This window comes from Beta vulgaris, chromosome 1 (genome assembly GCF_026745355.1).
Source record: "Beta vulgaris subsp. vulgaris cultivar EL10 chromosome 1, EL10.2, whole genome shotgun sequence".
In the NCBI taxonomy this organism is placed as follows: domain Eukaryota; kingdom Viridiplantae; phylum Streptophyta; class Magnoliopsida; order Caryophyllales; family Amaranthaceae; genus Beta; species Beta vulgaris.
In genome coordinates this window covers 44,740,196-44,884,374 of record NC_079202.1, presented here as the reverse complement: position 1 = coordinate 44,884,374, position 144,179 = coordinate 44,740,196, and the positions used below count along the sequence as shown (strand labels likewise).

Sequence of the window (144,179 nt, the reverse complement as noted above, 5' to 3'; positions counted from 1 at the left end):
CAAGTTTTTGGTTAGAGGCTATTAACAGTGAAATAGAGTTATTATGAGTAATACTTGGATTTTGGCAGACCTTCGTAGAGGTTGTAAAGCCCTAAGCAGTAGGTGGATCTTTACAAAGAAATGCAAGCTTGATGTGTCCTTAGACAAATATAAGAGTAGACTTGTAGTTGGAGGGCATCGCCAAAAACAAGGTTTAGACTTCTTTGATACTTATTCTCCTGTGACCAAGGTAGCCACCATTAGAGCTTTTATTGTACTTGCATTTATTCATGATTTAATTATGCATCAAATGGATGTGAAAACTGCATTTTTTAATGGTGATTTAAATGAGGAGATCTATATGAAGCAACCTGAAGGATGTGAGGTTCCTGTCAAGAGGACAAGGTATGTAAGCTTATTAGATCTTTGTATGGTTTAAAACAAGCACCAAAACAATGGTATGATAAATTTCATCAAACTATTACTTCAAATGGTTTTTTGGTAAATGATTTTGATGCTTGTGTTTATTCCAAAGTTGATGAGCTTGGTTGTGTTTTCATATGTCTATATGTGGATGATATGTTGATTTTTTGGACCAATATAGACGTAGTAAATGCAACTAAGAGTTTCCTAAATTCTTGCTTTGAGATGAAGAATTTAGGAGAGGCCGATGTTGTTCTTAGAATAAAGATTACTAGAACTTCATATGGGATATCTTTAAATCAATCTCATTATATTGAGAAAATATTAAAGAAGTTTGATCAATTTGATTGTGTTCCTGTGAAAACCCCATATGATTCTAGTATTCATTTGAAAAAGAATAAGGGTGATAGTATATCACAAGAACAATATGCAAAAATAATTGGTAATGATGTAATGTTCTTGATGAATTATCTTAGACCTGATATAGCCTATGTTGTTAGTAGATTGAGCAGGTATACTCACAATCCTAATCGGGAGCATTGGGTTGCCTTGATTAGATTGTTGAAGTATCTAAAAGGCACTATCAATTGGGGTCTACATTATCAAAGGACACCTTGTGTTCTTGAAGGATTTTGTGATGCTAATTGGGTGTCGGATAATGATGAGATTCAATCTACTAGTGGTTATGGTTTTACTCTTGCTGGAGGAGCTAGATCATGAAAATCATGAAAACTAACATGTATTGCGAAATCTACAATAGAATATGAGTTTATTGCTTTAGAATTGGCAGGTCAAAAAGCTGAATGGATACGGAGTTTGCTTACTGATATTCCATTGTGGGGGAAGCTAGCTCTATCAATTTCTATGCGGTGTGACTCGTAAGCAGCAATTGGGGTAGCGAATAATCAAGCCTATAATGGGAAAAGAAGGCATATTTGCTTAAGGCATGCCGTAGTTAGAAATCTAATTAGAAATAATGTTTTGTCACTCGAGTATGTAAAATCAGAGAGCAATATTGTCGATCCTCTCACTAAAGGCCTTTGTAGAAAAATGGTGCTGGAGTCAGCACAAGGAATGGGTTTAAAGCCTATTGTGGAGTGAATTGTGATGGATACCCTTCTTAAGAATTTCTAAGTTCAAAGGGTCAAACGAAATCACAAAAGAACTCAAGTTATTGTGTAATACTACCATTCCTATTAATAAAAGTGATGTAGTATTTTGTTTTAATCTACGGTGATATGTGTAAGGTTGAGCATAAAGCTCTTAATAAGTTCATAACCTTATTTGAGGTGGTTTGTGACAGTACAAACTTGATAAACTTACCTATGTGAATGTGGGGGTTATGCCCAATCCCCTATGAGAGTCCAAATGCTTAGGCTCTCTAGAGCATTCATGAGAATCTAGGCTAATTATTGGGCACCTATATCATAATTGCGAGAACGTCTCTTGATTTGAAAAAGGTTGAGAGCGCAACTATGCTTTGTTCACTTCGTGAAAGGTTCAAAGGGAAATGTACCTCTTACGATAGTAAGACATATTTGTATGCACTGAGTGTCAATTCAAGTCCATAAGACATTGATACTTCAAAACTTAGTATCTATTCGCCAGATCATCTGTTTTAAGCCATGTTTCTTTCTGTTTTCTTCTTTTGAATCATGTGGAGGATTGTTGGAGTTTATAAGAGGATTTTTAGAAACTCCAAAATTTGTTTCAAAAGAATATGAAGAGTCTCTTGTCCCACATTATAAGAAGAAAAGGGAGTGTAAAGGTTTATAAGCATTACTCTTCCTAAACCCTTTGAGTTGTGTACCAATGAGACTTTTAGTTGGCATGTGGTGAGTGGAGTTACCACACGCGCACGCCGCCCGCTCGGACCGAGCCAGGGCCATCGGCCTTAGGCTTTGGGCTGGGGAATAAACTTATTGTTGTTTCACTATTTTGATAATGACAAATAATTAACTTTGTTTAATATTAGTTTCGTTTTTATTCGTATGTTCCTAGTCTATTTTGTTAGAATATCACTTGTGTTTTAACTTAGTTTATAGGTTAGATTTATTCTTTTAGTTTAAATTGATGTATTAGATATCACAAATAATATGTTAAATAACTTATGGAGAATTGATTAGGAGATTAATCAAAAATTAAGTTGTTAAACTTTATATGTGACAAAACCGTTTATATTATGGAGGTAAAAATTATGATATTTTGTTATTCCACAATATTCTGTGAAATTAGTTTATGTGTAGCGTTTTTGGATGAAATCTGTAAAAAGGAGCCGCCAAAACTAACCTAAAACAGTGCCTAGGAAGGATGAGTTGTGGTAGTTCCTATATTTTAGGAACCACAACAACCCACCTACTTGCAAGCCGTGGGGAAATGAGAACTCGTGTGTTAGTGGCTGAAGTTGAGGAAAATAACCAACTAACTTCCAACGGACATATGCAACGGATAGATCATGGAAGAAGTGGCTGAATACAAGCTTCATGTGATCGTGGAGAAGATCGTGGAGAAGATTATGGGATGATTGGCTTCTACAAATAATTTGTTTGTAATAATCTTTTAATGTATGCTTTTAGAATTTTAAGTGTAAAATCTGAGTGAAAGTGTATTCGGTTTTACTCTTCTTTCATTATTACTTAGTGTATTATAGATTGGGTTGAGTGAATCTAAATCTGTAATCATTTCGAGTGAAAAAGAGAAAGAGAAAGAGAAAAGACTTCGAGTGAAGTCAAAAGAGAAAGTCAACTGTTCAGGGGGAAGAAGTTGACTGGGACCAGTTCCTAGAGGAACAGAGTAGGTCCGAGTTTAAGTTGTACAAAAGTGAGTCTTTTGGCCTAAAGTTATTAAAGAGAATTGAATCAAAATCCCTCGTGGTCAAGGTTTTTCTTCCTATTGGGCCTAGGAAGTTTTCCTTGTAAAAATCCCGTGCTCTCATTTCTTTTTTGTTTATACAATAACTTCTTTCTTAGTCAATCATTCTTTTAATTCTGGCAAAAAGTTTGAAAATCTCCCCAACTACAATTCACCCCCCTCTTGTAGTTGTTTAAGTGTTCGTACAAGACTAACAATTGGTATCAGAGCCTAGTTGGCCAAAAAAATTCTCCATTGTGGCCTTGGTCCCCATGAACACAATCGAATCATGTGATGCAGATCAGCCAAGAAAATGTGGGAACTTGTTCAAGTTACTCACGAAGGAACAAACGAAGTCAAGAGATCAAAAATTGACATGCTCATGCACAAATACGAGATATTTCAAATGAAGCCTAAAGAGTCTGTCCAAGAAATGCTCACAAGGTTCTCCAACATCATAAATGAGCTTGAATCCTAGGAAGTCATCACTCCGAGGAACAAGTACGAAAAGTTCTACGAAGTCTTCCTCAGGATGAAAAATGGATGGCAAAGGTCACTGCTTGCTTGAAACAAAAGATTTACCACATTCAATATCGAGCAACTTTCCGGTTCCTTGTTGACTCATGAAATCATCTAGGAACTCATGAAGTTGACTCTAGTAGACCTAAAGCTTTGGCTCTCAAGTCCGATGACAGAGGATTCAGAAACTGATGATGAAGAGCAGCATTGATCGTGAAAAGATTCAAAAAGTTCTTCAACAAGAACTACAAAGGGAAGAACTTGAAAAAGCCGGGAAGCTAAGCTGTCACAATGTGGAAGTCCTGACACTTCATAAAGGAATGTCTCTGGGAAAATGACAAAAGCAAAGGAAAATACAAGGAGAAGGGAAAGGAATAACAAAAACCTTTCTCAAAAGTTGATATGAGAAGGGCCATGGTTGCTGCCTGGGGAGAATCGGATTCAGACGAGGAGCAGGAACAACCAGAAGAGGAAACAGCTCATTTGTATCTCATGGCAAGACAGACGAGGAAGAAGACTTGCCAACAACAAGGTACGCATTAATGTTATTGAAGAAGAGCTAAAAGAACTTTCAAAGAATCAATTGATAAAACTACTTTTGGAAACTTTGGATGACTACAAGGCCATTTGCGTTAGAGAAGAAAATTTAGAAAAAGCCTTATAAGTCACCAAAGGACATTCAAATTGGTTTAAAACAGTGAATGCAAATATTGAGGAAAGATTCTTTGAAGTTTTTGATGAAAACCGACGTATTCGAGAAGCTTTTGAAAATGCTAAAAATGAAAATTATTTCTTGAATATGGAAATGGCTGAATTGAAACTATTGTTCCTGAAGGAACCAGTTCCTCTATAAATACCAGATCCGAGTTCGAAAAGTTAAAATTCGAACATGAAAAGTTTTAAGTAATATCTGGTACTTAAAGAGAAAATGGAATCTTCAAGAACAAACTTCCTGATCCAGTGAGTTGGATACAAAAATAAAAATGAAGGAAGGAATGGGTTAGGTTTCAATCACAAGAAGAAAAAAAAATGAAAAAATATGTTGATCTTCCAAGCAGCCGAATATGCTCTTACTGTGGGAACAGTGGACACTTAGTGTCTGACTGTTCCTCCAGAGAAGAACATATTGAAATGAACACTCGCTTAATTAAGCAAGTGTGGAAAGTTAAGAGAAATACTAGCCCAACAGAGGAACCCAAGTCAGACTGGGTTCCTACCACTGACTGATTTCTTTGATACAGGCTAAAGTGAGGGGGAACAACCTGTGGTACCTCGATAGCGGTTGTTCTAAACACATGACAGGAGATAAAAAGAAATTTCTCTCGCTTTCAGCCTATGATGGAGGAACTGTGACTTTCGACAATCTTACGGTAATTGTAGCTATAGGGAAGGTAGGAAAGTCTAAGTCACATTCCCTATATAATGTATTTTTGGTCGAGGGTTTAAAACACAATCTACTTAATATTTCTCAATTTGTGACAAAGGGAACATGTGAATTTTACTGATGAATGTTGTGTAGTAAGTAATACAGGAACAGGTACCAAGATTCTGGAAGGAACTAGGAAAGGAAACACTTATGTTGTTGATCTCAACCTTGTTCCTAGGAACAACTAACTGTTTAAGTGTGTCGACAATGAACCACTTCTTTGGCATAAAAGTGTGGTCACGCAAGTATGGCATTGCTCCAGAAGCTAAGTGGTAAGGACTTAGTTGTTGGACTACCAACAATCAAAGTCTCAAATCATGAAGTTTGTGGACCATGTGCAAAAGGTAAACAAGTTAGATCCTCGTTCAAACCGAAGAAAATGGTAAGCACACAAAATCCCTTGAATTGATTCATATGGACTTATGTGGCCCTTTCGAATCCAAAGCGATCTGGTAAGAGATATGTACTTGTTATAGTTGATGATTTTTCAAGATACACTTGGGTTATTTTCTTCATAGCAAAGAGAGACATTTGATGAATTTGTTAACTTTGCTAAAAGAACTCAAAGAATAAGTGGTTTTAAAATTAAGCACTTGCGTTCTGATCATGGTAAGGAGTTTGAAAACTCCAAATTTGATGAGTTTTGCAGAAATGAAGGATTTGATCACAACTTCTCAACTCCTAGGACCCCACAACAAAATGGCTGGTGGAGAGGAAGAATCACACTTTGGAGGACATGGCAAGAACAATGATAATAGCAGCAATCTTCCGAAGAATTTCTGGGCTGAAGCAGTGAAACACGCATGCTACATATCAATAGAGTCATGCTAAGACCCATTGTCTTGAAGACCCCTTATGAGCTCTCAAAGGAAGAAAACCCAATATCTCATACTTTAGAATCTTTGGTTGTAAATGCTTTGTACATAACAATGGTAAAGACAATTTAGGAAAGTTTGATGCTAGAAGTGATGAGGCTGTTTTTTATGGATATGCTTTAATAGTAAAGCATATAGAGTTTACAACAAAGAACAATGTGTGTTGAGGAAAGTGTCCATTATTTTCGATGAAACTAACTCCTGCAGGAACTAAGTCATGAAAATGACTTTGAAATAGGACTGACTCGTTCTGAGAGAGTCAGTGAAACTTGATGAGGAACTAACACCTGCAGGTACCGACAAAAAGCATATTCCTGAAGCAGAGATAGTTGTTCCTGATCCTATCATACAGGAGGAACAGGCAGCAGAAATTCATCCAGAAAATGAAACGAATGAAGATCCTCAAGCTGGAGGAGCAGAGACAAGGAGATTTGAACCAAGACCATGGAAACACCTAAAAATCCCATCCCTTGCATTTAATGTAAGTGATATTGAAAAGGGAACTCAAACGAGATCCCAATGAAAAATTTATGTGCTTTCCAAGCCTTTTTGTCTCTGACAGAACCACGAGGTCACAATAATGCCCTTCTGGAGTCTGACTGGATAAATGCCATGCAAGAGGAACTAAATGAGTTCCAGAGGAACAAGGTCTGGCATCTTGAGATCAAGCCTAAAAACCAAAAGGTGATTGGCTAAAATGGGTCTTCAGGAACAAGCTGGAGAACATGGAACAGTCATAAGAACAAAGCCAGACTCGTAGCCAAAGGGTATAATCAACAAGAAGGTATTGACTTCGATGAAACTTTTGCTCCTGTAGCTAGAATAGAAGCAATAAGAATTTTGATTGCCTTTGCTGCATTGGATTTAGGTTGTAACAAATGGACGTCAAATGTGCCTTTTTAAATGGGTATTTAATTGAAGACGTCTATGTGGAACAACATCCTGGATTTGAAAACCCTGGATCTTCCTAACATGTCTATAAGCTAGATAAAGCTCTTTATGGGCTTAAGCAAGCTCCTAGATCATGGTATGAAAGACTTTCAAAATTCTTACTTTCTAATGATTTTATACGAGGAAAATTGATAGGACCCTGTTCCTTGATCCAAAGGAACAGACCATCCTAGTAGTTCAGATTTATGTAGATATATAATTTTTGGTGCAACTAACGAATCTCTTTGTAAGGAATTTGCTGAGTTAATGCGTAGTGAATTTGAAATGAGCATGATGGGAGAATTAAACTTCTTTCTTGGCTTGCAAATCAAGCAAACTGAAAGAGGAACAATGATCCATCAACAAAAATACGTAAAGGAGTTATTGAAAAAATATGGACTGGATCAAGCAAAAACCAACCATACTCCAATAGGAACAAGAACAAGGTTAGATGAGGACCAAATTGGTAAGTCCGTAGATCAGAAACTCTACAGAGGTATGATTGGTTTTATCTAACTGCTAGTAGGCCTGATATCTCCTTTAGTTTTGGTTTATGTGCTAGATTCCAATCAAATCCTAAGGAATTTCATTTGACAGATGTCAAATGGATCCTTAGATATTTGAAAGGAAGTGATGATCTTTGTTTGTTCTATCCTCGAAGTGACATCTTTGATCTAGTGAGCTATTCTGATGCTGACTATGCTGGAGACTTGGTGAATCGAAAAAGTACCTCGGGTATTGCGCTTTCCACAGCCGAAGCTGAATACGTGGCAGTTGCTGCTTGCTGCTCTCAGGTATTATGGATCAAGCAACATGTACGTGACTTTGGCATTAAATTTAAGTATGTTCCTATACTATGTGATAATACTAGTGCCATTTGCATTTCCAAGGATCCAGTTCATCATTCTAGGGTCAAGTAGAAAAGGGATTAGTCAAAGTGAAAATCAAATAGCTGACATATCGACTAAACCTATATCTAGGGACAGGTTTGAAAAGATTCGCTTGGAACTAGGAATGATAAAAATTGTTTAAAAGTACAAATGATGTTGATTCCCCTAAAAGTGTTTCTTACTGAGTATGTCCTGCAAGTTTCATGAATTAAAAATTCATACACCTAGGGTCAAGTATAAGGACTCACATATGTCTTTGAATATTACCCTTATTATCCTTGCATATATTTAGTATGTATGTAGTTTGTACATTATGGACACATTTTATCATATGCAAGAGTAATTTTTATCCTTTTATTTTTCTATTTTTCTAATTTTCCCTCCAAATTTTCTTGCTTATTTTTCTTTTCACACCTCTCCTTCGATAATTAAATACGTTAACATGAATTATAGCCACAATTACACGTTCAATTAATCTGAGTTAAATGAAGAAACTTCATTAAATACCTTCCAAAACCCAATAAACCGTTTCATTAAACCTAACTCTCCACTTTTCTTTCACACGGTATCATGATTACTTTATAACCCAACCCATCACATCACTGACCCCTCATAATTTCCAACTCTCACATCAATTCATCTCTTTCTCTCATCGCTCATCTTCAACCTCCCTCCAAAACCCTTTCACCATGTCTTCTCACGGCAAAAATACTGGTGATCACGAAAATTTTCTCAGAGAGAAAACACCATCCCTTGATGAAATTAGTGCTCAAGAATCATCCAGGACTAAAGAAGATTCTACCAGGTCAAAATCAGAATCCTCTGCTCCTGTTTATCTCTCTCCGAAAAATGAAGATGGTGAAAACGAAGCTGAAAAAGAACAAGAAAAGGAGACTACAGTTCCTACAAAGCGAGGTAAGAAAACAAAATCCTCAAATTTCTTGTGGGTTTCTGTTGTTGATGTTGCATGGTGCAAAAAGTCCAAGTGGACAGAATTGTTGAACATCTTAAAGTTTCAAAAATGGTGGAAAATTGTCAGTTTGGATATGAGGGTCTTTATGAAAAAGAAATGAAAGAGTTTGTTCAAGTTTTAATATAACTGAGGGTGCTTGTGTAGTGTCGTGAATGGAGTGTGTTACACTAACTGAAAAGAAACTGGGGGAACGGTTTGATGTCGCAATTGAGGGTTACAAAGAATATATTAAGGTAGGGCAAAGCTGGACATAAATGGAGTCTCAAATGCTAAAATTCTTGCTTTCTTTAACGGCAATTCTAATGCATTATCTTTAGATCAAAAAGAATTGAACCCATTTGACAAATTGTATTCCAGTTTTTTGGCGTTTCATTCTACCCGTTCCTCAAAAAGAACCCAGGAAGTCTAATGGATCTCTCCATTATGTACTACCTTGCTAACAACATCAAAATCAACCTTCCCTCTTTGATTATTTCACATCTCTCTCATTGCATTTCCCATAACACCAAAGTGGGCTATGGAAACCTTCTCTCCTCTGTCTTCAAACATTGCAAAGTTAAATTGCCTGCCAGTCCCTCTTTTTGCCTTGAGCCAGAAAATTATCTTACTAAGGACACTCTGACCAGGCTTAGTTTAAGGTTGGTCAATGGGAAGATATATTTGAGAGGGAAGAAATGCCTGTCAAGGTCGAGGTGGGTAGTAAGAGGAAAATGGGTGAAGAGGGAGTTCCAAGTGGGTATGTGAGGAAGAGACAAAGGTTAGCTGGGTCCAAGTCTCTGAAGGAGCGGGATATTCACTAGACTCTGATCCAGTTCCTTCTACGACTGTGGATTTTCCGTTGCTGTCTACTACTGGGCTCAACAAGTTACTTCGGGAAATTCAGAACTCCTTGACCCTTCTGCACACCAGGATCAATGCCATAGAGACCACTGTCTCTGCTCTGGATTCTCAGCAGCAACAACAAATGATCGCCATCAAGAATGCTGATACGGGGATCAGGAACAAGGTGGATGGTGTGCTCTCCAAAATTGATTATGTGGTATCCTCTCTCTTCAAACACCCAATGCACTAACTTCCTTTAACTTTGAAACAATTGAACAAGTTTTTTGTGGCTGTGATTATTAAACAATTTCTTTTGGATCTCTCTTCCTGTGTCCTTCTGAGACACATGAAGCACTTTTAATTTCTTCACTTTCTCTGCTTTACTCTGCATATTGCTTAAAATCTGCTGTCTGTATTGGTGCTTTCTGCATGCTTTTTTTTTGGGTTTGGATGGCTAATATTATGAGATCTATGTTTGAGCAACTTGCTTGATACCTAGACTGTTGACTCTCTAGTGTTGCAGGTTCATAATTTGGTTTTGATAATGACAAAGGGGGAAGAGATATTATAAAAAAAAAAATTCTAAGTTCCTATGTAAGTTTTTCTCATCCCTATTCCCAATCAAGCTTGATTCTGTTCCCAGTCTTAGTTGAGATTACTTAAGTCTAGTTTGTGTGATATAGTTTTAGTTTATAGATTTTTTTTTTCTTTTTTTTTATTAAAACATAAAAAAAATCCCAATTATTTGTCATAATCAAAAAGGGGGAATATTGTTGTTTCACTATTTTGATAATGACAAATAATTAACTTTGTTTAATATTAATTTCGTTTTTATTCATATGTTCCTAGTCTATTTTGTTAGATTAAATCACTTGTGTTTTAACTTAGTTTATAGTTTAGATTTATTCTTTTAGTTTAAATTAATGTATTAGATATCACAAATAATATGTTAAATAACTTATGGAGAATTTATTAGGAGATTAATCAAAATTAAGTTGTTAAACTTTATTTGTGACAAAATCGTTTATATTATGGAGGTAAAAATTATGGTATTTTGTGATTACATAATATTCTGTGAAGTTAGTTTATGTGCAACGTTTTTGGATAAAATCTGTAAAAAGGAGCCGCCAAAACTAACCTACAACAGTGCCTAGGAAAAATGAGTTGTGGTAGTTCCTATATTTTAGGAACCACAACAACCCACCTACTTGCAAGGCGTGGGAAAATGAGAACGCGTGTGTTAGTGGCTGAAGTTGAGGAAAATAACCAACTAACTTCCAACGGACATATGCAACGGATTAATCATGGAAGAAGTGGCTGAATACAAGCTTCATGTGATCGTGGAGAAGATCGTGGAGAAGATCATGGCAAGATTGGCTTCTACAAATAAGTTGTTTGTAATAATCTTTTAATGTATGCTTTTAGAATTTTAAGTGTAAAATCTTAGTGAAAGTGTATTCGGTTTTACTCTTCTTTCATTATTACTTAGTGTATTATAGATTGGGTTGAGTGAATCTAAATCTGTAATCATTTCGAGTGAAAAATAGAAAGAGAAAGAGAAAAGACTTTGAGTGAAATCAAGAGAGAAAGTCAACTGTTCAGGGGGAAGAAGTTGAGTGGGAACCAGTTCCTAGAGGAATAGAGTAGGTCCGAGTTTAGGTTGTACAAAAGTGAGTCTTTTGGCCTAAAGTTATTAAAGAGAATTGAGTCAAAATCCCTCGTGGTCAAGGTTTTTCTTCCTATTGTGCCTAGGAAGTTTTCCTTGTAAAAATCCCGTGCTCTCATTTCTTTTTTGTTTATGCAATTACTTCTTTCTTAGTCAATCATTCTTTTATTTCCGGCAAAAAGTTTGAAAATCTCCCCAACTACAATTCACCCCCCCCCCCACCTTGTGGTTGTTTAAGTGTTCGTACAAGACTAACACTTAACTTAACTAACTTTTTGGATCAACATTCTATCAGATTTATGACCGTTTTAATCGAGTATTAAGTTACCGTTTTCCCTCTTAATTTCTCCCTTAATGTGTCTGTTTCCTTGATTTCGTGACATAACTGCTGCTAGTAAGTGACCCTTTTTAACCCACGTTTTTCAGCCTCCTTATGGTTTTTTCTCTCTATAAATACCGAGGTATTGTTTCATTTGACAGAAAAAATACGAAACACTTTCTTCTTCTCTACTTTCTTTCTTCTCTATAATTCTGGGCAATATTAAAGAGCGTTCTCAATCTGTTTTTCTATCAACACTGGAAACGCAGAAACTGTGTGTATCCCTGGAGGTTGATTGCTGAGAGTCTGTGTGTTGTTACGGGCCAAATTCAACTTTAGGGCAGTGATCTTCTCACGCCACGGTTATCAAATAAGTTAGATATATTTGTTACCAGTTTTCGTTCCTACAAAATTTTGAACGGGTAGATATATTTAATACAAGTTTTCGTATAACAAATATTGTTTGTGTATGTAAAAATGTTGTCTGTGTTTCGTATAACAAATAAGGAGAAAACAACACAAACAATATTTTTACATACACAAATAATATTTGTTACGCATAAACTTGTTTCTAACACATATACCTGTTAGAGGTTTATTATATCTCACTAGCCTATCACCAAGACTCCTTTAATTAACATATATTCCCTTAGTTTTTTTAATTGTTACATTTTCCTTAAATGATTAATTATTTCTTTTTAATTGTTAATTTGTTTAAACTTTCCTTACTTGGGGTACATAACCCACCAAAAATAATAATATTATACTTATTTTTCTCTTTTTAACAAAAAATACTATTTTTTCACATTTTCCCATTATTTCACAATGAATGGATCAAAAAACCTCAAAGTGTTTAAAAGTGACATTACCTAAATTCTTGTGTAATATACAATGTAGCAAAAAAAAAAAAAAACAAAGGGAGTACTATTTATATTTTTAAAGAAGTGTTACATTAAGTAGATTGACGTCTTCATCAACTAACTTTTACTCTATTCTCTCGCTATTACATAAAAAAAAAAGATATAGTCAAGTGGGATCTTGTTAGATTTCTCTCAATATATACTTTTAAAGTATCAATTTTTATAATATTTACTTGTATGCAACTAAAGATATTAATAATCAAAAAAGAGCAATATGTTGCGTAAAAAAATTGAACATAACACTTATTTGAAAATGGAAATAGTATTTTCTTTTGGTTGAAAGACTTTAAACAACACATATATATACCCACAAGGAGTCATAGCTAGTGTTGAGGTAGTATACTTTTAGAAAATACTTCCTCAATTTCAACAACCTTACAAATTTATGGCCCGTACATCTTGCACAACTTTAACTATTTATATTTTATATTATTTATACGTAAAAATTAAAAATAATTGATATCTTCAGAGCACCATTATTCATAATTTTAAACAAAGATCACCCACTATCTTTTTAACTTTCTCTCTCTAAAAACAATAACATCCCACAATATTTCCCCACCTATCCTCTTAACCATGAACAACAAAAAAGATAATTCCAACTACTTTTTACTCTCTCTCTTACTTTTTGACCCCAGTCAACTACTTTTCGCTCTCTTACTCTTTACATATAAATAATCAAAATTAGAGATTATCACTAAATAGTTGGAAAAAACTTGTTCGATCAACATATAGCAAAATATGTCTTTATCCATAGAGCTAGAAAACATTGACACATTACTATTTTTTAAATTTTTTTTTCACTTTGTATTTTTTAAAATAAAACCGTTGAAAATTATACAATTACTATATTTTAAAACTCAATTACAAAGTGATACTTGGCATCAATTATCCCACAATCTTATTCATAATTTCACTTAATGTCTATAAAATTTTCATCCCAATCAACCCATGATCTAATTTGTAAGATTAATGCCTTGAATCTGTTAGACGAAATGCGTCGAATTCGATGTTTTGAAGTATCGCCCGATCGGGTTAGGCGAAGCTGCCCGATCGGGCCCGAGACAATTCTGGATGAAGCTGTAATTTGGAGATTGCCTGATCGGGCGCCTTTAGCAAACAACGACCAGGCATGGTCGCCCGATCGTGGCCCACAACGCATCTGAGGTTTGGTAAAATACCGCCCGATCGGGCGGATGTCACCCGACCCGATCGGGAGGGTGCCCGTTTTTGACGCAAGAGTATTATAGGTTATTAACCTAGTTGTTTTATACGATGAATTAAGTCTAATTCTCTCTGTAATCTGGTTTTCCTCACATAATAAAATATATCTCTTTGCCCGTGGACGTAGCCAAATTGGTGAACCGCGTAAATCTATTGTCTGTTTTTTCTTTGTTTTGCATTTATTATTTGTTTTTCTCTCACGTCTGTCGTAATAAATTGGTATCAAGAGCTTTGTGTTCGTTTTATGTGAGAAAGATGTCTGGGACGAATGTGAAGATTGATAAATTCACAATGAGGAATAGTTTTAAGTCTGTTCAAATCAAGATGCGGGCTTTATGAAGCAACAGGGATTGTGGGCACTGTTGGCAAAGAATCAAGGGATTCAATCACCGCTGAGATGGAAATTCTGGAGGAAAAGGCGCATTTAACAATTATGTTATGTCTGTCTAACGACATAATTACTGAAGTTGCGGAGCAGGAAACTGTTGTTGGCTGTGGTTGGAGTTAGAGAGCTTATACATGAGAAATCTTAACCAACAAGTTGCTTTTGAAGCAACGTCTATCATCCTACGTACGTAGGAAGGTACGTCTCTGAGGATCACTTAGATGACTGAATACTATCTTACTAGACTTTGAAATATTGATGTTAAAGTAGATGATGAGGATGCTGCTTTAATATTGTTAGTATCTTTGCGTTGTATCATATGAGAATTTTGTGGATTCTTTTATTGTTGGAAAATAGTCTGTCGTTAGAAGAAGTAAGATCTGCTCTTCATACTAGAGAGGTCTGTCATCAGGCATCTGGTCTAGTACAGAGAATCAGCATCTGGATGAGTAGTTACTGGGGGTAAGGGACAAAAGAAAATTTGGTAAAAAGAAAACGAACTATAAAAATTCGAATTCTAAGGGTCCTAAAACTACTGATGTCTGTAATTACTGTAAGGAAAAGGGGCATTGGAAAAATGAATGTCCTAAGAAGAAGAAGCAGCATGAACAAGAATGAAGGTTTGCTGCTCTGGCAGAAACTAAAGGTAATTCTGAGGAAGATCTGGCCTAGTTGTTAATAACTAGTCACATTGTAGGGATGTGCGGGTTCTTGACCTTGGGGCGTCGTATCATATTAGTCCATGCAGGAGTGGTTTTCAACTTATGAGCAGATAGATGGAGGCAATGTTTCTATGGCCAACAGTGCTGCCTGCAAAGTAGTTGGAATAGGCTCTATCAGGGTGAGGACTCATGATGGTACATTTGTACCTTGAACGAAGTTAGGCATGTTCCACTGATGGCAAAGAATTGATATCTTTGAGTCTTCTTGATAGCAAGGGTTTCATTTTCAAGGTGAAGGTAGAGTTATGAGTGTTACAAAGGTTCAAAGGTGGTTATGAGAGGTATTAAAAATGGTACCGTATATATTCTTCAAGGTTTACTATGTAGGTTCTGCTGTTTTGCATCATCTGAGATTCACAAGGAGGAGTTGACCAAGTTGTGGCATATGAGACTTGGACATGGGTGAAAGGGAGATACAAATTATGTCAAAGAGGGATCTTCGTATAGGCACAAGGTGCAGGATCTAGAGTTTTGTGAGCATTGTGTGTTTGGGAAGCTTCATCGCAGCAAGTTCCCAAAGGCAGTTCATACAACAAAAGGGACTCTTGATTATATCCATTCTGACTGTTGGGGACCTTCCCAAGTTGCATCTATTGGAGGTCACAAGTACTTTATGTCGATGATTATTCAAGAATGACTTGGGTAATTATGATGAAGCATAAAAGTGAGGCTTTCAAGAACTTCAAGCAGTGTAAGGTTTTAGTGGAAAATCAAGTTAAAGGAAGATCAAAAGGCTATGTATGATAATGGTCTAGAATTCTGTTGGTCTGAGTTCGATGAGTTCTGCAAGAACGAAGGGATTTCTCGCCATCATACTGTTAAAAATACGCCACAACAAAATGGAGTTGCAGAACGCATGAATCATACATTGTTGGAGAGAGCGAGGTGCATACTCTCAAATGATGGGTTAGCTAGAAGATTTTGGGCAGAAGCTGTGAGTACAGCTTACTATCTGATCAACCGTGGACCTCACACAAGTATTGAATGTAAAACACTTTATGTGGTGTGGCCTGGTAAGCCTGCAGATTATTCCCTGTTGAGAGTTTTTGGTTCTACTATTTATTATCATGTAAATGAAGGTAAATTAGAACCTAGAGCTAAGAAGGGTGTATTTTTGGATTTCGGGAGTGGATTTAAGGGCTATAGAATCTGGTCACCTTCTAAGAGTCGTGTTATACTTAGTAGAAGTGTAATATTTGATGAAAATTATATGCTTAACTCTCCTATAAAGTCTATTGTGGTGTCTGTTAGTAGTGATGTTGATGAACAAGTGGAGCTACAAGTCACTCACGATGAGAGTGAATCACAACACCAAGGTGGAGAAGATCAAAATGGTGCTACTGAAGAGTCTTCTAGTCATCAGTCAACCACATCTAAAGTACATCAACCAAACATAGCGTTTGATAGAGCTAGAAGAGTTGGTGTGGGACCTCCAAAGAGGTATGGTTTTGAGGACATGGTTGCCTATGCACTACAGGTTGCTAAGGAGGTAGAGGTGGAAACTCATGAGCCATCCACCTATAAAGAAGCTGTTTCTGGAAGCGAGACTACTCGATCAATGGCTCGCTGCAATGGGAGATGAGATGGAGTCTTTAGATAAGAAGTCTATTGTGGTGTCTGTTAGTAGTGATGTTGATAAGATTGTCACATGCAAATGGGTGTTTAAGAAGAAAGAAGGGTCTTCACCCTCTGAGGGGCTCAAGTATAAAGCTCGAGTTGTTGCAGGAGGGTTCATGCAAAGGGGAGAGTTGATTATAATGATATTTTCTCACCAGTAGTCAGACATACTTCCATCAGGGTGCTACTAACAATAGTTGCACATCAGGATCTTGAACTTGAGCAAATAGATGTGAAAACAACTTTCCTACATGGGGAGTTGGAAGAGGAGATTTATATGACTCAACCAGATGGGTTCCAAGTTCCTGGAAAAGAAGACTATGCTTGTAGGTTGCAGAAGTCTCTGTATGGACTAAAGCAATCTCCTAGGCAGTGGTATAAGCGGTTTGACAACTATATGATTGAGTTAGGCTACAATAGGACTTTGTATGATTGTTGTGTGTATCACAACAAGCTGAATGATGGGTCATTTATCTATCTGGTCCTGTATGTCGATGATATGCTCATAGCTGCAAAGACCAAGTCTGGTATTCAGAGGTTGAAGGGTCTTCTCAGTGTTGAGTTTGAGATGAAGGATTTGGGTGTTGCGAAAAAGATTTTGGGGCTGGAGATCTATAGGGAGAGAGGTCAGAAGAAACTTTTCTTGTCACAGAATGGTTATACTCATAAGATTTTGTTAAGGTTTGACATGACAACAGCTAAGCCAATAGATACTCCAAATGTGTATCCCTGGAGGTTGATTGCTGAGAGTCTGTGTGTTGTTACGGGCCAAATTCAACTTTAGGGCAATGATCTTCTCACGCCACGGTTATCAAATAAGTTAGATATATTTGTTACCAGTTTTCGTTCCTACAAAATTTTGAACGGGTAGATATATTTAATACAAGTTTTTGTATAACAAATATTGTTTGTGTATGTAAAAATGTTGTCTGTGTTTCGTATAACAAATAAGGAGAAAACAACACAAACAATATTTTTACATACACAAACAATATTTGTTACGCATAAACTTGTTTCTAACACATATACCTGTTAGAGGTTTATTATATCTCACTAGCCTATCACCAAGACTCCTTTAATTAACATATATTCCCTTAGTTTTTTTAATTGTTACATTTTTCTTAAATGATTAATTGTTTCTTTTTAATTGTTAATTTGTTTAAACTTTCCTTACTTGGGGTACATAACCCACCAAAAATAATAATATTATACTTATTTTTCTCTTTTTAACAAAAAATACTATTTTTCACATTTTCCCATTATTTCACATTGAATGGATCAAAAAATACCCTCAAAGTGTTTAAAAGTGACATTACCTAAATTCTTGTGTAATATACAATGTAGCAAAAAAAAACAAAGGGAGTACTATTTATATTTTTAAAGAAGTGTTACATTAAGTAGATTGACGTCTTCATCAACTAACTTTTACTCTATTCTCTCGCTATTACATAAAAAAAAAAGATATAGTCAAGTGGGATCTTGTTAGATTTGTCTCAATATATACTTTTAAAGTATCAATTTTTATAATATTTACTTGTATGCAACTAAAGATATTAATAATCAAAAAAGAGCAATATGTTGCGTAAAAAAATTGAACATAACACTTATTTGAAAATGGAAATAGTATTTTCTTTTGGTTGAAAGACTTTAAACAACACATATATATACCCACAAGGAGTCGTAGCTAGTGTCGAGGTAGTATACTTTTAGAAAATACTTCCTCCATTTCAACAACCTTACAAATTTATGGCCCGTACATCTTGCACAACTTTAACTATTTATATTTTATATTATTTATACGTAAAAATTAAAAATAATTGATATCTTCAGAGCACCATTATTCATAATTTCAAACAAAGATCATCCCACTATCTTTTTAACTTTCTCTCTCTAAAAACAATAACATCCCACAATATTTCCCCACCTATCCTCTTAACCATGAACAACAAAAAAGATAATTCCAACTACTTTTTACTCTCTCTCTCTTACTTTTTGACCCCAGTCAACTACTTTTTGCTCTCTTACTCTTTACATATAAATAATCAAAATTAGAGATTATCACTAAATAGTTGGAAAAAAACTGTTCGATCAACATATAGCAAAATATGTCTTTATCCATAGAGCTAGAAAACATTGACACATTACTATTTTTTTAATTTTTTTTTCACTTTGTATTTTTTAAAATAAAACCGTTGAAAATTATACAATTACTATATTTTAAAACTCAATTACAAAGTGATACTTGGCATCAATTATCCCACAATCTTATTCATAATTTCACTTACTGTCTATAAAATTTTCATCCCAATCAACCCATGATCTAATTTGTAAGATTAATGCCTTGAATCTGTTAGACGAAATGCGTCGAATTCGATGTTTTGAAGTACCGCCCGATCGGGTTAGGCGAAGCTGCCCGATCGGGCCCGAGACAATTCTGGATGAAGCTGTAATTTGGAGATCGCCTGATCGGGCGCCTTTAGGAAACAACGACCAGGCATGGTCGCCCGATCGTGGCCCACAACGCATCTGAGGTTTGGTAAAATACCGCCTGATCGGGCGGATGTCACCCGACCCGATCGGGAGGGTGCCCGTTTTTGACGCAAGAGTATATATAGGTTATTAACCTAGTTGTTTTATACGATGAATTAAGTCTAATTCTCTCTGTAATCTGGTTTTCCTCACATAATAAAATATTATCTCTTTGCCCGTGGACGTAGCCAAATTGGTGAACCGCGTAAATCTATTGTTTGTTTTTTCTTTGTTTTGCATTTATTATTTGTTTTTCTCTCACGTCTGTCGTAATAAATTGGTATCAAGAGCTTTGTGTTCGATTTATGTGAGAAAGATGTCTGGGACGAATGTGAAGATTGATAAATTCACTATGAGGAATAGTTTAAGTCTGTTGCAAATCAAGATGCGGGCTTTATGAAGCAACAGGGATTGTGGGCACTGTTGGCAAAGAAGTCAAGGGATTCAATCACCGCTGAGATGGAAATTCTGGAGGAAAAGGCGCATTTAACAATTATGTTATGTCTGTCTAACAACATAATTACTGAAGTTGCGGAGCAGGAAACTGTTGTTGGCCTGTGGTTGGAGTTAGAGAGCTTATACATGACGAAATCCTTAACCAACAAGTTACTTTTGAAGCAACGTCTACTCATCCTACGTACGTAGGAAGGTACGTCTCTGAGGGATCACTTAGATGAACTGAATACTATCTTACTAGATCTTTGAAATATTGATGTTAAAGTAGATGATGAGGATGCTGCTTTAATATTGTTAGTATCTTTGGTTGTATCATATGAGAATTTTGTGGATTCTTTTATTGTTGGAAAGATAGTCTGTCGTTAGAAGAAGTAAGATCTGCTCTTCATACTAGAGAGCTCTGTCATCAGGCATCTGGTTCTAGTACAGAGAATCAAGCATCTGGATGAGTAGTTACTGGTGGTAAGGGACAAAAGAAATTTGGTAAAAAGAAAACGAACTATAAAAATTCGAATTCTAAGGGTCCTAAAACTACTGATGTCTGTAATTACTGTAAGGAAAAGGGGCATTGGAAAAATGAATGTCCTAAGCAAAAGAAGCAGCAGGACAAGAATGAAGGTTTTGCTGCTCTGGCAGAAACTAAAGGTAATTCTGAGGAAGATCTGGCCTTAGTTGTTAATAACTAGTCACATTGTAGGGATGTGCGGGTTCTTCACTTTGGGGCGTCGTATCATATTAGTCCATGTAGGAGTGGTTTTCAACTTATGAGCAGATAGATGGAGGCAATGTTTCTATGGCCAACAGTGCTGCCGGCAAAGTAGTTGGAATAGGCTCTATCAGGGTGAGGACTCATGATGGTACATTTGTACCTTGAACGAAGTTAGGCATGTTCCACTGATGGCAAAGAATTTGATATCTTTGAGTCTTCTTGATAGCAAGGGTTTCATTTTTCAAGGTGAAGGTAGAGTTATGAGTGTGTACAAAGGTTCAAAGGTGGTTATGAGAGGTATTAAAAATGGTACCGTATATATTCTTCAAGGTTCTACTATGTCAGGTTCTGCTGTTGTTGCATCATCTGAGATTCACAAGGAGGAGTTGACCAAGTTGTGGCATATGAGACTTGGACACATGGGTGAAAGGGAGATACAAATTATGTCAAAGAGGGATCTTCTGTATAGGCACAAGGTGAAGGATCTAGAGTTTTGTGAACATTATGTGTTTTGGGAAGCTTCATCGCAGCAAGTTCCCAAAGGCAGTTCATACAACAAAAGGTACTCTTGATTATATCCATTCTGACTGTTGGTGCCCTTCCCGAGTTGCATCTATTGGAGGTCACAAGTACTTTATGTCGATGATTATTCAAGAATGACTTGGGTAATTATGATGAAGCATAAAAGTGAGGCTTTCAAGAACTTCAAGCAGTGTAAGGTTTTAGTGGAAAATCAAGTTAAAAGGAAGATCAAAAGGCTATGTACTGATAATGGTCTAGAATTCTGTTGGTCTGAGTTCGATGAGTTCTGCAAGAACGAAGGGATTTCTCGCCATCATACTGTTAAAAATACGCCACAACAAAATGGAGTTGCAGAACGCATGAATCAGACATTGTTGGAGAGAGCGAGGTGCATACTCTCAAATGATGGGTTAGCTAGAAGATTTTGGGCAGAAGCTGTGAGTACAGCTTACTATCTGATCAACCGTGGACCTCACACAAGTATTGAATGTAAAACACTTTATGTGGTGTGGTCTGGTAAGCCTGCAGATTATTCCCTGTTGAGAGTTTTTGGTTCTACTATTTATTATCATGTAAATGAAGGTAAATTAGAACCTAGAGCTAAGAAGGGTGTATTTTTGGATTTCGGGAGTGGATTTAAGGGCTATAGAATCTGGTCACCTTCTAAGAGTCGTGTTATACTTAGTAGAAGTGTAATATTTGATGAAAATTATATGCTTAACTCTCCTATAAAGTATATTGTGGTGTCTGTTAGCAGTGATGTTGATAAACAAGTGGAGCTACAAGTCACTCACGATGAGAGTGAATCACAACACCAAGGTGGAGAAGATCAAAATGGTGCTACTGAAGAGTCTTCTAGTCATCAGTCAACCACATCTAAAGTACATCAACCAAACATAGCGTTTGATAGAGCTAGAAGAGTTGGTGTGGGACCTCCAAAGAGGTATGGTTTTGAGGACATGGTTGCCTATGCACTACAGGTTGCTAAGGAGGTAGAGGTGGAAACTCATGAGCCATCCACCTATAAAGAAGCTGTTTCTGGAAGCGAGACTACTCGATCAATGGCTCGCTGCAATGGGAGATGAGATGGAGTCTTTAGATAAGAAGTCTATTGTGGTGTCTGTTAGTAGTGATGTTGATAAGATTGTCACATGCAAATGGGTCTTTAAGAAGAAGGAAGGGTCTTCACCCTCTGAGGGGATCAAGTATAAAGCTCGAGTTGTTGCAGGAGGGTTCATGCAAAGGGGAGAGTTGATTATAATGATATTTTCTCACCAGTAGTCAGACATACTTCCATCAGGGTGCTACTAACAATAGTTGCACATCAGGATCTTGAACTTGAGTAAATAGATGTGAAAACAACTTTCCTACATGGGGAGTTGGAAGAGGAGATTTATATGACTCAACCAGATGGGTTCCAAGTTCCTGGAAAAGAAGACTATGCTTGCAGGTTGCAGAAGTCTCTGTATGGACTAAAGCAATCTCCTAGGCAGTGGTATAAGCGGTTTGACAACTATATGATTGAGTTAGGCTACAATAGGACTTTGTATGATTGTTGTGTGTATCACAACAAGCTGAATGATGGGTCATTTATCTATATGGTCATGTATGTAGATGATATGCTCATAGCTGCAAAGACCAAGTCTGATATTCAGAGGTTGAAGGGTCTTCTCAGTGTTGAGTTTGAGATGAAGGATTTGGGTGTTGCGAAAAAGATTTTGGGGCTGGAGATCTATAGGGAGAGAGGTCAGAAGAAACTTTTCTTGTCACAGAAAGGTTATACTCATAATATTTTGTTAAGGTTTGACATGACAACAGCTAAGCCAATAGATACTCCAAGCACTAGTGGAAAAAACTGCTTTTGCTACTTATCAAATGCTTCGGTTAACTAATCAACCCGAGCATTTGTGAAAATTTTAATTTAAAAATTCACAAATGCTTGGGTTGATTAGTCAACCGGAGCATTTGATGTGTCAAATGCTTCGTTTGACTAAACAACCCGAGCATTTGTGATTTTTTTAATTTATCCTCGCTCCCTCCTAATTTATAAATTAAACCCTCCCCCTGCTGCATCCCCCTCCACTACAAAAAAAAAAGCTTATATAGCGACGGATTTTTAGAGACGGATATATATCCGTTTCTAATTTAGAGACGGAATATTGATAATCCGTCTCTAAATTTATTTAGAGGCGGATTTTTAAAATCCGTCTCTAAGTTAGAGACGGATTTTTAAATCCGTCTCTAACTTTAGGGACGGATTTTAAAATTCCGTCCCTAAATTAGAGACGGATTTTAAAAATCCGTCTCGAAATAAATTTAGAGACGGATTTTGAAAATCCATCTCTAACTTAGGGACGGATATTGATAATCCGTCCCTAAAGTTAGAGACGGATTTTTAAATCCGTCTCTAAAGTTAGAGACGGATTTAAAAATCCGTCCCTAAAGTTAGAGACGGATTTTTAAATCCGTCTCTAAAGTTAGAGACGGATTTAAAAATCCGTCTCTAAAGTTAGAGACGGATTTAAAAAATCCGTCTCTAAATTTACATATGAATATTTTATTGCACGTATTTAATTTAGAGACGGATTTTCAAAATCCGTCTCTAATTTAGGGGCGGATTTTTAGAATCCGTCTCTAATTTAGGGACCGTCTCTAAATTCAAATATGAATATTTTATTGCGCTTCTTTAATTTAGGGACGGATTTTAAAAATCCGTCTCTAAGTTAGAGACGGATTTTAGAAATCCGTCTCTAATTTAGAGACGGATTTTAAAATCCGTCTTAATGTAGGGACGGATTTGAAATCCGTCTTAAATTGGGACGGATTTTTGAATCCGTCTCTAATATTTCTTCTTCATATTACCAATATTATGTAGAGAAGTATACAAGTTGTATTTGTGTGTAGTTGGTTGGAGCTTCTTCTCGTTTCTTTGAGGTTACAAGTTCGATTCCTACGAACAGCGATTCTTGCGACTATGGAGTCTTTTATCCTTTCCCTTGTAGAGCTGAACCGGGTTTACTTAAGGATATTCCTAAATGGTAATGAGATCAACTTGAACTAGGTAGGTAATAAAGGTGATTAAATATAATCATGATAATATTAGGAACTATCGTGTTGTTAATTTCGTTTATATATTTTATATTTTCAGCGAATTTAGAGACGGATTTTCGAAATCCGTCTCTAAACTTAGAGACGGATTTTTAAAATCCGTCTCTAAGTTTAGAGACGGATTTTCAAAATCCGTCTCTAAGTTTAGAGACGGATTTCGAAAATCCGTCTCTAAGCTTAGAGACTCTAAGCTTAGAGACGGATTTCCTAAATCCGTCTCTAAGCTTAGAGACGGATTTCCAAAATCCGTCTCTAAACTTTAGAGACGGATTTCTAAAATCCGTCTCTAACTCGAATTAGCGACAAGGGTTTTGGAGAGGGACAATATCCGTCTCTAAATCCGTCTCTAAGCCCATATAGCGACGGATTTGACCTTTTTAGGGACGGATTTTGTCCGTCTCTAAATGGACTTTTTTTTGTAGTGCTCTACCTACACTCTCCTCTCTAGTTTCTTTTATATATTCTATCGTCATTCCTTTCTGTCGTCATTCCTCTCTCTAACCTCCTCCCCCCCTTTTCTCTCTCCTCCCGTAGCTTCCAACTCTCTTGCATTCCATAATCTCTGCCTCCCTTTCCAATAACATCAACATGAAACTAGATCTCCCCTCCAAAACCCTTATTTTCGGTGCTGAATCTTCCACCTCGATCCACATAGACGGTTTCAGGTACTACCCCTCCACCGCCCTCGCTGCGCAACGCCGCCACCCGCTCCACTTCTACTCTGCATGCAGAGAAATTGAATCCATGTTTTTTTTTTTGCAAAATTATGGTCTGAGTTTTTTCAATTTTCGATGTTCGATCTGGAATTTCTTTGTTATGAAATTGTTCAATCTATTTTTTATTTTTAATTTCTTATGTTGATATATTTTTTTGTTTAATGTTTTGGATTTATGTAAGTATATACTATACAAAATGGTTTGGATCTTGAATTTTGTGATTTTTGATTTTGTTATGTGAAGACGTTTTTAGTGTATGCAACCTAAATATATAACTGTTCTTTAAATTTTTTTTTTCGTGTGAGTTGTCTTTAATCTTGGCCTAAGATCTTTAAACTCCACCTAGGCTTTGGTACCAAGTCAAGTTCGTTGTTTGTCAAATGGATATTATATTATTTTAAAATTCATAAAAAATTACAATGATCCTATAATCAATTGATTCAAAAATTAGGATAAGCAATCCTTTAAAGTGGATGTCATCTAGCTTAAAAGTTAAAGTCTTGTGAAGTGGAATGTAAAGCTATTTCTCAAAAGGAGACGATTAAGAATTGTTTATGTTTATATATGTCAGTGCTGGGATTTTGAAATGTTGATCTTTTACTTAATGTCTGAATTGGTGATGTAAGTTGTTCTTTTTCCTTCTGTTTCCTCTCTATACATTGAGTTTAAATGTGTACTACTTGTTCATCATATGCAAGTTCATGAATCAGATTGCAGTTTCTATCTTCAAGCCTCCCTGACCAGGTTGTATACGGCCATATGCCTAACTCTCAAGGGTTCATTGGGGTTATCTTTTCTTTGGAGATACAGTATCATTTTCAGTTATGATTTCTCATTTATGTCTCCTCTGCTGCTATAAACTCACTTGTTAACCTTTCTGCAATACAGGGTACTGGAATCACTAACTGCATGATGGAATTCTGATAGTTAACTTATTTGGTTAACCGGAAGAGAATTTGTTTTGAAGTGTTGTGGTGTACAAGGATAAAGTTTCTGTATCTCATACTGGCCCTGGAATTAATGGAAGTGACGAGAATTCGATGGTGAAGTGGTATTTTCAGTTCCTCCTTTGGAAAGCTTGGTCTTTAATTAATGGCTTTAGTTTGTGGCTATAATTATTAAAATTTCTGTTCTTTTTGCTCCTACTACATGTTTCATCTCTCTTATGTTATTTCTTGGGTTCTTAATCTTCTAAATTTATCATAGAACTTCCAAAAAACTTGGCATCGGTGGAAAACCTCCATATCTCACGGTAATGACAAAAGTTTATCCAACCTAGTAGCAATTATATGTAGAGACTCAAATATTTGTAGTAGAAAGCTATCTTTGAAAATAATCATGTATGATTAGTGTCGTCCCTTATGTGATTAGATGCCTCTTAGAAAGAGAATCTATTTGCATTCACTTCCAGGGAGCTTTATTAGGAAGCAAACAAAACTACTCTTGGAGATAGTTCATGAAATGTGTACAACTGACTTCTTTTTGAAAAGTGTTTTTTTGCAGCCTTTCTTTGGGATATTTGGATATGGTGGAACTATTGCTTCTATGCATTTAGGGAGGTATGATGATGGAGTCTCCTTACTGTTGAGTCTTGAGTATGGAATCTATTTTTTTTGGCATTTTTTGGAATCATGTGTCATGTGCTAGGCATGCTCAGTGTTACCTAATTCACTAAATGCCCCGCGAATTGCGAATTGAGAAAAACAAATTATGGTCGGTTTTGGTTCATTTTTGGCCCATTTTGGGTAAATTGGCGAATTCAAAAGGTAAATTAGGTAACATTGGGCATGTTGTAAGATGGTCTGAGTCTGATCTTAACTTAACTGAAAGGTAATATAGGTTTTTCTTGAGATGTGAACTTTTTGAAGTCCATAAAAGACTTCTATTTCTTTAGACAACATTTTTTTGCAAGCTCTAAAATTTATATTCAGTGTCATTTTACATAGATATTTATTAATTTTCAGGCTGCAGGTCGACTTCGAGATCCGCCAGACAGAGGGACTGAACTGTCCCCTCATGGAAGTTTTACGGAGGTGTCACCTTGGTGTCTTTTGGGTCCTTTGGGTTTTCTTGCTTCTTTTTAGGAAAGTCCCCAACTTACTCTTTTGCTTGCATGTTTTATAAGCTTATATTTAATTCGTTATGGCATGCTTGGACTGGGGGCATAGAATTAAGGGGTAAGTAAGAGAAAATAAACACAAAGAAGCTGGGTAGAGGTGGTGGTCGAGAGAGTAGGCGTAGGGGAAAAATGTGACCATTAACCCAAAGTGCTAGGGTAATGTATGACCCAAAATGAAAGTAGTTCCCCATCCCTACTCTATCAACCACCACTACCTTATCCCATCACCTTCTCTTTATGTTATGACCCCCTTAAATTATTTTCCTTTAATTCAAGTGTGTCCTTAATGTGCTATTGTGGTGTGTTATAGCATAACATCTTCTGGTGTCACCTTTGCTGGAGTAAATATTTGATTAATAAAGCAAATAATATTCTATCTTTTACTCAAACTATCCTACTTACCTTTTTGCTACATTGTCATGAATCATGGTTTCTCAACCCTTTGTTAATGTTGCTTCTACAGGTCTAGAGATTCCAAATAATCTTGTTGAATCTAATAATCTTCTGCATTGACCACTGTGACATAGTGTAGTAGATGCTTGTTGATTTTCAAAAGGCACAATGACTCTAACTGTTATTCTTTCTCAGTCTCCTACCTAGTTTCATGACAAATTATATTAGATTCATGGGCAGTTGTACTTGTACTGAGTCCCCTTTCTGTTTTAACCCCTTTAATTCAAGCACCTGAAAACTAGAATTTTTAGATTAGGTTATTTGATACTTTGTGTTGTACTGTTGTTCTGTGTTCTATGTTCTAATCCTGAATTCTTGTCTGAAATAGGTGACTCGGGTTGACACGTTCATCTTATTATCTGCAACTCTGCAAGGCTTGCTACTATAACGTATTTCTTCTTCGTTTGACTTTTTTTGTACTTGCACAATGTGCAAAAATTTCCTTTCATTGATAATATAATGAAATTGGTAACTTTTGACTTTTTTTTTACTAGCTCAATGTAATTTCATTTATCTGCAAAAAGTTCCATTCATTGATAATAAAATGAAATCCTGCTTTCTTGGGCTGCATAATTTAATCTTTTAATTAACTGATTAGATGTCACAGTTAGTGCTAATATCTTTCACTACAGTGTTCCTTTTATCTGATCGAAGTGTCGAATCAAAGAGTTCTTTTTGTATAGCTGTTGTATATGTAAAGCTTGAAGACCTGTTACTCATGCTGCTGGCCAGCAGGGGTAGCAGGTCTGAATTTTTTTTTATAAGAAAAGCTCAAATGCTCCGGTTGTTAAGGAAAAACCGGAGCATTTGTTATAACAAATGCTCCGGTTTTTCCTTAAAAACCGGAGCATATAAAACAAAATGCTCCGGTTGTAAATCGGAGCATTTGTAAAATGCTCAAATGCTCGTATGACGTCTGCTACGCTTTATATACGAAGCATTTGGGGCCTAAACAACCGGAGCATTTGAGGTTTTTTCTACTAGTGAAGTGCTTCCAATATTCATTTGTTTGTTGCTTTTGCACCCAATACTGCTAAGGAGAAGGAGTACATGAGTTGGGTTCCTTATGCTAGTGCAGTAGGGAGCTTGATGTATGTTATGGTTTGCACTAGGCCGGATCTTGCACATGCCGTCAGTATGGTTAGTAGGTTCATGGGTGATTCTGGTAAGGAGCACTGGCAGGCAATCAAGAGGATCTTTCGTTACCTTAGAGGTACGTCTGACATTGGTCTTATCTATGGGAATGATACTCAGTGTTTAATCACTGGTTATTCTGATTCTGATTATGCTGAAGATGTTGACAGTAGGAGGTCAATAACTGGTTACGTATTTACTACTCTTGGCCATTCTGGCGTTAGTTGGAAGGCTACAATTACTTTATCTACTACTGAAGCAGAGTTCATGGCGTTGACAACAGCCGCTAAAGAGGGGATATGGCTGAAAGGACTAGTTAGTGATCTTGGTTTAGATCACAATCAGACTATTTGTGTATTGTGATAGTTTGAGTGCAATATGCTTAACCAAGGATCAAGTCCATCATGAGAGGACTAAGCATATTTATGTGAGATATCATTTCCTGATGAGTGAGACTAGAATTAAGGTGAAGAAGGTAGCAACTGCTGATATGTTCACCAAACCAGTTTCGTAGAGTAAGTTTCAACATGTTTGGACTTACTCAATGTTCGTGATTGTTAGTTGCCCTCTTGGGGCAATTCTGGGGTCCTTAAGGACTAATCTGGTCTGGTTGTCTTTTGAGACAAATCTGGTGTACGGAGATTCTGGGCGTTGTGATCAGTCATCTGTTTTCTGGTTGTTGTGAGAGGCTTCAAGTCAAGGTGGAAATTTGTAAGATTAATGCCTTGAATGTGGTCGACGAAATGCGTTGCATTCACTGTTTTGAAGTACCGCCTGATAGGGTCGGGCGAAGCCGCCTGATCGGGCACGAGACAATTTTGGGCGAACTGTTATTTGGAGAACGCCCGATGCTATCGAGCCTGCTTGCCCGATCGGGTGCCTTTAGCAAACAACGACCGGGTGAGGTCGCGTGATCGGGCCCGTAACACATCTGAGGTTTGGTAAAATACCATCCGATCGGGCGGATGTCGCCCGACCCGATTGGACGGGTGCCCGATTTTTGCGATAGACGCGTTTTTGACCCGTGAGTATAAATAGGTCATTAACCTAGCTGTTTTATACGACGAATTAAGTCTCATTCTCTCTATAATTTGGTTTTCCTCACATAATAAAATATACGGTTTTTTCACCAAGTACCCCCGAGTTTTCAAAAAATTCACCTAGTACCCTCCAATTTTTTAAAATTCACAGGGTACCCCTAAGTTTCAAAATTCACTTGGTGAAAAAACCGTAAAATATATTCTCTCTACCCATGAACATGAACATAGCCAAATTGGTGAACCACGTAAATCTACTGTATGATTTTCTTTTGTTTTGTATTCATTAGTTTCTCTCGCGTCTGTCATAATATTATTTTCATTATTATTAAAGGAATTTTTTTAAAAGATTACATAATTAATCTTATTTGTTGTTGATTGATAAGGATGTTATCAAACAAAATTTAAACAATTCGCGCTAGAGACGGGATATGATGTTCGCCTGTTCTAAGGAAATATCTCGAACTTGTAAAAGTCAATGACTCCCACGTTACTGAGCTGGTGAACTCACTGAACTGTACAGATCTCAGATAAGTATTGGGAACCTAAGGTGTTGTTTGGTTGGAAGCTATTTCCCTTGGAAATACAAATTCCTAGGAAATACATTATGGGTATTGTGTTTGGTTGGAGGGAAATGAGAGAAGCATAGGAAATACAAATTCCAAGGGAAATAGAATTTCCCATGAAACATGGGAAATCACTCACCAAGCCCCCCCTTGGTGAGTAATTTCCTAGGAAATGCAATTGCCTATGGTGTCAACCAAACAATTTTGTCTAATTCCTAGGAAATTAACAAGGGAAAGAATTTCCCATAAAATGTAAATTCCCATGGAAAATTACTTCCCATGTGAACCAAACGAGGCCTAATAATAGCATGGTCTCATGGACATGGATCCCGTCAAAACAATTTTCTATTCATCTTACTGGTTACATTTCTTTCCCAATACGGTTACTTAATACTCCATCCGTCCCATAATATAAGTCCTGATTCTGTTTTTATACGAGAATTAAGGTATACTAGAATCTTGTTGTATTTAAATAAAAAGATTAATTTTTATTGGGAAACACTTACATTGTTTTTTTCTTTTTAACAAAAAATAAAAACTTAACATTAATATTGCATAGTTTAATGTGTAGAGGAGTTTAATGGGTTATAGATTCTATTTTATCATTAATAATGGTGCATTGGAAGCTGAAATTATGAGGACTTTTTGGGAGTTAAATAATTTTCATGAGGGTATTTTGGGTATAATTATTGATTGAAAATAGAAACAAGACTAATATTTTGGGACACTTTAAAAGGAAAGGTGACTTATATTATGGGACGGATGGAGTAAAATAAATGTAATAAATACAATATTTTATATTTTATCAAATAAATAAATATTTATCACATTTATTATATTACGCAGTGAGTACTATTTTTTAGAGGTGATCATGGGCCGGGCCGGGGCCAAAAAAATTGCCCAATGGTCGGGCCGGGCCTAAATTCGGGCCGAATTTTTGAGTCCAAAGCCCGCTATTTCGGGCCTAAATTTGCAGGTCAAAACGGGCCGGGCCAAAAAATAGACTAAAAAGTCGTTTTTGGCTTGCCCAAAGCCCGCCCAAAGACAAAAAAAATATGAGTGGGCCGGGCCGGGCCCGGCTCGCGGGCCCAAAAATTCTGCCCAAAACCCGGCTAAAAAGCGGGCCGGGCCAAAATGATCACCTCTACTATTTTTATATGGCACACAAATTAATAGTAAAAAAATATATATAGTACTTTGTATTGTGAAATACTTCCTTCACTTAGAAATAGTTGTACCATTATTTCTATTTTGTATGCATTAGCTTTTTCTGCACGCTATGCATGTGGTGACATTTTAGGCATAACTATTACTCGGTATAAAAAGAAATGAAAAATAAAATTATGAAAGTACGTATCTACGTTCACCTTCATTTGGTGAATAAGAAGTATTTAAATTACCAAGTAGTACTTGGTCTAGTGGTAACGAGGACACCCTTTCAACCTCAAGGTTGGGGGTTCAATCCCCATTAGAGGCACTTTGAGGGTAGGGATTCCCCTTACCCTTCCCCCTTACTCTCAAGTACCTGACCCATTAAGACCCGAGTGGGGTTCGGACCACTTCTTCTTACCAAAAAAAAAAGTATTTAAATACTTACAAATAGTATCTAAAAACATTTTTAAAGTAACTATAAGTGATTAAATTGTATATCCAAGTAATGAAAAAACTAAATTTTTTTGGAGTTCGTGTGATTAATTTGTATAGGAGCTGTCTTTGTAATGAGAATGTCATTTTTTTTTTTATTGTTTGTGGTAATTTTGGGCAAGTTCTTGATTACGAATTTTTTTAATTGATTGGATCTAAATTTAATTTGATTGAATCTTTTTTATTGGCAAGTTTATGTGATTGATAATTATATGAGTTGATTGGGTTTAATAGAGATTAGATTGATTTTTTCTGGTAAGTTTATGTGTGTAATGGTTTTAACTTTTATGTTACTAGTTGCATATGCACGCGATGCGTGCGTCGACAATCTTATGTAGGTATATATAATTGGACATGTTTTTTTATCTAAAATTATTTTGGTAGTGATGTAAATTATATATTGAGGTTATTTTGTAGATGTTATTATCTTTTAAAATTAAAGGTGAATGATTTTTAAATGTTCAATACCGTCACTGAAAAATTTGGTCGATGATTTAATAATTTCTTTTCAGCGACTTTAATATAGTTATTTAGCAATTATAAATATTAATAAACCATATGTTTGAAATTTGTAAATATGAAATATTATGTTATCAAGATATATTGCTAACTTTTTTTTGGTTGAAAATTCTAATTGATAATTGATTTCTTGAATTGATTGTGTCAATCTAGTTTGTCAACTTATTAATGGTATTGTATATTCTATTTTGACCTACTCATATGACAAGTTTCATTAATTCTCATTTTTCAATTTTTTATAAAAAGAAAAACATTGTTTTAGATTATTAGAGGGTATTCTAATCACTTTAAAAAAGGACACCACACCTCCTCCCTTGACTTATATAATAGAGATTATTCACATCTTACACTTAGGTTGTCTTTGGTGATTTATATTCTAGGAAAAACATATTCATTTGAGGTCTTGTTAGATTTGTCTCGATGTAAATTTTTTTTAAATAAACTTTTTATACTTTTTACTTATTGATAATTAATTAAAGATATTAATGGTTGAAATCATACATCGATATGCGGGAAACTTAGAAATGGTGCAACTATGTGTAAACGAAAGAAATATGTTACAAAGGAAAACGATACATAAACGAAAGAAATATGTTACAAAGGAAAACGATACATAAACGTTATATATATTATGAAATGGAGGTAGTAGTATGAGATATATGAACCGAGACAAGAGTTGTATCAAAGAGCATTCTTGTTTCCTTTTAAGTATCTACCAAAGTATCAATTAGCAGGCTACTCCTCAAAAAAGTACGTAGGTGTTTCTAAGTTCAAGGAACTTACATGAATCCATCTACCATGAATCAGAATGAAGCACATGAAGAAATGATGAAAGTACACGAAGAGGAAGCCGAACAACTTAGGCGATGCCTCCCAAAGGCAAACTACATGAGTAAGTAAGGTTGAGATGGTAAACTACCAAGGCTTTTGGACTTTGGTGTTTGTCTACTATCCTTAAAAATTTCCTCCATTACCAAACACACTTCCAAGCTAGAAATTCTGATATTATCATAGCCAGTCTTCCAAAAACTGGCACCACTTGGTTGAAATCCTTACTCTTTTCTATTGTGAATCGAGTTAACATCGATCATCAACCCTTAAAAGAAAAAAGCCCTTTGCTTAACCATAATCCACATGAGCTTGTATATCATCTTGATGCTGGTGTTTATGGTGGGAATCCCATGCTTCCACGTCCTTACCAACTTGATGAACTCCCTTCACCACGGCTTTTGCATACCCACTTTCCATATCCCACTTTACCTGAATCCATCAAAACATCGTCATGTAAGATCTTGTATATTGCGCGAAATCCTTTGCATACTTTTGTTTCACGGTGGCACTGGCAAAATACCTTAATGAAAAGGAGGGTGGGAGATGAAGATTTTATACCACCTAGTATACAAGATTTCTTTGAAGATTTCTGTGCAGGAAGGTTTCCTTTTGGGCCTTACTTTGAATATGTAATTGGTTTTTGGAAACTGAGTTTCGAGCAGCCGAATAAGGTGCTTTTTTTGAAGTATGAGGACTTGAAAAGTGATGATTCTGTGATTTACTTAAAAAAGTTGGCCGAATTTGTGGGTTTTCCATTTTCTTCCAAAGAAGAAGGTGATGGTGTTATTAATGATATATTAGAGTTGTGTAGCATCAACAATCTCAAGGAAATGGAGGTTAATAAATCCGGATTTATGAACAAGTTCGCGGAGAAGAAGGATTTCTTTCGAAAAGGGGAGGTGGGTGATTGGACCAATCATTTAAGCCCTCCTATGGTGGACAGAATTAATAATTTGATGAAACAAAAATTTGAAGGCCATGGTTTGTCCTTTCCACTCCTTCCTCATTGAAGACACATGATGTAATATTGGTGGACAAATGAAAGTAATCTCAAGTAATGTTGTTTAGTTCGCGGCAATCCATTCCTAATTTCCAACACATTATGATGTGCGTTTGTGTGCAAATTTCTTTTCTTTTAGTATGTATTTTTAACGTGTTAATGTTTGCATAGATTTTAGAGTATTTGCCGGAGTGCAGAGTATGCTTTGTGTTATTTCTGGTTGGGAAGTATTAATCAAATAATCATCTCGTCTAAGCCAACCTTCTTCCTTCCTTTAATTTATATTCCATCCGTTTTATAATACACCCTCCGTCCCAAAATATAGTTACCCATTTTCTCTTTTTTTACCGTAATTTATGCAAGTAGAATCTAAGAGAGATAGTAAAGATTTTTTGTTTATTTAAATAAATGTTATATGGGAAAAGATGATTTTAGGAGAGAGAATGGAGAATGATTGGTGGGAGAGCATTAATTGTAACATTTTGGTTGAATAAACACACGGAAAAAAAAATTCAAGAAGCAATAAATGATGGGACACGGTTTTTCTAGGTAAATTACGGGAAAATGTGAAACTAAATATGGAAATATGAACTATATTTTGGGACACCCAAAATGGAAATGGGAACTATATTTTGGGACGGAGGGAGTATAAGTCTCCTCTCTTTTTAATGTGTCTCAAAATATATGTCTTATTTCTAATTTCAATCAATAATTATATTCAAAATACTCTCATGAAAATAATTTCATTCCCAAAAAGTCTTCATAATTTCAGCTTACAATGCACCATTTTAATGATAAAATGAAATCTTTTACCCTATTGAAGTCATATCTATACATAAAACATATATTTTTTGTTAAAAAGGAAAAAAAACAATGTAAGTGTTTTCCAATAAAAAGAAATCTTTTTATTCAAATAAAACAAGATTTCACTTTGACTTTATTCCCATGTAAAAACAGAATCATGACCTATTACTCCCTCTGTTTCCTAAAGATCTTCCCACTTACTGTTCCTACAGATACCAAGGAAAATCAAGTTGTGTGGGGCATGGTGTGAGTAAAGTAGGAGAGAGAAAGGGGTTAAGATAAATAAACAAATATAAAGGGTTAAAGTAGGAGAGAAAGGGAGTAAAATTGAATTAATAATGTAATGATGGACCATATGATAGTGACATGAGAGGGTAAATAGGGAAATTTGTTTTGCCAAATAAGGAATAAAGCAAAAGAGGGAAGATCTTTTGGAAACACCCTTAAACGAAAAGAGGGAAGATCTTTAGGAAACGGAGAGAGTATATTATAGGATAGAGGGAGTACTTCATTTTTTAATAATCGGAACTTTTTGGACCAACACCTCTCACTATCTAGGGCTGGCAGTGAGTTGAGACAGCTCGCGAGCTACTCGAACTCAGCTCGGTCAAAGCTCGACTCGACAAGTTAACGAGTCGAGTCGAGCAAGTCAATACTCAACTCAAGACTCGTGAGATACTCGATAAAATTATATATATATATATACTTTTAATTTTTTAAGAAATTTTAACTTTATATTTTTTCTATAAAAATACTTGTACTTTTCTTTTTTTTAAAAATGAAAAAAAGTGTATAGAATAACCAAAAAGCAAAGTAAAGAATTTCTTCTATAAAAAATAAAACTATATCAAATGACCAAAAAGCTTGAAACGAGTTCGAGCTTGAAACGAGTTCGAGTTCGAGCTTGAAACGAGTTCGAGCTTGAAACGAGTTCGAGTTCGAGATTGAAAAGAGTTCGAGTTCGAGTTTAGGTTTCGAGTTCGAGCTTGACATTTTAAAACTCGCGAGTTTTTGAGTCGAGTCGAGTCGAGTTTGAATATGAGTTTTCGAGTTCGAGTCGAGTTTAGTCAAACTCGAGCTCGACTCGCATCATTGTCAGCCCTACCTCTCACAGATCAATTAGCCTAATTACACTAGTCAATGCTTAAATGTAAGAAGGTATAAGGGCATAAATGAGTAATATGATTTGAATTATAACCTTAAAATCACAAGATGAGTTATCTACCATCTTCACCTAACAAACTTGGTTAAATATATGCTTAATACAACCACAAACTTCACGAGGCATTAATTACGTGTATGATGTATGATATGACGTGGCAAGTGTATTACTCCCTCCGTCCCAATTTATTTGCTACAAGCACTTTTTCACAAAGACCAAGGAGGGAGTGGGGACCATTGACATAAATGGAATTAACAAAAAACAAATAGGTAAATTGTGGGACCTATGTATTATATATGGAAACATTTACAAAATCAAGAAGGGAGTGATGGCAAATTTGTAAATAAAGTGTGGGACCTATGTACTATATATGGAAATATTTGCAAATGTAGCAAATAAATTGAGACACCCCTAAATGGCAAAATGTAGCAAATAAATTGGGACGGAGGGAGTATTTATTTATTTTCCTATAATCATGAGGCCATCCTCCATCCATAATTGAAGATACTTCTTGTCGGTAAATATATGCCTAAAACAACCACAAACTTCACGTGGCAATTTGTTTATCTTGAGGCCATCCACCACAATAATTCAAGATCTTCTTGTCGGGTATTATGACTCATGAATGAGATAACGCCCTCCACATTTCAAGATATTTGTTGTTTTTGTTTTAGGTGTATATACTAAAAACTTGTTTTGTATTTTAAATTGTGTTTGTGAGTAACAACTTTGATTTTATTTTACAATATTAATGAAATATTTTTGGAATTTTTTTCCAGCTATCTTTGAAGTTCGGCGTAATTTTAAAATTACCCCTCATATTTGGGGAATTCCTTAGATACCCTGAAGTTTGTGTTTTTGTTTGTGTTCAAAATACCTTTACTTTTGACGGAACCGTAACGTCGTTAACTTTTTCGCTCTCACTCTTCAGTTTTCTTTTTCTTCCCACCATCCTCCATTAATGAACCTCCAAGTTTTCTCTCTCCTCCCACCATCCTCCATTATTATTTTTCTTGAATTTTTGTGTAGTTTGTTAAATTAACAAAATAAAATCAGATTTAGTTTGTTAAATTAATTCAAAAATCATCTTTCATCGCAGCTCTCTTCTCTCCTCCCTCTGCTTCCATTTTCGCTGAGCATTGAGCTCGCCGAAGATTCTTTCCCTTTCGCGTCATTACTCCCTTGGTGTCGCTGCTCTTATCTCTTCTCTCGTCGTTGCTGCATCCACACCAGAGCTGCACATACTACTCGAATTCTCCCTCCTTTGTTTGCGCATTTCTGCCGTCGGTGCTACAACTGTATTCTATTCTCCCTTTCTCAATGTTCATTCCTTGGTGGTGCTACCACCTTTGGTGGTGGTTGTGTGTTGGTGGTTCGCAAAGTATATCGAATCATCAACAAATCATTGGACGAAGGAAGATGAAGATTGGGAGGAGGGAGAAAGACATGGAGGTGGGAGGAGATAACACTTAGAGGTTCACCAATAGAAAATGGTGGGAGGAAAGAGAAGAAACTAAAGAGAGAGAGAAAAAAAAAGTTAACGGCGTTAGACTTCCGTCAAGAGTAAGGGTATTTTGAGCACAGACATAAACCTTAGAAGTATCTGATGAATTTTCCAAATGTAAGGGGTAATTTGGAAATTATGCCAATCTCAACAGTACCTGAAGAATTTTTCCAATATTTTTTGGAGTTGATTCATGAAAAACAAACATGTACAAGACACATACATGAATCACATCTCTTATGCTTCCACTGAAATTCCCTTCATTATTCAAACATGTACTACTAGTGAGTAAACGGCTAAATTCCAAAAAAAAATACTTGTTCAATGCCAGAGAACAGAGAGAAATAGGTTTGAAACGTAAGAGATGTAGGTTATGTATCCTATACATACGTGTTATTCATGAGTTGAGCCAGCCTCAACCCAAACAATATTGAGGCCCTGTGCTGAGGTCGAAAAATAGGCCCCCAAAAATCTACTAACTTGAGTACATTACTAGCGGAATTTCTTACTTTCTTCCTATGAAAAATTATGGTGTGAAACTTCCAAGAATTTGTGATAATTTCAACCACTATTCTTAAATAAGTGCAACAGTTTAATTTTTATGCTTATCAACACAAAATTTTGATCATTGTTATCCTTCATTATGAATCGGAAAAAGTTCATTAGAAAAAATTCAACAACATTTAATATGAGCATTCTATTGAGGTTTAGATCAAACCGACAATTATTATTGAATCAAAATACATTGATCTATTCGGGTTGCAATTTAAAGGATAAGCCAGTTCCTCCGAGTTGTTGTTCCATAATTTTGTTCATTCTGTCCACCATCGGAGCTGTGATATAACGAGACCAACCTCCCACCTTTCCGTCCCTAAAGAACACCTTGTTCTCCACCATCTTACTTAGCAAACCACTCTTATTAACCTCCAGTTCTTTAAGATTGTTAATATCACACAGGTCTATTATTTGCTTGATGACACCTTCTTCTTCTTCTTGGGGAGAAAATGGCATACCAATAAACTCCGCTATCTTCTTTAAATAAAAACTAGGATTCTCCTTTAGATCCTCATACTTCAAAAACAGTATCTTATTAGGTTCCTCTAAACTTTGCTTCCAATATCCAAGTACATGTTCAAAAAATGGGCCACAAAAAATAGTACCTTGACAAAATTCTTCAAAGAAATCTTGTATATCAGGAGGTTGGTAATCTTCATCCCCAGTTATCCTCTTTATCAAATTCGGATAAAAATGCCAGTGTGATACAAGCGTGTCCAAGGGATTTCGACAAATGTACAACATCTTACCAGCAGAAGTTTTGATACTTTTAGGAAGTGATGCATAGGACAAGTGAGAGTGGAGAAGTCGTGGTGATGGGAGGTCATCAAGTTGGTGCGGGCGTGGAAACTTTGGGTTACCACCGTACACGGCGGTTTCGAGATCATATACAAGCTCATGTGGATTATGGGAAAGCAAAGGGGTTTTGTTTGGGGGGTAGAGAGATCTATTCACCACAGAATAGAGTAAAGATTTGAGCCAAGTGGTGCCAGTTTTTGGAAAACTTGTGACAAAGAGATCAGTGTCTTTAGCAACAAAGTGTTTTTGGAAAGTGTGGATATTAGAAAAGTTGTTAAAAGAATACCAGCTTTCTTGAATTCTTATGAGTTGGATCTTACTACCCATCCAATTTACCTGTGGAAGGGATTGTTCAAGCTGTTCGACTTCTTCTTCATTGACTGTTTCTTTCATTTCTTCTTTTTGGTTTTTTTGAGTGGTAGTATCTTGAAATGTGGATGGCCTCATGGATTATCCCTTAGAGGCGCAGACCCTTGGGAATACGAATTAACTTAGCACGCTCTACATAAAATATATAAAAACATCAACGTATGAAGTAATACATATTAGCTCGCTCCATTTTTAAATAATTGTTATATTGAGTAAAATTGACATTATTCATTAATTATTTTTAACTTTATTTCTTGCTGTTATATATAAAGAAAAACGTATTTAGATGGAATTTTATTAAATTCGTTTAAATGTATAGTTTCAAAATATCAACTTTATAGAATTTTACTTGTGCGCAATTATGAATATAAATGACTAAAAAAGGCATTGGGTTGCTTGTAAAAGTGAATATAACACTTATTTAGAGACGGAGGTAGTATATGTTATACCTCGTTTTTCCTTTAACAATTAGTCTATGTTTTGGATATTTTACGAGATTTAAGAAAAGTACAACATCTCATATTACTACCTCCCTTCCTTTTTAATAGTTTCACTTTTTGACGCTATTCACAAATTACTTTGACTATCATTTGTGATTTATGGTTAAGAGAAAATATAGTCATAGGGTCTTGTTTGATTCGTCTCAATGTACTTTTAGAATATCGACTTTTTATATTTTTTACAAATATAAAATTAGAGATATAAAAACTCAAAATCGTGCACCGAAAGTGTAACTATTATGTAGGAACGGAGGTAGTATGCGTCTAGTGTTGTACTTGTAACGGTAGGTAAATGATTTTTCTTCTTTTTCTCAATGGAAAAGCAAATTAATATTAAATGAAGCTTTTAACAAATTAATATTAACTTAAATGAACAATAACAATCAATAGAATCATAATAAAAGTTCGGCTGTTAAAAAGCAAAAGAAGTACAATAAAGTAAATAATTAACCTAGAAAGATTTAAAATAGGAACAATTTTCTAGAACACTTACGGGTTGTTTGGTTCAAGATATGAAATGAAAAGCGAATGGAAACAAATAGATGAAGAGAATGGAAAAAATGACTCTTTTTATTAGGTGTTTGGTTCAATCATGACAAGGAAATGGTAACCATTACCAGAAAGTAATGGATTTTGTTGCTTGAAGGGTGCAATAAGAAATTGTGTGAGTCCATTACCACCAAATAATCATAATGAATTGTTGAAGATTTAGCTAAACAAGAATAAAGAAAATTGAAAATTAATTTTTTTAAAAGCTTATTATTTAAAAAACAATAAATATATTATAAACCACATAAAATAATATCTTGCATTGTGGATGGCCTCGTATTTCACGAATCATATTACCCCATAAAAGGTATCTTGAAATGTGGACGGTGGATGGTGGATGGTGGATGGCCTCACGAAATTATCCTAAAGGTACTTACAATAATGCCATACCTCATAGAAATCCTTTTCTTTCACATTAAAAAAATAAAAAAAAATGTTCCTAACCAAACAAAACTCTTTGATTCGTGACATAGGCTATTTGGTTAGGCCCAACTATTTCATTTTTTTTATAGCTCTGGCCGCAAATCAAAAACCATCTACATGGCTTTTTTAGTTTTTTGACATTTAAGTAAACTGGCCCATTTATTTGTCCATACTTATCACTTCCTCTTTCCATTTGTGTTTGTCAATTAGTATGGAAAGAGGAAGTGATAAGTGTGTTTGTCAATTATAATAACAATAATTATAATAATAACAATATATAATATCAATAATATTAATATGAGTAATAATAATAATAATACTAATAATAACAATAACAGTTGTATGGTAGAGGGATATGGGGTAATCCCAAATCTTGTGTGTGGTGGAGAATCAATTTAAGGGGAAAGAGGGTAATCCTAATAAGAAAAAAAGGGTAAAAGGTTTGGAAAAAGGCACTAACTAAACATTCACAAAAGGAAACAAGGAACTCAATTCCCTTTCTCTTTCTTGAAATCCTCCAACCAAATGCTCCCTTAATTGATAGAGATAGGGAGTACTAATAGTTAATGATCTCCAACTAATAGTTTGAATTCTCTCCATAATCAAGTACTAAAAAAAAACTCCTTGCTAGTATTTATACCACAAATATGATACTTCTATCTTAATTCTTATAGAAAAAATTGTATATCTTGCGTGAAAGTGGCCTAATAACTTGGCAATGAATGTATAGGTGCGTATTAGCTAACATCAAAGCTTGACTTTGTAACTCATTAGTTAATGATCAAAATGAAGTTTGAAACTGAATGAATTTATCAATACATATTCTACTAAATATGCCATCTTCAAATTTTAGTTGTTTAAATTGCTATATTCCAATTATATTTTGATTCACGGCATCTTTTTGTTGTATGTATTTTATAAAACAGAAACAAAGGCTTACACTTACAAGTCGTAATTTGTCCTTTGTCCTGCTATCAACAAAGGTGGAGCTACAAGTCACTCACGATGAGAGTGGATCACAACACCAAGGTGGAGAAGATCAAAATGGTGCTATTGAAGAGTCTTCTAGTCATCAGTTAATCACATCTGAAGTACATCAACCAAACATAGCATTTGATAGAGCTAGAAGAGTTGGTGTGGGACCTCCAAAGAGGTATGATTTTGAGGACATGGTTGCCTATGCACTACAGGTTGCTAAGGAGGTGGAGGTGAAAACACATGAGTCATCCACCTATAAAGAAGCTGTTTCTGGAAGCGAGACTACTCGATCAATGGCTCGCTGCATGCAATGGGAGATGAGATGAAGTCATTGGATAAGAAGTTTATTGTGGTGTCTGTTAGTAGTGATGTTGATAAAATTGTCACATTCAAATGGGTCTTCAAAAAGAAGGAAGGGTCTTCACCCTTTGAGGGGATCAAGTATAAAGCTCGAGTTGTTGCAAGAGGGTTCATGCAAAAGGAAGAGTTAATTATAATGAGATTTTCTCACCAGTAGTCAAGCATACTTCCATCAGGGTGCTACCAACAATAGTTGCACATCAGGATCTTGAACTTGAGCAAATAGATGTGAAAACAACTTTCCTACATGGGGAGTTGGAAGAGGAGATTTATATGACTCAACTAGATGGGTTCCAAGTTCCTGGAAAAGAAGACTATGCTTGCAGGTTGCAGAAGTCTTTGTATGGACTAAAGCAATCTCCTATGCAGTGGTATAAGCGGTTTGACAACTATATGATTGAGTTAGGCTACAATAGGAGTTTGTATGATTGTTGTGTGTATCACAACAAGCTGAATGATGGGTCATTTATCTATCGGGTCTTGTATGTAGATGATATGCTCATAGTCGCAATGACCAAGTCTGATATTCAGAGGTTGAAGGGTCTTCTCAGTGCTGAGTTTGAGATGAAGGATTTGGGTGTTGCAAAAAAGATTTTGGGGATGGAGATCTATAGGGAGAGAGATCAGTAGAAACTTTTCTTGTCACAGAAAGGTTATACTCTTAAGATTTTGTTAATGTTTGACATGACAACAGCTAAGCCAATAGATACTCCAAGTGCTTCCAATATTCATTTGTCTGTTGCTTTTGCACCCAATACTAATGAGGAGAAGGAGTACATGAGTTGGGTTCCTTATGCTAGTGCAGTAGGGAGCTTGATGTATTCTATGGTTTGCACTAGGCCGGATCTTGCACATGTAGTCAGTTTGGTTAGTAGGTTCATGGGTGATTCTGGTAAGGAGCACTAGCAGGCAATCAAGAGGATTTTTCGTTACCTTAGAGGTACGTCTGATATTGGTCTTATCTATGGGAATGATACTTAGTTTTTAGTCACTGGTTATTCTGATTCTGATTATGCTGAAGATGTTGACAGTAGGAGGTCAATAACTGGTTACGTATTTACTCTTGGTCGTTCTGGCGTTAGTTGGAAAGCTACAATTACTTTGTCTACTACTGAAGCAGAGTTCATGGCGTTGACAACAACCGCTAAAGAGGGGATATGGCTGAAAGGACTAGTTAGTGATCTTGGTTTAGATCACGATCAGGCTATTGTGTATTGTGACAGTTTGAGTGCAATATGCTTAGCCAAGGATCAAGTCTATCATGAGAGGACTAAGCATATTTATGTGAGATATCATTTCCTAATGAGTGAGACTAGAATTAAGGTGAAGAAGGTAGCAACTGCTGGTAATCCTGCTGATATGTTCACCAAACTAGTTCCGCAGAGTAAGTTTCAACATTGTTTGGACTTACTCAATGTTCGTGATTGTTAGTTGCCCTCTTGGGGCAATTCTGGGGTCCTTAAGGACTAATGTGGTCTGGTTGTCTTTTGAGACAAATCTGGTGTACGAAGATTCTGGGCGTTGTGATCAATCATCTGTTTTCTGGTTGTTGTGAGAGGATTCAAGTCAAGGTGGAGATTTGTAAGATTAATGCCTTGAATATGGTCGACGAAATGCGTTGAATTCGCTGTTTTGAAGTATTGCCCGATAGGGTCGGGCGAAGCCGCCTGATCGGGCCCGAGACAATTCTGGGCGAAGCTGTTATTTGGAGAACGCCCGATGCTATATCGAGCCTGCTCCGGGGGCCTTTAGCAAACAACGACCGGGTGAGGTCGCGTAATCGGGCCCGTAACACATATGAGGTTTGGTAAAATACCATCCGATCGGGCGGATGTCGCCCGACCCGGTTGGACGGGTGCCTGATTTTTGTGGTAGACGCGTTTTTAACCCGGGAGTATAAATAGGTCATTAACCTAGTTGTTTTATACGATGAATTAAGTCTAATTCTCTCTATAATATGGTTTTCCTCACAATAAAATATATTCTCTCTCTGCCCATGAACATAGTCAAATTGGTGAACCACGTATATCTATTGTCTAATTTTATTTTGTTTTGTATTAATTATTTGTTTCTCGATCTCTCGCGTCTGTCATAATATTATTTTCATTTATTATTAAAGGAATTTTTTAAAAATATTACATAATTAATCTTATTTGTTGTTGATTGATAAGAGTGTTATCAAACAAAATTGAGTTTTTTGCGGGGATATACCAAGGTAATAGGGTATTTTGTAGGGATATACCTCAATAAAATTTTTTTGTGGGGATATACCAACCTAAATTTAAGTTTTGTTAGAAGGTACCAAAAACACTATTTTCGACGAAAAAGTCAAATTTCCAGCCTTTGACTTGCTTAATTACTCTTTGTATAGTGTGTGATATTCAATTGCTTCTATTAAATTCATTTTCCTCCAACTTCCTCACTGTTATTTTGTGGCCCACTCACGAGTTCTTACCAAGTTAAAGGCCGAAAATTTGAATTTTTTTTGCTGAAAATAGTGTTTTTGATACCTTTTAACAAAACTTAAATTTAGGTTATATATCCCCACAAAATGCCCTATTACCTTGGTATATCCCCGCAAAAAACTCAACAAAATTTAAACAATTCGCGCTAGAGACGGGATATGCTGTTCCAAGGAAATATCTCGAACTTGTAAAAGTGAATGACTCCCACGTTGCTGAGCTGGTGAACTCATTGACCTGTACAGATCTCGGATAAGTAGTGGGACCCTAATAATAGCATGGTCTCATGGACATGGATCCCGTCAAAACAATTTTCTTTCCATCTTACTAGTTACATTTCTTTCCCAATACATATACTTTTTACTTAATAAAATAAATGTAATAAATACAATATATTACTCCCTCCGTCCCAATTTATTTTCTACAAGCACTTTTTCACAAAGACCAAGGAGAGAGTGGGGACCACTGACAGAAATGAAATTAACAAAAAAACAAATAGATAAATTGTGGGACCTATGTATTATATATGGAAAGTGATGGCAAATTTGTAAATAAAATGTAGGACCTATGTACTATATATGTAAATATTTGCAAATGTAGCAAATAAATTGAGACACCCCTAAATGGCAAAATGTAGCAAATAAATTTGGACGGAAGGAGTATATTTTATTAAATAAATAAATATTTATCACATTTATTATGTTACGGAGTGAATACTATTTTTATATGACACAATTAATAGTAAAAAATATATATAGTACTCCCTCCGTCCCAAAATATAGTTTCCATTTCATTTTGCACAGTCTCCAAGATGTACCTTTGACCTACAATATCTTCTATTTCTTATTAGTAAAAAATATAAAAAGTTGATATTACGAATTTATACATTGAGACGAATCTAACAACACCCCTCATGAATATGTTTTTTTTTTGTATACATTAGTAAGAATATTTGGTCAAAGTTTTTAAAATTTGCCTCCCAAAATAGAAATGGGAACTATATTTTGGGACGGAGGGAGTACTTTGTATTGTGAAATACTTCCTTCACTTAGAAATAGTTGTACCATTTCTATTTCTTATGCACTAGCTTTTTCTGCATGATATGCATGCGGTGACATTTTAGGCATAAATATTAGTCGGTATAAAAAAAATGAAAAATAAAATTATGAAAGTACGTATCTATGTTCACCTTCATTTGGTGAGTAAGAAGTATTTAAATTACCAAGTAGTACTTGGTCTAGTGGTAAGGAGAGCACCCTTTCAACCTCAAGGTTGGGGGTTCAATCCCCACTAGAGGCACTTTCAGGGTAGAGATTCCCCTTACCCTTTCCCCTTACTCTCAAGTACCTGGCCCATGAAGACCCGAGCGGGGTTCGGGACACTTTTTCTTACCAAAAAAAAAGTATTTAAATACTTACAAATAGTATCCAAAAACATTTTTAAAGTAACTATAAGTGATTAAATTGTATATCCAAGTAATGAAAAAAATGATTTTTTTTGGAGTTCGTATTTGTGATTAATTTTGTATGGGAGTTGTCTTTGTAATGAGAATGTCATTTTTTTTTATTGTTTGTGGTATTATTTTTGGGTAAGTTCTTGATTACGAATTTTTTTAGTTGATTGGATCTAAATTTAATTTGATTGAATCTTTTTTATTGGCAAGTTTATGTGATTGATAATTATATGAGTTGATTGGGTTTAATTGGTTGATTTTTTTTGGTAAGTTTATGTGTGTAATAGTTTTAACCTTTATGTTACTAGTTGCATAAACGCGATGCGTGCGTCGACAATTTTATGTAGGTATATATTATTGGACATTTTTTTTTATCTAAAATTATTCTGGTAGTGATGTAAATTATATATTGACACTAGTGTAAAAAATAGCTTTTGCTACTTATCAAATGCTTTGGTTGATTAATCAACCCGAGCATTTGTAACACAAATGCTCCGATTGATCAACGGAGCACTTGAATCGTTAGGCGCGAGTTTTTTTTCTTTTGGTGAAATCCCTTATCTGGCTAATGTTATCATCATCTTAAGAAAAACATTATTACTTCAAATGTTTTTTCAAATAAAATAATTCACTATCAGTTGATGCTTAGGAAAAAGAAAATGGACAAACGACAATATAACTATTGATTGATGTACACAATCTTAGACTTAAATCGTTAAACCGGGTTTAATATATATATATATTTTTAGGGCATATTTCAAAATCAAAGAATATATGCAAATATTGTATTTTGTGATTAGGGTATAAGAATTTAAAAGACTCAAATTTTAAGCTCTTTTTATATTGAGCTAATGTTTTTAAATTAAAGTGTGACTTTTATTTCACTGTAAAAGAAGAAGAAATCAAAAGAAGGGAGAAAAATAACCAATTTAAAGAGTCTTATAAACGATGGAGATTAGATTTTTTTTTTTTTTGAGGGGAAAAGCTCAAGCTAGATTAATCATGGGACAAATCGTCCATAAGAATATAAGGAGCCACTTCAGGAGGAAAGTGGTTCTCCCAAATTTGTTCAACCCCGAAAGGTACTAGCTTAGCTAAATGATGAGCTACAAAATTACCGTCCCTTTTCACATGAGACCAAACTAATGAATGAAAGTGGGAACTCATTGAGAAAATATTGGACAAAACATTATCAAGATCCGATAGATAGAAGGAGGATTTTTGCAGCTTGTTGATCACAGTCAGGCAATCGGATTCAATGACGACATGCACCAGCCCAAATCGCTTCCCCAGCCTCACTCCCATTTCGATGGCTTTGGCCTCTGCAATTTCAGGCGACCAAAAGGCTCTAGTACGTCGAGAAGCCGCAAACCGGACACCACCTAGATGATCACGAGCAATAATGCCCAGGCCCACCCATCCTTCAGTAGCAAGAGATGCATCCACATTAGATAGTTTTGCCGTACAACATTGAAAAAAAAAATCCCACCTCTCTAAAAAAATCAAATCTAATTTTGAAAAATAAAGAAAATAAAGAGGTGAGATAAAAGAAGAGCATTGTAAAAAAAAAAAGAAAAAACGTTGTCAAAAAGATAAAAGAAGAGTGATCATAGTAATTAATAGTAACCGCAGGAACGCAGAAGTCGCAAGGGAACAGCTTGACATCTCTCTTATTATCAGTTATCACCTCTCGAGAAAGCCTTGGTAACCAACTGTTTGAGTCCAAAAAAGACTCAAACACTCACATTGGTACCATTATAACCTGGTATTGGTATCACATTGTTATCAGGATTGGTACCAAGCAACCTTACTTTGGTATCAAAATTTTCGGACAATGTACCAATCTAACCTAGCATTGGTACCAAACAACACGCGAGTGAAATTTCCAAAGCTTAAAATGACCAAATTGCCCCTGTTTGAGTCTCCTAAAAGACTCAAACGGTTGGTTGCCTAGACAAACTCATCACCTCTCCCTCCCAAGTTCTTGCGCATCCTCCCCATTCAGCAGTCCTCCGTCGTCCCTCCCTCCCAAGTCCTTGCGCATCCTCCCCGACACAGTCGTTTAGAGAGCTTTGTTCTTGTGCTCGTCTGCTCGGCATTTTCGGCGTCGATTCTTTACATTCTACTCTGTCTAATAACCTAACCTTTCTTCTTTCTCTCTCATACATTTCCTCCCAATTCCCAATTCCCAATTCCCAATTCCCAATTCTTCAAACCCGAAAAACCCTAACCCCCAATTTCGACACCATTTCTGCAATTAAGGTCAGTTCACTCTTGTTTTTTTCGTCTCTTTTTGTTGTTATTCGCGATTAATATTGATACTATAAATTGGCAGGAACATTAGTGACGATGTTAGGCAGAAAGTAACTCCTGTTATTTCAGTTTCTTTTGCTAATTAGTTTCTGAATTACTATAATTTCTGTTGTTATTCGTGATTATTATTGATAATTTCTGTTGTTGTTCGTGATTATTATTGATATACTATAAATTGTTAGGAACATCAATGTCAGGTAGAAATTCAGGTCCGCCAATGCCGATGAAGAACATGCCGCATCAGCATGGCAGGATTCCACTTCCGCCGCATGAACCTCCGCCATATGGCCGAAACATGGGTCTAATGCCGCACCCGGCACTTCTGGAGGAGATGAGAGAGAGAGAATCGCAGTTTGGGATGGGCCCACCTAGGTCACTTCCCCCTCACCCTGCAATTCTTGAGGATCGTCTTGGAGTTCAACTTCAAGAAATCCAAGGCTTATTAGTTGATAATCAGAGGGTCACTTCCTCCCTCCCAAGTCCTTGCGCATCCTTGATACATGCAGCAAATGATGCAAATAATTCATTCGATAGCTTTTAAAGATAGATAGTACCAGATATATCCCCTGATGGATAATGCCTCACAAAAGCAAGCAATTGACAAGGTTAGATCAGTCCCCAGGTTTACTTTACGAAATTCCAAACCTTATCTTATCCCTTTATTGACAACTACAAGGCCACAAATACTACTTCTGTTTCAAAACGTATTAAAGAAATTCATTCGGCAGAACAGTTGTGGCACTCAAATGATAACTTGATATACATGTTATGTTACAGAAAGTAATTAGTTGATAAGTCAATGAGAAGCACAAACCAGAGATGGTGTTATGAACTTTTTTCTGAATGTAACGACACCTCCCATCTAAATGTCGACAGTCACTTTACCAGCTCATTAACTAACTCAAACGACATTTATCAAGGTTGTCCGGATTAGGATCCTAATTTAGATTGGTGAAGTACTCATGATTCGATTTCAAGATCAGAGTCACCAGTTCAATCCTAAAAGTACCTTTTAAGACACAAATCTGAACATAATTAAACCAAAATCACTGAAAACAAATATGTTATAAAAAATCTCAGAGATGAAATTTCAAAAAGAAAAACGGAATTTTATTAGTAGGGGATGAATGACTACTTCCTTTGTCTGCTAAAGTCGTTGATAATATCAATCCTCTCTTTTTGGTTATAATGCTCAGGGTGCCTACATATCTTACACCCCATCTGTGTCTACTTGCTTTTGCGCGCTCTCTCTCTCGGTCTCCCATAGGTTAGTTGTGCTCCCTCTTACTCTTATGTAAAATTAGTTAGCATCTTTGTTCAAATGATTTACTTGTATGTTAATTTTGATTCATTAAGAATGCTTTAAGAATCAAGGACTGAACTTTACATATCTGCACCAGATGCACCTACACGATTAAGATTTTACATATGATTAGTGAATTATACTAAGATCTGAGACTTTGACCATTGTCTTTTCTAATAAGATTAACTTCCGACTTCCTTCATGAAGTCCAATAATTATAACGACTTAACAAGGATTTAGTAACTAACATAAAGAAATTGTTCAATAGACTTGTTTGGCATAAAGTTTAATGACTAGCATTTTAAACTAATTCTAAAGTGACCTGATTTGATTATAAAAAAAAAATCTAAAGTGACCTGAAATAATTATGTCAAGAATTAGGATTGTGATAACTTAAGTAGAAACTCAGATTTGACATTATAACTTGTAATTTGCCTGTTTTCACCCAAAAAAGAAGTGACCTGAAAATATCATTCAGTAGCTAAAACAAACATCAATGGTGTGTTTGGTAAAGAAAGGGAACGGACAAGTGAGAACCTGTGTTATCCATCCAAATCTGTCAATCTCAGTAAGGTATAAGGATTAGCCAAATTAAAGGGGGAAAGAAAATTATTTCCATCCCCTACTCTTCTCCTGATCCATATCCAAGAAAAGGATATGCATAATGCATCTATCACTTTCCCTCCCTCACCTATCTCGTTAATAAATATATAGTAAAATGAAGGGAAGAAATAGTGAAGGATAATTTTGTCAAAATTAACCTTTTATATACCATTCTTTTGCGAGGAACCATTAAGCACTATCGTGTATGTCTTATCATGTGTTTTGTGCAATCTATTGCCTCCTTTTTATCTTGCCCTTTTATTTTTGAAACTGATCCATTGGTTGTTGTATGCAGCAATGTCTTTCTCTGCAACCTAACCATCCACAAGCACTTACTAATCTTGGCAATATATATATATATGGAATGGTATGTGGTTTCAACATCGGACCTCTTATAAGATGCATGATGGAAGTGCTGCTTTAACTCTCTGAATTAGAGTAGCAGTGTCAGATAATTAGTTTTTGATTCAGAATCTGTGGGATTTTGTAGGAATATGATTGGTACTGCTGCACAGTATTATAAGGCTACACTGAATGTTACAACAGGATTATCTGCACCATACAATAACCTTGCAATAATATACAAGCATCAGGTACTGTTGTACTTAGCTTTTCTAGGCATTTTTTCTCATATGTCAGCATTGGTAAACATAATGGCCTCAGATCCTGATCAATATAGGCGAATATAGGAGATGCAGATGATAAGTAATGGATACAGTGACCATGGTTTGAACTGGCCCTGCACAGTAATCCCCTCACTGCCCTACTGCCATTCCCTGCACTCACTGCCTCCCCCTCCCTCAAACACCCTCACTCACCTACCTGCACTCCTTCCCACTGCCCACTGCCCACTGCCCATTGCCACTCCCTGCACTCACTGCCTCCCTCTCCCTCAAACACCCTCACTCACCCAACTGCACTCCCTGCATTCCCTCCCACTGCCTGCACTCACTGCCTCCCCCTCCCTCACACACCCTCACTCACCCACCTACACTCCCTCCCACTGCCTCCCCCTCCATGCACTCCCCACCCCCTCCCACTGCCCTGCCACAGTCCCCCCACTGCACTGCACTCACTCCCACTACCCCACTGCCCTGCACAGCCCCCCCCCCCCACCCCTATGCACAGTTCCCCCACCAAGTATCATTCAAGGCACTATTTCCTCCTAATCAAATGTTAAGTTGGATCTACTTGAGTTTTGTATCCACTTTGCAATCTTTTATTTTTATTTTTTTCCGTCTATACAGGTGAACTACGAAGTCGCGAAATAGTTTAATGAGCAACAATGAATTAGTCATGTCTTTTATGTCTTAGTTAAAATTGACAGGAACAATAAATTGACATAATTTTTTTACTTGTATTTTTAATGGTCTATTGTTATATGTAGTATACTGGAACCATAACTCTCTGTCCTTTTTTTTTAAACTGAATGTCTATGACCTCTTTGTGCAGAAGCTAATCTCACATTAGACATTCAAGATGACAGATTATGAGAAATATAGAGAAAAGAGGATAGCGGAAAATAAATTGAAAATGCAAGAAATGGGGATTTATTCTGCCGCATATGAAACTCAATCAAAAAAGGGCACAAAACGCAAAAATTATAAGCAAAAATTACATGCTATGGTATATAAATGGATGAATTGGACCCAAAATGGTCTAAAACGAACTTGAAATGACCTTTACTTGAACAAAATTGATTAGTACGATCAACTTTGACTTATGGTTATTCTAGTAATCTTAAAACAACATATTAGAGTAGATTATAAGCTAAACTTACATGCTGCGGTATGAAATGGATGCATTGGACCCAAAACGGGCTAAAATTGACCTTGTAAAGGGATTTACTTGCTCAAAATTTACTTGAACGATCAACTTTGACTTGTAATCATCCTAATAATCCCAAAACAACTTATTAGAATAGATTGTAAGCTAAAAATACATGATATGGTATGAAAAGTATATAATTAATGGCAAAACGACCTAATAATGGATAAATTTTGACATATATATTATTGTCTTTGTTCTTATTAGATTTACAACACGCCAAAGGAGGAGTCGTTCACTATTGAGGAAATCAATGAAGTTCGAGACAAGTTTGCTTCCTTCCTTACTGATAGTTGTCTTTGATTTTAATATTTAGTTACTTATGATATAAACACATACTTTGAATTTAGAGTAGTATTTTGTAATTCAATTCTACACTTCATATATTATAATTTAATTTGAAAGTTAATTTGTTGGATTATTGAATTTTTTTGTGCAATTTGTTGGATATACTTTGGATGAATTTTGCTGTATAGCAATGAGGAGGGCACGAGGTGGAGTATTGTAACAGAGCTATGCGTGCGCAATATATATGTAACAGCTCTAAAAATAATATTTATAAACGGTGCTGATTTAAAAAATAAAAAATAAAAAATAAAAGAACAAATGCTCCGGTTAAGCTAAAAAAATGGAGCACTTGAGACGCAAATGCTCCAGTTATTAGCCAAAAAAACGGAGCATTTGACGAAATTTGAAGACAAAAATTGTGCCAATGCTCCGATTTTTTTAACAATCGGAGCATTTGACCCATCAAATGCTCCGGTTGAGAACCGGAGCATTTTTTAATTGTTCGATTGCTCGTATAGCTTTTGGTACGCGTTAAATACGGAGCATTTGATGGTTTTTGTATAGGTTCTTTTGTAGATGTTATTATCTTTTAAAATTAAAGGTGAATGATTTTTAAATGTTCAATATCATCGTCACTGAAAAATTTGGTCCGTCGATGATTATCCCTTAGAGGCGCAGACGCTTGGGAATACGAATAAACTTAGCACGCTCTACATAAAATATATAGAAACATCAACGTATGAAGTAATACATATTACCTCCATTTGTAAATAATTGTTGGACTGAGTTAAATTGACACTATTCATCAATTATTTTTAACTTTATTTTTTGTTGTTATATATAAAGAAAAACGTATTTAGATGAAATTTTGTTAAATTCGTTTAAATGTATAGTTTCAAAATATCAACTTTATAGAATTTTACTTGTGCGCAATTATGAATATAAATGACTAAAAAAGGCATTGGGTTGCTTGAAAAAGTGAATATAACACTCATTTAGAAAACGGAGGTAGTATATGTTATACCTCGTTTTTCCTATAACAATTAGTCTATGTTTTGGATATTTTACGAGATTTAAGAAAAGTACAACATCTCATATTACTACCTCCCTTCCTTTTTAATAGTTACACTTTCACTTTTGACGCTATTCACAAAGTACTTTGACTATCATTTGTGATTTATGGTTAAGAGAAAATATAGTCGTAGGGTCTTGTTTGATATAAAGACTCAACGTTCATTTAGAATATTGATTTTTTATATTTTTTACAAATATAAAATTAGAGATATAAAGACTCAACGTTCATCAGCATATATGGAAAGTGTAACTATTATATAGGAAGGGAGGTAGTATGTGTCTACTGTTGTACTTGTAACGGTAGGTAAGTGATTTTTCTTCTTTTTCTTAACGGAAAAGCAAATTAATATTAAATGAAGCTTTTAACAAATTAATATTAACTTAAATGAACAATAACAATCAATAGAATCATAATAAAAGTTTGGCGGTTAAAAAACAAAAGAATTACAATAAAGTAAATAATTAAGCTAGAAAGATTTAAAATAGGAACAATTTTCTAGAACACTTACGGGTTGTTTGGTTCAAAATTTGAAATGGAAAGCGAATGGAAACAAATAGATGAAGGGAATGGAAAAAAAATGACTATTTTTGTTAGGTGTTTGGTTCAAATCATGACAAGAAAATGGTAACCATTACCACAAAGTAATAGATTTTGTTACTTGAAAAGTGCAGTAATAAATTGTGTGACCATTACCACCAAGTAATCGTTATGAACAGGTGAGGATTGAACTAAACAAGAAAAACTTTAATCAATAATTAATTTTCATTTTTAAAGCTTAATTAAAATAAACAAGAGAAAATAATATCTTGCAATGTGGATGGCGGATGGCCGATGGCCTCATAAGTTATTACAAATCATATTACCACATAAATGGTATCTTGAAATGTGGATGGGTAGATAGCGGATAATGGCCTCAAAAAATTATCCTAAAGGTACTTACAACGCCATACATCATACAAATCCTTTTCCTTCACATCATAAAAAGACAGAGTGTTCCTAAACAAATAAAACTCTCTGCTTCATGACAGACACTATTTGGTTAGGCCCAACCATTTCATTTTTTTATGGTTCTGGTCGCAAACCAAAAGCCATTTAGATAGTGTTTTTAGTTTTTCAACACCTAACTAAACTGGCCCACTTATTTGTCCACACTTATCACTTCCTCCTTCCATTCGTGTTTGTCATGTACCTCATAAATCAACAACCTCCAAAATTTATCCAGATTTTAGGGTTCCATCCAATTCAAAAATTGAGAAGTTCATAGTGAAAGAACAAAATGAAGGTGAGTTCTTCTCCCTCTATTTCTCTAGTTTCCTCTAATTTGCTTCACTCATATCCATTTCAATTTTTCTTCAATTTATTTTTCGTTCCCTAACAAAACTGAGAGTTCAAGATAAACAAATTGGGTAAAGTAAAATAAAATAAACATCAACATGTTAAAGCAGAGAGTAATCAACAAAGAACTTCATTTTTGCGGATGGGACAAAAAACTTCATAGTCTAATTCAATTGACCGAATTACAAAGATTTTTTTTTTAAAAAAGGAATAATGATATCGAATTGAAATTGGTTGTATCTGAATACAAAAATTAACTAAATTTTGAAAGGGAAGGAGAAAAGGGGTGTGGTTCGAGCAAAGCAAGTATGGATGCAATTTCCATCACAAACGCACCCTTATTGGACTACTTTGATCCTTGGTGATGGGGGTGAACAACCCCGATTTCATATCTGAGGCAGCACAAGATTCTCAGTACTTCATGGAGTTAGTCGACCAGGTTCAAAGTAGTGATCATGCCATCTTGCGGTGTGCTACACTGGTTTTAGAGGATCATTTGCATAATCCAGGTTGTTCAGCTGTTGAGCCTGATGTCGTTGAGAACTCCAAAGGAAGACCACGAAAGAACCATCCAAGTAAGAAGCGCAACAAGAGTGGTTTTGAGTACACATCTCCTGGGTCGTCAACGAGAGGTAGCAGGTCCGTAGGTTCAGTTATGAGCATGTCAACTTCTACATGTAATATGATTATGTATTATATGTATTTATTATTATAATATTGATCTTTATGTAATTATCATATTAACAATATAATTTGATTGTTGTAGGTCAGCAAAGCATGGATAATGATGACGGGTCTAGTGCATTTCTATTTCACAAGTCTGTTCCAGGGATTATTAGTCAGTACATCGTTAGATGGACGAATGTCAAGGCAGACGGTAACTGTGGATTTAGATATGTTGCAGATGCTTTCTTGAGTAGGGAAAAACATTGAGGTTTTGTCCGCACAAGTATGGCAAATGAGATTGCCGCTCATCCAGAAGTTTACAGAGGTGTATACTACGATCGGATCAAAGCAGCAATCATGAGCATTAATTACTTGGAAAGGAGGAGCGTGTACAGACGCACATTGGATGGTTTGTGCGTAAGACTTGTTTCCTATTGCTCAGATCTTCAACGCCATAGTCATTTTGGTTGGATTGGGGGCATGGGGAGCCTTTATCTGTGTATCGCTATACTTCCATGGGAATCTCGATCAGCTGCAACTGGTCCGACAGGGATAGGGGTGTTCGCGGTTTGGGTTGGTGCGGTTTGGGATGTAACTCAACCCAAACCGCAAATATACGGTTTGACATTTTTCCAACCCAAACCGCACCGCACTTTTGCCCAAACCAACCCAAACCGAACCGTGCAAAACGGTTTGGTGCGGTTTGGTTTGCGGTTTAACCATTTTTTCCTCTGCGACATTAATTTTGTAGTCGAAGACTAAAAAAAATTGTTAATAAGAGTCCAAATAGATATGAAGTTGACTTCATAGTTAAACATAAATAATAATTTATCAAAAGTGTTGAAGTTCTTTACCTCAAACTTCTTTTTTCAGTTTTATACTTGTATGCCGCCTTGTCAAGTGTATTTAAATTTATTTTTTTAAAAAAAAATAGAAAATTGCGGTTTGCGGTGCGGTTTTGATTTACAAAAATTAAAACCCAACCCAAACCGCAGTTGCGGTTTGCTTGAAATCATAACCCAAACCGCAATTTTAAAACCGCAAACCAACCCAAACCGCAAAAAAACGGTTTGGGTTACGGTTTGGTGCGGTCCAGACCGCACTCTGAACAGCCCTAGACAGGGGAACTAGTGATGGCACAACTTGGCAGTTACGAGCATTATATCAGATTGGAGTTGGCACCCGGATCACCCATACCACCAATTCACAACTTATGGCATACCATGCATGATGATAGTGTTGATGGATGGGATAAGTTATATGATGCGAAACGCGATTTGTGGGACCATTTGCTCACTACTATATAGTGTATTTTATTTTTGTCGTATATTATAGATTGTAACTTTGTAACTTATTTGTTGTAATGATTATTATATTGTAATAATATTCATATTTTTTTCGTATATTACAATGGTAGGGATTAACATTTTGTTCTATGGCATTCATAAGTTAAGATTTAGTTGGAGAAATGATTCGCATGATAATCATATCATAAAAACAACATATCATCAAATAATATCATAACATTAAACCATATCATAAGACAACCATAAAGTCTTAATGTTATAACAATACATTAACCAAACAAAGTTATCTAAAGTGCTAAACTACATCATCAGTACAACTCACGAAAACTACTGATCCGGACCACCATCATCACGATTGTCCCAAGCACGGTCTAACTGCAAAGTCCGATCCCAATCCTGAGCCATCTAGTCCATCATCTCATAGCACATCGAAGTGTTGGGCCGTTGGTCGTTATATCGATCCTCCAACAAATCCCTCGTACAGTCAAAATGTCGGGCCATCCACTACAAAACTCAGAAATAATAAGTTAGCTATGTTGGGTAGACTTGGGCATGGGGCGGGCCTGTTCACGAGCTCGGCCCACAGGGTTGGGGAAATGGCGGGCCGGGCAAGGCCCGAGCCCGTGAGTGGCGGGTCGTGCCGGGCCGGGATTGAAATTTCCAAATTTTGTCCACAGGCCCGCGGAACGGGCTCGTGCCTCCTGCGGGCCTAACCCGTGTTTTATGTTGTTTTTTTTTAAATTTTTGACAGTTTTAGGCTAAAAAACAAAGGAAAGGAGCGTTCAGCCCGCGGCCGGCCTATGCGGGCTCGTGCCGGTGCGGGCCTGAAATAAAATTTCTTGACCGTGACAGGCCCGCGACCCATGTAATGAATAACGGGTCGGGCCGCGTGCTGGCACGGCCCATGCCCACCTCTAATGTTTGGCAACAATAATAATTAACGAATTTAGAACGTTATATAGAATCGAAATGCATACATAGTGTACTACTAATATTAGACTACATTAATAAATGAATAAATATTGTACCTCTGAAGCCTGAAGGGTGTCCAACCGTCTGCGTATCGAGTTGAGTCGAACAGGATTCTTGCTGACAATGTGATAATCCCACTTCCTACACCGGGGATCCTGATCAGACACCGCTAGACTATTTCTCTGAGGCCAAAAACATGGGAAGTACTCGTATATCCAAGCCTGCAAAAGTGTGAGACACCCATCAATTTGTTTGGCCGACTGCCTACTCGCCCCTCCTAGCTGATGATATAGACAAGCCAAAGTCGCTGATCCCCATGAATAAGTATGCACTGAATGAAGGTCATCCAACTCTATGATGTTCTGGGGAGCGATCCTCGTACCACTCTTATCAATAAAGAGCATACAACAAGGTGTAATGAGCAGAAAAGCGCGGATCTTCACGTCAGCGGGACGATCAGCACGCCAGCATCTGTCAAATATCTCGCTAACAGTAACACCACTATTTTTCCAAATCTGTGACGGGTCCTAAGTAGCTCATCACGAGTAACCTTGAGTAGCTCCTCAAAGCGAATATACAACGCATCAGACGAGAAACCTCCCCTCACTGTCCGACCATCAACAGGCACTCGTATAATCTGCCAAACGTCATGCAACATGATCATCATCTCCTCGAAAGGCAAGTGGAACGTCTTCGTGTCAGACTGCCAACGTTCTATAAACGCTGAAATCAATGGGAAGTCTAAGTGCGAATACATGATGAACGGAATATGGGAAATACAAGACACATGTATACGATGCTGCGACTGGGGATCGAAGTTCCAATTATTCAAAGTATCAACCACACTAGCACGGTTATGTCACATCATCACTCTAGCAGCATACGGATCATTGTAGATACGTGCACTGAGGTGAGCCGGAAAACTCGGAATTACGCTGCCGTCTAGAGGTATTCTCTTATCTAAGCTTCCTCCCTGCGCATTAGCTCTATTCATCGTGGATGGTTCAACCACGCCCGGTGCCACGAAATGATTGAGAACTAGGACGGGATCGAAATGCATTTTTTTCTTTGTATTCAATAAGTATTGCATGACCGAATAATTCAAGGAAGGGCGCACTGCAGGGAGGGTCCTTTTAAGTAGATGACTTGTCGGGCCGTCGTAGCGTGACTTCTTTGGGAAAAAGAACTTGAATAACTTCGTAACTAACCAGAAAGTATCTGTGGCAGCTCTAGCCCTGCTCGAAGTCTAACTACATGCGGAACCTGATGATTCCGGAAGGAACCTCCCTCCTCTGCCTTTCCTCATAGTCACACGGGAAGTGGCTTCCTCTGCACCACCACTCAGGGCGTTCTCCAACTCCTCCTCATCCTGGGTATCCCAGTCCCCACTATGAGGCGCACCCTCTGGAATAGGTTCCGGCCTAACGCACTATTCTACCCTCGCCCTCCTACTCGAGGAATTGACACCACGAGATCGAGTGTGTCGGGGCCTAAATCTCTCAAGACCCACACTCTCGTCGCCTAAAGCCCCCGACTGAGCATAATTTCCAATTTTTTTAATTAGTCACTACTTAATTAATTTACACTATTTAATAGTAACATACTTCATCTAATTAATATAATTATCCATTATTAACATACTACATTTAATTAATACTCCCTCTGTCCCAGAATAGTCTTTATACTTTCCTTTTTTATCTGTCCCAGAATACTCTTTACACTTCTATTTTAGGATATGACCCACTATTATTTTAATCATTCTACCTTTTAACTATTGGCCCATACTCTCTCTCCTCCAAATAAAATAATACCACTCTTATTACCTACCAACTCTAATCATGTCCCACATTTTATCTTCTTAAAATAAAATAATAATACTTTTCTAACTACTACTATCTCCGTTTCCTAAAGATCTTCCTTGTTACTGTTACTACAGATACCAATGAGCATCAAGTTGTGTAGGGTGTGGGGTGGGCAAAGTAGGAGAGAGAAAGGGGTTAAGATAAATAAACAAATAAAAAGGGGTTAAAGTAGGAGAGAGAAATGGAGTAAAATTGAATTAATAATATTAATGTAATGGTGGACCATATGATAGGGACATGAGAGGGTAAAAGGGGAAAAAAATTCCAAATAAGGAATAAAAGTAAAAGAGGGAAGTTCTTCCGGAAACGCACTTAAACGGAAAGAGGGAAGATCTTTAGGAAACGGAGGGAGTAACTCCTATCACATCTACTTTTCAAAAAAAATAATTGATAACCAAACAACAACTTATCATCTAGAACTATGTGCCTTGATAAGTGTCAAGAGTATTCTGGGACGGAGGGAGTATAATTATAAAATTATTAACATATTACATTTAATTAATATAATTATAAAATTATTAACATATTACATTTAATTAATACATCTTAATTATTAACATATTACATTAACATATATAAAATTTAACTAATTATAAAATTATTACCATACTGATAATTTAACTAATTACATTTAACATACTACATATAATTATTATTATATTAAAATTCTAACATAGTAATTAACATGTTAATATTACTAAATATTCAAAAAATTTAAAAAATGTAACAAAATATTACAAAAAATACATAATAGTTACTAAATATTCGAAATTAAATAAAACATGTAACAACAAAAAAATTTAAAATGGAACGCATGCAACAAACGAAGAACCAAAAAAAATTCGAAATTCAAATGCTGGAAAACGAGCCACTTTTTCGGTTCCTCCACCATTTTTTCCGTTGAGGAAACGAAAAAAAAAAATCGTTCCCTCGGCAGCAGCCAAAGAAACGAAGATTACAAAGAAATGGCCGACGGTGGTGGCCTCATTTTCCGGCAAAATTACAAAAACAATAATGGGAAAGATTATTCATTACCTGGCTTGAGGATTCTCGTCCAACTTCTTTCACCTTTTTTCTTGGACCCATGCTCCTTGCTAGCGTCCCGCCGATGGTGGTGGTTGAGGTGGTGTTTGTGCTTAACCGGATCTCCTTGCAATGGTGGTGGTAGAGGTGGCGGTGTTCCGGCAATTCTGTTGGTGGTGGTGGTGGTGGTGTGGTGGTGGTTGGTTGGGAGGTTGGAGTGAAGTGAGAGAGAATAGTGAGTGTAGAGAGCGAAAGTGAGAGTGAGAGTAAAAGTGAAGAGTGAAGAAAGGAGAGAGAGCAGGAGAAAAAAAACCCACACTTTGAGAAGGAGAGCAGGAATGCGGTACTAGGGTTTGCCGGTTAGTATTTGGTGAGCCTTTGATTGTGGGATTTTTTTAAACAAACTCCAACTATCTTATAGTGGACTACAAGTGGTCAACCCAATACATACATTTTCAATACGTACATCCACTCTATTAATTGACAGGTCAAACTATTAGTACTTTTTTTTAAGTACTTACCAGCACTCTTAAGGGCATTTAGTTCGTTAGAAGAAAAGGGAAAGAGTATAAGAAAGAGTTACAAGGAGAATAGAAAGGGTTTTCCTTTGATTAAAAATGTTGTTTGGTTATGACATCGAAGAGAATGGAAAACTATTATTATTATTCAATAAGCATAATAATAAATAATAAATCATAAATAACAAATAATAAATATTAAATAATATTAATAATATTAAAATAAGAAGATTAATAATAATATTAATATTAATAATAATATTAATAATAATAAATAATAATAATAAATAATAACAATAATTATAAGAATCATAATATATAATATCAATAATATTAATAATATTAATAATAAATAATGATAATGATAATGATGATAATAATAATAATAATAATAATAATAATAATAATAATAATAATAATAATAATAGTAGTAGTTGTATGGTAGAAGGATATGGGGTAATCCCAAACCTTGGGGGGTGATGGAGAATCAATCTAAGGAGAAATAGGATAATCCTAGTAAAAAAAAGGGGTAAAGGGTTTGAAAAAAAGGCACTAACCAAACACTCACAAAGGGAAACAAGGAACTCAATTCCCTTTCCCTTTCTTGAAACCCTCCAACCAAACGCGACCTTCATTAACAAAGATAAGGAGTACTAATAATTAATGATCTCTAACTAATATTAAAATTTTCTCCATAATCAAGTACTAAAAAAATACTCCCTTTTAGTACTTATACCTTTAATATGATACTTCTATTTTAAGTAATTCTTTTTAAAAAATTGTATATCTTGCATGGAATTGGCCTAATAGCTTGACAATGAATGTATAAGCGGGTATTAGCTAACATCAAAGCTTGACTTTGTATATTATTAGTTAATGATCAAAATGAAGTTTTAAACTGAATGAATTTATCAAAACATATTCTACGAAATATGCGATCTTCAAATTTTAGTACTTTAAATTGCTATATTCCAATTATATTATGATTCACACCATTTTTTGTTGTATGTATTATTTAAAACAGAAAGGGATTACAAAGGCTTACACTTGCAAGTAGTAATTTGTACTGCTATCAAGAAAGGTGTTCTTATGATACTTACATCTATTTTTGGTTCTAGTTCGAAATATTGATATTGTGATAGTTCATCTTATATTGCATGTTCACTTATACACCTAATCTTATTTTGCATGTTTATATATTATTGTGTTTAGTAGTATATTTAAGTAATCTCACACAATATAGAACATTACAATAAACTGAAAACATGGAAGAAGAAGCTCCTAAAAATATAAGTCACACCCATACGCTTTATGGCCCGAGGAGAATAAAGAACAACTAAGAAAAAAATAGAGAAATACGTATCACATAAAAAAAAAAACAAGTCGAAACTTCTATGCACTCATTTTCACGTAAAAAAAACACAATTTTAAAACATGAATCATCACAATTGCCTAAATCACAGAATAATCCTTCACAAAAAGATAAGTTGGTATGCAATGTTACCAGAAGAAGAAAAAAAGGAGGAAATTCGAAAAAAGAGACGACAATTGTATGCAACTCACAAAAAAACACAGAAATCTCTAACTATCGATGATGGAGAATTAACAATTTTCAATATCAGTTACATGACAAGAAATCAAGCTTCATCACTTCCTTTGCATAAAGGAAAAGCTACAACAACTCATTATATACCTTTTGGAAAAGGTACTACAATATGTTGTGAAGTCTTAGGTTATTATATTACTCTAGATGAATTATTTTATAGGTATATAGTAACCGTGATCTTTTTTTTTATAAAAAGGTTCTTGCTCTAAAGATGGAGGTTCTTGCGTAGATACGACTGCTTATTTTGATTCTCATGACTTGATAGGTATCATTCTTGACATAATCTTAGTTACAAACCAAAAAAAGAAGTATCTAAAATGGATATATATATATATATATATATATATATATATATATATATATATATATATATATGTGTGTGTGTGTGTGTGTGTGTGTGTGTGTGTGTGTTGTGTGTGTGTGTGTGTGTGTGTGTGTGTGTGGTGTGTGTGGTTGTGTGTGTGTGTGTTGTGTGTGTGTGTGTGTGTGGTGTGTGTGTTTGTGTGTGTGTGTGTGTGTGTGTGTGTGTTGTGGTGTGTGTGTGTGTGTGTGTGTGTGTGTGTGTGTGTGTGTGTGTGTGTGTGTGTGTGTGTGTGTGTGTGTGTGTGTAGGTGTACCCATTAACAACCGATATTCATAAACTCCTATTCCACACATCGCCGAAATACTACCTCGAGTAGAGCCATGCATTTACTGTGGAGCCAAGAGATTTTATTATGAGCCTAAACACTTTTGTTGTGACGACCAAAATTTGAAGCGTGAAATGCAATTAGATCTTTTTTTTTTTTTTACTTTTAGGGGGATTTAGATTAATATTATCAATTAGAATAATTTATGGTTGGCTTAGTTGGACCGAAAAAATGAAGTATCCAGACTCCTCTTTGGACAAATAAATGCAAGTGTAGCTAGCTTTGAAGATGCCAACATTAGCGAGATAACACTATCTTGCTAACATATTTTTGGCATGTATATAACATGAATACATTTAAACTTCTATATGTTCATTCATCTACCCATAACTCTACTTTTCAATATTTTCCATTTCCAAACACTTACAACATTATGCTCCCAAATAGCACTGCCCATAACGAACCCGTGCAGCATGCACGGGCATAGTCCACTAGTATATATAACAAGAGCATTAACAACCACCATTTTACTAGGGTGGGGTTTGAGGGAGATTCCTCCTTAACGTTCCTTTATGGTCCCTTCATCCATGGGCGGATCTAGAGGGGGTACAAAGGGTATAGCTGTACCCCCATTATTTATGGAAAATAATGAAAACAAATCAATAAGTTGAGGTTTGTCTTGTTGGTAGCAAAAAGGAAAAGAAAGATCCATGAATTTATGAGGAGGTCTTGAGTTCAAAACCCCACAAAGTTCTTTTTATGCTTTTAATTACTTACCCTTTGACTCATGTTTAATTTATCTTCAACACTTTTACTATATACTACTCTCTATGGGCCTATGACTATTAGTGTGAAACTAAAACTTTATAAGTAAGCTTACTCTGCAACTACAAATTCATAAGCCCACAAAAATAAAAGCTCCAAAATAATAATTTTGTCTCTATTCTTTTTCCTTCAAAATTTCCTCATTTATATACTTAAACTACTGTTTTTAAATTGAACAACTTATTTTAAAGATCTGGTTATTTAAATTGAAACATTGAACACTTAAATAGTTAGCAATTATATCTAAGTTCTTACTTAAACTTAAGGAGAAAAAAATTTCTCATTTATATACTTAAACAACTGTTTTTAAATTGAACAACTTATTTCTAAAGATCTGGTTATTTAAATTGAAACATTGAACACTTAAATAGTTAGCAATTATATCTAAGTTCTTACTTAAACTTAGGGAGAAAACAATGTTAATAAAGCTTTATTTTGAAAAAAAAAATTAACGAGTCTAACTACTTACGTATTCGTACCCCCATGAGTAAATTCCTAGATACGCCACTGCCTTTATCCTATGTAGCATGAGTATTTCTTTTAGGTCACATATTTGTGCTCGTATTCATACCCATATCCAATATAATATGTATCATATATGGATCCGCATACCCATTTCTAAAATTTAAAACTTTTCTTTTCCGTACATGTACTCGAATTCGAATCCATACCCGTATTCGTCTCTGTGCAACGAACCTATCCTTCATCTGCACACAAACTAAAAATCAATACATCGTCATGCAAATCGGATTGAAGGCATCATACTTTTACTTTTACACCTTGATACGACCAAGGCCTAAATATATGCCATTCTATTAGTATTGATACCAAAGTGTAAAAACTGTAACTTTGGTACAAAGTAAAAGTCACTTTGGTATTGGTATATAAAATTGAGATACCAGCACCCCAAATTACTCACATTTAAATAAATAATTTAGTAAATAATATTTGAGTAATTTAGGAGTATCACCGTCACGTGACTAACAAGCTCTCGACAACTAACACTAACTAACAAAATAACTTGCAGTGGAAGACTTTAACCAAAAATAATAATACTTCTTTATTAATAAAAGTAAATATTGTCTTAAACATATAACAAATAAAACACCCTAATCTAGGTCAAGATCCCCTTCCTAGTATGCTCCCATGCACATCCAAATTCACCTGCAAAACTGCTTACCAAATAGGTAAACAAGGCAAAGCCATAAAAGAAAAAGAAAATATGCATCAGTATAAATTAAAATTGAGTACGAAATGTACTAGATAAGTAACATATTTGTTAGTTCGCAACATTTTTCATTTTGAAAACTCCATCACTTGTAATTCAAGAATAACTCTTTAAGAATAAACTATTTTCAAATATTTTAATAATAATTCAAGAATAACCTTCTAACAACAAACTTTTTCCAAATACTTGAATAATAATTCAAGAATAACCTTTTACGAACAAACTCTTTGCATATAACTGATAGGCTATCGTACACTATCAAAAATAATTCATACAAAACCTTCAAACAATGTAGTATATATGCTATTTAGGGTCGAATCCACATAGAGACATTTTAATATAGTTTCTAAGGTATAGAGAAACTAAAAAAGATCACAAATATTTAAATTAAAGTTCTAAACTAATCAAACTACGAAAATCAAACTAAAAAGGATCTAAGGTAATAGTTCACCATGTTTATAACTATAAAATATAAAAATACCATCAATAGTTCAATTATCAGATATCTAGAGCACAAGTTAATCCTACGTTCGGGTCTTAACGCTCTCAAATTAACATATGCTAGTACGACCGCTTAACGTAATTACAGGCCCGACCCTCAGCCTTGTTTGAAGGGGCAATGGCCCAGGGCCCAAGCTTAAAAGGAAAAAAAATAAAAAAATTAGCTGGAAATAATATGGGAAAGGGACGTGAACTACAGAAGAAAGAGAAAGTGTTGAAGTCCCCCATCTCCACTTCTTCATTTATTCTCTCTCCTTCCAACTTCCAAGACCCAAATTTAATGTTCTTTTAATTTCTATAATTTTCTCTAACCACCATTAAAACCATGAAAAATTTTCATGTTTCCCAAAATATAGTTGTTAACTACCTCTTAAATATAGCAATGAGAATTTGTTTTCTACAATTTAAATAGAGGGAAATTGCATTTGTATAATGCATTACTCATAAATTTTACTCTCAATCAATTGAAAGTATTAAGAAATTTCAAAATTTTTGGTAGTTTTGGCTGACTGTCGACTGAAAGATTGTGTACAAAAACTGCATTATTTGGGTCGAAATTGTGAATGGAGTTATTGGGTTTATGAATTTTTATTTATCTTGTGGATGTTTTAGTTATTTTCTTTGAATAGGAGCATTTTATTTGTAAAATTGCATTCGTTTTAACAATGGGTTATTTTGATAGAAGTACCCTCATATATTCATATGTTTTTAGTTTATTCTATTATAAATTGCATTTTTTAAGGGGCCCCAAAAAGATCAGGACCGAGCCTGCATAATTAGATTTGCTAATTGTAGGTAAGCCTCTAAAGAGTACTATCTCTCGATCTATGACTCGATATTAGCAATATTTAATTAGACATTTTATTGGATTGCAAGATAAACAATAAAAACACTAATCAATTAGAGAAATAAGTAACTAATCAGACCATCAATAAATATCAATCAATAATCATATTATATAAACATGGATTCCCAAATCCTAGAAAATAAGACTACTCAATCATGAAACAAAAAATAAAACTACATCTACCAAGGAAAACATAATTAAAGAAATCAATGAAAGAAATAAATAGAAATCATGAATTAATGAAAAACATGAAAAACTAGGGTTTGCAACTAAAAAACTAGAGAGAAAAGGAAGAGAGAACTAAAACTAAACCTAGAAAATAAAACCAACATATAAAAGGAAAGAGTAGAGAGAATGAAAACCTAATCTAAATAATACTAAGTAACCTAATATGACTAAAAAAAGTAATTTACAAGATAAGGAAAGTCGTAACATCATTAAATGAGCGGATTTAGTGATCCGCGCGTAAGATAACATATTCCAGAAGAAACAATCCCAACTTCGAAACGGCATAACTCCTTCACTAGAAGTCTTCTCAGGGTGTGCCACCTATTGTATTTTTTTTTTTTTTGCTAAGTAAGTATAGTGTTATATTACTTTTGAAACTCCAAACAATACAACCAAACATCTGGCTAGTTAACCAGAAGAACCAAACTATACAATCTTCACAACAAAGTGCAACAAACCAAGTATAATCTCTTCTAGCAATTTTCACAGGTAACACTACTTGTATTCTACTCTTTACAAAAAACTTTATTTCATTTATAGTCTTTTGTATACGAGGAACCTGTTGCTTCCAATATGCCTCATTACGACATCTCCAGATCACGTACACAGCAGCAGCTACATCAGCAGCCCACACAACCTTCTTAAACTTTGAAGCTTTACTTCTACTAATCCACCTATACAACTGCAGCATATCAGAAGTAGTAGCCCCAGTCTGTAACCAGCTTTTAATGGAATTCAAACAAGTTTTCCCAAAATGACACTCAAAGAATAAGTGTGAGTGAGTTTCATCAGCAATACCACAGATGAGACAAGTAGCATTATCACAAATACCAATTTTGGCAAGTCTGCTGGTTGTTTGTAGCTTATTCTGAATGGCAAGCCAATTGATAAATTTGTATTTAGGAATACTCAATCTATTCCATACAAATTTGTCCCAGTGAACTAGAAGCATCTCTCCCAACAACTTTTCATATACTTGACTTGTAGGATAGTGAGATAGACTCAGGAATTCAGCTTTTGAAAACAAGGTCTTTAACTGATCTTTAATGTTGCAAATTTGCTTCCAATACCAGCTTACACCTTTCTTAGGGACATAATCCCACCAATCTTCTTGCTTCAAGTATACCTCATTAATCCATTTCACCCACAAATTGTCTTGCTTGGTAGCAAGAGCCCATACATACTTACCCATGCTTGCAATATTCCATTTTAGCACATTCCTAAAACCCAATCCACCTGAGTTTTTAGGACAGCAGATGTTTTCCCAAGCCACATTACCAGGTCTGTGATAATATCTATCCCTACTCCAGAGGAAAGCTCTGCATGTGTGCCACCTATTGTTGGAAAGCTCTTCAAGTCTAGTTTCCAACTCTGCTGGAATTACTCGATTTCAATAAGCAGATTAAAAGTTATGATCAGAAGAGTAGACATGACTCTTGTTTCACATTTCTTTTAATGATCTCCCACTTGTTTTCGCTCAAACTCGTACCATGACATATTCATACAATCCTTATGCATTGTAGCTTCTTTCAAGTGCTCCTAATCCTCAATTTTAGCTAATCATACCCAAATACGTTCTCATTACCTAAAATTCATCAAAAATAAGAAAACATACCGAATAGAATTAGAATAACATAACTTAAAAATATGATGCAATAATGAACCTAAATATGAAACTAAATGCTCTAAAATGCAATCTAAATGCACCTAAAAACTATATCTAAATATGAGTTATCAAACTCCCACAAGTTAAAACATTGTTTGTCCTCAGCAATAAGACATAGACACGGAAAAAGTAAGATAACCTACAATATAGAACTACAACAGGGCTAAACACTCAATTAAAAACAAGAGAGATATAATCACTACACAAACCAAGCATCAAAAGAAGCCGCATAGCATGTCATGTATCAAAATCGACTCTCCAATCATACCACATATCATCTCTCCCAAACTGGACGATTTAACCAAACATGACAGACCTTACTCTAGTTATGTACACTCAAATATTCATGTGTTTAAGGGTTAAATAATGACTCCCAACCTAAACCAATCAACTTAGATGAAGCAAATACTCTTTAACTTTGACTTTTTGACTCACTTAATACTCAACAATGCAATACGTAATGATCAAGAGGAATTTTAAGGGTTGTAATAATGGAGCCGAGGTTAAATGTATGGAAAATAATTTGGGAATTGTGGTGAAAAAACCAATATGGGGGAGCATCATATAACTGAAAACATGATTATGAAAGGTCTAACAACTCCATGCAACAACCAACAGTTTCCAAATATAATCAACAATAGTTTTCACTCAAGAAATTCAATCACAATCCTTTCTATTTCACTTTATTACAACTCTTTTTTTCACTTTTTTTTTGGTTTCACTTTTTGAACTTCCATTTTCAATTTCCAAGTTCACTAAACATATTTTCCATTTATCTAAACCACAACTAGAGCATTTCAATTTAATACGACCCAAAACCAAAACAAATACTCGCTCCCCCAAGCTAGGCTTAGGACAAGAATAAAATGAGGCCAAGGGCTTGTAATGTAGGTTTCAATTAAACACAGTAAAAAAGGCTCAATGGGGCTAGAGAAAGGATAATATGAAAAAATAAAATAACTCTGGATCTAGGATCATAAAATGAAACACCTCAATCATATCAAAATGCATGCACTATCAAATATCAAGGAGTACCAAGTCAAAGTCGAGAGCAATGCAACAACGAGGAACTAATCATACATGAAAAAATAGAACTGACACAAATACGCTAGTTTTATCAGGCACAAAAGCTCACTTGGGTTAGGTGTCTACATAGTAACGTTAAATCAAGCCAGAGAGAGATCCCATAGAAGTATCATGAATAAGATGAGTAACACTTAACAAATGTAATAAAATTTCAACAAAGTTTTCAAATCATGCCAGCAATAGTCCCATAGATGCAACTAAAATGAGATGAAATATGCTAATGCAACTAAGAAAGCAGTACAATTTTTTTTTTCTTACACGTAAACTCCTACTCCTAGTGAGGGGTACAAATCGTGCAACATCCTATGAAAGCAATAAAATCTATACTAGAAAGCAATAAAGTATAGAATATTCCTCCTCCAAGCTAGATTATGCAGTGTCCTCATAGTTTAGAGAAGAAACCAAAACCAACCCAACAATCATCCAACACCAAATTCTCCCACCAATCACCACTAATGCCACACATGAATATGAAACCCAATAATAGATGCATCATCAAAGTTGTCACAAGAAGTCAATAAGTATGTCATTTCAAACAAAAATCCAAGCAAAAAACGGAAAGTCAAATTGAGAGTATCAACCATATAAAATAGAGAGGCTTCAAATACATTGAAGAGTCCAATAAGCTTTACAATCATATAACACCACTCTTTGAAGACCAACTTGAATTATTTTGTTGTCATGATCAATCAAAATGTAAAGAAGTGTTAATAGAATGGGAAAATCAATAAGAAAAATAAAAGAAAAAGGAATCAAAGAAAAAAAAAAGGAAAATGAGAAAAAACAAATTGAAAAGATGAGAAAGTGAAGAAAGCAAAACAAGAAACGGTAAGAGACAAGAGGGAATCAGGGGGTTTGGATTTCGCGTGCGGCTGCCGGATACCTCAGTAAGATGGTGGTGTGCAAGTAGAAGTGGTCGGCGGCAACAAGGCGGAAGGATAAGGTGGCGCACAGGGGGCGAAAGAAGGAAAGGTAAGAACGGGAGAATGAGATGGGGGGTGATTGGTGGTGCGAGAAATATGAAGGGTGGTCGTGAATTTCGATGGTACCAGAGATGGTGTTCCGCGCAGGGGGGGTCGTTGGTGCTGGTTTCTATGGCGAGAGTGAGATAGCATAGACGAGTGTGCAGGATTTCAAAGCTAAGAAAAGGTTGCTGGACTGTCGTTAAGTGGTGGTGGTCATCGTTGGTGGAGATAGACTGGTGATGGCGGTGCTGGTTGGGCGGTGGGATCCGGCGAGAGTGGAATTGCGAAGGTGTCAGCTATGGTGGGATGTGCCTCGCAAGGGAGGAGAGTAGGGATGGTGAAGAGGGTGCCTGCTAAGGAAGAAGAACGAGTGTCGTGCAATGTGTGGGCCAGCAAACGCTGACCAACCAGCTGGCTGGACAGAGAGTTGGGGTTCATGCAGCATGTGAGACCCATTCGGCGATAAGTGGGCAGCGGGTTCTCAACAAGTTTTTTATTACGCCTAAGAGCACTCTTAATGATGAAAAAAAAAATGGTTCATGAGGATGAACCATTAATTTTTTTCTTAATGATGAAAAAAAAAAAGGTTCACACATGAACCAATGCTCAACCATTCGGAAATCCGAATTGGTTCATGAAAAAAATTTACAAGCCACGCTGGAAAGGAGAAAGGGAAGAAGCGCTTAAAAAAGAATTGCAATCGCCACATGTCACGCCCTCACTGGAGGAAAGGAGAAAAAGAACCTAACCAACTGCAGGGCGTCAGAAATTCCTGCCTCCCATTCACTTTACGCCAAGTGGCAGCTTCCTATTGCCTTTATTAATATTAACGTTACAATTTTTGTAACGTTAATAATTCAAAAAATACAATTTGAAAAAAAAAAAAAAAATACAAAATTCATAATTTTTTTTCTCTATAAATAGACACCCATTTTGCTATACTTTATTCACAATTTCAGTTTTCTCTTCTTTTCCTATTACCATTTCTTTCATCACATTATTTTGCTTTAACTTACAATCTTTCAGAATTTTTTTTTCATAATTATGGATTCTAATTATCCTAATTATGTACCTAATCCTGGTAGAGGACGCAAAAATCGTCTAACAAATCCACAACAAAATACAAACCAAAACCCCATCAATTATCAACAAAATCTTAATAATTATCCCCAAATCCACTTATTACCCACAAATTCGCATAATTATCAGCAAAATCTCATAATTATCAACAAAATCCCCTAATTACCCACAAATCCGCATAATTATCAGCAAAATCCCCAAATTACCCACAAATCCAACTCAAAACTATTCTGAAAATGATCCCCAAAATTATCGCCAGCATCATCAAAATTCCCAATATAATTCACCCCTGAGAGTTCCCATAACCCACAAAATTACTTACAAAGTCAAGATTACGATGATGATAGTGATGATGAAGAAGATGATGGTGAATTTGAAGTTCCATGCACGCAACAAACCTTCACTCAACTTTTGTCTGAACCAAGACAATTTCAACCAACTCCTCAACCAACTACGCAACCAACTATTCAACCAACTCCTCAACCAACTCAAGAACCCATTGAGAAAAAAGTTTGGTGGAAAGCTGAAAAAGAAGCACTAGTTTCAGCATTCATGAATACAAGTGTAGACAGCATTGTTGGAACGCAACAGAAAAAGGGTGCATTTTGGGGGAGAGTGATGGAAAAATTTGAGGCAGCTAGAGCAGCCAACCCTCATGAAATTCAATCCCGCACTATGGGCAGTATGAAGGGCCAATGGTTCAGAATGTCTGAAGCGGTGCAAAAGTGGTGTGGATGCTACGACAAGGCAAAGGCAAGAAAGAGGAATGGCCAAAATGATGATGATGTGATCTCTGAAACTCATAAGATATTTGAAAGCACGGGAGGTAAATTTCACTTCTATGATGAATGGATTTTGATGAGTAAGTTCGATAAGTACCGTTCCATATTGAGTGACCCTTGTTACAAGATAATACGTGGACGTCCATCGAATACGCCTCAAATGTCTAATTCTGTTGGTTCTGGAAGTAGTGGAAAGAGAACAAGGTCTGAAGATGGAGGCTCTACACCAACCACCCGACAAGCGAAGATGTTCGGGATGGTCACTCGCTCGTCCAGAAGGTAACAAGAAAGCTAAGGCTAGACTCAAGGGCAAGAGCCAAACTAGTGAAGCTATTGAAGCTTTTTCAGTTTGGTGACAGACTTCAACTCTATGGTGAGCGGAAGGGATTAGATTTTGATTTCAACATGAGAAACTACAGTTTCTTAAGCAAAAGGAAGCAAGGAAGCAAAGACAATCGAGCTGGAAGAGATAAGCAGGCAGAGGCAGATGGAAATAGAGGAGAAAAACATAAAAATGCAACAATATCAGGTGAATTGGCAAATGCTCCAATCATTAATCTCTAAGGAAAATCGCCTACCATGGGAAGATGAAATGATCAAAAATCTGCAAATATACTTTAACAACTTTGGGGCATTGTAGAAATTACGTTCGGTGTAATATGTTTAAGCTATTAAGTGTCTATGTAATATGTTTTAGGTGTGAGTGTTATTAATTATATGTTGTAAGTTTGAGTGTTAATGTTTTATGTTTTAGTTTAATTTGAGTGTTTGAGTATTAATATTTTAAGTTTTTGTTGTAATGTCACTCATGTAATAAAAGTTTAAGTATTTTATCCATTACTCCTTTTCAGAAAACCCATGTGATGCTTTATCTGAAGAGACATCTCTATGATCCCATACTCCTTTTCAGAGAACCCATGTGATGCTTTATCTTAAGAGACACCTCTGATCCCATATACTTTTCAGAAACCATGTGATACTCTATTTGAAAAAGTATCTCTATGATCCCATACTACTTTTCAGAAAACCCATGTGATATTATCTCTAACAGACATCATTACCTACTCCTTTTCAGAGAAGCCATGTGATGCTTTATCTGAAGAGACACCTCTATAATCCTATATTACTTTTCAGAAAACCCATGTGATACTCTCTCTGAAAAGTATCTCTATGATCCCATACTACTTTTCAGAAAACCCATGTGATATTGTCTCTAAAAGACATCATACCTACTCCTTTTCAGAAAGCATGTATGAATCTTCAAAATAAATCTTATGCTCCTCCATTAGTATATAAAAGGATAAGAGTGCTACAATTCTCTACAACAATCTCCCCTACCAAAATCAGATATCTTACAAATCTAAAATGAATTCCTATAAATTTAATATCAGTTCAACTTCCTCTTCTTCTTCCGATGATTCAGAAGAGGAAATAGGGATATGGAGAACAAAGAAGTAGATGACATGATCGACAATGTCACTCATACTTATCTCCCATTCCTTGTGTCGGCGGTCACTCCTAGAATGAGACCAGGTGGACGTACTCGACCTCGGGCTGATAGGGGTCGAGAAGAAGGTCATTTAAGATTATACAATGACTATTTTGCAGAAAATCCAGTTTACTCAAGTAGTTGTTTCGACGTAGATTTCGTATGCAAAAAATGTTTTTGAGCATATCATGAATGAAGTTGTGAGGAAGGACAAATGGTTCAAACAAAAGAGGGATTGCACTGGTCGTTTTGGCTTGTCGCCACTGCAAAAGTGTACCGCAGCAATACGACAATTAGCTTATGGGTGTGCTTCTGACGCTTGCGATGAGTACATACGTATTATAGTACGGCAGATTGGCACTTCAGAGATTCGTTGACGGCGTCATTAACCAATTAGTATGTGACTTAAGACGACGAATGAAGCCGATCTGAGGAGGCTGTTACGAATTGGAGAAGAACGTGGATTTCCCTGGCATGATTGGTAGCATCGATTGTATGCATTGGGAGTGGAAGAATTGTCCAACAGCATGGAGAGGGCAATATCAAGGAAGGGCGGGGGTAGCTACACTTGTGCTTGAAGCTGTAGCTGATAGGGACTTGTGGATTTGGCATTCTTTTTTCGGAATGCCGGGAAGTTGCAATGATCTGAACGTGCTTCATAGATCTCCTGTGTTTCAAGATGTTTTAGAAGGTCGAGCTCCGGCTGTTAATTTCGTTGTAAATGACCATCAATATGACAAAGGATATTACCTTACTGATGGTATCTACCCCAAATGGGCTACTTTTGTGAAGTCCATAACGAGTCCACAATCTCATAAAGATAGACTCTTTGCAAGACATCAAGAAGCAGCAAGGAAAGATGTGGAACGAGCATTTGGAGTGCTACAAGCTCGATTTGCTATTATTCGGATGCCATCCCTTGCTTGGGATGTGGACATGCTTCATAAGATTATGTTGGCGTGCATAATCATGCACAACATGATAGTTGAAGATGAACGAGAAACCTACCAAAATTACATGGATCCAGCAGAGTTTGACGTAGGCGGATCTCGACATCGTTCTGCTCAGAGAAACAACGAAGAGCAAGAAGGTGGTTTTGAATATCATAACGACCGAATTGTCGACATCAACACGTATTTGCAGCACAATGCAGAAATCGAAGATCAACAAACTCATTTATCATTGAAAAACGATTTGATCGAACATATATGGGCAAAGTTCGGTAGGAACGGAAACTAAAAAAATGGGATTTTAGTTTTTTGTTTTAATGTTGCATTTAATCTCCATGTCTTTTTTTCATTTGATTTTTATGTAATATGTTTTGAATGGATGCATCTTTTTTAGTATTTGTCAACTAATATTAATTAATTTTCAAAAAAATAATTAATTAGATTACGATAATTAATTACTCCTCGATAATTATTATATAAAAAAAAAATTAGTTTTTATAAATTAATTATTATAAGAGTTAATTACAATTAATTAGCGTAAAGTCGTTTTATATTAATTAATAAAACTTCATAGAATTATTTAAAGAGAGAAAATGTGGTGGGGTAGAAAAAAAGAATGAGAAATAGTGATGAACCATTATTTTTGGGTTCATGGTTAAGAGTAAAATTGTAAATGGTTTGTGAGAATGATGTGGAGGAGAGAGAAAAGAGGAGAGAGAAGGATGAACCATTTTTTTTTTTTCATTGTTAAGGATGCTCTAAGGGTGCGTTTTGTTCAACTTAAAAAATTAAGTTTCAGGTCCAATAAATTCAGATAAGTTCAGATAAGTTGCAATAAGGTCTAATAAGTGCAATAAGTTCCAATAAGGTCTAATAAGGTCCAATAAGTTCCAATCAGGTGCAATAAGTTCCAATCAGATGCAATAAGTTCCAATCAGGTCTAATAAGGTCCAATAAGTTCCAATCAGGTCTAATAAGGTCCAATAAGGTCCAAATAGTCAATGTTTAATAAACATTTGTATTATTGTCCACTATTTTGTTATTCATAATTTCATATCACTATTAGCGAATTATGTTATTATTAGAATTTTAATTAAAGTACCACAATGATTATATAGTATTATACTTGTATTAGTGTCTATTATTTTATTATTTATTTGTATTATGTCTATTATTTTATGGATTATTTGTATTATGTCTATTATTTTATTATTCATATTACTATTAGCTGATTATGTTATTATTAGAATTTTTTATTAAAGTACCACAATGTATAGTATTATACTTGTATTATTGTCTATTATTTGATTATTCATATTGCTATTGAATAATATTATAATCATGGTCAAATAATTAAGGTTAAAAATAATAATAATAATAATAATAATAATAATAATAATAATAATAATAATAATAATATATAATAATTACAATATTTTGCAATTCGTCTTTAAATAACTAGAGATAACATGTTTTCGTTACTAATAACTATGAAAGATATAAATGTTATCAATTGATTGCTTCATTATCATCACTGGAGTATCTTTCTTTATCGGAGTATATTTCTTCATCTTCTACATCATCCTCTTCAATCAATACGTTTTCTTCATCAACAACCAACCATATTTCATCTGCAATTTTCGCACGAGTTGAAGCTACTGTGACTTTGAACATTTTTTCCTCTTTCTTCTAGTAACATTCAAATAAATGAAAGGTGAAGAAAGCTGAAGAAATGAATGAAGGAGTTGTTGTTAGCAATAAATATTTAGCTTATTTTCATTGATTAGGAAAAGGAGAATCAGGCCCATAATCAAGCCCTTTACAATGAAAGTTCACTGCCTTTTGCTCAGCTTAAATTAGTAACTACTAGTATTTTATAAAATTAATTTTTTGATTTTCTACTAGTGTTTTATAAAACTAAAACAACACTATTAGATATATTAGTGATGAAAGTTATGTATAGACAAATATATAAATAGTAATTTTTTTGTTAAATTAATTATCATAAGAGATAATTAATAATCATTATTTTTTAAAGGACGAATTATAATAATTATTATTCCATAAAAAATTTTGAGGGGTAGTATTTACGTTAGTGGTAATATTTATGTTATTCATGGTCAATGTTTTTGTCTAATAAGGTCAAATAAATTTCAATCAGGTCCAATAAGGTCTAATAAGTTTCAATCAGGTCCAATAAGGTCTAATAAGTTTCAATCAGGGTCAATAAGTTCCAATAAGGTCTAATAAGGTCAATCAGGTTCAATCAGGTCCAATAAATTCCAATCAGGTTCAATCAGGTCCAATAAGTTGAATCAGGTCCAATCAGGTCCAATCAGGTTTAATAAGTTCCAATAAGTTCAGTTCAGGTTCAATAAGTTTAGTTCAGATAAGTTCCAATAAGTTCAGGTCCAATAAGTTGAATAGAACGCACCCTAATTTGTCCAAACGCGCAACTTGAACCTATATATGTTTTCAAACCTTGACGAAATAACTCACAAAATTTGTTAGCTCGTTACGAGACTAAAACAAATTTTAAAAAAACTAATTGAAGTGAATCCAAAGACAAATAAGTACTTGTAGACATGGTATCAGCTATATATATAATGGAAAATCTAATGATAATTTTCCATCTGTGATCATCGTGTAAATATATAGGGTTGCGGTGTGGGGGTGCAACGGTAGTATGGAAGATTGTTGAGAACTCATGGGCCCATGGCCTTCATTAGGAACCATGGTCCTGGGTAGAGTAGTGGCCACGTTTTTCTATTTGTGAGGACGTGGAAACCCTATTTGGTTATTTTAGCTACTAGTTTATTGTTAAGCTTGTAATTAATGGAGTTTTCCTTTAAAATAGGAGGGAAAAGCCCAACAGTTTTCCACTAGGGTAGTATGGTGTCATGCTTATTGCTGGAAAAAGTAACTGACAGAGCGTGAAGGAAATTGATAAGAATAGAACTATGGTAAATCTTGTGTGTTGTATTCATTGAGATTGCACCTATATATATATATATATATATATATTATATATTATATATATATATATATATATATATATATGATGTACATAAGGAAACTATATATGCAAAGAACTCTAATGAGAGTAAACTTTCCCTCTAACATAATATTGCCTAACAACCCCCCCCCCCCTAAGTTGGGGATGGGGTGGATCAAGAATACCCAACTTGGACCACAGATCAAACTGAGTCTTTCCAAGAGCCTTGGTAAAGATATCGGCAAGCTGCGCTTTGGTAGGCACATAAGATGGAATAATGAGACCATCATTGATAGTATCACGGACAAAATGGCAATCGACCTTACTATGTTTGGTGCGCTCATGGAAAGCAGGATTTTTAGCAATGCGAAGAGGAGCCTGACTATCGCAAAACAAAGGAATAGCTTTGGGATGATGAACTCCGAAGCTCAAGAGTAAGGCCTTCAACCACTTCATCTCACAAGTGATAAAAGCCATAGAAGATATTCTGCCTCGGCAAAAGAACGAGAGACAATGTGTTGTTTCTTGGTCTTCCAAAAAATGGGAGAATGACCCAAGAAAACAATCCAATTAACGAACGCCGAGTGATAGGACAAGCAACCCAATCTGAATCACACCAACCCTCCAAAGAGAGGTCACTGTCCGCTCGTAACAAAATACCTTGACCAGGAGTGCCCTTCAAATAACAAACCACGCGCAAACTGAGATAAAACATGCACTGAATAAGCCAAGTCGGGACGAGTGACAACCAAATAAATAAGACGTCCAACACGACGACGATAGGCAGCTGCATCAGACAATAAGGAACCTGAAGCATGTGCAAGACGATGATTCTGTTCAATAGGAAAACCACAAGGTTAGCACCCATCAAGCCTGCCTCGGAAATGATATCAAGAGTGTATTTCCTTTGACAAAGGAAAAGACCAACAGAATTTCGAGAAACCTCAATGCGAAGAAAGTACTCAGAGAACCCAAATCCTTCATCTTAAAGCAATCACTCAAAAAAGCTTTGAATGAGGAAAGAGCAGCGGAATCATTACCAGAAATAATAATATCGTCAACATGCACCAAGACACTAATCTGAAAAGTGTCACAAGTGAACGTAAATAGAGAATAATCAAAGTTAGACTAGAGAAAACCATACTCTTTCAAAGCTGTAACGAGCTTGGCAAACCAACACCGAGGAGCCTGTTTCAAACCATAAAGAGATTTTCGCAGGCGATAAACAAGATTAGGATTTGAGCACTCAAACCCAGGAGGAAGATTCATGTAAACCTCCTCATTCAAATCACCATGGAGAAAGGCATTATGGACATCCATGTGATGAAGCTCCCAATTTTGGAAGCAGCAATAGCAAGAAAGGCACGCACAATAGTCATCTTAGCAACAGGAGTAAATATATCTTTATAATCATACTTGCCTCCTGATGATTGCCTAAAACCACCAATCGAGATTTAAGACGTTCATTATCTCCATTGGACAAAAAACTTGGTACGATGCACCCATTGACTGCCCAAAGCACATTTCTCTGGAGGCAATTCCTCCAAAGTCTATGTACCATTATCCTCCAAAGCTTGAATCTTAGCCTGCATAGACTGTTTCCAACCATCATCGCATTGCCTCTTTAAAGGACTTTGGTTCAGTAGTAGAAACAGCTGCTGCAAGAAATTTCTGATAATGGGAAGAAAAACTTGTACAATTTATATAATGAGCTATAGGATAAGGAGTATCTGACGAAGAAGATGGAGGAGAAGCAGAGGAAGATGGACTTTCTACAACAACAATGTGAGTAATATAATCCTTCAACAAAACGGAGGGAAGCTTTTCCCTCATACCCCCTGCCCAAAACATCAGAAGAAGGAGTAGAAACTAGGTGAGAAGACGGCCCAGGTGGGCCTAAAGAAGAGCCCAACAAGCTGGGCGCATGAGAGGATGCGTGCGGCAGGTCAGTAGGAGAGGGAGTTGGGCTAGCAGGTGCCAGGTGGAGTGGAATAATTTGGGCCAAGAAAGGTGGACACGGGTTAAGGAGCATCAAGGAAAGGGGGCTAATGGGCCGAGATATTTGTGGGCTGAGCCGGTATGGATGCAGCAGGAGAGTCTGGGGGCAAAATCTGTGGAGGTCGCATTGGGGAGAGGAGTGGGCTCATTATTAGAGGGGGGAATGACATCAAAATCATCCGCAAAATCCTCATGGACAAAATCATCAAAAGACACCAAAATTTTGGGAACATAGGCAACATCATCCGGTTTCAGAAACGGAAAAACATCCTAAAAAAACTTAACATCACGAGACACAAAGAATTCTTGGGTATCTAAATCAAACAGACGCCATCCTTTTTTACCAAACGGGTAACCCACAAACACACACGTTCGACTACAATAACTTGCAAACTTACCCCCTTTAGTCTTATGATTTTAAGAAAAACAGAGACAACCAAAAGTGCGAATAGCCTCATACGCTGGAGAAAAACCAAAAAGAATGTTGAAGGGAGATTTATTGTTCAGTAGCGGAGAGCGGGGACGATTGATCAAGTGAGTGGCATCAAGAACACTTTCACCCCAAAAGTAAATAGGAAGATGAGATGAAAATCTTAAAGCACGCCCAAATTTAAAATATGTTGATGCTTTCGTTCAACCCTCCCGTTTTGTCGGGGAATAGCAACACAAGAGGTTTGAAATAGAATTCCCGTGGCATGAAAAAAATCAAGCAAGCAATTAAAATTAAGTACCGTGATCACTTTGCACAACTTTAATGGTGTGAGAAAATTTTCTATCAACCATAGCCACAAAACGCATAAACATTTGAAACACCTCAATTTTATCCTCCATCAAATAAATCAAAATAGCTCTAGAAAGATCATCTATGATAGTAAAAAAATAACGAGCACCACAATATGAGACATGTCTATAAGGGCCCCACAAATCAAAATGAACCTTCTCAAAAATCCTAGTAGCATTATTCTCACTAAGAAAAAACTTGTCTATAGAATGTTTAGCACGAAAACAAATGTCACATGCTTTATTCAAACTACTCTGATGACCACAAAGAGGGGGGGAGGGGACTAACTTCACCACTTTCTCCGAAGGACGACCCATCCGACGATGCCAAATATAAAAACAAAGTAACAACATTCACAAACATCGGGGGCACAATTGCATCTCCGTTGAAGTATTAAAGTCCATCTTTTCTACGTCTCGTTCCAATCAGCTCCCTCATGTGGTCCTGTATAACACACGTAGAAGAGTTAAATTGTACTATGTAATTTAAATCATGCAGTTTAAATGATTAGTTAGTGAGAGTAATATGAGCAGACAAATGCACATAAGCTTTTTGAGTTGCAACAACGGACTACCCATTAGGAAGACCAAAAGGACAAGGAGAGATAGAAATCAAATAAAACATCCAAGAGACCTCACCAGTAACATGATTAGTAGCACCACTATCTATAATCCAAGAAGTGGAATCAAACTTACCACTCAAGCGATCATCAAACACTAGTAGAAAAATAAAGAAGGGTTGCGCTAAAAAAGGCTATTAGGGCTGCGCTTTTTGACAGTAGCCCTTTTAATAGCAGCCCTTCACTTTTCAAGTAGGGCTGCGCTAGTAAAGCGCAGCCCTTCACAATGAAGGGCTGCACTTTTTACTAAAAAGCGCAACCCTTCATGCTTAAAGGGCTGCGCTTTTTACCTAAAAGCGCAGGCCTTCCACAAGTGGAGGGCTGCGTTTTTAGGTAAAAAGCGCAGCCCTTTTGACCCAAAAATTTTTTTTTTTTTTTTGCATTTTTTATGTCAAATTGACACAAAATCAATTCTAAACTGATAAAATTATAACAAAATCACAAAAATAGATATTCAGCAAGAGGTCGAGTCATTCCTATTTATTGTTTATAATATTCATATTATAAACATATGAATATTATAAACAGTAAATAGGAGGCAACAAAGTTGTATAGAAACAAAAACAGAAACTGAGCTACCTTTACACACCTCCTTTACTATTAGGAGGCAACAAAGTTGTCAAATTGTGATGCAAGTGCTGTAGAGACTAAAGTGCTTAAACAGTATAAACGTAAATTACAAAAAATGCAAAAAAAAAATTGTGAATATAAACAGTATAAGTAAACAAATATATGAGTATATGAGTATAAGTAAACAAATCAATTACTGTTTATAAACAAATCAGATCTAAGAATAAACAATAAATTACAAAAAGAAAAATTAAGAAATGATATGAACGAAACCAGATCTAGGAAAAATTAAAAATTAAATTACAACAACAAAAATTAAATTACACAGCAAGATGTCTCGATCTGAACGGATGTCGAAGAAATAGAAATCTCAGGCGATCTGAACATGTCTTTTCGCAGGCGATCTGAACGGATTTCGAAGAACGGATGTCGATTTTTCTCAGCAAGATGTCGAGTCTTCTGGGTTTTACAAGATAAGGACGCAAAAGTTCATATTATAAACTTTGGTATAACGAAGATGTGAATTTTCGACTTTTGTATGATTCGATTTCTGATATTTTTGCTGATTTGTTAAAGAAAGATATGGAGTTTCTTTAAAAGAATGATTTGTATGAGTTAGGGTTTGCTAGGTTTTAAAAGAAAATATGGGAAGGATATCGTGAAGGGAGGAGAGAGAGAATGTGAGGGAGGAGAGAAAGAATGTGAGGGAGGAGAGAGAGTCAGGAGAACGTGAGGGAGGAGAGAGAGTCAGGAGAACGTGAGGGAGGAGAGAGAGAATGAGAGAATTACCCTAGCGCGTGCTTCTTTTAAGGCTTACGTGCTTCTTCTCAAAATAAAATAAAAAAAAAGCCCATGAAGGGCTGCGCTTGTCCCAAAAAACGCAGCCCTTCTGACTTGGTAGGGCTGCGCTTTTTTACAAAGCGCAGCCCTACTAACTGAAGGGCTGCGCTTTTATCAAAAGCGCAGCCCTTCTTGTGCAGCCCTTCTGTTTTTTTCCCCTAGTGAAAAATTTTGGTAGAACCAAACAAACTCGCAAGAACCTTCCATTGGTTGCGAGAAAATAAGGTAAAAGATGCCGAAGAGGGAGACACACCTGCAGCAGCCGTGGCATGAGCCTTAACACCACCCCGACCCGAACCCGAAGAAGAAGAAGGAGTTTCCTGTGACCGAGAGCCATGACCCGAGCCCTTCGTCTCCCACCCTTCCGGATAACCGACCAACTCATAGCAAATGGCAACCTCATGCCCATGCTTCTTGCAATGGGAGCAAGCCAACAACGACCAACAACAAGATACGTTGTGGCTAAATTTGTTACAGTGAGTACAAGTTGGGCGTTCCGACGTACCTCGGCCACGACTTGCAGCTAGCAGTGCAGCCCGCGAACCCAAGAACCTCTGATGGTTTATCATCCACGGCAGATTTAAATGACCGAACACGTTCCTCCTGAATGAAAAGATGATACGCGCGGTCTAAAGACGGCAACGAATCGGTAGAATTTGAGAGCGCAACCGTCCATAATAATCCGTGTAGAGTCCCATAAGAAAATCATGCAGATGTTGAGTTTCATTGCGCGTACATTTAAGGCACCGACTATACATTTAGAACAACATGAATAAGAAATAATAGGTTCATGCTTTTTTAATTCCTCCCATAGAAACACTCATCGATTTTGTATGTTCACATTTTGCTATGGTAGATTTTAATTGGTGAGCCACGAATGCAGTACAAAGTATTTTATGGTGTCATGTGAATATATTTCTCATCATTTTTGTTAGGCAATATTTTTTTAATTAACGTTGCAGACCGTGTTTTAAGGTGATCCCAAAGTTTGTCAGCGTCCCGGAATTTAGTGAGCGTACCTTTAACATCGGGATCGATGGTGTTTATTATCTACGAGACGAGCATCGCATTCATAGTCAGCCAATCTGCGGCGATGTAAGGAGGTTGAGGGACAATGATCGCCCCATCTAGAAAGTCGAACTTGCGGCGCGCTTCAAGCGCGAGTTGAATATCGTCGGCCCAATCGTCGTATTTGTTGGCACGGAGTCGCGTGGGAGTGATAAAATCTCCAGGGCGGTCGCAAGTACCAAGGAAAAAAGGATGCATGATATCAGTTTTTATGGGGGTAGGCTGTGGCGGTTGTTCGTCGCCAGCCGTGGTGATGAATGACAGTGGAAAAAAAGTTTAAAAGGATTGGCTCCGATACCATGATAAGAATAGAATTAGGGTAAATCTTGTGTGTTGTATTCATTGAGATTGCACCGATATATATATGTTGTACATAAGGAAACTATATATGCAAAAAACTCTAATGAGAGTAAACTTTCCCTCAAACATTGTTTTGTTTTTTTTAATCCATATGAGCCACGAATGCAGTACAAAGTACAAGTTAAAGGAGAGGGGGATTCGAACCTGTGACATATTGTTCGCAGCACCTCAATCTTAACCACTAGGCCAAGGCATTCTTGGTGCCCTCAAACATAATATTGCCTAACAAAAATGATGAGAAATATATTCACATGACACCATAAAATAGTTTTCAGCAGATTTTTTTTTAAATTTAACATTACTACTTACTAGTTTACAAAAGTAGGTTCATTTAGGCTATCAACTAGTTATTAGGCCCGGGCTATGCCCCGGGTAAGAAAATTTTCATTTATTAATGTTGTACTTTGATATGATAGCACTAAGTACAACTTTGTCTAGTGGTTAAAACTTTAGTTCATGAACTTGAGGTCACGGGATCAAAACCTATACTATGCAATTTCTGATTTTTTTTTATTGTACACATGGATTACATGAACTAAAACTCCCTAGGGAGAGCGCCACGTGGCACCGTTTCTGGTTTACGTGCGCCTTTTAATATATTAGTATAAATATAGAAGATGAGCAATCTAATTAAGTGAGTACAGACACCTGATTGATTTTTCTTTTAAGGGATGAACATAAGGAGAAAGAAACAAATCTTAAGAGAAGTTGAGAAAGCTTAAGAAATTCCCAGACAAGGATCGGATTAAAACAGCAACACTGGTATCAATTGATTATTTAGGCGAGTAAATCAATCAAAGGGTCGCAAATCTGTTGAAGTAGCCCTAACTTCTCCTCGTATATGTTGGCGTCGTCGACATCAAAATTCTGCTCAAGCCATTCTGTTGTCTCGTCAATGGCTTCCTCCGCCATAACCTGGGTAACATTCTCTGCAATTTGCTTTCCGCATCTTTTCAGCAAATCCCATGTCTTATTAGTATAGTTCTGCAATGCATGCTTGGCGTTTAGATCATGTTTATGCTTTTGATCCTCTGCCCTGTACTTTTCAGCCTCTTTCACCATTCGATCAATCTCATCTTTAGAAGATCTACCACTGTGATCCGTAATAGTTATTTGATTCTTGTTGTCCGTACCAGTATGCTGCGCAGACACAGTTAGGATACCATTATCATCCATTTCAAAGCATACCTCAAACTTCTGGTGACCTTTTGGTGCTCGAGGAATATTGTGCAGTGTAAATTTTCCTAAGAAATTGTTGTCTTTTGCAATGGGTCTCTCACCCTCGTATACAGGGAACGTTACACTTTCTTGGTTGTCGAATACCGTTTCCAGCATAATCCCAACTTTCTTTGTTGGAATGGTAGTATTTCTTGGGATATAAACTTGCATTATCCCACTGAATAGCTCAACGCCAAGAGACAGAGGAGTGACATCGAAAAGTGTAAAGTCCTGATTGTTACGTACACCGCTTAAGATTGCAGCTTGAATTGCAGCGCCCTGCGCAACAGCCTCATCCGGATTAATGCTTTTGCAGAGCTCTTTTCCGTTGAAGAAATCTTTTAACAATTCTTGAACCTTTGGAATCCTAGTTGACCCACCAACGAGGACCACATCATGAACATCTTCCTTTTTCATCTTAGCATCACTCAAACATTTCTCAACATAATCTATACAAGATGTAAAGAAATCCATATTCAATCTATCAAATTTGGCACGGGAAATGGTTGAGCGGAAATCGATGCCATCGAAAAGGCAATCTATGTCAATACTAGTCTCAGTGGTTGATGAGAGCATCCTTTTAGCCCTTTCACAAGCAGCTCTTAACCTCCCAACAGCCTTGGGATTTTCACTCATGTCCTTTTTGTACTTCCTTTTAAACTCAGCTAAAAAGTGATTAACCAGTTTAATGTCGAAATCACATCCACCAAGGTGGGTGTTCCCAGTTACTCCTTTCACTTCGAATACTTCCTTATCAATTCTGACCACAGATACATCAAAAGTTCCTCCACCAAGATCGAAAACTAGCACATTCTTTGCTGCTTCTTTTCTCTCAGTGAGCATCTTATCCAGTCCATAGGCGATGGCAGCAGCTGTTGGCTCATTGATGATGCGCATAATATTGAGCCCAGCAATGATACCAGCTTCTGTAGTTGCTTGACGCTGAGAATCATTGAAGTATGCTGGAACTGTGACAACAGCATTCTTCACAACTGAGCCAAGGTAGGTCTCTGCAGTCTCTTTCATCTTCAAGAGAACCATTGAAGATATCTCGTGTGCGGAAAATTGCTTCTTCTGACCCTTGTAAGTGATCACAATTAAAGGTTTATCCTCTTTATCATGAGAATTAACCTTGAATGGCCAAAGTTTTATGTCATCCTGTACTGTTTCATCGCTGAATCTTTTGCCAATAAGTCTCTTTGCATCTGCAACAAAATGTACATGACATTACGTCCACAGAGTAATTTAGAGCTATAAAAAAATCGTCATTTCGTATTCGTGCTTATAAATAAATGTATCGAAACACACTCACTTCATCTACTAATTCAGCCCATTCACTTAGAAGGTTAAGTACTTAAGTGTGTCAACCTATTCAAGTTATTTGAAGTTTGTTTTAACAATAATTTAACTTTTTATACCCTATTTGTTATGTCACAATAATAATTTATGTATGGTCAATCCCTAAACAGGATGGTATGTTAACATTTGAAGAACCCACTGTTATTTTGTTAACATGTTGCTTTATATTGTATTAAAACGTTAATATCTGAATTTTTTCCTTGGATAATGCAAAAGTGGGTTTTAATTCCCAAAATATGCCCAAAAAAATAAAAATTCCCTGCGTACCGTCCACGTAGGACAGCACACGAGAATTTTTTTTTTCCAACTTAAGTAAAACCGCTACTTGAAGTAGCGGTTTACAAGTGCCGAGAATTTTTTTTTTTTCAACTTAAGTAAAACCGCTACTTGAAGTAGCGGTTTACACAACAACAACAACAACAAAAAATTAATTTTTTTGTTGTTGTTGTTGTTGTGTAAACCGCTACTTGAAGTAGCGGTTCATTAATCAAGTCAAACTCTAGAGTTTGATATGTGCTTGCAACATTTTGTCCAGGTAAACCGCTACTCAGAGTAGCGGTTTATATTTATAAACCGCTACTTGAGATAACATTTTATGTGTATAAACCGTTACTCAGAGTAGCGGTTTTGTGGGGTAAAATAAAAAAAAAAAAACAGTTTCCCGCATGCCGTCCTACGTGGACGGTACACAGGGAATTTTTATTGGGCATATTTTGGGAATTAAAACCTACTTTTGCATTATTCAAGGAAAAAATTCATATTTTTTTACATGTTAAAGTTAAACGGATAAAATTGTGTCAAGTTCGTGTCAAATTCTAAAACGGTAAATACTTGTTTATATAAACGAGTCAAAGAGGCTTAACGTTAAACTGTTTATTTCGTGTCCCATTCGTATCATGTTGTCATGACAGGTCTTTTTACTAATAAGTAAAAAGTAACTAGTTACTAAGACCGGGCAACACTTCGGGTAGAAAATTTTTCATTTAATTATATAATACTTTATGATAATAACACTAAATACAACATAGTCTAGTGGTTAAGACTTTAGTATATGTACTTGAGTTCTCGGGATCAAACCCTGTACTATGTAATTTCTAAATTTTTTATTGTACATGGATTACATGAACTAAAACTCCCTAGGGAGAGCACCACGTGGCCCATTTTCTTGTTTATACACGCCTTTTAATATATTTACTAGTATTTGGGCTCGGGCGTTGCTCCGGGTTGGTATCATTTTCCAAATTTGACATGCTTTTTTTTTTTTTTCCATTCTCATTAATATATATTAAGGAAAACTCAACATTGAAAAGGTACAAATATAATAATATAGACAATTAAAACATGATTAAAAGTTAGTTGAGATGGTAATTGTGTCATGTATTATTTAGCAAGAGGTCATGGGTTCAAATCTTGTTGCAAGCTAATTTTACTTTTGTTAATTGACATGGCTTATGTACACATTAGACGATTTTAATGGAGTAACAGATATGTCATGTGGCGTGTATACATTGTCACTCACGTCTTTTAATATATTTGTATAGATATAGATGTAATTTTGTACATGATATGCACTTCCTCCCTTTAACAAAAATTTCCTCACTCGTACTTCTTACACTTGATTATGTAAAACCTTAAGTATTAATATCTCTAATTATATATTCGTAAAAATTATAAAATATAATGTTTCAAAAAGACATATGTATCAAATACTATTTATTCATATGTATAAACCACAAATAATAGTCAAATTGGTGAAGAAGAAGAATGCAAAATATAAGGGGTAAACATTTTTCTGAAATATTGATATATTCATTTAGAATAATAATAATAATAAAAGATTTTAGAGTGATAATTATGAGATATAGGGTTTGGTTTTCAATAAATTGTTCAAAGCGTTTTTGGTAAAACCCGCCACACGAAACTCAAATCGTGCGGCCACATTAGAGACCTCTTCCTCTTCCCCGCCCATTTCCTCCTCCCCTTACATTTTTTATTTTCTCTCTCCTCCCGTCCCAATTCCTCTTCGCGAAAACTCCAACGACAACCACCATCTCCTTCGTTCCTCCTTCCTCCCTCCTCTCTCCTGCCGCCCCAATTCCTCTTCGCGAAAACACCAAAACCCACAGCAAACCCACTAGACCCCACTTCTCTCACGTGCGCCGCATGTGGGCTTGGGCTCGCTTGAAGGCGGCCATTAGGGCGTTAGCAAGAGCTATAATATGATCTAATAGAATTAATTCTTGAATCTCCTGCTCCACTTGCATTGAGAAAATCTTGAAGAATCATACCTTTGAAGTTGGAAGTGGGAGTTGGGTGATGAATTGTATGAATGTGAGGAATTGGGGAGTTTGGGAGAGAGTTCACGGTGATATCTTTCCAGACTTCTTCCATGGTTTTCTTTGGTTGGTGGAGAGAGAAACAAGGAGAAAATGGAGATGGAGAAGAAGAGGAGGATGAAGAAAGTGATCTACACTCGGTAGATGTCATGTTGAATTGTTGATGATGCCAAATTGCCAACATTTGAAAGGACAAGACTCAACACTCAAGAGAGAGAGAGTAAAGACTTTAGAAGAAGTTTGTCATTTGTTTTAGTATATATACGTATACAATTTGACTAGTTAATTTTAGTATACTATATTTACAACTCATTAGAAAACTCTTGAATATATACATTTTCTTACTTTTTTTTTTCTTAATTTGACTTACATACACACTAAGAAAAGCCGAATAATATGATCACATGCTTATAATATCATATTGAACGAATTTCAAAAAAGTAACCCGTAAATTCAATAAAAGTAACACCTTATAATTATAAAAAGTAACTCTTAATTTCAGAAAAAGTAGCTCATAGTTTCAGAAAAGTAACCCCTAGTTTTTGTAAAAGTAACCCTTTATAATTACAAAAAATAACGCCTTATAATTACAAAAAGTAACTCCTTATAATTACAAAACGTAACCCATACTTTCTAGTAAAGTAACCCGTTAGCATTATAAAAAGTAATTCATAGTTTCTGTAAAGTAACCCCTTAATATTAGAAAAAGTAATTTTTAGTTTCACTAAAAGTAACACCTTAGCATTGGAAAGCAACGCGTTTTACTTTTTATGAATAAATGAGATTACTTTAAATATATAATAGGGTTACTTTTTATGAAAATAAAAATAACCCCTTCTAATTACAAAAGTAATCTCTTATAATTACAAAAAGTAACCCCTAGTTTCAATAAAAGTAACCCATTATATATTATAAAAAAGTAACCTACACTTTCAGTAAAAGTAACCCCTATTTATAGTAAAAGTAACCCCCTTACAGTTACAAAAAGTAACCTATACTTTCAGTAAAAGTAATCCCTAGCTTATAGCAAAAGTACCACGTTTAACAAATTACAAAAAGTAACCTATATTTTCTGTAAAAGTAACCCCTAGTTATAGCAAAAGTAACATATACTTTCAGTAAAAGTAACCCCTATTTATAGTAAAAGTAACCCCTATTTATAAAAAAAGTAACCCCCTTATAGTTACAAAAAGTAACCTATACTTTCAAAAGTAACCTATACTTTCAATAAAAGTAACCCCTTAACATTATAAAAAGTAATCCCTAGTGTCAGTAAAGTAACCCCTTAAAATTCGATAAAGTAATCTATAATTCACTAAAAGTAACACCTTAGCATTGTAAAGTAACGCGTTTTACTTTTTACGAATAAATTAGATTACTTTAAATATATAATGGAGTTACTTTTTATGAACTAAGAGGTTACTTGTACATTTATTATGGTTATTTTTATAAATATTTCAAGCTATTATATAATAATTGGGGTTACTTTTGTGAACATATGATGTCATCGAAAAATAAATAAGATTACTCATACATTTAATTAAGGTTACTTTTATTAACTAATGAGGTTATTTTTATAATATAATGGGTCATTTGAAAATATATATGAGGGTTACTTGTAGAATAAATGAGTTACTCGTATGATAAAATAAGGGTATAAATAATAATACTTACTTATTATGAAGTACATAAGAGGAGAGAGAAAATAGGAAAAAAAAAATAGGGGAAATAAGAGGAGAGAGAAAATGAGGCAAAAAAATAGGAAAAATGAGAGACATTAAAGAGAAAAAAAAAAGAAGAAAGAGTTCAAAAAAAATGAGAGAAGGGGGGGTGCCTGAGAGGAGGGGAGGGGAAGTAATGGTAAAATTCTAAAGGAAATAAGAGGAGAGGGAAAATAAGAAAAAAAAAATAGGGGAAATAAGAGGAGAGAGAAAATGAGGCAAAAAAATAGGACAATATGAGAGACACATCAAAGAGAAAAAAAAAGAAAAAAGAAAGAGTTTAAAAAAAAATGAGAGAAAAAGGGAAAGGGGGCGTGACAACATGAGAGAAGGGGAGGGGTTAGTTAGAGGAATGGGGATGCCACACCATTACTTGAAGGTGTGGCTCGCCTCATATAAAAGTTTGTGTAAATTGTTAGTTATGCAATTGCGATAGTATAACATGGTTAGTAGGGCGCAGAGACAAACTGTGGGTTTCAGGAGTTTTCAAGGAAAAAATGGAGACGAATTGAAAAGTTTATGTTTCCCCGCAGAGTGCCCACACCCGCTGAATCCCCCCGTCTTATTTTTTCCAAGTCTTGCTATGTGTAGATTCTTTAAGATTATTTAATTCTTCATAGATTGATGATTGTATTAGAAAGATAAATAGTTAGTTTTGGAAAGTCTAGTTGGATTGAATCTTCTTAGTTAGATGCTAATTAATTCTACTAGGGAAGAGATTTCAACCTCTATATAAAGGGGGAATGTGATCATTATTTTGAATGGTCATCAAATACGGAGATACAAGACTTGTAAGTTTTTGAGAGTTCTTAAAAGAGATTGTAAATAATTGAATTTATAAGTCTTGGGTTTTGCTAACATTCGTTGAAGGATTAGTTAAACAGTTGGTGGTTTTCCCTATAATTGTTGTGGAATAGATTTCCACATTAAATTTGCGTTTGTTATTGCTTTATTTTTGCTTCTTAAATTTGTTTACATTGTTTACGATTTGTCGCTTCCTCACAAGTCCTAACATACGTCACAACAAAATTTGTATAATATAATATATACGAACCAAATGTATGACTATACATTACCGCTAAAAAATTATATTTTCAAATAAGTTCGATTTAAGTTATGATGTCATGTAGATAACTTTAAAAAAAAAAGGATAGATAAATACATTTATAGGTTAATATCTCCGTTGCTTTCTTTCTTAGGCTATATTTGGGAACACAATCTGAAATAGAGTTGAAACTGATGAGGTAGTTGAAAGGAGCTAAACTAGTAAGGTATATGAAAACTTCAGCACCTTAACTTGAGATGCTATATTTGATTGCAACTCAATTTCGTGAATTTTTTAGCTTAAATTTTATTTAAACTCTTATCCCCAAACACGACTATTTTTATTACGTGACTTAAACTTTTAACATCTACTCATTTAAGGTGACTTAAATGTGTTGCCAAACAAAGCCTTAGAGAATTCTATTTCAATTTTAAATCTAATTAAGTTCCTGAAAGAAGAGTATTGTATAGATTGGGAGGAAGAAGTTGCGAAGAACAAAGATACAAACAAGAGAGTATAATAAAAGTTAAGAGAGATAACAATTAGAAGTACTATTACGAGGACAATTAAGGTCCTTAAGCTTTTTTTTAAAGACAAACCCCCAGTTGTTTAGGCAAGGAATAAGTTGGAGTCGAGATTGGAAAGTCGGCTGGATCCCTTAGATCGGTATGAACCGCGTAAAATAGGAAACGTCAACTGACTTTAGGGGTTGATCCATGAAAGCCCCATCAATATCTTAATCAACTTTAAAATATCGATAGCTCTTAGAGAACAGTTGAGTTCAAGATCTTGGAAAATATGAATACTACAGAGAAACTGGAAGAAGGGTACTTAACTCAGAGGCCACCGATGTTCAATGGCAAATTTTACACCTACTAGAAGAACAGAATGAAGATCTTCATCAAAGTCGATAATTATCAGGTATGGTGAGTCATAGAGTTAGACGATTTTGAAGTCACTACCACTAACGACAAAAATGAGGTAAATCCTAAATCCATAATTGATTTCGATAAAGAAGATTTCAATGAAATGGAAATTAATGCTCTTACTATTAAACTACTTCATTGTGGTCTTGGCCCTCATGAACACAATCATGTCATGGGATGCAAAGCCGCAAAACAAATTTGGAATCTTCTTGAAGTCACTCACGACGGTACGAGTGAAGTTAAGAGCAAAAATCGATCTTTTTATGAATCAATTAATGAACTTTTTCAAATGAAATCTAAGAAATCCATTCAAGAGATGTTTTCACGGTTTACGAATATTATTAGTCAGCTAACCTCTCTTGGAAAAGAAATTACATTTGAGGAACGAGTATGAAAGGTCCTAAAGAGTCTTCCTAAGGATCATTAGATGGATAAGGTTACGGGCTTACAAGAAACTAAGGACTTTACAAAGTTCGATTTAGAACAACTTGCTGGAACCCTTATGACTCACGAGCTACACTTGGACACTGAGAATGGTGACATGTCCAAACAGAATTGGATTGCCTTGAAAGTCGATGAAAGTGTTGACTCGAAAACTGACGGAGAAGAATCCACTCTTATGGTCCGAAAATTCAAGAGAATTTTTAGGACCCTGAAGAATGGAGACTATAATGGTAAAAATAAGAAATACACTAACAAACCCGTTTGTCATAAGTGTGGAAGTTTTGATCAATTTATCAAGGAAGGGAACGAAGCAAAGATAGGAACAAGGAGTATAGGGGTTCCTATACCATATCTGATATGAAGAAAGTTGCGGTTGTTGCATGGGGAGATAATGACTCAGAGGAAGAAGATGATCCTTAACCTTGTGAAGAAACAACAAACTTTTGTCTCATGGCTATTGACAATTTTGAATCTGACGGAGAGATTGAATCTCTGGAGGCAAGTTTAGACACTATTAAATCTCGTCTTAATTCTTTAAATAAAGATCAATTATTTGATTTTGTTGTTGATGTTGTGAATGATTGCAAATATGAGTCTATTAAATTGAAGCAAAGTGAACATACTTTGGTAGTTGAAAGGAACATATATATTCCTTGGCTTAAAAGTATTCGAACTGATATTGAGAAAAGATTTTTATGTTGTTTTATAAAAAATATCTAATGTTGAATGAGAATTTCGGAACTGTAAAAAACGAGAACTATTTGTTAAGCCTTGAGTTATCTCAATTAAAATAATTTGTTCCTGTGATGAGTTCCTTTGACATTATGTCATATCCTTTACAAAGTGTTAGATCTGAAATAAAAGAATTAAAAAATCAAGTCTTGTTTTTGGAAAATGAAAACAAAGAACTTGAAGGTGAACTGAACTTAAGTATAAACAAGAAAAAATTTATTCTCATTCCCGATTGGATTAAAAATCCAAAAACAAAACATACTGAAGGTCTTGGTTTTATTCACAAAAAGAAACATGAGAAACCTAAAAAGAGAGTTAAATGTGCCAAGTGATAAAGTTTGTATATTTTATGGGAACAATGGTCATTATAGTAATTCATGTCCTATAACACTTGGTCTCTTCAACAAGAATTTGGAAGATGGTAAATTAAATTGGAAAAAGAAACCTATTGTTACTGAAGGAAAGGAACCCAAGAAAGACAGGGTTTCTAACTCTAATTAATTTTCTTGCAAGCTAGAGTAAGGGGGCACAACACATGGTACTCAAACAGTGATTGTTCTAGCATATGCTGGAGACAAATCAAGATTTCTCCCACTCTCTACCTATGCTGGTGGAAGTGTGACTTTTGGTGACAAAATTAAAGGTAACATAGTTGCCATGGCAAAGTTGGTAAGTCACCGCCACATTCCATAGATAATGTTTTTCTAGTTGACGGATTAAAGCATAATTTGTTGAGTATTTCCCAGTTCTGTTATAAGGGAAATTATGTGAAATTTAATACTGATAAATGTTTGATAATTGACAAAAGCACAATGGATGTTGTTTTGGAAGAAACAAGGAAAGGAAACACATATGTTGTGGATCTTAACTTTGTTCTCAAAGATAATTTCAAATGCCTTAGTGTTATTGATGATGATCCTCTCTTGTGGCATATGCGTCTTGGACAAACTTCAATTAAGTTTCTTATAGATCATGTTTATGATGCTTATGCTAAAGGGAAGCATGTTAGATCCTCTTTTAAATCAAAGAATGTTGTGAGCACCACGAGACCATTATAATTTATTCATATGGACTTGTGTGGACCTATGAGGATTCAAAGTCGAAAGGGCAAGAAGTATGTGCTAGTTATTGTTAATGATTAATCTAGATTTACTTGGGTTATTTTTCTTTCTAGCAAGGACAAGACTTATGCTGAGTTCCTTGTCTTTGCAAATAGAGTTCAAAATTTGAGTGGTCAAAAACTTTTGCACCTTAGATCTGATCACGGTAAGGAATTTAAAAATTATGAGTTTGATGACTTTAGTAGGGAACATGGCTTGGACCATAATTTTTCTGCCCCTAGGACACCTCAACAAAATGGTGTTATTGAAAGGAAATATAGAACCTTAGAAGAAATGGCTCGAACGATGTTGATAGCTAGTGGTCTTGCTAAGAACTTTTGGGCCGAAGCCGTGAACACTACTTGTTATATTATAAATCGTGTCATGTTGAGACCTTTCGTAAATAAAACTTCTTATGAGCTATATTTTGGTAAAAAGCCCAATATTACATATTTCAGAACATTTGGATGTAAATGTTTTGTTCATAATAATGGAAAACATAATCTTGAAAAATTTGATCCTATGAGTGATGAAGCTGTACTTCTAAGATACTCTTCAAATAGCAGCTTATAGAGTTTATAATAAAAGGATTATGTGTGTAGAAAAAGTGTACATATCATTTTTTATGAAACAGAGAAATTCAATACAAGCACACAGGTTGATGATGACTTCAAGATAGGTTTGGTAAAAGACCAATTTCTCACTGACAAGACTTCGAAAGAAGAGGAAGTCATGTGAACAAAGCCTAAGGAACAACATCAAGTTCTTGTTCCCAACGAAGAAGAAGAAGAACTAGGTAAGGATACACAAGTGAATGATTCCACTGTTGAACCTGGTTCCAAAGACCAATGAAGTAAAGATAATCAAAGAACTAATCATCAATGACATTGACAAAAGAACTCAAATGAGATCTCAAATTAGAAACTTTTGTACTTTTCTTTTTATGTTAGAACCCAAGAACCATAAAGATGCTCTCACTGATGGTGATTGGATTGTGGCTATGCAAGATGAACCACAATCTGAGAGGAACAAGGTTTGGCATATTGAGTATAAACCTAAGCACAATAAGGTAATTGGCTTGAAATGGGTGTTTAGGAACAAGTTGTGTTGGAGTTAAGGCTTAAAAAGCCTTAGCTTCTTTTATTCTTTTGTCCCACATTGCTTGTGGGAGGGAATGCCTCATTGTTTTTATATTCCCTCCGTCCTTCCTATTATTGAGTTGGTACTTGAGATGTTTTTGTGATTGGATGTCATGTTTGGTTTGGGCTTGCTATCACACACGCGCGACGCGCCGCTAGCCTGGACTGGGCCAGGGCTTTGGGATTTGGGGAATAAACTTAACTTAACTATGTTTTTGGACCCGAGCTGAGCGCGTGTGTGACTACTTTTGGCCTGATTCTCTCCTATAAATCAGTGTCTCTCATCAGTTTATGAAATACACAAAAAATATTCTCTTCTCTTCCTTCTCTACTCTCTCTTTTCCTGGGTTTCGTGCTTTTTTCCAAAGTCTATTCTGCTAGTGATGGCAGTCTAGGCTGCAGTGCAAACCTTCGGGAGCTTTCCGGCCAGATCGATTACCACTGTTGCCGGGCCGTAATTGCTTTCAAGTCAGTTTTCTTCTACCACGTCACAACCTTGAAATCTTTCTCTTCTGCCATTGTGAATTGTTAGATTCTAACAATTTGAAAGCAATTAATTGTAATTCGCAATGGCTGAAAGTTCAACCAAATCCATGGCCCATATGTCCAAACTTGAGTCCCTTGACGGAAATAATTATAAACACTGGGCTCAAAAACTGCTCATGTTTTTCGAACAGTTGGACGGCGATTATCTTTTGTTTAAGACTTGTCCTGCTATTATAGCTACTACATGTGACTCATATTATTCTCTATCTGCTACTGCTATTAAGCAGAATAAGGACCAAATTTTAAAATATCAAAAAGACAATAAAACTATTTATTTCCTTCCTGGAGGGAGTTCCATAACAATCTTAAGCATAAGAAAGAGAACCTGTCTCTTGAGGAACTAATCAGTCATATGAGGATTGAAGAGGCAAACTGGATCAAGGATAATTAGGACTCGATTCTATTCAATGTTACCAAAGCTAATCTGGTGGAATCTGCTGCTGCTTCTTCAGGTTCTGATAAGTTTAAAGGTAAATGTAATAAGGTCATCAATAAAGGTAAGAAGCAAGGGAAATTCAACAAATCGAATGGTAAGATTCAAAAGATGATTGTTTTGTGCTATGTATGCGGCAAGCCTGATCATAAGGCTTATCAATATCCTCAACACCAATAATGGTCTGTCAAAAAGGAAACACCTCAGGCTAACCTTGCTATATCTTATGATGTTATTGCTTCTGTGGTTGTTGAAGCAAACCTGATCAAAAACAGTTCTGATTGGATTAAGGACACGGGGGCTTCAAGGCATTTCTGTTCGAACAAGGAGCTGCTCCATGATTTCCAAGATGCAACCAAAGGTGAATGCGTCTACATGAGCAATGCAGCAACTGCTGGAGTGCTTGGACAAGGAAAGGTCACTCTAAAACTTACCTCTGGAAAAACCCTCTCCCTTTCAAATGTCTTTTATGTTCCTACTATGCGTCGCAACTTAGTGTATGGTGCCTTGTTAAACAAAGCTGGTTTGAAAATTGTTTTTGAGGCTGACAAGGTTGTAATGACTCATGGTGGGGAATTTTTGGGGAAAGGGTAATTAAGTGGGGGTTTATTTATTCTGAATGTTGCTTCTTCTGTTGTTCCTGCTAATAATAAAACTGTTTGTGGTTCTGCTTATATTGCCGAGTCTTTAAATTTATGGCATGGTAGATTTGGATATGTGAATGTTGCTTCTATTAAGAGACTAAGGACCTTAGACTTGATTCTTAATCTGTCCTCAACAAAGTTTTCAAAGTGTCCTATTTGTGTTGAAGCAAAATTTACTAAGAAACCTTGCAAAATCGCGACTCAAAGGACCACCCAACTTCTAGAATTGGTTCATACGAACTTAGCTGATTTTTAGAACACTAGAAGTAGATGAGGAAATTCTGATACATTTCCTTTGTTGATGATTACTCGAGGTTCACTAAGTTCAAAAGTGAGGCAGGAGAAGCTTTTATAAAGTATAAGGCCGAGGTAGAAAACTAACTTGATAGGAAAATTAAGAGGGTTAGGTCTGATAGAGGTGAAGAGTATGAGAATTTCTCTTTGAATGACCATTGTGAGAAATTGGGTATCATTCATGAACTTAGTGCTCCCTATGTACCTCAACAAAATGGTATAGCTGAATGGAAAAATAGGTCCTTGAAAAATATGATGAATGTTATGCTTGTAAGTTCTGGGTTACCTGATGAAATGTGGGGGGAAGCAGTTCTTTCAGTTTGTCATGTTCTTAACCGAGTACCTCACAAAAAGTTAGACAAGAACCCTTATGAGTTATGGAAGGGTTACCCTCCGAACTTGAGTTTCCTGAGAGTGTGGGGGTGTCTAGCCAAAGTTGGGCTACCTGACTATAAGAAGTCAAACATTGGACCGAAGAATTTTGATGCTGTTTTTATTGGCTAGCTCATGCTGCTTATAGATTCATGTCTTTGAGTGATAGGTCTATTTGTGAGTACAAAGATGCTGAGTTTTTTGAACATGTTTTTCCTTTGAAAAAGGTTATTTTGCATCTGCCATCTTGTTCTTCTCCTGCTGTTGATTTATCTACTTGTTCTACGCATGATGTTGCTCTACCTACTAGTGATTTTCCTGCTGATTTGACTTTGAGTAGTAGTTCAGTTGACATGCATGCTAGTAGTTCCTCTGTTGTAAATGAGCCTAGGAGAAGCAAAAGACCTAGAGTAGCAAAAAACTTTGGTTATGACTTTGTTACTGCTTTTCTATCTGAAAGTTCTTGTGTTGACTTGCTGAGTGATGAACTATTTTATGCTTTCATGATAGAAGAGGATCCAAAGACCTTTGAAGAGGCAATGAGATCTGTGGATGCTAGTTTTTAGAAAGAGGCCATTAAGAGCGAGTTAGATTCCATAGTGTCTAACTCTACTTGGGAGTTAACTGACTTACCTAAGGGATCAAAGACCATAGATAGTAAATGGATCTTTAAAAAGAAGTTGAGACCTGATGAGACTATTGAGGTTTAAAGCTAGGCTTGTCATCAGGGCTTCACTCAGAGGAAAGGACTAGATTACTTTGACTCTTATTCTCCTGTGATTAAGATAGCCACCATTAGGACCTTGCTAGCTCTTGCTGTTATTCATGACTTAGTTATACATCAGATAAATGTTAAGACTTCTTTCCTGAATGGTGACTTAGAGGAGGAGATTTACATGTCTCAACCTGAGGGTTTCGTGGTGCTAGGTCAAGAAGATAAAGTGTGCAAGTTGAGGAAGTCCTTATATGATCTCAAACAAGCACCAAAACAATGGTATGAAAAATTTGATAGTATTGTTGTGTCAAATGGCTTTATTGTAAACAACTATGATTCCTGTGTGTATTCAAAATTGATAGGATCATATTGTGTTATTATATGTCTTTATGTGGATGACATGCTGATTTTTGGTAACAACTTAAAGGTGGTTAATGATACTAAACTTTTTTTTCTTCAAAGTTTAAGATGAAATATTTGCGAGAAGCTGATGTGATTTTAGGAGTAAGACTTAAGAGAGTCTCCGGTCGCATTTCCCTTAGTCAGTCTCATTATGTTGGAGTTAAGGCTTGAAAAGCCTTAGCTTCTTTTATTCTTTTGTCCCACATTACTTGTGGGAGGGAATGCCTCCTTGTGTTTATATTCCCTCCCTCCTCCCTATTATTGAGTTGGTACTCGAGATGCTTTTGTGTTTGGATGTCATGTTTGGTTTTGGCTTACTATCACACACGCGCGCACGCGCCGCCCGCCCGGACCGGGCTAGGCCCATGGGCTTTAATTTGGGCTTTGGGGAATAAACTTAACTTAACTAAGTTTTTGGACCCGGGCTGAGCGCGTGTGTGACTGTTGGAGTTTTGTAACGTTTTGACTGTTACAGGATTGATGGCAATCCCTTATTATCCGCCCATTTACTGCCTTCCATTTTTGGGCCTGATACTCTCCTATAAATCAGTGCCTCTGATCAGTTTATGAAATACACAAAAAAATATTCTCTTCTCTTCCTTCTCTTCTCTCTCTTTTCCTAGGTTTCATGCTTTTCTCCAAAGTCTATTCTGCTAGTGGTGGTAGTCTAGGCTGTCGTCTAAACCTTGAGGAGCTTTCCGGCCAGATCGATTACCACTGTTATCGGGCCGTAATTGCTTTCAAGTCAATAGTCTTCTAGCTACCACGTAACAACCTTGAAATCTTTCTCTTCTGCCATTCCGAATTGTCAGATTCTGACAAATTGGATGAGTTCGGAACCATAGTAAAGAACAAGGCTTGTTTGGTTGTGAAAGGATACCATCAACAGGAAGGTATTGATTACGAAGAAACTTTTGCTCCCGTTGCTAGATTGAAAGATATTAGAATATTTATTGCATTTGCTGCTTTCATGAGATTTAAATTGTATCAAATGGATGTTAAATGTGCGTTTTAAAATGGTTATCTTAATGAAGAGATAGTTTATGTTGAACAACCTCCTGGTTTTGAAAATAAAGATCTTCTCAATCATGGTTTTAAGCTTGACAAAGCTCTTTATGGGTTAAAACAAGCTCCTAAAGCATGGTATGAAAGACTTTCAAAGTTCCTTCTTGAAAATGAGTTTAAAAGAGGAAAACTTGATAAACCATGTTTTTAAAATAAAACGGGAAACATTTGTTAGTAATTCAAATATATGTTGATGGTATTAAATTTGGTGCCCTTAATAAATCTTTGTCTAAGGATTTTGCTAATCTCATGAGTAAATAATTCAAAATGAGTATGATGGATGAACTCAATTTCTTCTTGGGGCTACAAATCAAACAAACAGAAGAAGGAATCTACATCCATCAATAAAAGTATATTAAGGAACTGCTAAAAAGGTATGGTTTGGAGTCTTCTAAAGTAAACCATACACCTATGGGAACTTCTACTAGATTGGATGAAGATACTATAGGAATAAGTGTGGATCAAACCAAGTATCGAGGTATGATTGTCTCTTTATCTAATTGCAAGTCGTCCGGATATTGCTTTTAGTGTAGGTCTATGCACAACGTTTCACGCCAATTCGAAGGAATCTCATCTCACACTAGTGAAAAGAATCCTAAGGTACCTCAAAGGAACAGATGACTTGAGCTTGTTCTACTCAAGAAGTGAAACCTTCGAACTGAAAGGATATGTAGATGCTGACTATGTTGGAGATTTAGTCAATAGAAAGAGTACATCAGGTATGGTTCAGTTCCTTAGTCATAGTTTGGTTTCTTGGAGTACCAAGAAGCAAAACACAATTGCTTTATCTATAGCTTGGGCTGAATATGTTGCAGCAGCAGCATGTTTTTCCCAAATGCATTAGATAAAACAGCAACTTCGTGACTATGGAATTCACTTTGATTGTGTTCCTATCTATTGTGATAATACTAGTGTTATTAGTATTTCTAAAAATTCAGTGCATCATTTTAGAGTTAAGCACATTCATATTAGGCATCACTTTCTTAAGGAGAACGTTGAAAATGATCTTATTAAAATGGAATTATGGGAAATTAAAAATCAGATTGTTGAGATTCTAACTAAACCCTTAAGTAGAGATAGATCAGAGAAACTGAGACTAGAACTTGGCTTGATTAAATTGAAATAGCTACTATAATCTTTCTTCCTGTTGGTTTGACTCTTTAGCATTATTTCTTTGTGAATAAACTTGGTTGATTTCATTTATTTAAATTCATCACAATTCTTATATTTTTATTACATATGTATTAGTGAAAATGTCTGAAAACTACTCATTAATGTCCAACACTATTCCCCTTATTGTTCATTAGACAATTCTATACCATTAGAATATATATATATAAAGGGTTATAAGATTAATTGTGTTCCTAAGTAGCACCATTCGTTGTTCCCAAAGTATATATCTAGGATCTTTTATTTCATTATTCAAAATTAAAAAATAAAATTCAAAAAGATTTTGTTCAGATTTTTTTCCTAAAAATCTGATTTATTTCCATTTATCTCTCCTAATATCTCTCAAGTTAGCTAGGGATATATTATCTTTTATTTTATTTAAAGTTCTTTTTTTCCGTTAAGTTTTTTTCTCTCTCCTCCTACAACCGTGTACCTTACATGTTTACTTTTTTTTTTTTTCTTCAGCTTCATCGTTCCTCTTTAATTTAACCCCAAATCGCCACTTTTCAAAAACACACCCATTCTTCCTTCATATAAACTGTCTAACACTTCACAATGGTAAGAACAAGAAATCTTCATCTCAAGGCCCTCCAAAAAGCCGAAAAACCCTCTTCTTCTGCACCATCAATGGATTCTCCAACTCCTATGGATATTTCTCCTACTTCCTCCCAAAAAAATCTGGAGAAAAAGAAAGCAAATCGAGGAAGTGACCAAAATGGAGATCGAAGAGGAATATGTAAATGTTGAGGGGGAATATGTGGTTCCCGTGAAAGGAACAACGAAGAGTGGAAGGGTTCCCAATGCTCTTAGAAGAAATCAGACAAAACACAGTATGTTCTTGGTTTATGCATAGATTTTGGTTAGTGTAGGTGTGTTAAATTCATTCAATTGCTTGATGTTGTGAAATTTCAAGATTGGGAACACCTTTTCAATTATTGCTATGGGCAATCCCTAATCCCCAAAGCAATGAACGAATTTTGCTCGAGTTTTAAGATTGATGATGATGGAAATTTTTTGGCTAGGGTTAGGGGAACAAAAATTGAGTTTATGCTGAAATCTTGGGGAAATTGTTTGGAGTTCCTGTGAAGGGAACTAATGTGTATTTTAGAAACAAAGGGGTTCATATCCATTTTCGGACATTTCCTTTAATGAGTTGATTGAACACTTTGGTGGAAAACGTGGTACAACATTTCTAGACCACAACCTCCTATCTCCCTTTCACAAAATTCTCTTTCATTTCTAAAGAAAGTTCTTCTACCCCGATTATCCAATCGTGCCCAAGTTGACATGCTAAACCTCATCTGTATGCATTATCTTGCCTCTCATAAGCCCGCTAACTTCCCTTCTTTAATGATTCAACACTTGAGTCAATATATAAAAATGGATTTGTTGTTGGTTATGGTGCTTTGATTACGAAAATTTTGATTAAGTTTAAGGTTGAACTTAAAGGCCTACCTACCATTTGTATTTTTACGGGAAATCTGCTTAATTCTAAAGTATTGAATAATTTGAAAGTTTGTGTGGTGTATGGAAATGTGAGTCGAGGCTAAGCCAATGTGATTGATAAGGATGAGGAATTTGTTGTTCCCAATTCTAGGGAACACAGTGATGATGATGGTGAAGGTGGTGAAAAGACCGTGAAAAAGAAAGAAAGAAAAATGAAAAAAATGAAAAAGAAAAAACAAAAGAAATGATGGCGGTTTCATTGGAAGCAATGGAGAAAAAGGAACAACAGACTCTTAAGGCCCCTCGAATTAGTAAAAAGGTTCGAAATATGATAGTATTAAGTTCTCCTTCCTTTGTGTTTGATGATAATGCAAATGATGATGATCAGTCTGTTTTGATTGCTAAGGAAGATTACAAAGCTTGTGTTTCTCTCGAGAGAGAACAATCTCCTGTTCCCATGGAGACTACCCTACAAACTTCTCCCCAACTCTTTCCTCTCCACAAAAATTACAAACTCCTCCTACCTCCACAAAATTCCCCTCCTCTATTCCCAAGGAAAAGGAACCAGCTATTATTCCCATCCTAGCAAAACAACTTGTTGTTCCCAATCCCGATGAACCCACTGTTCCTAACCTAGAGTTTCCCTCCTCCTCTTCCTCACAAAATCCAACCCTTGGATATACATATACACTTGAACATGCTAAGAGGTTGGACCATTTGTTCACTCTCAGTATGGGGCAATCCGAGGCTATGATGGAGTTTGTGAGTGAAGTTAAGGATGTTAATGCTATGGTTAAAGGGTTAACGGAAAAAGTCGATGTTGTTTTGAAGGGTCATGAAGCTATATTCATACAATTGCATGCTATGACCGAGGTTATGACAAATATTAACGCGAATGTTACGCACTTGGAAAACATCGTAAACTTCTCGAAATGGTAGAGAGAAACCACACGGAGGTGATGAAGAAATTGGAAGATGTCGTGGAAGAAGTTGTTGAACCACTCTTCTCTCCTAAGCCTTAAACATTACTCCACCTTAGTTTTTAGTTGATTTTTGGGAATATTACTCTTTCATTTTGTCATTTACCTTCTTTCTTTCCTTTCGGTGCTATTAAGGAACAATGTTAGTTTGATAATCTTAAATCTAAATCTTATGTGCATGTGTGCGTATTTTCAATGGCTAATATTCTTGGATTGCGGTTTTGAGAGTTGAATGCGTTATTTACTTATACGAACCAATTGTTCCTAATAAATTTGGTGGTGTGATGACTTTTTATAGATGAAATTCTTCTTTTTGAAATCACGGGACATTGTTTTTGAAGATGCCAAAGGGGGAAAGAGAAAGGCAGTAAGAGTAAATTAGTTTTTTTTGCCTTATTTCATGTTTCCACTTCTTATTGAGAAAGGCAGTAAGAGTAACTTAAAATTTTGACTTGTTTCATGTTTCCACTTTTTATTATCTTTTTATAAAATAACGGTCAAATAAAGATTTAATTTAACTTGGTTATGTTTGTTTTATGTGACTAATTTAATTATACATATTATATATTTTGTGACGTATGCCTTATTTTGCCATCGTCAAAAAGAGGGAAATTGTTGACCGTAAGTTTTGAAAGTTGCATAACAAAAAAAGACGTACTTGTATTATTTAACATATGATGTTGCTAGGTTATTCATTGAAGAACAAAGAGAATACTTGATCGAAGATTAAAGAAAGGAGAATTAATCAAGATCGAAGTGAAGATGTTCATGAGATGATGAATCACGCTTGGAATGAAGATTAGAATACATTATGATGTATTATATTCTTCATGTTAAGGCCGAGTAAAGGCAAAAGATGATTTATGTTGAATTCTCACAAGGAACTTAGTTCTATTCCCTTGACTGGAACAAACATTGGCACAGTTTAGGAACTATGGTTCGGAACTGACTTAGAAACGTACTTAGGAACATCTAAACCTATTCTAATGTTGAGCGCTTAATTTATTTTTGGTGAATAAAAGTAAAATATGATTTCTAGTTAAGGTTGGCCTAGATCCACTAGTTTAGGGAATTAGTTAGGAAAAGATTTTAAATAGTTTCTTTTAACTGAAAAAGATATTATCCTATTTTAAAATCTTTATCTTTTTGTTTTGAATAAATCAAAGATTTTCTTTTCCAATTAAATATGATTTTTTATTAAATTTAGAATAAATTTAAAATATATGTTTTCTAAATTAATTTATTTAAAAATGGTTTAATTATTCTCGAAGTGATTACTAACCACGTAATGTTTTACTGCTACACGTTTTAGTGGGCTATTGGATTAATTAGTGATAAGTCAATTCATGACTAATTACTCCATAAATAGGTGCCTAATCCCAAGATAAATGGGTGTCTGACTTTTACTAGTCACACAAATGTGTAACTGACATAGCTCAAAATCCTAAATTGTCTAAAGTGTCATTGCCTTGTTCCCATGAGAATTCATACTTACTATCTTTGGTTTTTACTCTTCCATTGTTATCAAAAATTTTATTTATTTGGTTAAGGGGTTTGAGTGAACTTCTGTAAGTGTGAGAAAGCTTTGAGTGAAGCAAGAAAAAGAGAAAAAGAAAGGAATTTCGAGTGAAGTTTTAGAGGAACAACAATTAGTGAGAACTGTTGTTGGGACTTCAGTTTGGAAACTCAGGTTGTGGCCCGAGAGAATTAATAGAGTTGTAACAGAGTTGTTGGCCTATTATAGTGGAAAGTTTGAGTCAAAATCACTTATGGTTGAGGTTGTTTCTTCCTATTGGGCCTAGGAAGTTTTTCCTCCCTAAAATCTCTTGTGTTCCTATTGTGTGTTCCCTAGCTAGCTTTTAATTCCACAAAAAATTACGCTTATTCTCTCACTATAATTTACCCCCCCTCTTATCGTACTCATATTATACAACAATCTAAAACTATGTGCCTTGATAAGTGTCAAGGGTATTTTGTGGCGGATGGAGTAGTTAAGAAGCAATTTTTTTGGTACCTCTACAATACACTCAAAACCTCTTACGATTTCTCACCAAATACACAGATAAATTCGATTATTAACCATATACCCCTATCATTTTAGAAATTCGCCATATAACCCTAAATTTTGGAAAAACATATAAAATATTCTTAATTACAAACGAAAGCTAACTATATTAGTCATTAAGGGTAAATTTAACCCATACTTAACTGCTAACTTGCAATTGCCCCGATTTCTAATCCGTCTTCTTTTTAGTTAATTATAATTATTAGCTAAATCATATGTTAAATTTTTTTTTTATTTGAGTTGAAGTATGAATATTATACTCCCTCTGTCCCATAGTATAGTATTTGCATTCTGTTGTGGCATGAAAAATGAACGGCTATGAGTGTAACACGTGGCCCCATCACAACCCTACAAGTGGCACTCTTCTGTTATTGTAAAGTACATGGACCAGAAGCTTGTATGGACTAAAGTACATTTTTCTGAAACAAAGAAAGGTGTATTAGCCCTTCTTATGGCCCAATCTGTACTTAGGCCCAGTAAACACAAAACACATTTTTATAAAGGGTGATGTGTACTCTCCAATCACTAATCGCCACGTGTCATAGCATTATTGCTTAGCCAATCAGATGCTCCCAAAATTAGGGTGACATCAAGGTACAATAGTCATTTCAGACACTATAAATAGTCCTTGAAATCAGGGGAAAGGTACGTTTTTCAGAGCAGTGTACTGTTATTCTGCCATAAATTCTCTCTATCTCTCTCTCTCTACTTTCTCTGTCTAAAAGTTCCTTCATACTCTTGATACCTGACTTAAGCTTCAGAGGGAAAAATATCACCCAAACCTCTAGGGTGGGTCCCTTTTTGCAGGTTGAAGGCGAGCTCAGGATCAGGTTTTGAGTCCAGGCATTGTTGCACAAGTCTCATATTGTTGAACTTACTGTTGGGGATAGTAGTATTAATTACGAGTCAACCACTACGTAACATTTGGCGCCGTCTGTGGGGGAGACACAACAATGACTGATTGTCACTCATCCAATGTTTTTAGGAATAGAAGTTTTGAGATACAAGTGGAGGATACATTGGGCGATGAAAGGCCACCTAGAGGTAGAGATAGGCCCTCTGCTGCTGTTCGTCTCTCTGGACGGAGCAGGGAACCTGTCTTTCAAGAAAATCCTGAGCGTCTAGTGACAACTGCCCATCTGGGTACTGTCTTGAATGACTTCCAGACCAGGATGGTCGCTGTCTTAGAGGAGCAAATAAAAAATAACATGCTGTTTTTCCAGGTCAATCCAGAACAGGCCGTTGTAGTACCTCCTAGGGGGCATTCTCAAGAAGGTCGTCCAAGGACAAGCCGACCTCCTCGGCAGGAAATGTCCAGGCGACTGTCGAAAGGGAAGCAACCAACAATAAGTGAACCGCGGAGAAAGATGGATTGGAAGTTGGTGGTTCGTCGAGGAGATAATATTCCTCCCCGTGGTCATAAGATGGAGGCGGATGCGAGGGAGTATCTGGAGGCCAAGAAGGCAGCTGCTCTTTAGCGTTCAGCCTCAGGGTCTACTCCTTACATGAAGGATCCAGATCCTCCATTAAGACTCCCATCAAGAACTGAAGGAATAAGTCAAAGACCTTTGGTTATCCAGCCAAGGCAAGAAAAAATGGTTTTACAACGTATGGTGTATAGGTGGCAAGTCCAAGCTAACACCTCCTCTAATCCTGTGTTAAAGGAATATCGTCGGGAGCACATACCCACTAGGGGACATGCTGGGGCACTCCAGATTAACTGGCCGACCCCATTCTCGGCCAGAATCATGGAGTCTCCCCCATTCCCAAAGGTGAAGCTACCGACGATACAACCTTTTGACGGAACCACGGATCTAGATGATCATCTATCAGCATACCAGCATCAGATGTATGTTTAAGCGGTTGATGATGTTAGCTGGTGCAAGAATTTTCTAGCCACTCTGAAAGGAGTAGCTCAAAAGTGGTTCAATAATCTTACCCCCAACTCATTGAATAACTTCACTGAGCTTAGTATGTTGTTTACTTTCCACTATGTAGCAAACCGGCAGGAACAGAAGACCAACATGCATTTAGGTAAGATCATCCAAGGACTTAAAGAAGCCCTAAGAAGTTCTGTGAAGACATTCAACCTAGAAGCATTGCAGATCTAGGATCTGAATGCAGGAGTGGCCTTTGACGCCTTCATCAGGGGTTTAAGGCCAGGAAGCTTTAAGTTTGATTTGGTGAAGAAGAAGATTTCTACTCTGACCGAAGCCCTTCGGGAGGCAGAGGCATTCATCCATGCTACGGAAGTTTGTGCGGAAGCAAAGCATACAGAGGCAAAAAAGATTGAAGAAACAATTCAGCCTAAGAAGAGCATCCCCAAGAAAGCTGAAACTTAGGCGGTGACTTCGATGACAACCTCATATAAGAGAAGCAAAAAGAGCTGAACCAGCAATATCAACTGAGTTTATAGATCTCAGCAAAGATTAGTAGTTATGGAGATAAAAGATCAGTATGAGCTGAAAGCGCTAGCTGAAATGAAGACTCCCTATAGAAACAGGAAAAAAAGCAAGTATTGTCATTTCCACAAGGATTGTGGCCACGAAACAAACGAATGTAAGCATATGAAAAGAGCTTTGGAAGATTTAGCTCGCAAGGTAAGATGAACTCCTATCTACCTCAAGCGGGTAGAAAATTTCAGAAGAGAGATAATCATGCAGGTCGAAGACAAGAGGATGAAAGCACTGACGAAGATATAATGCTTGTAATATTTGGAGGTTTGGCAGCAAGAGGTCCCACCAACCACGGCCATAAAAATTACTTACGGGAACTCGTCCAGATAATGCTTACCAATCAGGCAGAGTCTGATCCTTTCCCTAAGGTTGTCATCAGCGAGCTAGATCGCGGGAAGATAAGAACCCCCCATGACGACCCGTTGGTGGTGGAGATGAAAATAGCAAACCTTAGACTGAGACGAATTTTGATTGATATACAGGGAGTTCAACCGATATCATTAGTGCAGATTGTTTGTCAAGATTAAAGATCGATGAGAATGACTTGGTCCCAGTCCACCATCCCATCATTGGATTTGGGGGAGGAATAATCCACCTAATGGGAACTGTCACCTTACCCATCAGGGTAGGAGACAAAAAGGCCTCCAGGACACTATTTGTTAATTTCTTGGTTGTACGATATTTGACAGCTTACAATGTCATTCTCGGACAACCCACCTTGAACCACATCAAAGCTGTTATTGTAACCCATCTGATGCTAATGAAGTTTGAGTGCGATGGAGGGAAGATTGGATCTCTATATGGAGATCAGCAAGCAGCAAGAGAATCTTATCTCACCACTCTAAAACCTTCATCATGGAAAGGAGAAAAACCAGATCAGGAAAGGCCATAGAAGAAGGAACGGTCGAGAAGGTGAAAGGCCAGATAAGTGAGTTAAAGAATGAAGTAGAAAGAACTCAGATGAAGGCCCCTCAGGTGAGCAAGTTGTCCATCCTTTTGCCCAACAAGAAGAGTAAATGTCCGGCCATTAAAGAGGAAAAAGCTTCGTCAGAAGAAGTAATGGCCATCATGGGTATTGGGCTAGAATGACCAGAGCCAGTGAAAATGTTGGCTGAGATTTGTTTGGATGAAAGGCGTCCGGAGAGGACGCTGAAAATTGGGTATAATCTCGATCCTAAGATCAAGGATGAATTGATCAAGCTGTTAAAAGAATTTGAGGATGTTTTTACATATGTGGTCGAGGAAATGTCGGGAATTGATCCCGAAGTTGTCGTTCACAAGCTAAACATAGATCCAGGTCAAAAGCCAATTCGGCAGAAAAAGAGGCACCTGGGTCCAGCCAGGAATCAGGCTGTTGATCAAGAAGTACATAAGCTGTTAAAATCAAAATTCATCCGGGAGACTTATTGTCCAGTTTGGATTGCTAATGTAGTCATAGTCCCCAAGCCAAATGGAAGTTGGAGGATGTGTGTGGACTACACTAATCTAAGTAAGGCTTGTCCAAAGGACAACTTTCCTCTGCCCAAAATAGATCAGTTAGTCGATTCCACGGTGGGGCATGCATTATTGAGCTTCATGGATGCTTATTCTGGTTTTCATCAGATTCCAATTATTGGCTCTATGGCTGGTTGAGAATGCCTTTCGGCCTTCGAAATGCGCCATCTACCCTCCAACGGCTAATAAACACTGTCTTCCAGCAGCAGCTGGGGAGGAATATGGAGGCTTACATTGATGACATGATCGTCAAAAGCCAGAAGGAAGTAGATCATATGAACGATCTTCGAGAAACATTCTTGACTCTTAGAAAATACAAGCTACAGTTGAATCCGTAGAAATGCGTGTTTGGAGTGGTGGCCAGAAAGTTTTTGGGGTTCTTGGTCGACCAGAGAGGAATTGAAGCAAACCCTGATAAGATTCAGGCGATTCTAGACATGACATCTCCGTCCAAAGTTAAGGAAGTTCAGCGTCTGACATAGTGCTTTGGAAGCCCTAGGACGCTTTCTTTCTAAATCTGGAGATAAATGTCATTACTTGTTCGCAACGATAAAAAAAAAAGCAAAATTTGAGTGGACGGAAGAGGCGGAGCAGGCTCTCCAGCAGGTTAAAGAGCATCTGCGGTAGTTGCCTCGATTGATAAGTCCGGTCGAGGGGGAAAAGTTGTTTGTATATTTGGCTGTATCACTACATGCAGTGAGCGGTGTCCTCCTGGCCGAAAGAGATTCAGTACAAATTCCAGTCTACTTTGTAACCCATGTGCTAAAAGATGCTGAATGTAGATATTCGTTGATGGAGAAATTCGGCCTAGCACTGCTCATGGCCAGCTGAAAACTAAGGCCATACTTTCTGGCTCATAGTATCCTCATCTACACTGACCAGCCTCTAAAGCAATTTTTGCACAAAATGTATGCCTCTGGGCGGATGCTAAAATGGGTCGTGGAGCTTATTCGACCTACGGTGGAGTCCGTCCAAGACCTAGTAGAGAGAAGACGGCACTGGACCCTTATGGTGGATGGATCGTCCAATGCCAACGGCTGCGGGACTGGTATAATCTTTCAATCACCATAAGGGGACAAGTTTGAGTATGCAATCAGATTTCAGTTCCAGACTTTAAACAACGAAGTGGAGTATGAGGCGTTGCTAGCCGTCATGAAAATGTGCAAAGCGGCAGGAGCCCTGGAAATTGAGGCAAAGACGGATTCCCTGCTGGTTGTTAGTCAAGTAAATGGCAACTTTGTCCATTTAATTTTTTGATTGAAATATTTGATACATATACCATTTTTAACTTATTTAGAATGAAAAGTTGAAATGATAGAGGGTTTTTAAATTGGTTTCTTTTGTAATTTTTTTATATCTTTAGATTATCAAGGGTAATTTACTATTTTTAGAGGCGAACACCATCTTCCTTCTCCCTTTCCTTATATGATATTTATAAGAATGTAATATCTGGTAAGATAATACTCTTCCTAGTTTTTTAATACGGACATTTGTTTTTCACATTTGTTAATGCATTTTTTGTAATCATTAATGTATTTGGTTGCACTAAAATACAAGCTGTAAAAATCTATTACTTGAAAATCCAAATTAAAACTAATCAAATAAGATCTCATTTGACTATATTTATCCTTATGTATATAAAAAAAACATGTGTATAGTGTAATATATAAATAGGTCAAAAGCCAAAATGTCCTTATGAAAAATTGAGGAAGTACTAGGTTTATTTCAATGTAATTTTTTCATATTCGGATCGTGTCGTATTAAGGTGTTAACTCACATGTGAGGTTGTCCCACATTGAAGAAGAGAGAGAAGATGATTAATATATAAGTTTAATGGGCTACTCCTCTTATTGCCAATCGGTTTTAGGATGGGCTTCATCTGACCTTGTGTTTGGTAACTCTCTCCTTCGATGTGGGCCTATGTTGCAAGCCAAATTACATATTTATCATGGTATTAAAGCGGATGATATTGGCCCATTGTTGTTTCCACATAGGGAGGGCCCAATAACTTGAAAAGTGTTTGGAGCATGTAGCCCAACAATAGTGTTTATTCCATGTAGGGGTGTTATTTAACAATTTCAGATGGACTACAATGTGAGGGGGAGTGTTAAGGTGTTAACCCATATGTGAGCTTGTCACACATTGAAGGAAGAGGGAGGAGATGACTAACATATAAGCTTAATGAGCTACTCCTCTTATTGTCAATTGGTTTTAGGATGGAACATCATCTGAGCTTGTGTATGTGTGGTCACCATCTGCCCCAATATGGGTCTATGTGTACTGCAAGCCCAATTACGTATTTATCATGTCGTGTCAACTCATAATAGCTTCGGTCCTATTGACGTATTACATGTTTCAAATTTTATCTTTCTATGAGAGTTGGATCTCGTATTCGTCTCCCTTGTTTGCCTGCACTCCACTACTACTCTACTAGATTAGCATGGGTAATTAAAAGCATGATTTTGTTTTACCTATTACATATTGTTGAAAACCTCATATTGACCGATATATATATAGGAAACTATCACTAAGTTTGAGATTATGGCTCCGTTTGGTTGGGCGTAAAACATTTTTAGTATAAAATGATTTTCATGTAAAACAATTTACAATGGAAAATACAATTCTAAAATTAGTTTTTCGTTGTTTGATTACATGTAAGAAAAATGATGACATGAAAGGAAAATGAAAGGAAAATGAAAGGAAAAGTAACGAGATAGTGAGAGGAGTGTACAACAGAGATAAGGAAAATGAAGAAGAACAATTTTCCCTTCATTTGAAAAGGAAAATAGTTTTCCATCACTAGGAGAGCAATTTTACTTTAAGGGAAAATAGTTTTACACTCCTTTGCAAACCAAACAATATAAAATTAAAAATAGAAAAAAACAATTTTCCAATAAAATATTTTACACGTTACCAAATTGACAGTAAAAATCAATTTGAGATTGCTATGGAAAGACACTCAAGCTTGGGAGGCTGGGTAACAATTTTACCTTGGAGATTGTAAAAAACAGAATTAGTTAATTACTGTTATATTCTCTTCAATTAAAATGAGGTAAACTGGTCCGAATTTTTCTAAATATCTGGCCTAGTATAGTTTGGATCTTTGTGGTCTGGTGTGGTCCTTACTCCCTAATAGTAATTGACCTTTTTAACACTAATTTATAAGAAAATACAATGTTTGGATCCTTTAGAATTGTAAAATAACTCTGCAAGATAAAATTTGAGCAATATTAACCATTGAATAAAAAATTAATGGCTAATATATTCTCTTTCCAAAATTCCCCCTATTTTATCTCATTAAAATCCACCCACAAATCTTTTCGTTCCACAAATATGAGCGTTTGATTTTAAAATGTATAGTTCAGATATAACTCTACCTTGTAGAATTTCACTAAAATTCTAGAGAATATAAACTCGAAAATAATATGACTATGTTCATTTCACCTTATTTTTGCTTATTTCAGATCTAATCAGGTCAAATCAGATTAGATTAGATCGAAAAAAATAAGTTCAGATTAGTTCAGATCATGCTTATATTTAAAAATTATTATTATTATTAAATATCTTTCATTACATATTAGTAAAAATTATAATAATTAAATATTAATAAAGTTCTCATTAAGACGAATCAAACAAGACCCCATATGACTATATTTTTTCTTATATATTGAGAAAAATCTAAAAGATAAGATCTTGTAAATCAGATCAGATAAAAAAAATAAGTTCAGATCAGAAATTTTCAAGTGAACTAAACCTAACCATATATCCTTCCTCCGTTTCATATTACTTGCTACACTTCTCAATTCACGAATTTCTAATCAACTTTTGGAGAAAAAAGAGGTAGAGAGTAAAAAGAAAAGGGACCCATATAAGAGGAGAAATAGAGAAAGTTTATTGCCCAAAAAAAAAATAGCAAGTAAAGTGAAACTTCCACAATGGAAAATGTAGCGAGTACTATGAAACACATCGAAGGAAGTACATGAGATCTTGTAGATATCTATATGTACTTTTCAAAACAAAATCTAATTTTCATAAGTTAGACTGATCGAAAAAAATAAAATTAAACATCTAAAACAATATGTAAATAAGAATCATTGGTCTGATCTGAATTTTATGATGAGAAAATATGTGTGCTTCGTACATTATTCTCGCTTCACTTTTACTTCAAAACATTGTGCACACAATATGTAACAAGAAGAGGAGAGAGATAGTGAGAAATAAAAATTGGACTTGTATATAAAGAAAGAGATAAAGAGATCTGAAGGTAAAAATTAATAATATTGCAAGAAATTATTGGATATTGATATATCGTTGTAAATCGGAAATGTTGCAAACAAAAGTAAATTAAAAATAGACTTTTGCCAGAAAGGGATAAAGATAAGTCAATGACAAATGATATATCGTCCTTAAAAGCGAAATGCTGCAAATAAAAATAAGTACTTAGCCATTGTATTAACTTCTGAAAGAGGGAGAGAGAGGGATTACCATAGATGGTGTTGGTAGTATTAAGAGCAGCCTGGTTCTTAGCAGACTCGCCAATTAGGCGTTCGCTTTCGTTGAAGGCGACAGAAGACGGGGTCGTACGGTTGCCCTGCTCATTGACTATGATTTCAACTTTGTTACACTCCCAAACTGCGACACAGGAGTAGGTAGTTCCGAGATCAATTCCTATGGCAGGCCATAAATCTCCTTTCTTGTTCTCGCTCATTTTTGTTGCTATTCTCTCACTATCAGCTCTGTTCAAATACACAAGTTTCAGTAAAACAAAAAAAGAAGAAAGTATATAGTAGTATCGTACTAATAAAATTAAAGAGAAGACCAGGCTACAGCCTACAGAGGAAGGCAGGCGGTAGAAAAGGGCGAAAGGCTTCTACTAGCCAGAGCAAGACTAACAAGCTGTCCGAATAGGAGGCATGATAAATGTTATAAGGATGGAATAAGTCAACACTTATCTCCTCCTTGATAATATGCTTAGAATATGCTTTTGTCAATATCTTCTGTTAATAAGTCAACCACCCGCGTCTACTGCTCCCGTCATGTACACTTCGTCGAACACTGCTTCCCTTTCTCCACCAAACGCCACACCACCACCCCACCACCCCACCACCCCCACTACCGCAACTCCTTGATGAATGGTGTCCCATTTCCCTTACAACCTTAGACGCCTCGCCATCTCCCACTCACTCTCCCACGCCCGACTCTCTCTCTCTCTCCCATCCTCCCTCCCTCATGCTGCCTCAAGCTCCTCACCCTCCCCTCCATCGCACACTTCCGTTGCTCCCACTTCACCCTCGCCCACCCTCGCTGATAGGGGTAGTTTCTCTATCTACGTTGGATGTAAAAATATGATGGGCATTTAACATTTAGGCTCCATTTGGTACAGCGTAAAACATTTTCAGTGTAAAATGATTTTTATGGAAAACAATTTACGATGGAAAACACAATTTCAAAATTAGTTTTCCGTTGTTTGGTTTCATGTAAGGAAAATGAAAGGGAAAGTAAGGAGGTAGTGAGAAAAGTGTACAAGAGAGACAAGGAAAACAGTTTTCCCTCCATTTTCAAAGGAAAATAATTTTTCATCATTGGGAGAGTAATTTTACCCCAAGAGGAAAATGGTTTTACACTATTTTGCCAACCAAACAATGTAAAACTGAAAATAGAGGAAAACAGTTTTTTGGAAAAACGTTTTACACCCTACCAAACGGAGCCTTAGCGTGGAATTGAGGAATTTGTCGGGAAAAGGAAGACTCCCTAATCGTTGACCCCATTTTCCCATCTCTCTATTGTTCTTCTAAGCTGAATTAGAAAGGTGAAATTAGAAGAAAGAGAAAAGGATACATCTTTTGTCACAATCTTACTATCGACTCAAAGAAAATTACGTCCTCCGTTTCGGTTCAAATGGGCGTATTATCTGTGAGATATAAAATATTACTTTGTTGTATTTAAAACGAAGCAGATGAAGTAAAAGATTTCGGCCTTGTTCTTTTGGCTGAATTTCGTTTTAGTTCGGTTTAATTAAAATCAGTTAATTTCAATTCAGTTTTTCTATGTTATTTAGTTCACTTCTATTCATTTCAGGTAATTTCAATGATTGTTCAGTTCAGTCCAAAAGAATGGGGCCTCCAAATCATGTAATATTTTGATTACTCATTATTATTTTTAATTATGTAGTTGTAAGAATTATAAAAAATTCATATTCGCTAAAATTTCATGTTGTGATGAATTTAACAAGACAACACGTAACAATGTATTTTGTTATTTATAATATCAAAAGATAATTAAAATAGAATACGTAAATAATATAAAAAAAATTAAAAATACAAGTGTATCAATTTAGTGGAATAGAGAGAGAATAATTGTAGGTGGCAATTGAGTCGTTCAAATGGAGTCATATTTTTGTGTTACTTTTTGGTTGCGTGTGATTATTGTTCGGGTGAATTTTAGACATTACTAAATGAAGTAGTACACATTACTAAACTTTTGTTGATCAACCATTTTAATACTTTAGCATATAAATCACGATAGCTCTATTTGATTAAGTAAGTACTTTTATATTTAGTACTTTTAGGATACATTTAAATTATTCAGTTTTTTCATCATATACTCATTTTTTTTTTTTTGCACCATATACCCTTTCAACTTTCCAAATTCACCATATACCCCTCACTTTTGAAAAAATACATCCACTTATCCTTAATGACTAACGGCGTTAAACTTTGTTAGTCATTAATACCTAATCCCTCCCTCTTACCCTAATTAACTAACCTAAATCTACTCCTAATCCTAACTAATCTAAATCTACCCCTAACCCTAATACCCTAACCCTAACCCCCACCCCTACAGTCCCCTTCCCCAACACCCTCAAAGCCCTCCTTCCCCCACCATGCAACCCCCTCCCCCCTTCCGCCACCCCGCAGCATCGCAACCCCCTCCCCCTTTCGGTACGCCTCTTTTGCCCTACGGGCAGGCCTAGTTCAACCTTTTTCCTGCTTGAGCTGCGGCGAACGAAGAGGAGGGGGAAAGGGAGAGGGTGAGGGGGTGGTGGTAAGGAGGTGGTGGTGGTGAGGGGGTGATGGGGCCTGGGGGCAGTGGGAGTAAGGGGTGGTTAGGGTTAGGATCCTAGTTAGTGTATTAGATTAGGGTTAGGATTAGGATTAGGATTTAATCTAGGTTAGTTTATTAGGATTAGGGAAGGATTAGGATCTAATGACTAACAGAAGTCTAACACCGTCAGTCAAAAGGGTAAGTGGATGTATTTTTTTAATAGTGGAGGGTATATGGTGAATTTGGAAAGTTGAAAGGATATATGGTGCAAAAAAATTTTTGTCAAGGGTATATGGTGAAAAAAGCGTAATTTATTTTAACCAGTTTACAATTAATGTATAAAACTAATTATTGCGTCTGGGTTAGGAGTGATAATGAGTTCTGTCTGTTTGCAAATAGTTCGGGGTCGGTTCGGTCTTTTACCAGCCTGAGGTGCGGCGAACGAAGAGGAGGGGGAAGGGGGCTCAACGACGAAAGGGGAGGGGGTATTGGTGAGGAGGTCGTAGTTGTGAGGGGGTGATGGGGGCAGTGGGGTAAAGGGTTGTTAGGGTTAGGGATCAAGTTAGTGTATTATATTAGGGTTAGGGTTAGGATTAGGGTTTCATTGAGGTTATTTAATTAGAATTCCGGGAGAATTAGGGCCTAATGACTAACGGAAGTCTATCTATCACCGTCAGTCAAAAGGATAAGTGGGTGTATTTTTTGAAAAGTGGAGGGTATATGGTGAATTGGGAAGTTGAAAGGGTATATGGTGCTAAAAAAAATTTGTTAGGGATATATGGTAAAAAAAAACTAGTAAATTATTTTAACCAGTTAACAATTAATGTATAAAACTAATTATTACGTCTGGGTTAGGGGTGATAATGAGTTCTGCTTGTTTGCGAACAGTTCGGGCTCGGTTCGGTCAAAACTCGAGTCATGGTAGCTCGTCTCGGATTCGGGCTCGGCTCGAGACCTTAACGAGGCAAGCTGAACTAGGTCAAGGTCGGCTCAAAAAGCTCATGAACAGGCTCGATTATTATTTTATATAAAAAACTAATATTACTTAAAGGGTTTAAAAAGTTATTATATGCTAAAAGATATAAAAAGTTATTTATACGTATCCTTTTATACAATTTTTTACATTAAACAATTCACATCTTTTCTCTTTGTATCTTTTTAGAACTACTTTCGATTATTTACCTATATTTGTGAGTAACGCATTTGTTTATCATGTAAATTGAAATAAAATACATTTATTCGTGCTAATTTTTGAATTTAGTCTATAATTTTAAAAGATCTATCAAATGCCGAATATGAATTTTCTGTTTGGTTTAATGATCTGTTCGTTTATTCTTAATTGTCTCAAATCGAGCTCGAACTCGAGCCGAGCCGAGCTCGAGCCTCTAGAAAAGCTCACAAACTCAAGCCAAGCTCGAGCCGAGCTTCACTTATCGAGCTCACGAATCGAGTTGAGCCGAACTAAACGAAAAACGAGCCGAGCCGAGCTCAATACAGTTTGGGCTCGGCTCGTGCTATAAGCGCCCCTAATTCCGATCCACCGTTCCGGATCGGAATTTTTCCGGGTTTGGACCAAATCGGAAACTCGAAATCCTAATTTTAGGCGAAATCCTCGGTCCAATCTGGCCTAAATTTTGATCCGGTACAATCCAAATTTCAATCCGGTCCAAATTACGGTCCTACCCTACCCTTTGCACACCCCTAATCATTGCTCGTGAGAATACCGAGACATAAGAGCTTTTCAATAAGTACTACTGCATATAAGATATTTACATTTGCTAGCTAAACCTGTAACGCCGGACCTCTAATCATCATTATTAGGTTAATTAGAGAGTCATTTGCAGCGAAACCTAGAGGGTTAGTGCGTTACCGTCATACTTCTCGAGCGGAAAGCACAAGGCTAACATAAATTCATAACTTAAAAATATTATAACTTAAATCATCATAATTATCCACCAATAAAGACTAACGTTGAAATTTAGCAACTAACATAGTTTGACATAAACTAAACCATAAGTGCTTTAGGAAAACTTAAACTAAACAACTCTTCACAGTTACGCCATCCTGTTATCATCGTCCGTACTTAAAACAGGAAACAAAACATCATGAGTCGAGGCTCAGTAACATACTACTCTAACATCGTAAAACATTTCAATTCATTTTATTAACAAACAGGGAGGAGAGAAATAGTAAAACCATTTCATAAACATGTCATTTAATCGAAAACATAAAACATTACCATCATCCTTTATCATGTTAATTCTGATCATATATCTTTTAATTAGGTAATTTGGCTAGTACGTCATAAATTGTTACGGTTACGATTCGCAAAAAGAGCGAACCAAAATATTGTTTCGAATGGTCAACTACCCATGAACACCCCTAGCCTTGTGTATATCCAATATGTACTTAATGTCGTCAATTGTTTACGCTGGGACATGCCTGTCTTGGTATGTTTGAATATTCAATGCATACTGGTCATTCATACTATTAGAATTATTGGAAAAAGTTATTTAGATTGTCAAAATTCTTTCTTTCTCATGACTTCGTTAGAGGAAAAGTTGATAGGACCATGTTCTTCCGTTTAAAAGGACCATACATATTAGTAGCCCAGATTTATGATGATGATATTATATTTGGTGCTACTAATGACTTTTTTGTAAGGAGTTTCCTGATCTTATGAGTAGTGAATCGGAAATGAGGAAAAGTTGAACTTTTTTTGGGCTTGCAAATCAAGCAATTCGAAAGAGGAACAATGATCTATCAACAAAAATATGTCAAGGAACTACCGAAAAAATATGGACTGGAACAATTCAAAACTAACCACACTCCTATAGGAACAAGAACAAGGTTAGATGAAGACACTAAGGCTTCGTTTGATAGGGCGTAAAACATTTTCAGTGTAAAATGATATTCATGGAAAACAATTTACAATGAAAAACACAATTTCAAAATTAGTTTTTCGTTGTTTGGTTCAATGTAAGAAAAATGATGAAATGAAAGAGATAGTAAGGAGTTAGTGAGAGGAGTGTACAAGAAAGATAAGAAAAACAGTTTTCCCTTCATTTTGAGGGAAAATGGTTTTCCATCATTAGGAGAGTAATATTACTCCAAGGGAAATTGGTTTTACACTCTTTTGTCAGCCAAATGATGTAAAATTGAAAATAGAGAAAAATAGTTCTGTAGGAAAGCGTTTTACGCGCTAGCAAACGGAGCCTAATGGTAAGGAGTCGTGATACAACCATACCCGGTATGGGGAGGCAGTTACCCATACCCGGTATGGGGTGGCAGTTACCCATACCCGTTATGGGGCGGCAGTTACCCATACCAGGGCAAAATGGTAATTTTAAGCAAAAAAGCAATACAAGGTTAGTAAGGACCATTTTGAAGATGAAAAAAAAGACAAATCATTTCTACAGCTCTTCTTCTCCTCTGTCCTTTGTTGTTTTGAAAATCGCCCATTTCTACAACTCTCCTCCTCCTCTATCCTTTGTTGTTTTGAAAATCGCATCAGGTAATAGGTATGTTGCTGAATTGAAGCAAATAATTTTGTATTTAATGAATTGGTGAAATTTAGTTCAAACATTGAATTTATCAGAATTTGGTTTAATTGCAATGAGGAATTTCAGGTGATTAAGCGGTAGTTTCACGAGTCGGAAGATCCATAATAAATTTCGAGCTTCGAATTTGGGCTGGTATGTAAGTGCTTGGAATTGTTTTGATTTATAGAAATAAAAAGGTTTACTGTGTAAGAAATTCGTATAATTATATTGATTTACTAGAGTTGGAGTTGGAAATTAGTTTTTCTAAGTTGCATTGAATTGTATGAAGTTTGAATTGTGTTTTGAAAATTTAGAAACTGTTGGAATTTTGCGAATAGTAGATTTGTTATAGATGTAAAGTAAAATAGTAATAATATAGGTGGTTTAGAAAAGTAAATGTCACAATTTAGGGTTATATGTTTGAAAAGTGTGTGTGTTTTTTTTGTATAGTGTTGCTGTGTGGTTGCAAGATTTATTGGGTCATTTGAAATCTTCTGTCATTTTATGAGCTAGATTGAAATGTGAATTGGCAATTTGAACTACAGTGTAGTAGGGCGATGATACGGCACAGTTGAGTGAGCATAGCTACGACATGTTATCTAATGTTAGTAACTTAGAATATTAGCATTTGTATGTTGACTTGAATAATGTTGTAGATGTAAGAGGAGGAAGTATATAACTCGTGTTGCAGAGAAGGTAATAGGTCTATTTAGGAATTGGAATTGAATAAACTTCTGAGTATTGCGAAATTAGGGTAATGTGCTGATGTTTGGGGAAATTTATGGCAATTGAGAGACTTAATCATCTTTGGTGTTTTAGTTATGTGTGAGATCATTTTTTTTTATTTATGAGAGTAATTCGTTAATAAATTAGTTATGTTCAATTGATTTATGTGTATTTATTCATATAAAAACAGTTATTGGCAGAATATAAAACTGTTGGCAGAAAAACAGTTATGGATTGTATTTTACAAATTGATCTTCATATTGGCAGAATATGTATTTAGCAGAAAACAGTATGCAAATTATGTTGGTAAATAGCGTTTAATATGTATCCTTTTAATATTGTTATTGTGTAATTGCGATGTTATTGGTTAGTATATGAACATGTCGATTGAGAAGTAGAAAATAAGACAATTTCAATTTAGATGTACATTTTGCATATAGATGGATGATGAGGTATTAAGAGATGAGTTATGATGAAGAAGTTGAATGTTTGGAGGTAAATGACTGAATTTGGAGGGTGTCGCTATTGTTGTTGGGTGTTATTATTGTTGTTAATTATTATTGTTGTTACTTAAATTGATGAACATGACAGGATGACAGGATGACGAAGTGAGAAATGGAAATAAGAGGAAAAGAAAAAGTTCGAAAAGAATGGCTAATAAGGTAAATGTTGTATGATTTGAAAAGTTGTATAGTAATTTTTTGAAATGTAATTGTAAAAAATGAAGTGTGGTTGGAAGTTAATATATTTTGGTGATCAAAGTTCTTTTTTTTTTTTTTTTAGCCAGAAAAACAAGAAACTAGGGAGGGACCTAATTTACAGGCCACCCTAAAGCATCCTTACGGATGATCTTGGAAAAAGCAATATCAGGAGATTCAAACCAATAACAAAGATTCGTAGTGGAATGGCCATGATGTGCCATCCAGTCGGCTGCAGAATTAGCTTCTCTAAAAACATGCTGAATATTATAATTATCAAATTTTAGCAAATCAGCCAAAGCATCATTAATAAGAGCATCAATTGACCAGGGAATTTTCCAGACTCTTTTAATGGCTTGAATAACCGAGAGATTATCGCCCTCAATAGAAATATTATTAGCCCCTAGACAAAGAGCTCCCCTAATACCTTCTCTTAGACCCCAAGCCTCAGCAACTAAAATGGAATTATTATCAGCAATGGCATTTGCACCACTAAGCAAAAGATTCCCCACAGCATCTCTAATAACAAAGCCTAAGCTGTGCTACCATTCTGCAACTTGGAACCATCAAAATTAAGTTTAACAAAATCAAGAGGAGGGGGGGACCAACTAATACTAGGCCTAGGCTTTTTAGCTTCTTTAACAACTTGTTGACTATATTCCAACTTGGAAAAATTAGAATATGAACAATCTAGATTATGCATATAAGCTTTAATCATATATCCTAGTTTGGCTGGAGTAAAGCTTTCCTGACGAAAAGTGATACTATTTCTAGCATACCAAATGAACCACCACACAATAGCATAAAAATTGAGGTTCTTAAGAGTCAAAGAAGACTTAAGATTGCCAAAGTACTCAATAAAAGAAAGTTCACTATTATTAATAGGAAGAGGAGAAAAAACCCCATTGACATTAACTATTTCTAAAACATCATGCATAAAAGGACAGTCAAGAAATAAGTGATGGTCATCTTCAGAGTGGTAGTTACAAAAAACACACTCTAAAGGAAGGAAAATATGACTCATTTCTAACCTCTTTTTAGTGGGGAGACCATTCTGACAAATTTTCCACAAAAAGAATTTAATCTTGGGTGGAATGGACAAACCCCAAATCCAAGCAAAATTAACCTGGTTGGGTGGATCTAAGCCATACCCTTGAAGCAGAGCAGCACCTGATTTAACCGAATATTCTCCATCTGCAGTAAGACCCCAAAAAATCCTATCTGCCATTGTATTATAAGGGATAAAAATTTTTAAAATCTCATCCACAATACTAAGCGGAACATAATTTAAGAGAAGTTCTTTATTCCATTGAGCAGCATCTGTAATGAAAAAACTTACCATCAACTCCTCTGACCCAATACTAGGTGAGTATTTATTTTTAATAGGGTAATTAAACACCCAATTATCATTCCAAAATGAGATACTCTCCCCATTTCCCACCATCCATCTAAGACCTTGCTTAAAGGTGTACGAAGTGTCATTAGTTACGCCATTGCCACATACATTAGCTTTAGTTTTATAAGTGAATAAGGTGTCTTGTTTTAAATATTTTTGCTTAACGAGTTTGACCCATAAATTATTAGGCACCTAATTATTTTCCAAAGGAGTTTAAACTGAAGAGCTAAATTATTAATTTTAGCTTTTCTCAACCCCAATCCTCCAAATTTTTTAGGTAAACAAATCTTACCCCAACCTATCAAATTAGGAGCTTTAGAATTCGGATCTTTATTCCAAAGAAAATTCCTATAGTTTTTATCTAATGAGAGAGGATATAAGAGGGAGAGTAAAACTTTGCATTTGGAAGCTAGCTTTAGAAGCCAGATTAGACTGAATTAAAATGGCTCTACCTGCTTGGGATAGAGAATTGGCTCTCCACTTGGTAAGTTGAGAGGAGACTTTTTCTTGGATAGAACTAAAAGTTGCATTTGTGACCTTGCTATCAATGATTGGACAACCCAAATAGTTACCTAGTGATAGAGAATCATCCATCTGGAGAATATTTTGAAAGACACTTAATAATTCTACTGGGGTATTTGTAGTACATTGAAAAGCAGACTTATGAAAATTGACAAGTTGGCCTGACATTGAGCAGTATTTGTTAAGAATAGATTTTATAGCATGACAACTTTCTACTTTAGCTTTTGCAAAAATCATTGTATCATCCGCAAAAGTTAAAAAAGGATATTAACTCTAGAATGACCAAGAGTGACTCCTATCAACTAGAATCATAGAACTAGCTTGAAACATTGAGGCTAAAATTTCTGCACATAGAATAAAAATGTACGGAGACAGAGGATCTCCTTGACGAATACCTCTAGAAGGGAAGAACATATCTCCAGGAATACCATTAACTATTACAGAAAAGGACACTGTTGTAATGCATTGATAGAGCCAATTAATCCATTGCTCACAAAAACCCAATTTTTAAAAGTTGCAAAAATAAAGCTCCATTCTAGTCTATCATAAGCTTTTTCCATATCTAATTTAATAGCTAACCACCCTTCTCTTCCTTTTTTATTTTTAAAAGAGTGAAACACTTCATGAGCTAATAAAATATTATCTTGAATTTGTCTTTCAGGGACAAATCCCCCTTGTAAAGGATGAATAATCCGACCCAACACTACTTTCAATCTATTAGCCATAATTTTTGAGATAATTTTATAAATTGTTGAGAAAGACTAATAGGTCGAAAATGATTTGGGTTAGAAGGAGCTTCTATTTTAGGAATTAGAGTGATAAAAGTATGATTAATTTCTTTTAAAATTTTTCCTGAGTGAAAAAAGGCTTTAATAGCCCTATACACTGAGTTCCCCACGAGAGTCCAATACTTCTGATAGAAGAAAGGAGTAAAACCATCTGGACCCGGAGATTTATCCGTTGCTAGATCAAACAAAGCAGATTTGACTTCTTCGATTGATATATCAGCACATAAGTCTATGTTATCATTTTCAGAAATTATACACTCTAATAAAGACAAATCAGAGTCATAATTAAAGGAACAATCCATATTCTTAGTAAATCTTTTCTTAAACGCATTAGTAATACATTCTTCTACTAATTTTGGTTGAGTAACTAAATGCTCAGACGGGTCTTTAATAGAAGTGATTGAATTACGATTTCGTCTAATCGAAGCACACGCATGATAATACTTTGTGTTTGCATCCCCAAATTTTAAATTATTAGACTTAGCCTTGATTTTCCATGAGGAGTCTTGAAAATCTAACAGTTTTGTTTGCTTAGCCAGCAATAAATTTTGTTTTCTAATTAGATGAGGGCAATCATTATGTTCAAGTAACTGATTTTGAATTCTAATTAGCTTTCCTTCAACATTACTTAATTGTCTAGCTATATTACCAAATCTGGTAGTGACCCAATTTTTAGCCTTTTCCTTTAAAAGCTTGCACTTTCTTGTTAAACAATACATGTTCGAACCTTGAAACTTTTGACACCAAGTTTTCTTGATTAAAATATCAAAATCCTTTCGAGTCGTCCATATTTTATCAAATTTAAAAGGGGGAGCTTTTAGATTACTAAGGGTTTTGATTTCCAATGATATAGGACAATGATCTGAAGAAGTAAATAGATGATGGATAATTTTTGCATTTGGGAAGGCATTTAGCCAACTTATACTCGCAACTCCTTTATCTAACCTTTCCAAAATATTATTTGAACCGCTTCTTGTTTTTCGCCAAGTATATGGGTTCCCTTCAAAAGGGAGTTCTATGCATTCGATAGCAGAGTAGAAATAATTCATAATAGCTAATCTGGAAAATCTAAATTCAGCCCCACCAAGTTTATCTGAATGGGAGCTTAACTCATTGAAGTCCCCTAATATTATGAAAGGGCTTTCAAGCATTCTAATAAAATCAATTAATTCATCCCAAAATTCATACTTCGAATTATAATTAGGAGGAGCATAGATGAAAATGGCAATAAAGCTAAAATTAATGGCTAATAGCTCAATTTTACAAGCCCAAAAACGGGAAGCTTTACTAATGGTAATGGATGATAGGATAAAAGGATTGCAACTATCATTCTTCCACATGATCCACATACCCCCTGCTAATCCCATTGACGGAAGGAAGTCAAAATGAGTAAAGCCACAGTACCTAACACATCCTTCAGAAGGAGGTGTTGACACTTTAGTCTCACAGAGCATCATAATTTTAATCTTATTAGATTTACAAAAAACTTTCACTTCTTCCATAGCTAAAGGTCTCCTCGAACCTCTTATATTCCAACTACTGATAATCATAAAACATAGTCATTTGGAAGGCAAGACTTAACTAAGTCCTGCCCCTCGTCATACCTGATATCAATTATTTTCTCCAACCATACTTTACATGATAAAAAATTCAGATTGGCAAGTTCTCTAACATTGAGAAACATCCACAAGATCTTAAATGATGGCATTACATAATGAATAGCAGACAAACTATATATATTTATCAAACAGTGGATGATAACTTGCAAAAAGACATTGCATTTTTCTTTAACAGAGCTCTTTGGCACAAAATAGACAAGGCCTTCTAGTGGCATATGATGATAAAAATAATTTTCTCCATTCCAATAGCTTCTGGGGCTTAGAATGGAGTGATAGATTCCAATCCAATAGCTTCTATAGCCTGAATCGGAGTTGTTATAAAGGAATACATTTTTGAGAAACAACCAACAAAATCCAATCCAATAACTTCTATTTTCTAGCTTGGATTTCGTTAAATTGGACAAAGAAGGAGCTATCAGTCCAAAATCAGAGGAGACCAGCACAATATGAGTATAGTTGAGAGATAAACCAATTATATCTATGAGGTAGGACTTTAAACAACATCCGGAAAATGAGCATTCTAAAAATACAAGAATCCAAAAGAAGACAATTATTACAATCTTTTGAAGGAATTGAAATTCCTTCTTAGCTTGCCAATTTATGATTAAATCATAAAAACTGAAAATTCTCACAAACAAACAAAAAACATAATACTTCATATTAATTAGAAAGAAGTTAAACATCTCACCTAATTCTAAAGATGAACTTTCTAGTGAAAACTTTTCTAAGAGAGGTAACCATACCTTGCTGCTCACCTTACATGAACCTTTCTGATGGGATTGAAAAAAATACAATTTAATGCATGAATTTAAAAGACTTTTCTCTTCACCCTTATATACCAAGCAAATCTTATGAGCAACAATCCTAAGCCGTTTCATGGACATCATAAAACCGCAGTAATGAACTACTTCACAAGAAAAGCAAACAACTTTAATTTCCGGAAATTGAAGATGCTGGAATTCATAACATATACCCTGAAATGGAGAAGACTTGATGTCTTCAACATAGTCTCTATCCCACACAAAGCTAGCAGCAGCTACATAGTGACAGAGCCACCAGTAGCACACCACAACAGACATCACCCAACAGCCAGGAGGCTTGGTCAAGACTTTGGACGCAATCATATAAGGGAAATAAATTGGTAGCCAATTCAAAAGAAAAAGTATAATAACTTTCTCAAAGATCCACAAAGCATTTAGTAAAACACCCTCTAAAGGGAGTCCACCTGCCTTCATAGCATTCAATCTTATGAAACAATCACTAGACTTAATTATTTTCATAACCAAGACCCAAATCCAAGGCAAAAAATTAATTGTCTCATCCATTCTTACAAATAAAAGAACAGATGTCAAATGGTCTAACCAAGAGAGAGTGAAGAAAACACTTACAACCTGGTTGTTCACATTAAATTCAGAAACATGAAGTGGATTGGCACCACTGCAAAGAAGATTTGAATTTGCTAACTGGATGCACCAGATAACAAGTTTACTAACCCAATGTTGAAAATAAGCCAACTGAACCTTCAGCCAAGAAATTGGACACTTGAAATCTTGGAAGAAAAGGACCAAAAACCAAGAATCTTCAAATACAAAGATGAAGAAGAACGGCATGCGCAAAACACAACTGAGCAACAAAATGATAAGAGCACATAAAGCCAAGAATTCCTTTGAACCACCACTGGTAAACGATAATAAAACCAAACCACCATCGAAACAGAAATCACGGAACCTACAAACCCTAGCCAGGAAGCCAAGTTTGAACTTGAAGGGGAGAAAAATGAAACCTTTGATCCACTTTAAATACTGGATTGGGATTTTTACCAAAGAAATAGAAGATATAAACTGAGAAAGTAGAAATTGATTTCGGGAAATTGAGATGAAATTTCTCGAAAATTCGAACCCAAATTGGGGTAAAATCACGAAATGAATTGAGGAAATCATTTGCAACTGGAATACTCCAATAATTATACTTATGATGAAGCTAACCAGCAAGAATGCAGCAAGCTGGGATGCAAAATGGATCACTACATGGAATTGAGGCAATTTCGATTGGCTAGGGTTTCTATTTTGAGATAAATTGGGGCTTTTTTCTCTTGGCTTTTCTCTTTCTCTCTCTAACTCTTTCTCTCTCATCTTTTTTATGTAAGATTCGCATTCAAAGTTCTTTTGATACAATGAAGTACTCGTTTTTGTAAATTGTCAATGAAATACTTGATTTTGTAAATTGTCAATGAAGTACTCGATTTTGTAAATTGTCAATATTGAATATATCTTTGCGTATTTTATGTTATGATATGATTCATCAAACATTTGATATGATTAATCAAATATGGGACATGATTCACATGCCAACTGATATGAAAATACCACATAACTAATAATCTCTAATTAATTGTATGCAATAACATGTTAACTATATTCAAAGTTCATTTTTTAAGTTACAAAAGTTATCGTAAACTCGTATTCGATAAAAAAAAAAACTTAAGATGCACTAAAGAATAATTGTGTGTTGGTATTTTAATTTACAACTATAGTGTGTCTATGCTCATATGATAATAACGTATCAAGTATCATTCACTATTTATAGTTAAGGATTTATCAACTATAGTGTTAAGAACTATAATCATTATATAACATATTATAAGTTTTTATCAACTATGAATCGATAATAGTCACATTTAAACACGCTCAGTTCAATCGATAATAATAAAATTTAAACTCGTTCGTTCGATAATAGTCACATCTAAACTCGTTCATTTCGATAATAGTCCATTAAACTCGTTAAGTTCAATCGATAATAGTGAAATTTAAACTCGTTTAGTCGATAATAGTCACATCTAAACTCGTTCATTCGATAATAGTCACATTTAAACTCGTTAATTCGATAATAGTGACATCCAAACTCGTTCATTCGGTAGTAGTCGCTTTTAAATTGATATAGAAGAATTGTGATAAATGAAAAAACACATACAAAGGGTTATTTATAAGCATTTGATAAAATAATACCATTGAATGTTGGTTGAATATTTTTGTATTACTCTAGTTAAATAATCCATACATATATAACATATATAAAGTGAATATCATAGTCATGTATTTCACGACTCCTTACAAGTAAGAACACAATATCTATGATTGAATTTAATATATCAACTCCTTATTCCGTTTACGGCTTATTATTGGAATAAAGTGAATAAAGTAATGTAGTAATATTTATGCGATTTTTTATTATATTTATTTATACTTTTGTAATAGTTACATTTATTTATCTTATTATAAATGTTCAAAATAAGTAAGAACATATAATTATGATTGAATGATGTTCTGATATGATTCAATTAATGATGGTTATACTTTCACCTCACTCTGGTATGAGTTATGATAGGAAATTGTATGGTTGTTACGGATATGCATTAGCTACCTTTACAACGACATGAAACACTTCCTAGCAATTAATTGTTACTTATTAGCTACTAATTGTTACGTATTAGCAGCTAATTATTATTATTTGTTAGCTACTAATTGTTACGTATTAGCAACTAACTATTACTTGTTAGCTAGTAATTGTTACTTATTAGCAACTAATTGTTACTTGTTAGCTACTAATTCTTACTTATTAGCAACTAATTGTTACTTGTTAGCTACTAATTCTTACTTATTAGCTACTAATTATTACTTATTAGTAATTAATTGTTACTTGTTAGCTACTAATTGTTACTTATTAGTAATTAATTGTTAATTCTTATTTTCATATGAGTTTAATATGAGTGACATGAGTTAAAATACTTAAGGTGTTACTTATAAGTTACCTTAGCAATTAAGTGAAACACGTCTTAGCTACTAGTTTAATAAACTAATAACCATATAATATATTAAGCGAATCAGATTAGTAATTGAGTGGAATAAGATCCCTTCATATAATAAAGCGAGTGAGTCCTATCAAAATTTCAATTACACATATCACAAGCTGACTTAGTCATATTATAGCAACTAATTGTTACTTGTTAGCTACTAATTGTTACTTATTAACAACTAATTGTTACTTGTTAGCTACTAATTGTTACTCGTTCACTCTCCTTCGTTTATTCTTAACTCCTTCAAGAATAGTCAACCCTGAACTTTCATTCTAAAAAAACATGATGAACTTATGATGATAAAAATGAGGACACAAATCCTCCCCATTCAGATATGATTGACTGATGTTATGATATGATTTGCTTCTTCAATGATAAATAATGTTAATTTTCTATTATGATTTTAACAACAATTTATGATAGTGAAAAATAGTATTATTAAAGTGAACCTTGTCGTTCTACTTTCGATAATAGTCAGCTTTTGTCTTAATCGTGCATTCGATAATATTCGCACATTTTAAATCATTCAGGCGATAATACTTATTAGCTAGTTACCTTAGCAATTAAGTGAAACACGTCTTAGCTACTAGTTAACTTAACCATATAATATGTTAAGTGAATCAGATTAGTAGTTAAGTAAATAAGATCTATCCATATAACAAAGTGAGTGAGTCCTATCAAAATTTCAATTACACGTATCACAAGCTGACTTAATCATATTATAGCATGAAATTTATATGAGATTGGAGGAGCCTTTATAAAAAAAAATTAGTAAATCACAACATTGTCATATCACAAGTTGATGGATTCATATCAATAACTGGTTGAATCTTGTCACAAATTGAGTGAATCATATCGTATATTTAATGAATCATATCACAAATTAAGGGATCCTTTTTTAAATATTTAGTGAACTATAAGTTTAGTAAATGTATCATATTAATATCAAAAACGATCGAATATTTTTACAAGCGAGTCAAACATGTCACATTATGAGTGAATCAAAACAAGAATTAAGTACCAACTACCATATAACAGATTCAGGGTTCATATAAAAAAAATTACCAAATCATATCACTTATAATAGGTTCATACGAAATCGACAAATAAGTCCAAATCTTGAAAAATATTCTCTCTATTTTTTTATCTTTCTCACTTGGAATCTTGGCACTATTCATACTTAGAGAATCTTCTCAATTATTTAATAGTCTATAATATTTAATAGTCAAAACGCTAATAGTTAGTAGGACACCTTTGCCCACTAACGGGGTAATTGTGTAATTTCGCATATTTACATACACAAAAAGGGGTTTTAATAAAAACATGGGCTTCAAACACACAAACAGGGGTGATTTAACAATAATAAGAGTTTCAACTATATAAACAAGGGTTCTTATTGATAAGTGCGTTTCTAACGCACTTTATGACTTTCTTTTGGCTTGTTTTAGCTCTCTTTTCCTCCTTTTCTTCCTTCTTTCTCCTCACTTTTCCCTTCTATTTCATTTACTTGATCATACTTGGTCATAGTGACATTTTGCTAGACTTTCGATCTATTTTGATCGAATTTCTAGCACATATGCTTTCACCATGTTTGTTCGTGTTTCTATTGCAGGTATTGCCCTTTTCGGGGCCGAGAAATGCGAGACATGGCACAAGGGAACGAGCTAGAGGCTGAGAGGTAGCCTGAGGTGCGCTTGGTATGCCCCGCACACGATGGTGCGCCCACACAAGCTACTGGTGCGCCTGCACCATCGACCAATTCTGGAGCACAAAACAGATTACATTGGTGCGCCCGCACAAAGCATAAGGTGCGCTCGCACCTATATCTGGTGCGCCCGCACCAAACCGTGGTGCACCCGCACAATCTGACGAAGTAATTCAGGCTGAGGCAGGAGACTTAGGTGCGCCCGCACCTTACATGTGGTGCGCCCGCACCATCATCTAGTGCGCCCGCACCTTCATCTGGTGCGCCCGCACCATTTGACGAGAGATTTCCACCTTGAGGCAGAAGACTCAGGTGCGCCCGCACCTGAGGTCTGGTGCGCCCGCACCTGAGGTCTGGTGCGCCCGCACCTGAGCATGGTGCGCCCGCACCTCCTTTTGGTGCGCCCGCACCTCACGATCCGGAAAAAAAGAACGATCATTAAACCCTCTTTTCGAGAGGAGTTTTGGACTTACGCTTTCATTCTAGTTTTTACACAACATTCTAGGGTTTTGTATTAGAGAGAAAACACTTGAGTTTTCATTGGTAATTGAGATTAGAGATCATATTTGTGATTCGATTTACATTCAAGGTACTTTTCTTCAATTCAATTCAAAGTTTTAGTTTTTATTTCATTCTCTTGGTGTTTTTATGTTCTTATATTATTTAAGATCTTCATTCTCTTAGTTTAATAATTGTGATTTCTATTAGTTTAATAATTTCTTAATCATGTTTAACCTTAGATTAGTCATAGATTCATTGTTTAATTGCTTTAACTCCATGATTAGTGAGTAGTTTCATAATCTAGGGTTAGGGTGAAAGTATGAATTAGGGTTTTAAATATGATGTTGATGTGATTGTGATGTATGGAGAAGTTTATGCATTGACTTGGTGTTTTGAGACCTTAGGATAGATATTGATCACATTTATACTTTGGTATTTTGATTTCAAACGTTCTTAAATCGGATTTTGAACTCTTTTATCATCCCCAAGAATCAACTTAATTTCTATACCAAGATATTGGATGGAAATTAAGGGGATCCTTCATTAGGGGTTTTCCAAACTTATGAATCCTTAATCAATTAACTAAAGACCATTCGAGAGAGGATTTAGTTGATTGATTAAGTGATTACTCTTGAGGACCATTCGAGAGAGGACTCGAGTAATTTAGAGGGAAACTAAACCTTGCATAATCGTCTTTGTTGCTTCCAATCGCATTAACAATCATCATCCGTTCTTATTCATACTAGTAACCTTAACTCTAGTGTCTTTTATTTGATATTTAAACTCGTGATATTGCTTGTTCTAGTGTTAGATTAGTCTTAATGTTACCAAACATCTTTCAAACCCCCAAATACCTTTCAATTAGGTAGTCTAGACTTGATAGACTCTAATCAATCCCATTTTCCCTGTGGATCGACCCTTGACTTGCCCTTACTATTCCTTAGTAATTGCTTGTTAGGATTATAAATATTGTTTGGAAAGCGGTTCTTAGTGCCTGAACGACACACTAAAAACCTCTTATCAAAATGGCGCCGTTGCCGGGGAAATTGTGCTATTGATTGAAGTATATTTTAGTTTAGTTTGCTTAGTTGATTTTTCTTTTATTTTCTTTTTGACTGTGGTTGTTATTTGCTAATCCTCTGCTTAGCTTTGTTGTGTTACATGAGAAGAAGAACTCACGGTTCACCCACATTGCCTCTAGATCCTGAAATCGACCGTACATTGCGAAAGCTTCGGAAGAATTTGGAAAATTTGACTTTGGGTTCCGAGCCTTCTTCACCAATCTCAAGTACATCAAGTGAAGTTGAATCAGAAATGGGTAAGCAAATCCACAACTGTTTAGGGATTTCGGAAATCCGGGTTCCTATGTTCTTCAAGGTGGAATTCGACTCCCCACCACCACTACAAATTTCAGCATTCACCCTCAGTATACTCGGATGGTGAAAGCAGAGCAGTTTTTGGGGGTCAGATGAAGATCCTCTAGACCATCTCGACAGGTTTCTTGAGATCTGTGCCATGATAACACAACGATGTCTCTTCTGACTACATCAAGATGCACTTGTTCCGGTCCTCTCTTACCGGAAAAGCAAAGTCATGGCTTAAGAGCTTGCCTGCTAATTCCCTCACTACATGGGAAGAAGTTACGATGGCCTTCTTGAAGAAATACTTCCCGGAGTGGAAGACTGCGGACATAAGGAGGAAGATCTCCTCATTTGAGCAAGAGAACGATGAGACACTTGCCGAAGCTTGGGAGCGGTTCAAGGAGATGATCCGTTCATACCCTCACCATGAGTTCAACAAAAAACTACTCATGCGACTCTTATATGATGGTCTTGATCCGATTTCATGGGCCAACCTTGATGCTGGAGCGGGAGGTCAACTATCTAAGATCCCGCAAGAACAACTTGAGTCCACAATTGAGGAGGTGATCAAGAACTACTCATGGGGTGGAAGACGAAGAGGTGCTCAACCTAAGAAGAGCGGAAAGTTTGAAATTGACCTCATGGATCAAATTCAAGCTAAGATGGACCAACTCGACAAGAAGCTCTCCAAGATCAATCTTGCATCGTCTACTCCTTCACAGGTAAACTCTTTTTCTTGTGATATTTGTGGTGGTACTAACCATGATACTTCTTATTGTGGAGGTACCCATTCGGAGCATGTGGCGGCAATAATTCAAGAGGAGATGGATATCAAGGAAACCAAGGGTATAGGAACAATCAACAAGGAGGTTGGAGACAACCTCAACAAAACTACACCCAAGGATTCAACCAACCTCAACAAGGGTACAACCAAGCTCACAACCAAGGGTTTGCGCAAGGGTATAACCAAAACCAAAACTATAACCAAGGTGGTTCCTCCTCACAAGGGTCCAACACATTACCAAGCTCCACATCAAAGGACCAACAACCCAAAACCTCCCTCCAACTTCCATTCCCCAAACAAAATCCCGAACCTACACCATCTCCCGATCCAACCTCTCTCCAAATTCTCCAACAACTCCAATCCATGAACCAAATTCTCCAAAACCATGAGCAAAGGTTTCAAGAGCTACAAGCCCACAACAAAATGCTTGAAACCCAAATCGCCCAAGTAGCTGAGAAAAATCCCTCAACCCCCACAAATCAACTTCCAGGCCAACCCATTCCTAACCCCAACCTCCATCAAGCCAAAGCCATTCATTTGAGGTCGGGAACAAGTTATGCGGGCTAAGATGCCGAATGGGGAGTTAGAGAAGGATGAAGAAGCTGAGGTTGTTGAGGAGAAGGATGGAGCTGAGGAAACTGAGAAAGAGGAAGTTGAGGAGAAAGATGAGTCACATGTTCAAGTTGGTGACACAAAACATTGCATCACCTCCACACCAATCTTATGTGCCTCCGGTTCCCTATCCTCATAGGTTGGTAGAGAGAAAGTTGAGTGACAAGTTCACTAAATTTCTTAATGTGATGAAGAGCCTGCAAATCAACATCCCGTTCCTTGAGGCTATGTCTCAAATGCCCGCTTATGCTAAGTTCTTGAAAGAGATCCTCTCCAATAAGCGAAAACTTGAAGATGAGCTTATCTCGCTACCCTACCAAGTGAGTGCTCTTGTGCAACGAACTATGCCCAAGAAGCAAAGAGATCCCGGGAGTTTCACCTTGCCGGTGAAGATAGGTGACTTAGAGCCTAAGGGTGCACTGGCCGATCTGGGAGCCAGTGTCAATTTGATGCCCTTTTCTATTGCAAAGCACCTGAAATTTCCTCTTCATCCTACGCGCAAAACGATTCAATTGGCGGACCGCACTGTGAGGGTCCCCTGTGCTGAGTTGGAGGATATACCGATTCAAGTTGGGCATGTGTTTGTACCATGCGACTTTGTGGTGATGGATAAACTGCAAAAACGACACAATCACGGTTGAGGTAGCTAATGAGCGGGTGGTGTTTGAGTTCTCTAAGACACTGAAGAGACCTATGATGGAGAAAATTTGCCGGGTAAGCCTAGTGGAAGATGAGGTAGAGGACACCATGAGTGTGGATATTCTGGGACGATTTGTATGCTGCACTTACCGACCCCTTACTTGGACATGGAAGAGGAACGCAAGATGAGGCGTTTGAGGTTCTAGCTGCATCATCCACTGATAAAGAGGAGTGTTCTAAGCCTCCTCCCAAGGTAGAGTTCAAACCCCTTCCCTCCTCTCTTAGATATGTTTTTCTTGATGATGCATGTACTTATCCTGTTATTGTCAATTCGAGTCTTGATGACATTTCTATATCAAAACTGATTGGAATTTTGCAAAAATATAAAGATGTCATTGGGTATTCGATTGATGACCTTAAGGGGATAAGCCCTTCTCTTGCTATGCATCGTATCCATCTCATCGATAGTAATGCCTCCTCCATCGAGCATCAGAGAAGGCTCAATCCCAACCTCAAAGAGGTTGTAAAAAGGAGATCTTGAAACTACGTGACGCGGGAATCATTATGCTATCTCAGATAGCAAGTGGGTGAGCCCGATTCACGTGGTTCCAAAAAAAGGAGGCATGACTATAGTTGAGAATGAGAAAGGAGAAACAATCTCAACTAGGACTGTCACTGGGTGGAGAGTCTGTATTGATTACAGAAACTGAACAAATCCACCCGGAAAGATCATTTCCCCCTTCCCTTCATTGACCAAATGTTGGAGAGGCTTGCTCGTCATTCACACTTCTGTTTTCTGATGGTTATTCCGGATTCTTTCAAATCCCCATTCATCCGGATGACCAAGAGAAAACCACCTTTACTTGTCCGTATGGGACATTTGCATATCGAAGGATGCCCTTTGGTTTGTGTAATGCCCCATCCACTTTTCAAGGGTGTATGACAACAATCTTCTCTGACATGCTAGAAGATTCCATTGAAGTCTTCATGGACGACTTTAGTGTGTGTGGTTCGTCTTTTGACACATGTCTGGTTAATCTTGAATGTGGTTAAAAAGGTGTCAAGAGACGAACCTTGTACTGAATTGGGAGAAAGTGTCACTTTATGGTCGAGGAAGGCATTGTACTTGGGCATAAAGTGTCGAAAAAGGGTATTGAAGTAGATCCGGCAAAGGTTTCGGTTATTGAGAAGCTTCCGCCACCGAACTCGGTGACGGGAGTTCGCTTTCCTTGGACATGCTGGTTTTTACCGACGTTTCATCAAGGATTTCTCTCAAATAGCCAAACCATTGACGAATCTACTTAAAAGATGTTGATTTTGCGTTTGATGAGTCTTGTACTAAGGCTTTTGAAACTCTTAAGAAAGCCCTTACTTCTGCCCCCATTGTGCAAGCTCCGGATTGGAGCTTGCCTTTTGAACTAATGTGCGATGCTAGTGACTTTTCAGTGGGAGTTGTTCTTGGGCAACGCAAGGAAGGGAGGCTACATGTGATAGCCTATGCAAGTAGGACTCTGGATGATGCTCAACGGAACTATGCAACTACGGAAAAGGAAATGTTGGCCGTGGTTTGCTTTTGACAAGTTCCGTTCCTACTTGACATGTAATAAGGCGGTGGTGTATACGGATCATTCTGCGGTCCGGTATTTGATGAGTAAGAAGGATGCAAGCCTAGGCTCATTAGGTGGGTGTTGCTTCTTCAGGAGTTTGATTTTGAGATGAAAGAGAAGAAGGGGACGGAGAATGTGGTAGCTGACCATCTTTCTCGCCTCCCTCTGACAATCTGGAGGAGATTCCTATCGAGGACGATTTGAGAGAAGAAGCCTTGTTCGCCATTCTGAACAATGAGGTTCCATGGTTCGCTGATTATGCAAATTATCTGGCTTGTGGGATTGAACCTCATGGTTTTACTTCCCAACAAAGGAAGCGGTTCTTTAAAGAAGTTTCGAGGTTCTACTGGGATGACCCGCTCCTTTTTAAGAAGTGTGCTGATGGAGTGTTTAGGAGGTGTGTTCCTAATCATGAGATGGCCTCGGTTTTGCATCATTGCCATACTTTGGCATGTGGAGGACACGGTGGAGCAAGCAAAACTGTTGCTAAGGTGCTCCAATGTGGTATGTTCTGGCCAACATTGAAAGGATGCCCGAACATTTGTGGTGGCTTGTGATAGATGTCAACGGAGTGGTGGCATCACAAAGCGACACGAGATGCCTCAACAGAACATTCTTGAGGTTGAACCGTTTGATGTCTGGGGGTCGACTTTATGGGCCCATTCGTTCCTTCCTGTGGGAATGTATAATTCTTGTTGCGGTCGACTACGTGACCAAATGGGTGGAAGCCATTGCCTCTCCCACCAATGACCATAAGGTAGTCACCAAGCTTTGAAGAAGATCATCTTCCCTCGATTTGGGGTCCCCGTGTTTGATCAGTGATGGCGGTTCACACTTCGCCAAAAAGCAATTAGAAGCACTATTGAAGAAATACGGGGTGAATCACAAAGTAGGTCTTCCTTATCACCCCCAAACACAAGGCCAAGTTGAGGTTCGAATCGAGAGGTTAAAAATGTTCTTGAGAGAGTGGTCAATAGGACACGAAAGGATTGGTCTTTGAAGCTTGATGACGCTCTTTGGGCTCTTCGCACGGCTTTAAGACGCCCATAGGCACCACTCCCTATCGCCTTGTGTATGGCAAGGCATGCATTTGCCGGTTGACTTGAGCACAAGGCTTGGTGGGCATTAAGGAGCTCAACATGGATCTCACTTGGCGGGAGAAGCTCGAAAAGAAAGGCTAGTAGAACTGGAGAATTTCGTTTTGACGCTTATGAGAGTTCAGACTATACAAAGAGCAAACGAAGAAATGGCACGACACCGGATTCAACAACGAGATTTCCGGTTGGGGACAAAGTCTTGTTGTTCAACTCAAGACTAAAGCTTTTCCCCGGAAAGTTAAAGTCCAAGTGGTCGGGTCCCTTCTCGTGTTGAAGACTACTCCTATGGGGCTTATGAGGTTATGGGTGAGAAGGTCCATTCTGGGTGAACGGTCAAAGATTAAAGCTCTACCATGATTCGCATGCTGTTGGCTCCATTGGTTGCTTGATTCTTCGCTCACCTGAGCGACTCTCATGATGGATGTATCCTTTTTAGTCAAGCTAATGACTTAAAACAAGCGCTACACGGGAGGCAACCCGTTTCTCTTCTTTCCTTTCTTTCATTTCTTTTATTTTTCCTTTGTTTGTTAGTTAAGCTTTTGATTTATCAGTTAGCCATGAGAGGTACATTGGAACATCTGAATTTTTATGAGAAGTTGAGTGAATTGAGTGTTTTGGAAAAGAAATATGTACAAATCAAACGGGTTAGGTGCTCCCGCACCTGTTCAATGTGCGCCCGCACATGAGAAAAAATTTCGGAAAAAAAATTTGGTGCGCCCGCACCAGATTTTGAAAACGATTTTCAGAAAAACAGAAGACTTTGGTGAAAAAAAAAAGAAATTCCATGTGCGCCCGCACCTTGTAAAAAAATTTCGAAAAAAGAAGCAGGTGCGCCCGCACCCACACAAGGTGCGCCCGCACCACTTATGTCGACTGATTTTGAAAAAACAGACTACTTTGGTGCGCCCGCACCTCGACGTGGTGCGCCCGCACCTCGACGTGGTGCGCCCGCACCTCGCGCCCGCACCAAAGCCTACGAATTTTTTTGAGAAAAAACAGAAGGGTTTGGTGCGCCCGCACCAACCGTTTTTTTTGAAAAAAATTTCGGTTGGTGCGCCCGCACCAAACCAGCTGGGCGAAAAAAAAATTGCACGCTTTATCAATTTTTTCGGGCCTCATCCTTCTTCCTCACATCATATTTTCGAACACACTCACTCTCACTCACTTTCTCTCTCTTCCTCCTCTCTAGATCCGGCGACTTTACACCCTTTTCCGGCGACTTTCAAGGGCAAATCTCACCAAAATCTTCATCACCATCTTCTCTACAACATTCAAAGCACAAAAGTTGGGGATTTTGCAAGGATTTGATTTCTAGGGTTTCAAAATTGGGGATTTTCATCTCCATGTTGGTAACTCCCTTCTAATCTTTGCTTTTTCATCAATAATCTACTAAATTGGACTTCTAGTGTGTTTTCTTTTAGATTGCATGCTTGTTTTCCTTAATTTCTTTTGATTGTTCATGAACTTTGGTCATATTTGTGTTTGGTGATGTGGTGAACATATGCAATTTTTGTGGTTTGTGATAAATTCATAATATTCTTACTTTTAGAGAACTACATTGCAAAAGTTGTTAGGTGTTGTTGCTTTTTGTGCATAATTGTGGTTGGTTTGGTGAAATTGGCTTGAAAGTCTCTTTGAGTGGTGATACTCTTGATTGCTAGCAACTTTGTTGCTACTAATTGTGGATGGCTAGCTGGTAGATCTTAGGATTAGTTTTTGTTTTTTTTTTCTTTTTTGTGTGTTTTCCTTTTGTGTGGTTAGATTTTTCTTTTTGTGTGTTTTTGTTTTTTTTCTTTTTGAGTGTTTCTTTGTGTAGAGAGTCCGCTTTGTGGTTGTGTCATTGCGGCAGATCATCACTTCTCCTTCCCTTTTTGCCAAACAAAAATTCTTATCACCATGGGAAGAAGTAGTGGTGAAGGCTCATCCAGGTCTAAGCGAGCAAAGACGGGGTCCTCTTCACAAGGACCTTCGTCTAGCTCGCATCCCCCTCCCCTTTATGCTCTAAAGTTTCCCAACGCCGCTCATAAACAAATTTTCCAACAACTTTCTGAGCGCACGTTTCGTCCCACAAAGTTCTATGACCACACTACCTGCAACTACCTTAACATCGAGTCGATGATAAGGGAGATGGCAGATAATGTCAGGTTATCGGACTTCCTTGATATTCATGAACCTACTTACGATCAACTCACTCTCGAATTCTTGAGTACGTTGAACGTAAGTAATGTGACAGGTGCTCTAACTATTCAATTTCGTATGTTTAATCAAGCTAGAGCACTGTCTTTTGACGAATTCTGTGAGGCGTTTGGGATGGACCCTCGAGCTCCCTACGATGCCCCTTTGGGCATCATCTGGCAGGGATACAATGAGCAAGAGTGGTGGGCAAAGATCACCAATGGTACGACTTCGTTTCAGACGAACTTGTCCAAAGCGTCGGAGATCATCCACCTTGCTCTCCGATACTTCCATAGGATGTTGGTTTGCACCATCTTTCCTAAACAGGAAGTCGGGCAGTTGCGGAAGGACGAGCTGCTGGTTCTCTGGTTGGCCACTGACGGGGCCCACCATAGAGCCCGCATTAACTTTGCTGCTCTCCTCCTCCACCGACTGCAGGAAATTCGGGGGGGGGGGCACAACGGTGACTGGGGAGATCCTTTGTGGTGGCATGGTCTCCCGGCTAGCATCCTACCTTGACTTGATCGATGACCTGGCTCGCTTGGAAGCCAGCATGCCTACTGTTGGACAATCCAACAGATTGGATGGTGCCAGCCTGCAGCAGATGAAATTTCTGCGCAATTATAAAAAGGAAAACTGCATCTGGCTTGTGGGGGGGCGACCTTACTGTCATATAGGGCCCGACTTCGTTTGGGACCTCCCCACTAACGTTGAAAACCGTTGGCGGGTTCCCTCTGCCCACGACATCCCACGGGCTATCCCTGAGCCCAATCCTACGGAGCGCATTCCACGCGTTCTGAAAGGTCCGAGGCCCGACCACCGCATTCCTGAGAGTGAGGTGGCCGAAGCTTCCTCCTCTCAATCCTTCGACATGAGCTCTGTCATGACAGCCATAGCCCAGATGTAGGCTTCTCAGGAAGCCAATCACCGTGCGGTTACGGCTAGGGGTGTTCAAAGTCGGATATCGGATCGGATCCGATCCGAAAATTCGGATATCCGAAATTTTCGGATCGGGGAAATTGCGATCCGAAATTTTCGGATCGGATCACCGGGTTTTCGGATCGGATAGCGGGTTTTCGGATCGGATCACCGGATTTTCGGATCGGGTCCGTTGAATTTTTTGAAAAATCCCGATCCGTCTCCGATCCGAAAACCCGAAATTTTTTTCGGGTATCCGATCCGAAATATCCGAAATCTTAAAATCGGATCGGATATCCGAAATTTCGGATCGGATCGGCGGATTTTCGGATCGGATATTTCGGATCGGATATTTTTGCACACCCCTAGTTACGGCTACTCTTGCCGGTATCCGCACCGACCTCGACCATGTGTCTCGGGTGGCTTGGCGCACTCACCTCGCCAATGTCCACTCTGGACATGAGCCTCCCTTCCCTAACCATCCCCACTATCCTCCTTCTTTCGACCCTCGAGAAGGGCCGTTTGAGGAGCCTTCTTTCCGTCCTTACCCCCAACCCATCCTACTATCCCGATGGGTACTCTGGTGGGTATTTCCCTCCTTACCCCCCTCCCGATGGGGGTAATGGTGGGAACTATTAGGAGCTTTTCATAACCCCCCTCCCTCTCCCTCCTTTTGCAACTCCGAGCGCGGAGTTTTGCTTAAGCTTAAGGGACTTGCTTGTATGTCTATATCTTTGGGAGTTTCGGGGTCATAGATGGTTAGAAGTTAGGGGTCTCATTGGTTTTCGATTGGTATTGGTGATTATTCCTATCTGTGGTTTTGACATCCCCCACCCCTGCTGACTTCTCTTCACATGTACAGCTTTGCTTTGGTAGTTTTGTTTTGCTTTTGCTTTGCATATTTTTATAAAAAAAAAAAAAAAAAAACGAAAAATATTTTCCTCTTTTATTCTTTTTCTTCTTTTTTTCTGCATTTAGGATAGCTTGGTCGCATGCATGATTTGTGGCTAAAGAGTTCATGACTTGATTGGAAGACCTTCCTTTATTAGACTTGATGATTTTGGAAGCCCTGTTGTGACTTTAGGCGTCCTTGAAACCGATAACTTTTGGTAGTCTCTTTGAAATTAGGCGAGTTGGATGAATGGATTGCCTTGCCCCTTGTGCGATGAATCCCGAAGGAGGGCCAAGAACCTCGTAAGACTCACTCACAACCCTCACCATTGATCGCCTAACTTGTGACTTGCATTTTAGCTCCCCAAGATTACATAAGACGAGCCTCTAGGAGAATGATTTAGGGCGTTTCCTTTGCTAGTAATAGGAGCTACAAAGCCAAAAGCTTGAATACCTGCATAATATTCGCTTCTCAACCCATCTGAGCCTTTCTATCCTATTTTTGCTTAACCCACATAATGAGTCATGGCCAAACTTTCCCCAAAGTGGAGTACATGTGTAGTTTTTGTTGAGTTAAGTGGTTTTGATATTAAGTCTTGGTTGAAAGAGAGTTAATGTGCTTGTATGATAGCAAAAGTTGAAAAATTTTGTGAAAAAGAAAGACAAAAAAAAAAAGAATAAAAGAAAGAAAGTTCTTATTGTTTGATTTGGTTTATTATTGAACATGAAAAGAAAGAATGATCAAATTGATGAGAAAAATGAAAAAGTTCACAAAGTGAAAAAGAAACAAGTGAAATTCAAGGTTATGTGTGAGATTTCTTTAATTGAGAATAGTGTAGGACTAGCTTGGGGGAGTATTTACCCTAGTTTGTACTCCACTACCCTTTTTGCACCACATTCCTAGAATATAATCCACACCCCTAACCTAGCCCCGTTACAACCTTAACAAAGTCCCTTTTGACTTCTAGATTGGACTTGATCTATTTAGTAGTGGCGGTGAGATTTTGTGCAAGTCATGATGAGGGTCATCAAAACATGGTAGAGGCGAGCAATTATGGTTGAGCATCCCTAGGGAGGAGTCAAACTTGGGTCTTGGAAGTGGAGAAGAGTGAGAAATCATTCTTGGAAAGCTTTCTTTCAAAAAGACTCGGTTGATCGGTGGATTGAGACCTTAGAGTCACTCTTGTGCTTCCTAATCATCTTCCCTCTTGTGTTTGGTTGGTCTCCTAAATCTTGATATGAACTCATTTAGCTTGCATGTCATGCTTATAACCTTGCATTTAGAGCATATAGGTTAGTTTGTTGCATGTTTCCCTTTTCTTTTTATTCTCCTTCTCTTTTTTTCTTTCCTTCACTCTCATTCTTGGTTTACTTGAGGACAAGCAAAACGCTAAGCTTGGGGGAGTTTGATAAGTGCGTTTCTAACGCACTTTCTTTTGGCTGGTTTTAGCTCTCTTTTCCTCCTTTTCTTCCTTCTTTCTCCTCACTTTTCCCTTCTATTTCATTCATTTGATCATACTTGGTCATAGTGACATTTTGCTAGACTTTCTATCTATTTTGATCGAATTTCTAGCACATATGCTTTCAACATGTT

At 36.3% G+C, this 144,179-nt stretch overlaps 7 protein-coding genes, 1 non-coding gene and 1 pseudogene across 12 annotated transcripts; 5 read left to right on the top strand and 4 right to left on the bottom strand.

Moving 5' to 3' along the window:
• Window positions 1-28,289: 28,289 nt before the first annotated feature.
• Window positions 28,290-28,649, top strand: LOC125492399 (secreted RxLR effector protein 161-like). Its single transcript, XM_048634843.1, has one exon. It carries the CDS (start codon window positions 28,290-28,292, stop codon window positions 28,647-28,649), a length of 360 nt encoding a protein of 119 aa, XP_048490800.1.
• A 4,042-nt stretch (window positions 28,650-32,691) lies between these two features.
• Window positions 32,692-34,143, top strand: LOC130590903 (cytosolic sulfotransferase 5-like; annotated as a pseudogene).
• A 3,872-nt stretch (window positions 34,144-38,015) lies between these two features.
• Window positions 38,016-39,229, bottom strand: LOC104892970 (cytosolic sulfotransferase 5-like). The gene has a single exon (XM_010678998.3). It carries the CDS (start codon window positions 39,151-39,153, stop codon window positions 38,104-38,106), a length of 1,050 nt encoding a protein of 349 aa, XP_010677300.3. The 5' UTR covers window positions 39,154-39,229; the 3' UTR covers window positions 38,016-38,103.
• An 8,679-nt stretch (window positions 39,230-47,908) lies between these two features.
• On the top strand, window positions 47,909-52,272 carry LOC104892984 (uncharacterized). Of its 2 annotated transcripts, none has more exons than XM_010679018.4 (6): window positions 47,909-48,062; window positions 48,311-48,718; window positions 49,310-49,380; window positions 50,315-50,386; window positions 50,510-50,612; window positions 52,054-52,272. In XM_010679018.4, exons 2-6 carry the CDS (start codon window positions 48,683-48,685, stop codon window positions 52,147-52,149), a joined length of 378 nt encoding a protein of 125 aa, XP_010677320.1. In that variant the 5' UTR covers window positions 47,909-48,062; window positions 48,311-48,682; the 3' UTR covers window positions 52,150-52,272. The 2 variants fall into 2 exon arrangements, with proteins under 2 accessions (XP_010677320.1, XP_010677316.1); XM_010679014.4 differs by having other exon boundaries at window positions 48,296-48,718.
• Window positions 51,237-60,745, bottom strand: LOC104892975 (uncharacterized). 2 transcript variants are annotated; one of them, XM_010679004.3, is made up of 3 exons: window positions 60,387-60,745; window positions 57,546-57,710; window positions 56,695-57,021 (listed from the first exon to the last, which is right to left on the bottom strand). In XM_010679004.3, exons 1-3 carry the CDS (start codon window positions 60,435-60,437, stop codon window positions 56,923-56,925), a joined length of 315 nt encoding a protein of 104 aa, XP_010677306.1. In that variant the 5' UTR covers window positions 60,438-60,745; the 3' UTR covers window positions 56,695-56,922. The 2 variants fall into 2 exon arrangements, 1 of the variants encoding a protein (XP_010677306.1); XR_789995.4 differs by lacking the exons at window positions 56,695-57,021; window positions 57,546-57,710 and adding an exon at window positions 51,237-51,912.
• An 11,360-nt stretch (window positions 60,746-72,105) lies between these two features.
• LOC104894140 (glutathione S-transferase T3) lies at window positions 72,106-72,899 on the top strand. The gene is made up of 2 exons (XM_057392149.1): window positions 72,106-72,614; window positions 72,695-72,899. The coding sequence occupies exons 1-2, from the start codon at window positions 72,106-72,108 to the stop codon at window positions 72,897-72,899; spliced, it is 714 nt and encodes a 237-aa protein (XP_057248132.1).
• Window positions 72,900-74,298: 1,399 nt separating this feature from the next.
• LOC104894150 (uncharacterized) lies at window positions 74,299-75,063 on the top strand. Its single transcript, XM_010680333.3, has one exon. It carries the CDS (start codon window positions 74,299-74,301, stop codon window positions 75,061-75,063), a length of 765 nt encoding a protein of 254 aa, XP_010678635.3.
• Window positions 75,064-84,538: 9,475 nt separating this feature from the next.
• On the bottom strand, window positions 84,539-115,155 carry LOC104892997 (heat shock cognate 70 kDa protein). 3 transcript variants are annotated; one of them, XM_010679035.4, is made up of 3 exons: window positions 114,927-115,155; window positions 114,593-114,843; window positions 84,539-86,428 (listed from the first exon to the last, which is right to left on the bottom strand). In XM_010679035.4, the coding sequence occupies exons 2-3, from the start codon at window positions 114,813-114,815 to the stop codon at window positions 84,783-84,785; spliced, it is 1,869 nt and encodes a 622-aa protein (XP_010677337.1). In that variant the 5' UTR covers window positions 114,816-114,843; window positions 114,927-115,155; the 3' UTR covers window positions 84,539-84,782. The 3 variants fall into 3 exon arrangements, with proteins under 3 accessions (XP_010677337.1, XP_010677329.1, XP_048498774.1); XM_010679027.4 differs by having other exon boundaries at window positions 114,942-115,155; XM_048642817.2 differs by having other exon boundaries at window positions 114,593-115,155.
• A 19,033-nt stretch (window positions 115,156-134,188) lies between these two features.
• On the bottom strand, window positions 134,189-134,295 carry LOC125494445 (small nucleolar RNA R71). The gene has a single exon (XR_007270694.2). It is a non-coding gene; the product is annotated as a small nucleolar RNA R71 (small nucleolar RNA).
• Between the last annotated feature and the right edge of the window lie 9,884 nt (window positions 134,296-144,179).

What these genes read in the sequence shown, in the direction of transcription:
- LOC104892997 (XM_048642817.2), bottom strand. Translation starts at nt 114,815, where the DNA reads ATGAGCGAGAACAAGAAAGGAGATTTATGGCCTGCCATAGGAATTGAT. An exon ending in TACTACCAACACCATCTATG is followed by an intron (nt 86,429 to 114,592) that starts GTAATCCCTCTC and finishes ATTTTGTTGCAG; the next exon opens with ATGCAAAGAGACTTATTGGC.
- LOC104892970 (XM_010678998.3), bottom strand. Translation starts at nt 39,153, where the DNA reads ATGAGGCCATCCACATTTCAAGATACTACCACTCAAAAAAACCAAAAA.
- LOC104894140 (XM_057392149.1), top strand. Translation starts at nt 72,106, where the DNA reads ATGAATACAAGTGTAGACAGCATTGTTGGAACGCAACAGAAAAAGGGT. An exon ending in GTCACTCGCTCGTCCAGAAG is followed by an intron (nt 72,615 to 72,694) that starts GTAACAAGAAAG and finishes GTTTGGTGACAG; the next exon opens with ACTTCAACTCTATGGTGAGC.
- LOC104892975 (XM_010679004.3), bottom strand. Translation starts at nt 60,437, where the DNA reads ATGGGTCCAAGAAAAAAGGTGAAAGAAGTTGGACGAGAATCCTCAAGC. An exon ending in GACGAGAATCCTCAAGCCAG is followed by an intron (nt 57,711 to 60,386) that starts GTAATGAATAAT and finishes ACACTTTTGCAG; the next exon opens with GCTTGGATATACGAGTACTT. An exon ending in ACACCCTTCAGGCTTCAGAG is followed by an intron (nt 57,022 to 57,545) that starts GTACAATATTTA and finishes TGAGTTTTGTAG; the next exon opens with TGGATGGCCCGACATTTTGA.
- LOC104894150 (XM_010680333.3), top strand. Translation starts at nt 74,299, where the DNA reads ATGATTGGTAGCATCGATTGTATGCATTGGGAGTGGAAGAATTGTCCA.
- LOC104892984 (XM_010679018.4), top strand. Translation starts at nt 48,683, where the DNA reads ATGGATAATGCCTCACAAAAGCAAGCAATTGACAAG. An exon ending in TCTCTCTCGGTCTCCCATAG is followed by an intron (nt 49,381 to 50,314) that starts GTTAGTTGTGCT and finishes TGTTGTATGCAG; the next exon opens with CAATGTCTTTCTCTGCAACC. An exon ending in ATATATATATATATGGAATG is followed by an intron (nt 50,387 to 50,509) that starts GTATGTGGTTTC and finishes GGGATTTTGTAG; the next exon opens with GAATATGATTGGTACTGCTG.
- LOC125492399 (XM_048634843.1), top strand. Translation starts at nt 28,290, where the DNA reads ATGGTTAGTAGGTTCATGGGTGATTCTGGTAAGGAGCACTGGCAGGCA.